The sequence below is a fragment of the Saccostrea cucullata genome, unplaced genomic scaffold (assembly GCF_032062105.1).
Source record: "Saccostrea cucullata isolate Sc308-1 unplaced genomic scaffold, CSIRO_AGI_Scuc_v1 ctg107, whole genome shotgun sequence".
Classification (NCBI taxonomy): Eukaryota; Metazoa; Mollusca; class Bivalvia; order Ostreida; family Ostreidae; genus Saccostrea; species Saccostrea cuccullata.
The window spans coordinates 24,437-146,332 of record NW_026928317.1 but is presented as its reverse complement, the minus strand read 5'-3'; the positions used below and the strand labels follow the sequence as shown (position 1 = coordinate 146,332).

General features: G+C 33.5%; 7 protein-coding genes and 2 long non-coding RNA genes across 20 annotated transcripts; 4 read left to right on the top strand and 5 right to left on the bottom strand.

Moving 5' to 3' along the window:
- Nucleotides 1-1,051: 1,051 nt before the first annotated feature.
- Nucleotides 1,052-9,459, top strand: LOC134277182 (uncharacterized). The gene is made up of 3 exons (XM_062759474.1): nucleotides 1,052-1,215; nucleotides 7,598-7,767; nucleotides 9,313-9,459. The coding sequence occupies exons 1-3, from the start codon at nucleotides 1,089-1,091 to the stop codon at nucleotides 9,394-9,396; spliced, it is 381 nt and encodes a 126-aa protein (XP_062615458.1). The 5' UTR covers nucleotides 1,052-1,088; the 3' UTR covers nucleotides 9,397-9,459.
- On the top strand, nucleotides 3,755-4,745 carry LOC134277183 (uncharacterized). The gene is made up of 3 exons (XR_009994205.1): nucleotides 3,755-3,926; nucleotides 4,415-4,520; nucleotides 4,702-4,745. It is a non-coding gene; the product is annotated as an uncharacterized LOC134277183 (long non-coding RNA).
- A 2,812-nt stretch (nucleotides 9,460-12,271) lies between the features above and the next one.
- Nucleotides 12,272-68,421, bottom strand: LOC134277178 (microtubule-associated protein 4-like). Of its 12 annotated transcripts, none has more exons than XM_062759459.1 (15): nucleotides 68,332-68,421; nucleotides 68,182-68,248; nucleotides 54,912-55,184; nucleotides 44,218-44,532; nucleotides 39,926-44,095; nucleotides 38,344-38,411; nucleotides 32,370-32,547; nucleotides 31,972-32,078; nucleotides 31,438-31,536; nucleotides 31,062-31,076; nucleotides 30,870-30,959; nucleotides 30,095-30,184; nucleotides 28,331-28,420; nucleotides 28,001-28,090; nucleotides 12,272-13,973 (listed from the first exon to the last, which is right to left on the bottom strand). In XM_062759459.1, the coding sequence occupies exons 3-15, from the start codon at nucleotides 54,955-54,957 to the stop codon at nucleotides 13,860-13,862; spliced, it is 5,472 nt and encodes a 1,823-aa protein (XP_062615443.1). In that variant the 5' UTR covers nucleotides 54,958-55,184; nucleotides 68,182-68,248; nucleotides 68,332-68,421; the 3' UTR covers nucleotides 12,272-13,859. The 12 variants fall into 12 exon arrangements, with proteins under 12 accessions (XP_062615443.1, XP_062615446.1, XP_062615445.1 ...); XM_062759466.1 differs by lacking the exon at nucleotides 68,332-68,421 and adding an exon at nucleotides 15,428-15,468 and having other exon boundaries at nucleotides 13,837-13,973; nucleotides 68,182-68,320; XM_062759462.1 differs by lacking the exons at nucleotides 68,182-68,248; nucleotides 68,332-68,421 and adding an exon at nucleotides 66,482-66,625.
- On the bottom strand, nucleotides 15,475-19,490 carry LOC134277180 (uncharacterized). The gene is made up of 2 exons (XM_062759472.1): nucleotides 17,335-19,490; nucleotides 15,475-16,051 (listed from the first exon to the last, which is right to left on the bottom strand). Exons 1-2 carry the CDS (start codon nucleotides 18,629-18,631, stop codon nucleotides 16,002-16,004), a joined length of 1,347 nt encoding a protein of 448 aa, XP_062615456.1. The 5' UTR covers nucleotides 18,632-19,490; the 3' UTR covers nucleotides 15,475-16,001.
- LOC134277181 (microtubule-associated protein 2-like) lies at nucleotides 21,237-24,430 on the bottom strand. Its single transcript, XM_062759473.1, has one exon. The coding sequence runs from the start codon at nucleotides 24,428-24,430 to the stop codon at nucleotides 23,186-23,188; it is 1,245 nt and encodes a 414-aa protein (XP_062615457.1). The 3' UTR covers nucleotides 21,237-23,185.
- A 7,815-nt stretch (nucleotides 68,422-76,236) lies between the features above and the next one.
- Nucleotides 76,237-80,905, top strand: LOC134277174 (tRNA-uridine aminocarboxypropyltransferase 1-like). Its single transcript, XM_062759456.1, has 5 exons — nucleotides 76,237-76,271; nucleotides 76,606-76,770; nucleotides 77,017-77,157; nucleotides 79,944-80,349; nucleotides 80,606-80,905. The coding sequence occupies exons 2-5, from the start codon at nucleotides 76,606-76,608 to the stop codon at nucleotides 80,884-80,886; spliced, it is 993 nt and encodes a 330-aa protein (XP_062615440.1). The 5' UTR covers nucleotides 76,237-76,271; the 3' UTR covers nucleotides 80,887-80,905.
- A 1,243-nt stretch (nucleotides 80,906-82,148) lies between these two features.
- Nucleotides 82,149-107,746, bottom strand: LOC134277190 (uncharacterized). Its single transcript, XM_062759517.1, has 27 exons — nucleotides 107,725-107,746; nucleotides 106,788-106,922; nucleotides 106,411-106,598; nucleotides 106,086-106,193; nucleotides 105,736-105,787; nucleotides 105,551-105,640; nucleotides 104,873-105,326; nucleotides 104,705-104,764; nucleotides 104,476-104,507; nucleotides 103,786-104,011; nucleotides 103,202-103,329; nucleotides 102,575-102,879; nucleotides 100,769-100,862; nucleotides 100,315-100,330; nucleotides 93,078-93,252; nucleotides 88,335-88,428; nucleotides 87,867-88,013; nucleotides 86,900-86,960; nucleotides 86,141-86,275; nucleotides 85,532-86,010; nucleotides 84,697-85,371; nucleotides 84,410-84,556; nucleotides 84,145-84,204; nucleotides 83,400-84,043; nucleotides 83,128-83,280; nucleotides 82,945-83,017; nucleotides 82,149-82,594 (listed from the first exon to the last, which is right to left on the bottom strand). Exons 1-27 carry the CDS (start codon nucleotides 107,735-107,737, stop codon nucleotides 82,164-82,166), a joined length of 5,175 nt encoding a protein of 1,724 aa, XP_062615501.1. The 5' UTR covers nucleotides 107,738-107,746; the 3' UTR covers nucleotides 82,149-82,163.
- LOC134277177 (uncharacterized) lies at nucleotides 97,991-98,560 on the bottom strand. The gene is made up of 2 exons (XR_009994204.1): nucleotides 98,488-98,560; nucleotides 97,991-98,182 (listed from the first exon to the last, which is right to left on the bottom strand). It is a non-coding gene; the product is annotated as an uncharacterized LOC134277177 (long non-coding RNA).
- Nucleotides 107,747-110,743: 2,997 nt separating the features above from the next.
- Nucleotides 110,744-118,646, top strand: LOC134277173 (leucine zipper transcription factor-like protein 1). The gene is made up of 10 exons (XM_062759455.1): nucleotides 110,744-110,835; nucleotides 113,257-113,381; nucleotides 113,933-114,127; nucleotides 114,259-114,397; nucleotides 114,486-114,572; nucleotides 114,901-114,948; nucleotides 115,146-115,208; nucleotides 115,626-115,730; nucleotides 116,910-117,013; nucleotides 117,700-118,646. The coding sequence occupies exons 1-10, from the start codon at nucleotides 110,833-110,835 to the stop codon at nucleotides 117,725-117,727; spliced, it is 897 nt and encodes a 298-aa protein (XP_062615439.1). The 5' UTR covers nucleotides 110,744-110,832; the 3' UTR covers nucleotides 117,728-118,646.
- The last annotated feature ends 3,250 nt before the right edge of the window (nucleotides 118,647-121,896 follow it).

Here is a 121,896-nt window from a genome sequence, read left to right as displayed (position 1 = left end):
ATTCCCTCTATTAAACATGTAAGGTCCTTAGGCCTCCTGTTGATATTGAACATTTCCTGGAATCCCAAAGATATTTTAATTACTCGTAAAACATTTGAACTGTATTATAAGATTATTTTGAATCTTTCCTTTTCCATTACACCTAGAAATCACTTGAAACCAATTCTTGGAAATTCAAAGAAAATTCAAAATTATCTGTTGAAATAACGAGAAATTTTCATTTCGTCCGATGACCCCAGTTATTTCTGAATGTGCTTAACAAAGCACTAAACATTGGTAGAACTTATTAAGTGCAGGGAGTCCCATCATACTGCTAACATCAACAAGTTTTAAAAAAAATAATTAGATGGTTGAGTAGAGAATTTTATTGCTAGATATTGTTAAATGTTTGAAAAACCAGGCCTAGATTACCATACTCAATTACTTCGCTAGAGAAGGTAGTGTTTTGTTAGCCCCCCCCCCCCCCCCTTAAAATAGAAAAGATAGTTTGCTTTCTATGAACAGATAATTAAACTCACTTTAATTCATGTCATCACAATGTAATTTCCCTTTAATATATGTAATTTCGGAAATCACAGACCTTGACATTGTGAGGATGCGTAACTCGTATCCACCCTCCCTCCCCCCAAACTTGGGAAGATTCTGAGCTCCACTGTCACCTTTGTCGTAGAGATCCATTTCAGAGAATTGAACATTAAAATGGGTTGATCGCGCTCCGATTTTCACATTAGAAGTACATCTCTTGGACTTGTACAGTGCCTTTACCATCTATACGTGCCCATTGACCAAGATAAAGTTAAGAGACCAAATGACTGAATACCTTACTCACCCCGTATTGTTAACCTTGGAGAAATATGGAAAATAAACTTTATGTCATATAAATCCATTTAAATGTTTTCTAAATCGTCTATTGATGTCCCCTTTAACAATTCTGTTCAACTGATAAATGATTCTTTGACTGGGTATAGAAATGGAACATAAAAGCATCTTTGTGTTCAGCGACGGTAAACAAATTCTCACGGAGAGTTAGATATTAGACCTGTACATATATAAATTTTGGGATCAGAATTTTTTTTGTGAGGGATATCATGAATAAGTCTTATTCTGTAACAGACTGGGCATTACATGATGGGAATACGGACACCAATACTGGGGTGGATCCCACAGGAATGTTCTATTTACAGGATGAGGATAATGATTCAAATATGGAGACAGGTACATGTACATACGTGTATGCACTCTTATTTTCCATCATGGATCCTCTGTACACAATGCACTAAGAAGTTATGATCTGACTTCAGATCTAAAATCATTTTAAAAATTTTACTTTAGTAAAGCACTTTTGACATTCTATTAGACATTTAAGGATTATATTATTAGGAAGATGAACATTTCATTGCATGTATTTTCCAATGTTTAAGGATAATAAGATGATTCATCTTTTTTTTTTTGGCGCCTTTGAAAATTTTCCTTGGAATAACAGTAAGTGGTAATAATTCATCCTGAAAATGAAATAGAAAAATACAATATTTACGATATAATTTTTTTTTATAGGTTCGAACATTTTTATTAGTCTCTTTGGGGTCTTTTAGGCATGTTGCATCGGAGGGTGGGGTTGGAGTCCTGGCTCCCTATAGATCTTGCGTACTGTAGTCAAATAAGGTTGTAATAGTGTATGAATCAAGTGAAATATGTTTAGTCGAATTGTGCATGGATGCAAAAAGTGCTTTTCTGTAAAGAAAAGAGAGTTGTGGGAATGATTTAAAACAACTTTAAAAAAAAATACATACATTTTAAGTTGCATAATTATTATGTGGGCGTCATATCAAAGAATCCTGGCTCCAAGTCTTGTATTGTTATGAAAATTTAATAAGATAGATTATCTCCAAAATGGACATCAAACAAACTTTAATATTCAAACAAGATCGGTGCCATTAACTATAACGTTCAGATTATCGACCTCCCTAACATCGATGCTTTGGACAATTTGTTTTTTTTTTTCCGTTGGAAACCTCTCTTATATAAAGATGAAGACAGTGTTTTGGGTTTGTCTGCATTTTTTTGTAGACACGGAGATACTGAGAATTTAGTTCTTTGTTTTCCACTGTTTTTCCCTATATGGGCAAGTATATTTCAAGATTTTCTTTTAAACTGAATCCTGATTCCAGGAATTACTAGAAGAATTTTTTTTTTTTTTGTTATAATTTAAATATTGTGTTTTTTTTTTTTTTTTTTTAATTTAAATATTGTGAATGAGCTATGTGGAGTTAAGGATGGATATACAACTCACTAATTCGAAAAGCTAAGATTGGACGAATTTCTATCCCAGTTTCAGCTAGCGCGCTAAACCACTGAACGAGCTACAGATCTTCAGCCAAGTGCACTCTAAGCGTCTTGTACGTTGTCAATGTTCTAGAATTTATAATTAAAAAAATAATTATAATGTTACTTTTCAGCACGTGGCTAAGATTTCACTTGTTAACAAAATAGAATGATACGCTTGTTCTTTTAAAGAATAGTAGTGTTTATATCTTTTGAAGAGCAAGTTCCATGAATTGATCTGAAAAGTTAAGCACAACTGATTTTCGAGTTCTGTTTTGAATCAAGTCATTTAATATGAAAAGTTAAGGACTATCTTAAATTAATTTACAAGCTATCGTGATAACATATCCGATAAAATGTTTACAACTTTTCATAAAGCATCAACAAGCCAAGAGAAGCTAAGAAAATTGAGAGGTAGGCAGATTACAGATACTCATCCTGGTCAGAAAAGACAAAAAGGTTTTTCGGGCTCTATTTAAATTCTATAAGTTATAGTTAATAAATTATTCTTCATTTTTTATTTGGTTTTTCAAATAAATTCTAGTAATTGCCCTTTCAGTTGTTACTTACGTATTGTACATCCTCTGCCTTTTTAGGTCACCTGAGTAAACTCAGGTGACCTCCCAGGTAGCACAAAACGTTTTCATAACATTATATTCCGGTTGTAAGGATGTTATTCCAAAACGTTCTTGACATAACGTTTGAAAAATGTTTTTAACATTTTATTTAGGTTATTTCGACGTTGTTAGAAAACGTTTCCCCAAAACATTTTAAAAATGTTTTTTTCATAACGTTTAATTCTGGTTGGAAGGAAGTTTTAGAAAACATTTTTGCATAACATTTTTATAATTATAATAAGATTTTTTTTTATTGCTTAAAAAGCATTATAAAAAATGTTTTCATATTCCATTGTTTGAGAAAAACTATTCTAAAAACTCATAATATGATATTAAGAATATACACAGTGTGTTGTGTACGTTGACTCAAATTTTAAGAATATTTATTTTTAAACTGAATGAAATTTATTATAAATTCCGATTACAAATGATACCAGAAAACATGAATATAACATTGTCTTAAAATGTTTGGAAAACGTTGTTAAAACGTTATAGAAACAACAAATATCTCTATATATTTCAATTCTTAAAAAATATACATTTAATATTTACTTTTTTGTTTGTTTGTTATTAATACTAGGTGATATCTTTTAAAGCATACTAAGGAAAAAAATTAAACAAAAATGTTTTTAATTTAGTTCTTTTTTAATTGTTTTATATGCCACATTGATTTCCTAAAAAAAAAAAATGATTGTGAAAAATGTATAAAAAGCCATTTTTAAGTATTTTTCCGAAGATGTGATGTAGTTCAACAAAGTAATGCAGTGCATTTATTCACTTGTGTTGTTTCCTCCTGGGTAACGCGTTTATCAAAAGTTAATTGATTGACACAGCGGGATGTCGTGGTCAGCGCTGATGAAACCGCTCCTTGCTGCAAACTATTTCCACGTGATCTATATAGGTCAACTTATCAAGATTTTGAAAAACCGGGCAGCATTCTTGAGAGACAAAGAACAGGATTTAGGGAATATTTTACATCACCGTATGGTAAGTTGAATTTAAAGTTGTATTCATCGTGTATACATGTATTAAGAAATAGTATTATAGCTGCATGTGTTTGTATAAGCCTGAATCATTCCTTGTAAACAATGGTAAATGATTGTATATATCCTGGATATTTGAGGGCGGTTAATTGGTTGTTTTTTAAGTAAACTGATCATTGAAGTTTATCATGATTGTGCATTTATTTTACATATGTATTATGTCTTGTGTCTAGTGTGAATATTCTTTATTAAGGTGTACTTTAGTATAATCACCCCAGGCTTAGAGATAGATTTTCAAATTGTGATTTAAATAGACGAGTAGGTTGAGTTTGCGTGTTTGTGTGTGTGTGTGTGTGGGGGGGGGGGGGGGGGCTTAACGAGTTGGTTTAATACTTCTTTGGAAATGTAAAATGATTTGTATTTATATACAGTGTCATGTATATATTTTTCAATTTACAATTCTCAAAATGAATATCATTTTTCATTTTACAGCGGCTGTTTGCAAAGACTAAATATTACATGTTATGAGAGGAATTGGACAGAATGAAGTTTGCTACACACCATCTTTGAGGGATTTACCAGGGTATTAATTTTAAAGGTATGTTTGAAATTTCCTGACACGAATGCATAACGGAGATAGATTTATCATGTTTATTTAGTATAGATTTTATAGAACTGTTGCCAAAAACATACACACTTTTCTTGCATTTATCGGATTTATGACTATGTATAGTTTTTATAAATCTTCTAAAATTATTCTCTATATCTTTGTTTTTCAGAAGAAAACAAAGAAATCCAAGTGCCAAACAGATGATTTCCAAAGAAAGAAGGATATTGTGATTTTTTTTCTTATTTCAATTGTGACAAATCTTCCCTGTTAAGAAGACTTTTATTGACTGTGTGGATGTAAAAAAGAGTTCATTGATTATATTTGTGAAAGAGTTTAAACCAATTAAAACCATAGGAAGTACAATACTTTTTTTGTTGTAATTTTTTTTAATCCTTTAAAACATGTTAGAAATGTTCTGAAAACGATTTTAAAAATGTTTTGAAAACGTTTTCAAAAATGTTTTCCAAACATTGCAGGACAATGTTTTTGAAAAACGTTATGATAACGTTTAAAAAACCATACAAAATAACGTTGTAATAACGTTTTAGAAAATGTTTTTATAACATTTTGAAAACGTTTTGATAACGTTTTAATAACGTTGTTGTGCTACCTGGGCTATTGCTATCCGTTTTCGTCTGTCGTCGTTCGTCGTACGTCGTGTGTCGTGCGTCGTTCGTAAACTTTTGAACATTTTTAACTTCTTCTCTGGAACTACTGAACCAATTTCAACCAAATTTGGAATACAGCATCTATAGGTAAAGAGGAACAAAAATTGTGAATTTCATGGTCCCTGCCCCCCTGGGGCCTTAGGGGTGGGGCCAAAACCACTAAAATTAATGCAATCTTTAAAAATCTTCTTTTTTACTCCTGGACATCAAGCAGTCAAACTGTTGACATGATTGTAATCAGCATTGAGTCCTCTACAAAAATTGTGAAATTCATGGCCCCTGGGTCAGGGGTTCTGGTGTAAGGGCGGGGCTATATAGATCATATAGTAAAAGTGCATTATTTCTTTGAAAATCTTCTTCTCTGCTCCTGGGTATTAAATAAACCAACTAAGAACATAGTTATGTTGACCAAGAGTGCCTCTTCAATAATTGTGAATTTCATGGCCCCTGGGTCAGGGGTTCTGGTGTAAGGGCGGGGCTATATAGATCATATAGTGAAAGTGCATTATTTCTTTAAAAATTGTCTTCTCTTCTCCTGGGTATTAAATAAACTAACTAAGAACATAGTTATGATGACCAAGAGTGCCTCTTCAATAATTGTGAATTTCATGGCCCCTGGGTCAGGGGTTCTGGTGTAAGGGCGGGGCTATATAGATCATATAGTAAAAGTGCATTATTTCTTTAAAAAACGTCTTCTCTTCTCCTGGGTATTAAATAAACTAACTAAGAACATAGTTATGATGACCAAGAGTGCCTCTTCAACAATTGTGAATTTCATGGCCCCTGGATCAGGGGTTCTGGTGTTAGGGCGGGGCTCTATTGATTGTATAGTAAAAAAAACCCATTAATTCTTCAAAAATCTTCTTCTCTGCTCCTTAGTATTAAACAGGCTAACTTAGTGCATAGTTGTGATGACCAAGAGTGCATCCTCCAAATTGTGAATTTTATGGCCCCAGGGTCAGGGGTTCTAGGGCGGGGCTCTATTGATTATATAGTGAAAATGCATGAATTCTTTAAAAATCTTCTTCTTTGCTCCTGGGTATTAAACAAACTAAGTAAGTATATAGTTATGATGAACAAGAGTGTCTCTTCCAAAATTGTGAATTTTGTGGCCCCTGGGTTGGGGGTTGTGATGTAAGGGCTAGGCTTTATTGACTATATAGTGAAAATACATTGTTTCTCAAAAATCATCTTCTCTGCTCCTTGGTATTAAACAAATGAACTATGTACATAGTTATGATGAGGAAGGATGCTTCTTCCAAAACTGTGAATTTCATGGCCCCTGGGTCAGGGGTTCTGGTGTTAGGGTGGAGCTCTAATGATTATATATAGTGAAAATGCATGAATTCTTTGAAAATCCATTCCATTGCTCCTAGGTATTATGCGAATGATCTTAGTTTATATATTTATGATGAAGAAAGGTGCATCTAGCAAAATGATAAATTTCATGTTCTCTGGTTCAGGGATATCGGGAAGGGGGGGGGGGGGTAAAGTACATAGTCTGAAGATAAATATTAAATGCTTTGAAATCTGCTCTGTGGTATTAATCAACCGTTTATGATGAAATAAAATTTATGATAAAATTTCCAAAATTTTGAAATGTGTGGCCCCAGGGTCAGTGGTTCCTGAGGGGTGGGGTGCACCACTAGCTGGTTATAAAGTGAAAATGCATTTTCTCTTTCTTACTCTGATCTAACTTTGGGTATTAAGTAACTAGAGTAAGCATTCTAAAAAGTGTATAACTATACTTTCTACAATTCTATAAAGTGTATAATTATGATAAGCAATGGCGCTTCTTTCAAAATCTTGAATTTCATGGAATCTGGTTTAAAACACAAACCAAATTTAATATTTGGAAAGTTGTTTCATGATACTCAGGTGACCTATAAGGCCCGTAGGCCTCTTGTTATTAATTAAAATACACTTTTGAATTTTTAAGGCACATTGAATTTTTTGTTCAAATTGCGTAACCACAAGGACAGAAGACACCCCTCCCTCTTTTTAGGGAAATGGATATTAAAAAAAACGCGATTCTAAGCATCAAATGAGAAAAAAAAAACAAAAAACATTATATTGAATAGTGAAAATTAAAAAAAGCTCACAATATAACATATGTATTTTGAACTATATTCCTACAATTTGACTGTAAAGGAAACCTGTAACCAAATTTACCGAAAAATATTTTTAGGTATAAATGTTTAAACTTGCCATTAAAAAATAAAAATGTTGGAAGGTCGCACAGGCAATTTTTTTAGTAATATTTTTTAACTCATAGTACAATAATGCATAAAATCTGTACATACCTACAACGGCTAACAACTGCAGCTTAGTTAATTTAACTGCAATATGGTCAGAGTTCTTAATAAAATATTTATAACGTGTACTTCTCTTTTGTAGAACAAAAGGCAGCCTACGAGAATCGCTCACCGGTAGAAGATGAAGAACCAAAAATAAAACAAGTGGAAGAGAGCGAGAGCAGATTGTTTGCTAAAGTCGATGATCAAATAGAGGAGGATGAAGAAAAGAAGGAAAATATAGAGCTCCCAGCTGTAATACACGCTAAATCGGTAAGACAAGGCTAATTGTAATGCACGCTAAATCGGTAAGACAAGGATTACTGTAATACACGCTAAATCGGTAAGGCAGGGCTTACTGTAATACATGCTAAATCGGTAAGACAAGGCTAATTGTAATACACACTAAATCGGTAAGACAAGGATTACTGTAATACACGCTAATTTATCCGTTAGGTAAGGCTAAATATAATATAGGTTAAATCGGTAAGACAGGGCTTACTGTAATACACGGAAAATCGGTAAGGCAGGGCTTACTGTTATACACGGTAAATCGGTAAGACAAGGCATTCTGTAATACAAGATTAATCGGTAAGGCAAGGCTTTCTGTAATACACGCTAAATCAGTTAGCTTATGCTTATATTGTATTACATGCTGAAGTAAGCCGTAAGGTTCCGTTTACTGTAACACACGCTAAATCGGTAAAGCTATGAAAACTGTAATATATGCACTTAATGTAATACACGGTAAATCCGTAAGGCAAGGCTGGCTGTAATACATGGTAAATCGGTAAGACAAGGCTTTCTGTAATACACGGTAAATCGGTAAGACAAGGCTGGCTGTAATACACGCTAAATCTGTAAGGCTAAGCTAAATGTAATTTACAGTGTAATATACACATAATCGAGAAGGCTACAGAAGTGTTAGGCACGCCAAAATCGGCAAGGCAACGTTAATTGTAATGCATGCTAAATCGGTAAGACTATGCCATATGTAATACCTGCTAAATTGGTAAGGCTACGCTAACTTTAAGGCACGCTTAATTGGTAAGGATACTCTTACTTTAATACACTAAACAGGTAAGGCAATGCTTACTGTAATACATTAATTCAGTAAGTGACTTAGTTGACTGAAATACACGCTTAATCAGTTTACAAGCCTAAATTGATTGTATAGGAGGAGACAGAAACAGCTGTAATCTAAGTAAACAATATAATGCTTTCTTTTGTTGTTAGAAGGGGAATGAATGTTGCAGTTATTTCAGAAAAAAAACGTAAAATTAAAATATGTTGAATATTACATTGTAGACATTTATGTCATTGTATGCATACACAGTAACTGATGGAACACTAACATCCATTTTCCAGAAATCTATGTAGGTGGCTTGCTAAGTGTCGTTTATGGACTGATTAACGGCAATGATCTTCATTGCCGTTAATCAGTCCATAAACGATCGAAAGAAATATAAAGGAAATAATATGCAGTTGACGTAAACATATGTTTTATTAAGAAAATACGGGAACTCTTATGCAGCAGGTACTCAGGACAGCTTTTTGGGGGGGGGTGTCTCTCTTACATGGAATGATTTTATTTTTGGTCTGAAATAAGATTTGTCTTTAGGAAGCAGTAAAAAAAAAATAAATACGTACTTTAGTTTTTCCTTCATAGTTTTATTCTTTGTAATACCCGGTATGTAACCATTTCTGATCTAGGAAGGGAGATGGATATCTCAAAGCAAGGAGAAAAACAATCATCCTAAAATTGTGTAGACATGATTTTTTAAGTATTTCATTGAGGACATTTCTTTTATCTTTTAGCCATCACCTTTGCCGGAGGATATTAATGGTAATCCTGTGGAATGTGTGAAAAGGACTCTAAGGATCATAGACTCACTCTTATGATAAACACCCTCAAAGGATCAGAGACTTACACTCATAATGAACACACTTAAATGATCATAGACTCTCACTCTAAGGATGAACATACTCTAAGGATAATAGATCTACTCACATAATGAACACTCTCAAAGTATCTAAACTCACTGTCATGAAACACTCCGAGGGTAAAACAGGCTCATGATAAGGACACTTTAAGGATTAGACAGGCTGATCATGAATGTGCTCTTAGGATTAGAGAAGCTCATAATGAAGAAATTATAAGGAATAGACAGGCTCATATGAAGATGAAGGCACTCTGAGTATTAGACAGGCTCATGATAAAGCATTCTAAGGATTAGACAAGCTCATAATGATAAGACAGCTCATGATCAAGACACTCTTAGGATTAGAAGGTTCATGATGAAGACACTCTTAGGAATAAACAGGTTCATGATGAAGACACTTAGAATAAGACAGGCTCATGATGAAGACACTTTAAGGATTAGACAGGCTCATGATGAAGACTACCTTAGGATTAGACAGGCTCATGATGAAGACACTCTAAGGATTAGACAGGCTCATGATGAAAACAGTCTTAGGATTAGACAGGCTTTTGATGAAGACACTTTAAGGATTAGACAGGCTCATGATGAAGACACTCTGGGGATTAGACAGGCTTGTTATGAAGACAATCTTCAGATGAAAAGATAGCTCATGATGAACACACTGTAAGGATTAGACAGGCTTATGATGAAGACTATCTTAGGATTAGACAAGCTCATAATTAATAGACAGCTCATGATGAAGACACTCTTAGAATTAGACAAGCTCACAATGAAGACCTTTTAAGGATAAGACAAGATCATAATGAAGAAACTGTAAGGAAAAGACAAGCTCATGATGAAGACACTTTGAGGATTAAACAAGCTCAGGATATAGTACTCTAAGGATTAAACAAGCTCATGATGAAGACACTCTGAGGATTAAACAAGCTCATAATGAAGACACTCTTAGAATAGACAGGCTCATGATGAAGACACTCTTATGATTAGACAAGGTCATAATGAATAGACAGACTCATTATGGAGCACTCTAAAGGTTAGACAGGTTCAAGATAAAGACACTTTAAGGATTAGACAAGCTCATGATGATAACACTCTTAAGATTGGACAAGCTCATGATGAAGACTCACTCTAAGGATTGGACAGGTTCATGACGAAGATATTCTTAGGATTAGTTTGCTCATAATGAAGACACTGTAAGGATTAGACATGCTTTGATGAAGACACAGTAAGGATCATGACCTCTCTCTCATAAAGAACACAGATACATGTAGCAACTAAATTTTTTAACTTGTTTGACATTATGAAAAATTGGCAATTTTTATCTTCTCTCTGTCCAAATCACTTATTGCACAGAATCACAAATATACATTTTATGTTTCATTTAAAAATTGTTTAATGTATAGTCATTAACATTCCAGTGTTGTTTTCCTGTTCTTGATGATAGTTATTTGCTTTAGTTTGCTAAATCATGTTACATGTATAATTTAAAAAAAATATATCACCATTCTAGCCTTGAAACATCCATTCAATGCTATAAAATGTTTATTTTACTATTGCACTGACTTTTATTTATTTGACTGTGTTCAATTATTTGATGATTTCTGTCAAAAATACAATAAAAGTTTAATATAATTGTACCACAACGTTTTTCTCTATGGGGTGTTTGTTTTTTACCCACGTCACAAAATATTGTGGATCCTGTGTTTTAAGTCAGGAACTCTAGATCTTTATAGATCTAATGTAAGACCAACACCAGTTTGTTTTAACAAGTGTATTAACAATATCCAAACGTAGTTTACAATCCAGTACAAGCAATGTATGTCTGCTTACTCTCTCTCTCTCCTTACATACCCTGTCTGACACCTAATGTGATTTAGGGCACCCTGTTAGGGCGTTAAGCTCCATCGTAAGGGAACCTGTTAAGACATTAGGCTCCATCATTAGGGCATCCTGTTAGGGCATTAGGCTCCATCATTAGGGCACCCTGTTAGGGCATTAGGCTCCATCATTAGGGCACCCTGTTAGGGCATTAGGCTCCATCATTAAAGCACCCTGTTAGGGCATTAGGCTCCATCATTAGGGCACCTTGTTAGGGCATTAAGCTCCATCGTAAGGGCACCTGTTAGGGCATTAGGCTCCATCATTAGGGCACCCTGTTAGGACATTAGGCTCCATCATTAGGGCACCCTGTTAGGGCATTAGGCTCCATCATTAGGGCACCCTGTTTGGGCATTAGGCTCCATCATTAGGGCACCCTGTTAGGGCATTAGGCTCCAAATATTAGATTTTTTTTTAACTTGTTCATCTTCCAAGCTTTATGACTTAATGAAGAAAGGGCCACGGTTGTGTAAATGTCATCATAGTCAATTAAATGCAAATGATCCTTTGTTTCCAACTGTCATTAATGCCCTAGCTTGCATACTCAAAAACTAGGCAGTGATTTCTTAATCAGTTTATAGGTATACTAAAGTTACCAGTGAAAGACATATTTTGTCTAATGTGTCTCAATGTTAATACTGTGGTTTCGTCAATTTTCGATGATTTTGTTGTTGAGCAGATCCACATAATTAAATGTTCACTGACTTAAGTTGAATTAAAATTTGTATAGGTATTTAATGCTTTTGACCATAAAATTACATATCCTTGAAAACATCTGTTTTACAAAATACATAAAAATTGATGAAAGCACAGTATCTGATGTTAACTTAACCTTAAATTTAAGAATTAAGTCTGCAACTCTCAGACCCTAGGAGTGTTGAAACAGCATCAATCTAACAAAAAATTTATTATCTTTTCAGGCTCAAAGACATTTCCTCTAAAAACAACAAGTTAGATTGTTTTTACAGTTTAATGCATATCTATAAGCAATGTTACATATAGCTACAAGTGCTTATAACTAAAACCTACCTACATCAGAATATAGAGCAATATAATAAATCAGAAAACTGCATGTGACTTTTCTTCTAGCAGATGGACTGAATTTAATACACTGTACCAATAAATTTGGTTTACCAACATAGAAAAATTACAAAGACAGCTTTTAATGCATTCTTACATTTATCCTAGAAAAGTGGAAATGTGATATATTTAGAAAATTCAAATGTTTTTCATTATGTTTGAGGAAATATTCTATGTGCAATAAATAGAAGTGCTTTAAACTAGAGGTATTTTTCCTCATAATAAAATGAAGTACACGTTCATATGACAATATTCAAACCATTTTCATTTAATTCTTAATTTAGCACTGCAAAAAAGTTTTAACATTTAAAATACATTGTATTTCAATCTACTTTACTTTTGAAGAGTTATGTCCCTTCCCTTGTAAAATGCAGTACTTGAAGTTTTGTAAAAATGTGTTTTTGTCAGAAGTAGATGTGTTTGGTGTACAAAAGAAGTGCTAAAAATTTCAAAAGGAGAAAAATAATCTGTGCTGATGAAAAGCTTCCACTAAGAGCATCTTATTACACAAGCATCATGGAAGAATTACGGAAGTTTTAGGCAAAAATCTTTCTTGGACAAAACATATAAAAAAAAATCTTATTCAATCTGTATCTACTACAACCTAAAACTTAATTTCCTTAACAGTTAATGACAAACAGATGTAAATCTATTACAAAACAAAATGGAAATGTACAACCAAAATTTTTAAAAATCTCTTAGTACAATGAAATAAAAAAAAACACAAACTTAACAACAAACGAAAGACCTTCTCCATGTACATAGTTCAAAAACACAGCATCTGACATAAGGCATGAAAAAAAAAAATCCTGTTTTCTAGTTGTGGGCTCATTAAACATTGTGCAGAGAAAAGAAATGGTCTCAAAATATACAAAATAAAAGACAATTATTAAAGTACAGTAAAGAATGAACATGCATGATAAATGATTAACAAATAATTATAAGTATCCGCAATACAAAATCTCATTTTGTGAGTTTATCTTTTTTATGAGTGATTGAAATTTATTAAATTTTTTTTGAAGTAGTACAAATTCCTTTTCTTTGAATAATATCTATGAATTTCTTCCTATAAGTACAAGTAAAAGAATTTAATAAATTACAACCTCTTCTCTACAAAATTTGTGAAATACCTACATCTGAATTTAAAAAAAAATCCTTAAAAAAGTGTATCTTCAAGAATCAGGAAATGTTTAATATGTGATTGTACTTTGTTCGAAATACACTGAATTAACAGTACCAAAATAAAAATCAAGGTGGATTATGTCCCTTTGTTCAGCAAAACTTGAAGCATCACAATAGAATTACCATAAGCCTGCCCACAATTACCAGAAAGAACATGAATTGTTCAAAATCCAGATTTTCTGTCTATTCCAGTAAAACATCTTTTTAGGACACATTCAGTCACGATTTCTAAGCCACCTTGACATCGAAAAAAATTGATTTGATGAGAATGAAGTGGTGAATTTAGTTAGCGCTATCTTGTGAGTTCGCGCTTTCTGTGTGGACTTTTGGAGTTGCGGTCCCTGAATCCGTCAGAGACTTGGCGCCTTCCTTGAAGTTTAATTTTTGTGTTTCTATCTGCAATGGAAAAAAGGCAACATTTTATTACAAGGTATTGGCAGTTGTGGACTTAACCTTAAAGAATGAAGTCAATTTGAATGTGAGCAAAGATAGCATACATCATTATAATATCAAGCATTTCTTTAGAGAACATTATAAAGTTTATACACATCATATTTATGTTTTTATGGCATAATATTTGTATTATAAATTGAAAGATAAAATCAGAGAAATTTTATATATAAAACAGTGTATCACCATCAATTATGAGTAAAAATGCTATACTAGTATTTTATATTTTGTTTGAATAAGTTAGTAATATGGTATAAAAAAAATATTTCCCCTAATTGGCCCTTTTAACCAACATGCTGCACTATAGCAACACACACCTTCAAGAATGTCATTAAATACTAGCAAAGATATTTTTCAAGTGCTTGCTAAACATAATTTTCAATTTGAACTCCTTAAAAAGATCCACTTTTTATGAGCACAGCCTTGCAACTTGCATTCCACAAATAATTCAATATTTACTAAATCCACTTTTTTGCAATGTTAAAACATGGGGATTTACAGTTGTTAGACAAATTACCCCTAAAAGAAAGGAATATTGACATCACAGTGGATTGTATATCTGCAGAGAGTCAATATTTAAAGACCATTTTCTATACAAGGTGATATTTGTCCCATGTGTTCCATGCTATATCTGAACAAACAGCGGTAAACTTACAAAACACAGATAATTTATCGGGGTTGTCAAGCTGAGTTTTCAAGTCCTTCCATGACACTTACTGACCTGTGTTTCAAGCATTTGAAGTTATATTATGATAAAGAGATGCTTCTGTTGTTATTAAAATTGCAACGAGAGTCTAATCAAATTCTCATAATTCAAAAAGGGAGAGAATGGTGTGTGATAAATATAATTCTTATTTTAAGGTTCTCTATTTTATCCAAGTTGTTACTGGCATATGCATGTTTAGAATAAATTTTGGTGGAATTCCACCACTCCAACTTGTACAGACCATAAATTCATACTTTAGAATATATGTAAATCACTTCCCCTGTCAAAATATATTAAATTCCTTGTGCCCTCAAATATTAATCATTTCATATGTTACATGCTGAATTCTCTAATAGTCGGGTTCTACCCACCTGAAGACAAATAGCTCCATTGATTTTCACATGTCTTTTATCAAAATGAACATGCAATAATATAGTTCCTGAAGAAATATTAATATGACCTCTTAACAAATGAAGACCCCCCCCCTCCCACATCCCTTGCTATATACAGATCAAAGTCCTGAAAAAAAAAAATTAAAGAAATCAAATAATTTTATGCACTAGTCTACTTTTGTGAAATAAGATATACCCAAGCCGTAGGAAATATTACAACCATGTTTAATTTACCATGGCAAAGATGTGAAAGCCAAAGGTGATGTCACAGCAGAGCAAGGGGAGACAAATGCTATACAAACCATCAATTATCTGGAGTGTCTATTTCCCTGAACTTCTGACCCTGAATAAGAATGGTGATGGTCAACAAAATGTTTGAGCAAATGCAGATTTTGATGTGCAATACAAGATCCCAATACCTTTGATGGAAATGTTTGTTCAAAGCTTGCTCAAGAAATTTTTTTTGGCAATGAAAAAGTCTGATTACATCTGCATGCCAATTTGTTCTCATGCAATCATATTTCGAAAACTGCTCTTTCAAATCTCTGAGCTCTCTCTTATTTTTCTTTATTAAATTGAAATCACTTGAGCAAACCAGCCTGTGTTCTCATTGGAAGCCAGACAAATTTTCATTGTCGTCCAAATTGATAGGATGAGGGAAAGTTCTTTATAGATTGAGTGTATCTGAAAAGCCCTTTTTTGGCAAGATATGAATATTCTGCTCAAATGTATGATTGCCAACCAAAAAGTCTATACATCTACAACAAAAAATACTTTTTGATTAGCAAAAGAATATGTGTGTATACTCTACACAACCCCAGCATCTACTCTGAAAGGGAATCGAAAATTTTACGTTTACCGACTTATGACATCCCATCATCCTTTGCTGGTGGAGGATGCCCGACTGTTTAATCGACTGTGCTTTCCTATATTCAGAGAAAATTTTATGATATGAATTTGTTAAGTATTATTCAAACATAAAAAAATTCAAATTTATGCATACTAAACTGTTAGTCAAAGGTTTCCTTTTGTTATTAGATTTATGATTCTTAATAAAAAAAAACATGCTTCAAAAACATGATTTTTGTCTTATCATGCTAATTAACCAACAGCATGGAAATATGATAGTTTAGGTGTATTTGAATTGTATTAAATTTTGATTTGTAGAGTCGATTGTCTCCGTACAGCTAGCTGTGGCAGATGTAACCAAACCCTGTGACGCCATGTTGTGCAAATAATATCCGAAGCCAATAACCCAATATACAATTGCTTGCATGCATTTGAAATTCAGAAAATATTTTTTTCAGAACACATTTGAACTATTTTTTCCCTAATTTCAAAATTTCTTGAATCAAGTTATATCTTTCAATGCTTGGAACTGCCATTTAAAATTTGAAAGCATTGTTTAATCGAATAATGCTAGTACATGTAGGTCAAAACCATTTAAATATAGATTTAAGAAAGAGATTTCATATTAATCCAAGTTTAAATACAAGGTATTTATTCCCTTATTTTCCCCTTGAGATCTAACCATTTCTCTTTAGATATGAATTAATGCTAAATATTTTAGTAGTACCAATTTCTCTAGTTTACATAGCATTTTAGCTATGCTAAACAAATTACAGTGGCAGATGGAATTAATTTTTGTGGGGATATCAAACTTACGTAATTAATAAAAAAAATAGAATTTCACGAAAATACCTAAGGTTTCATGCTAAATCAATATAAAAAATATCCTTATCTGCAGTTACTGTTCAATTTATGGAGAGTTACAATAAACATATTTATTAATTATTAACAGCTTCATCCAGAATGGGAAAAAAAGCTGCAATATCGTACTATGTCAATTATTACCTTATTTTTGAGTTCATTTTGCCTCTAGATAAATTGATAAAATAGATATATTCATAGAGACCAAAAAAATGTTATTAAGATTATTTTGATAATCAATCATAAATTATTGAAAAAAATTCATGCATTGTGTTAGGAAAAAAACATCATCTGAATTTCATTAGAAAAAAAAGCCTCACAACATACCAAAAGAAAATTGCATGCACGTAATTAAGTTTCATTTTCATGACTTACGAATTTTTGATAATTCAAGCGACAGTACGAATAGAGCTAGCGTGACTAAATCGGCGTCGGGCGGCTGTTACATTGCTCATGCTGCGAGGAGACGATCGCGGGGAGGATCGGGAGCTGCGTTCACCTTGATGAGGAAGATCGTTGAGAGATCCGATTGGATACGGCATGATTTTGATTGGCACTTTGATGTCCCCGCCCCCTGGCTTATAGTGAATGTTGTCTAGAGAGTGGACCTTGGGGTCACTTTGGTAACGTCTGGGGTCATTGACAATGGATACGTTTCCTCCCGTGGGTTGATATTGAGCATTTTCTAGAGATCCCACTTTGGGGGAGGCGTGCCAGCGTGGGGTTTCGTTAATGATGCTGACTTCACCCCCTCCCGGTCTGTATGTTCTGTTATCCAGGGAGCCAACTTTGGGGGAGGCATTCCATTTGAGTCTATCCTCGTGTATATGGACCTCTCCTCCTCCTGGCTTATAATGAGCATTATCCAATGAACCCACTCTGGGTGAGGCATTCCACTGAGTTCTTTGATTGATGATAGTTTTGTGTCCCCCTCCCGGTTGATATGTTAAATTGTCCAATGAACTGACTTTGGCATGTGCATCCCACACTGGCTTCTCGTCTATAATAGAAACGTTCCCTTGTTTTGGCTGATAATGAGCATTTTCTAGAGATCCAACTTTGGGGCTTGCCCTCCATCTTGGTTTCTCATCCAGAATCTTCACATCTCCCCCTCGAGGTGAATAAGTAAAGTTGTCCATTGATCCAACTTTGGGTGAGGCATTCCAATGCAGTTTTTGCTCAGCTATTTGAACGTTCCCTCCTCCTGGGGTATAATGCTTGTTTTCTAAAGATCCCACTTTTGGTGCAGCTCTCCAATGGAGGGATTCATTTGGGATATGAACATTTCCTCCTCCGGCAGAATAAGTCACATTGTCCAAAGATCCCACTTTGGCGGCTGTCTCCCAGCGAGGAGTTTCATCCAGAATTTTCACATCACCACCCCCAGGTCTATGATGGACATTGTCCAATGATCCAACTTTTGGTCCTGCCTGAATTTTCTTATTCCTGATATGAACATATGCTCCATCTTCAGTTGTCTTTGGTTCCTCCCATCGATTGAGATCACTCGTTCTTTTACGATATATACTTGGAAATTTGATGTACTCAATTCCATCAAAACTTCGGGGTCTTTTTTGACTTCCCCGCAAATGACTGTCATCAAGTGAACCAACCTTAGCTTCAGCTGCCCACTGCAGTTTTCGCTGCTGGATTTCTATGTTACCACCTCCTGGCTTGTGGTGAGAATTTTCTAGAGATCCCACTTTTGGCTGTGCTCTCCAACCTAAATCAATGGCAGGTAGAGCTGGAAAGACATCCCCTGATGGTCCTTGGTTAGCCCTGCGTTTGGTCATCATATCAATGCTTTTCTAAACTGTCCAACCAATAGGAAAAAGTCTTAGAATCTAACACCCACTTATATCATAATGAGTTAACACCATTCATTTCACAGCACTAAGAATCCTGATTCCAAGAAAAAAATGTCCATCTAGGATTGGTATAATAGAGCTGATGTTACTTTTTTTTAAGCACTGGAGGTAATATTTGCAAGGTAAAACAAAACAGAACTCCAAGGCCCTGTCTCTAGGTATCTTTTACATGTGGTAACTAAGGGGGTCTATATAGAAATCAAACACTCCACAGCTCATTCACTGGACATAAAAAGAAAGTTAACCACACTTCAGCTCTCTTCAATGTCTATCAACATAGATCACTCTCGGATTGGGATTACGTCACCAAGTTTGTTTTGGGCAAAAATTTATATTCCAATTACCAGCACATTAAACGTATTTTCTCCCTTTGTTCAATCAATACTACCCTACTATATATTCAAAGCCATTCAGTTCGCAATACACAAGTATTTAAATCAAGCGTAGCATGTTAACCCTTAATGCCTCCGATAAGTTTGTCAAATATTGAACAAGCTTCCTATCCAATTCCTTTGAACATTTGGCAGTAATTCCACGGTAGACAACGGTAGTCCATGAGTGAATTTAAAAATAAAACCAAATCCTTTTTTTTTTTTCATGCAAATGTAACATTCCATAGAAAAAGCACTATTATAAAAGGCACAGATTTAAAGTCAATTAGATTACCCATTCAAAATTTCCAATAAAAGCAATTTTAGTCATATTCACTTGGCAGCACAAAATTCTCTGTTATATCATGTCCAAATTAGGTAGAATGGATCTTTAAAATTATCCTTTCATTCAAACAATTTTTCCCCCCCTTCGAGTTCCGTTATATTTTTCACACATTCGTCAAGTGCACCACCTGTTTCAATATATTGGAGAGTGTGAAACAAATCAGAATTCTGCTGGAATTATTGCAAAGATATTTTATCACCGAAATCAGATTTAAAGCCCATCTACGAAGGGCTATAAATATATCTGAAATAAGCACCTGAAAATCTTCTTGGGTGAAAAGGTACAAAAGGTCCAAATTAGTGCTGACAAAATCTTACACAACTAAAATATAACACCCAGATTAGGATGATGTTAAGATTACCCAATCTTCGCAGGGTATCTAAGGTAATCATAACTGGCACAAACCGTTTATCACTTGTATCATTTTCTGCCCTATTAATTCTACACACACCAACACAATCAAATCCTGATTTGTTTGGCCTATTGAAACACCAGAAGTGTCACAGAGTTTATTTTAATACCACGATACTGAACCATTATTTTATTTGAATGAGTTATTTTTGCTCTGGATAAAGTTATTTCAGTGTGACATTTATATATGTAATATATTAATCTCAGATTTTTTTCAAAGGTGATCTTTATATTTATCTTTTTTTCTTTCTCCTTGATGTATCAATTTCATGGGTAATCTGAATTCTATATTTAAACTTCACAAATGATCGATTGCAAAGGATGACAAAATGTGCAATAATTTACAGTGATATTTTAATATTTAAAATTTGATATGTAAATGTAACTAGATTTCAAAGCAGAAAATCAATAGTATTATCCATATCTAAATTTCAAGGTATGAATTGTAATTTCACTTACGCAGAAAAACCATTTCTGAACCTGAATTACTACTTTAAAACTTGTCTTCAGACATGTTTTATGACTTAGGCTGCAGGGTTTCCATTCATGTAAGTATTTTCCTTTAAATAAAAGGCATTGGCTTTCATTTAACTATTTCACTCACAGGTCCATTAATTCTTAAAGTCAACATTTGGAAAATATCTAATCTTATCCATGTCTGCCAAACAGGTCAAGTTAAAAACTTTTGCTACATTCTAAATTGATTTCACAGAAACACCTAAAATAGTTTATTAAATGTATGTGGGAGTATAGAGTAATTTTCCATATACCACTCAAGTTAAAAAAATTGCAATCAATCAACTCAAAACCCCTTTGGTTCAAATCATATAAAAGCTGAAAATTACCATTTATGAGGACTTTGTTGGGAACTGCAACCATAGTGACATTTGGAAACAGTTTGCTACGGTAATAGTCCTATAGGCTACTAATTCAACCAATTTATAATTCATTGAAAGTGCCATTATTGACAGAGAAGTTGGTGTCCATTTGAATTACATATTTCATTGATTATGTAATGTTAAAAAGAGAATGTTTCTATATATTCGAATTTGATGCAAATTTTATTACCACCATAACTGAGCCATAGGGTTAATACCATAATATGGCTATATAGAACAAGTTCATTTGTCCATAGTTACACTAATTGATACAGTCAATAAATGCAATCTTTATAGGTACATCAGTGTCAAAATCTATAATATGAGAAGTTGGATGAGAATTTTCATTTAAGCATCCCAGTTTGTTTTTCTTTCATTTACAAAACATACAAACAGAATGACTACATGTATATACATTGAAGCATCAAAAAATGAGATAAAAAATCAACCAGAAACTGAGAAATTCATTTCTCATTTTTGCATGGACAAATCATCTTCATGTGAAATGTATATATTTAATCCTCATCCTCCAGAATTCCCTTTGTGTTCAAAAAGATAACCCTATCCCCTTTAAGACCCTTTAATTGCCTGCACTTTCCTAATCTTTCATACACATATAAAATTACAAAACGGAAGTGTAAAGAATTCCCTGGGTACACTAGGTGAATTGCAAACTAACTGACTTGCAGATCTAACCGATCAAACCAGTAGTTTACTTAAACAACCTTATTAAATTGAACCATTACCAAAGATAATCTGCAAGCCAGAATATGCCTGGACAAAAATATATGAATTCATTCAACATTTCTGAAGGGCTTTTTTCCTTTTTAACCAATCTCAAATACACTAAAATGAATGTTTGGTACGTTGCCATAGCAAACTGCTTCCATGTCTACTGACTAACACATCTAAATCTGTATGTTTTACACTCATTAAAGATGATATTACTTGTCGATATTGGTTTTAGGGCATGGATTTAATTACTGTTGTCATTTCTCTCCAAGACTTAATGGCAATGCAAACAACCAACTTGAATTTCTTGATTCTCAAGTCTCATAAAAAAGTTTCGACGAACAGAAAAATATTTCATTTTACGGAGAAGTGAACAAGAGATCTTATATAAGGTTGAATCAATTTTTGCCTTTTTAAAGTGCTTTTGGCACAAAGATTCATAATAGAACTTTCGGGTACATACCAATGACGAGATTATAAAGATAACTGTCGGGGCGAGAGAAAGTTTTAAATGAACACAAAAGTCCTAACGGATAGGATTAAAAAGAATTACAAAGCAAAGAGTTAAGATGTGTCAATAATATAGATCATATTGCGTTTAAAGAGACAATGGTGTATATATTTTTAAAATTTTCTTTAGATAACCACTCATGCCTTAAAATTCCACACTTGTTAAAATCAGTCAGCTAATATGTCACACTTTGGATATACATGTACCACCATTGGTTCTGAATTTTTGTTAAACAAAAGTTTTGTTTCTATGATTAGAATTTTTGAAAATTTTCTTCTTTCAAAAGACTAATTTCTAAAATGATTCATTTTTGAGTTCATCATGAGAATTTCTGCCATTTAAGTCCATCTCAATTCCCTCTTGTAATTTAAAAAAAAGAAAATTATTCTAACTTTTATGATGGTTACATCATTTAAAAAATCTCTTTGACACAGTGTGTAAGTGAATTGCCAATAAGATAAAATATTCTGCACAAGCTAAAGTATTGTTGAGGTCAAAACACAAAAGAAGCTATAGGAAAAGTTAATCAAATGATAAAAGTACAAAAAGGACCAAAGTGACAATGCAACAAATAACTTTTATACATGTATTTATTAAAATAAATATCACAGTTACCTTTCATAACAAATGAACAATGGATGATGTTGGCACAATTTGATGACCTATTCTAATTATCACAACTAGAACAATTTAATAAATAGCAAAATAAATAAAACTTTATAACAGTTTAACAAAATCAATTTGAAAAAGTAGAACTTAAGTTTGCTGTAGCACTATTGATTCTTCACAACAAAGCGATAAAACACAAGAAAGGTCATACATTTATAGAACCCTTTTACTTGTCTTCATATTAAAAAAGTACTTAATTTCGAATACTGTAGACGTACTTTTTTCCGCAGGGTCATAATTCCCCGAAATCTCAATTTCTTTTTAATCCACGGGTAGAAAATTGAGCGGATTTTCTTGACTGTCACTATATGCCTTACATTCATATCAAGTACCCTTGGACAAATCTCCATGGATTATCTATGACTGCGTACATAGCCTAAATTAATACCACACAGAAAAAAGTACTTCTACAGTATTTCTGCAATTAAGGAACAAGATGTAAAACTTCACACATAACTGAAACATATGGAAACTCATATTTGATGCAAAATATAACCAAACCTTTCAAGAAAAGAAAGTCAGCTAGTGTCTAGCAAATTACTACAATTAGCTATATTCCTTGAATCATCGCTTCATCAGTTCCCTAATCCTTGCCTCTATTTCAGCATCTTCATCGTATTCCAGGTCATACGGATCATCATATCTGTGTTTAGTTTTCCAGAGAGCACTAATCTTAGACTCCTTCTTCCAGTTTGGCTTTGAGTTGAAGATCTGGGGATGCTTCGATGGTGGGGAGTACTCAATGTTTTTGAGTGAGCCAATCTTGGCTTTGGCTTTTTGATGGAAGTTTTCACTGAAGTGTGGCACTTTGAAGCTTGATTTCTGAGGTGTATGATCAAAATTCTCCAGGGAACCCACCTTAGGTTTAGATTTCCATTTTGGTTTTAAATCAACAATTTGCACATCTCCACCGCCAGGTTTATGAAAGACTTTCTCCAAAGATCCAATCCTAGATTCCGCTTTGAAGTCATGTGGAAAATGTGGAATCTCCACGTCTCCACCCCCTGGGACATAGTGGATGTTGTCTAGCGAGCCAATCTTTGACCTGGCTGTGGATTTTATGGATCTTGGAGAAGTTTTGGATGTACCTGGAGTGAAATGGGAATTCCCAAATGAACCAACATCCCCACTCCCTCCATACTTAGTTTTGATTGGTGGAAGCTTTAAACTGTGAGTCTCAAATTCACTTATATCTGACCTGTTTCCTACTTCTGAAGCAGGATGACTCCGTGAACGTTGCTTTTTATAGTCAACGTTATCTAATGATCCGACTTTGGCCTCCGCTTCCCAATGAACATGAAAATGGGGTACTTTTTTATTTGAGGGTCTAGGGCTATGCTGTGCATTGTCCAAGGATCCAACTTTCGAAGTAACAGTCTCCATATGATTGTTAATGGGTGGAAGATATGGATAATAATAATTACGATCGAATGACCTCTCCATGGATTTCCCTTTTGATGACCATTTCCAGGGTGGCTTGACATATTTGTATTTAGTTTCTCGATTTAACTTGTCTTCTCTCTCTTCAAGACTTTTCAAGTCGTTAAATTTTTCACCGGAGAAGAACGTATGAACTGGCCGCTGTTCCATCACAACGTAGCGTCCATCTTTTTTCTTGTGAACAGAGACAACGGGAAATCGTCCTCGGGCATTCGCCCGATTTGGCACATACACCACCGTTTTGATCGGCGCTTCCATATCCTCATCCTCGATTTCTTCTCCTATCACATGATGTTTGTGAGCACTAGGCAGACTAGGATAAGGATGTTTGGTCCTATGTTCCATTCGCGGAGAAGGAGTGGTGGCCATATTAACTTCAAAATTGTTTTTTTTTTTTAAACCTTTGTCTCTTGAAATCTCATAAAAATTCAATCCAAATAAAATACACCAACAAAAATTTATCCCATCTTACATTCTTAAATGAATATTCAGTAATACTCCATCGAAAATAAATCAAAATTTCACTTGAGCTTCTATTTCTTTGATGATAGTATGCTAAGCCTTCACTTATGAATGACTTATTTCCTTATCAAAAAGCCATAAAACATTCAATATGCTACAGATTCACAGCTTCAGACACATTTAAAAGTTCACCTTATTGATTTTTTGCTGACATTACACAAGACGTCCTGAAAATATTGATGCCGACTAATGGTTGCTACATGTATATAAGTAATGCTTTGATATATCAAACAATTAAAAAACTTTCTTTTCTGAATATTTAAACCATCAGAAATCATTAACCCTTAAGAGAATCTACAAAATGCATTAAATAAACATATTTGAACTACATTCTATACAAAATTTACCATTCATAAAATGTCTTTTAATGTCCAATTTTCCACAATGTCAATACCATTAGCCAAAAAAAATTAAATTCACTAATTCAATTATGGTGTTTCAAAAACATCAACACTCAACTTATGAAAAATCATGAACAATGAAATAATACTCTCAAATTTGCTCCACTGACCAAATGCAGCAGTAAATGTTCACAATCTAGCTAGGTGAACTTAATTTATATATAGGTCAATACACAATAAATCTTTCTTTTCTAATCCTATTTAATTCTTCCATCCAAATGCCTTAAAACTTTGGATGTGCTTTTACCTAGAAATAGGTGAAATGATTCTAATAAAGTACAAACAGAGGCGATTAAGGTATTAAGCTCATTTGACATGACCTGAACAATCAAATCAAGAGTCTAGCTGCAGATGAGACAATAGGGTATAGTTTTGAAAGACAATGCACACATAAGTTACGCAGCACTTTACTTAAGGCAGTCTGCACCAAGATCCAAAGATTGTCTGCCTTTACTTAAGGCAGTCTGCAGAAGATCCAGAGATTGTCTCCAGGATGAGATAAATTTCATAGCCTTGAAATCCTACGCCCTTGTCTTTAGGGGGTCGTTAATCTGATGTCATTTAAAGCCTCCGTTTCAATAGATCTGTCATGTTTTCAGGGCTGAAATCGGGGACTCTATCATCAACCTGTCATCAGTACTCAGCAAAAAAAAATCTCCACAATCAGTTCCTCAGAAAATGTCAATTAGTCAAAATATATCTAATCACTTGAAAACCATGCACGCTTTATTGAGGAAAAACAGCTGCTTCTCAAGGCACTTTCCTCTTATATGGCCACAGCTTTTCAGAATTTTAATAAGAGTCAAATTTTACAAGGCAATTTAATCCAATTCACAGGGGGATGGATTTATCAGTTCATGTTTAACTCCATATATGTGAAACCCAATCTCATTTTCAATATTTTCTCCCTATTTATCAGTCATAGGAAAAGTGGAAATCTTAGAACTTATCATTTCTGCGTAGCCATTTCCACTATCAGGTATCAATATTTGTATTTCTTTTCAGTCAGTAATGAATGGATAATGCACATACAATGACCACCACCCCAGATCGTACATAAATAAAGTTAACAATGTAATCAAACTCGCCGAAAAGAGAAAACAATAGCTAGTTTTTAAAAGCCGTGTTTTATCAGTCTTTGATAATGCTTCCAAATTTAACGTTATATGCGTAAATTCAATTCTTTCATTAGATGAAAAGGACCATGTTTTTCTTTTGTTAACCTTATGTCACTGATTAATTGTGTATTGAGGTAATCAATGATTTGGAACACAATCATATTGAATTTCACTCAAAAGAATGATTTAAATGTTCTTTTTTTTTTCAAAGACATATGACATACATCAATTTTCATTGCTGGCTGCCTGTAAACCACACATCTTTTTTTTCTTTTCAAAAAGGAGGATCAACATAGAAATAAGACCCATTTTTATTTGAAAACTTTCATTTTTATCACAATGTTTTGTTAAAAGATTTTTATATGTATATAACATATAGCAATTTTCTCAATACCTATATGTGCTGTTTTGTTCAAAAGAAGGATCAACCTAGAAATAAGACCCATTTTTATTTTTAAAAAAACTTTCACGTTTTTATCACAATACAGAAAAATAAATTGTGATTCATCAACAGAAAAACATATCCCCTTTATAAGCACTGGCAAGAGATCACCCAAGTAGTTTTCTACTAATCCCAAAATCTCTCAGAAATCCCAAGGGGATCTGGGTATAAGCCACTAGTGACATATCATCAATATTCCCTCTAAATTAAAAATAAGAACCAAAGACTCTTTCACAAGCAAAAACCTTTGGCAATGAGTGTTTATCTACGTCTTTGAATTAGACAAGACCACTGTCTTTTAAATACACATTATAGAGTCTGCAGATCTACCCTTTGTTTGCTTTGGTCTCTGACCCTTGTTTAATCATTGATTAAACTGCTCCTGCTGTTTTCAAACTTGGAAAATTTTCAGAAAGATCAAGAGAAAGACCAGTTGTAACTAAATGGTCCCACAATTTCCAGAATATGATTGCTTGAATGCATCTACAGTTTCTTTCCTTATGAAGATCATAAAAAATAAGAATTCTTGTATTTCTTAACATTTTTCAATTTTTATTTTGAATTTGATTACCAAGGTAATACCTTCAGCAACACTAAAAGATATAAATTGAATTTTTAATTTCATGATATTTTCAAAAGGAATCATTGTATAAAGAGTACATAGGATTTTGAAATTATGCTAAGTGATTCAATTTCAGTTTGTGAAAAGGAAAAAATTAAACTCGATCAGGATAACTGCATCTCTATGTATATAATCTCCATTGAAAGTATAGCTTTATATCTTTAAAGAACTGATTATAGACATACTGACAGATGAATGATGGACATTCTACCAATGCATTTAAAATCTCCTTTTGTTTCTGACAAGTGGAGTTAATTTTCTCCCCTTCAAATTAAAGGATCAAATTTGACAGCATTCTATATTTAAAAAATGCTTAACTCAAACACTTTAAAAATCTACCAAGGCCAAAAAAAAATCAATACAATATTTAATATTAGTTTTTCCTTTGTATCTGGAAATGGATTACTGACTACAAGTGTCTAGGTCAATGTCTTTTATGTAAGTTTCTCCCCTATGTAAAGTCTTGCTTAAAAGTTAAGCCAAAGAGAAACAACTCTTGATATAAAACTTCAGTCTGAATACTTATGACCATTTTAATCACCTGTTGAGCATAGACAAAGTGATTTAAAGTTTGCAACTATATCTATCTTTTAAATTAAAATAAAAGGGTTCTCATAAATGAGTTCATATTTTTTTTTTTTTTTTTGTTAAATCAAACATCTAGATGACTGGAGTTTCACTACAGTTTCATTACAATACAGGTACAGAGTTACATCAAAATTCCAAAAAAAAATTGACATTCTTGAAGGTGCAAATCTAGCTGTCGTCTGAGGAAGTACAAAACACCATACTTACCTTGATCTTAAATTTGACCTTGACCCAACCTTGACCTACCTTTTTTTCACCACCTCCTGGCTTGTGGTTTGTCTTGGATTCCACTCTAGGCTTGGCTTTATCTTTAAAGTCTAATTTTTGTGTCTCGATCTGTAAAGACATAAAAAAAATACTTCTTCACTGTCAGGCATTTTATAGTGGAAAAATAATTGCAATAATTGTAATCCTTAAATTAATTTATCCTAGACTAGAATTTCTCTTCAATTCATTGTGCCATTTTAGCAATTCCTCTGTTAGCAAAACCCTGTAAATTTAACATTTCAGAAAAAAATATCACACCCTCAGAAATACAATGCATATGTATGTCTAAATATGCTAACAATGCTTTACCTTTTTCTGGCCTCCCCCAGGTTTATGGGACATGTAATCAGTAGATCCAACCTTGGAGTGGGCCTTTACTTCCACTTTGTGACTCTCAATCTATAACGAATTTTATGAAAATATTACAATTATCATCATTTATTACTTCAATATTTTTATCTTTATTTGCCTTTTATCATCTGTGCCTTGGTCATCTGAAATTCTCAAACTGTGTTATTAATATTGCATGTTTAACCTCTATTAAAACAAATTAGACATTGCTGCAATCGTATCATGATCCATGTTTTCTCTCTAATAGTATTGTAAATTTTTAAGGTTTTCAATAATGACTGATTCTGACTTATCTTGTTTCTGTTTATATTTTATGTCATTTTAATGTAGTTAAAATGCACAAAATATACAGTAAAACTTAACAGAAATACAGGGTTCTAGAAAAATCACAACAGAATAAAAATGGAAATTGTCAGTTTTGGAAGAAACAAAAAATTACTGAACGGTCACCCAAAGCTACAAAGTAATAGCACCAATTGCAAGACACCCTTTACACATGAAAATATATCTAGCACATGTATAACAACAATTTAGTAACAACATTAAGACATCTTACGAGTACAAACACATTAGTACACCCCGCCACCTGTACATTTGGAAAATGGTACTTTCTGAGACATTTTGGTTTGTGCAGGAACATGAACTTTGAATTAACAAAATCTTTCCACCATTTGCATAGCTCTCCAGTATCATTTCCAGTTTCTTTCAATACCAATATCTATCTTACTTTAGATTAAATTTTGATGGTCCACGTAACAAGTGAAAATTTTGGAATAATTTTACAGACCACCTCTATTATTGTTATTTGTGCAAATCTAATATGATCTACTTAATCTTAATATAATCTACTTGTCCTTGACAAGACCATGAAGCACAAATTTCATTCATATCACAATGAATTTCTTTCATAAACATCATCATTATATGGATAGGAGTGCATATAATCAATCTCACAGACTCACATCTACTTTACAAAATCAACACAGGGTGATGGGAGGACGAGTTTAGTACAGTAAAACAGACAGACAGACATTCCGTACATGAACGTTACCACCCCCGGGTATATGGTCCATGTTAGCTAATGATCCAACTTTGGACTGAGCATTCCATGCAAGGGAGTCATTCACTATCTGAGTAGGCAGGCAAATGAGAGAGAGAAAAAAAATAAATGAAATAACAAAGAAGCAGCAAAATCAAAATATAACTGCAGTCACAAAGCTTTCAATTGACATTTTCCAGGAATTTTTGCATGCTTTAGTAGGATGAAATGAAGATTAAAATCATTGAGCATGCTTTAAAAGAGTCAAAATGAAATATTGTTAAGCTTATTAGTAAATGATATGAACTCAAATGAGTTAACAGCCTAAAGCATGCCCTCAAAATAATAGATTTTGATATTAAAATTCCTGTTTGTTGGTTATAACATACTGTATCAGTGGAAAATGACTACTGTAATGTGATTACTGATGTGAATAATTACTTTAGGTTAATGAAAATTGTGTATCTGAAAATTAGTGTCAATATTGTTTTAGCTGTATCAAATAGACATGTACTAAAAAACTTCTCTGACTACATTTTTAGAATCATATCATTCTATTAATATTTATACAAAAAAACTGAACCTAAAAAATTCCGAATAAAACAAACTGGCTATGCAGTTTATTCATGTTTATAAGTAAGAACAAAAAAACATGAGTGAACAAAAATGACGGAATGCCATACTTTCACATTACCGCCCCCTGGAACATGACTAGCATTGTCAAGGGATCCGATTTTCGAGGTAGTTTTCCATTCAACTTTCTCATCTACAATCTAAATTGAAAAAAATGAAGCAGAAAAACAATGAATGACCCATTTGAAAAAAATGACAAATGAAAAGCCTTCAAGATTCTACTGTTTCAGTAATTTTCTCTGAAAGCAAATGAAAAGGAAATTTTTTCTGGCAGAATTTCCTCTGTCATGATTTAGTAACATGCAGACAGAGAAAGCAGCAAGTGTTATAACAATGACATTAGTCATTTAACAGTCAAAGCTTTTACTATTTTTTATTTTTATTAACCAATAGAAATGCAAGTATTATAAACCAATGAAAATGCAAGGTGATAGAAAACTGCGTCTTCCCCTTCCTACAAACTGATATTTCTAATCCTTACAAAAATGCATTTTATAAGAGACAAGTGGGGAAGAATTTACATCAAGGAGTGGAACTAATCTTACGGTCACTGCAGTGATCTATTTATGGCAAAGATATTAACTTACTATGCTGCAGTGTTGTCTACGAGATTCAACTTTTATGGATGTTTAACTACACTGATAGTCTGTGGAATATTTCCATGAAAAAAAGATCCACCAGCAGATAAAACTTAATTTATGTCTTAATTAAAGAATAAATTAAAGATAAAGAATTCCTTTGATAGATAAATTAGTCTACCGAAGAGAAGCATTTTGCAATAAATTTGGTTTGGCCATACATTAAATTGGAAAAGCGATAGCATACTTTAACATTACCGCCGCCTGGCGAGTGCTTGGCATTTTCCAAGGAGCCTATTTTGGAATTCGTCTTCCAATCCAATTTCTGCGATAATATCTAAAGAAAAAGAAACAAAAGCAAGCCGTGTGCAAATTAATTAAGCCAAACACAGGCACTGGCAATCATGCTTTTTCTCTGGAACAGAAAATAGTACTCTACCTTTTTCACACCAGTCTGAAAATTCATTTAAAAATATTTCAAAACAGAACAGATATTTGCAGTTTTTATTTTAGTTTATAAGCCATTGAGTGCTCCAGCTCATTTCAGACCAAAAATAGACAAGATCCACTTTAAAAAGTTTTCTCCCTTCACTTCTAATTAGAGATAATCAAATAATTTAATATAATCAATTTGCATGGGAAAATGGAGCTTTCCCATCCATTAGATTAAAATTACAGCATTGATGCAAAAAATATAGTTTTTGCTTGACAATTTCTGCAGAAAATCCATATCCTAATAAAAGCCAACTTGAACATTGGACTCTGACATTTCACGAGATGTGTACTAAGCATTAGTATCAGCGTGAGTGAGTTACCTTTTTCTCGCCGCCTCCTGGCCTGTGGTCCATATTTGCTGTGGAGCCTACTTTACTTGTCACAGTGGAATAATCTTTCTTTTTACTGGCAATCTTCACCTGTAAAAAAAATCAACAAATGCATAAGGGATGCAGAATTTGATTTAGCTGACCTGAAGCAGAAAACAAGACACATTCAGTTTCAAATATGAGTCTGAGACTTGATTAAAATACTTCAGCAAACAGAAATGCAATGCCCATGGGCCACAATGTTCACCTGAGTCATCATTCTCTTTTAGTAAAATTAATCTATAACCTGGCTAAAAGATCAAACCTCTTATCACTTAAATTTGAATCCAGTATTTCAATTTGACTTTAGAGTTTATTATAAGGCATAATGTCAACTTCACAAATTGTGGATTTCTGTTTTCTGTAAGATTGCATGAGTAAAGGAAAAAATTTAATTAAAAGATGCATCAATGCTGGTCATATCTATTACTCCCCTTCATCATGTTTCCTTTTTTTTTTTTTTACCCCAGAAGCAGCACTACTCACTTGCCCCCCTCCTGGGGTATAACTGGCGTTCTGAAGAGAACCAATCTTTGATGTCACATTCTTCACGTTAGGGGCTGGTCCTTTAGGAGTGGTAGGTTTAGGTCTCGCTGAAAAACCAAATTTCATTTACAGCTAACACTCGAATATCAAAATAAAGGGCAGATTCTTTGAGAAATCTTTTGGTTTTGCAAAGGGAATTACTTAATCATTAAGACCCAAATTCTTTAATTATCATTGGCAAATCAGCTTGTTGAACTGCCATGTTGTATACACATGTACAATATGTGAAAAAATAATAAAATTCACTGCATTTGAAGACATGTGCAAAACTCAGAAAAGAAATAAGTAAATTTACTTAATGTACAGTTTTCTACACTGCATTTAACATGAATTCTTACGAGATTCCTTTCTAGGTGAAGTACTAGATCCTGGTGGAGTTTTGGCGCTAGCGTTGACTTTCGACGTGGCCTTGACCTGTACTTTCTGGTCGAAGATCTTGACCTGACCGCCCCCGGGTTTGTAGGACATATTCTTGGAGTCTATGCCATACTTCTTCTTTGAGGAGGCTGATGGAGTCTGAAAATTAAGGGTATCATCTGTTAGTTTTTAATTTTTTTTTTTCAAAATCAAAGTGACCATTCTGCACAGATATCTTGATAAACATCCAATGAAAACATAAAATAAATCTTTATGTTTCTGGGGGGGGGGGGGTAGAAAAATTCTCTTTCAGAAATTTCTGAGGGTCAAACAATTAAAATCATCCTAAACAAAGTCATATTAATTATGTTTTCAAATCTATTTAATATTACTTCTTTCAAAACAGTACAGACAAAATTCTATATTGTGTATCTATATATGCATGTCATAAAAAACCTGTTATTGGGAAGAATACTAGTATAGAATTCAAATTTTATTCAATACCTTTTACAGTCACGATTTAACTCTTGATCTTAGCAACCTTTGGGTCAAGCTATTGTACTTTCTAAATAGCATTGCTAAACAACTTGTCAAAAATATCTTCACTCAGGATCATACCCCTCTGATCACAAGCTAAAAATGAGCTTCCAACATTACAAATCTATAGCCCCCAAAACAAAGAAAGATGAATGGTTTTACAAGGGTTTTGACCAACAGGTATGTTGATTGCTTTACACCTTGAACTTGGAATGGAAAGGGTAAAATCCTTAATTTATTTCACTTCATTGAAAATAATCAAATGCTTTCTTATCCAGCATCTAGTGATTTGCACTCAATCATAAACTTATTTTATATTCCCTCAGAGAAACCCCTCAAGTTGTCAGTGTTTGTGTGAAACAGGTAGGTCAAGATACCAAGTGATTTTTACTGCTATCAAAAAGGTGTCATAAAAACTGTCTCTTTGATATTGTAAAATGTCAAATGCTCTCTAATGGATTGATATCAAAAGCCATGCATTCATAACAATGTTAACATAAACGTTTTTTGAAAAAAAACCTTTTGTATGAGTACATCCTATTCTGGTAACAGGAAATGTACACATGGTAGAGTAATGTTTTCTATGTTACACATAATGAAAATACATGTACAAATCTTAAGTACATGCATCAAGATGTATATTAAGATGCGCATCATCATCAGAGTCTGATGTTAGCCTAGTGATAGGGTGTAATGGTAGCCTAGTGATAGGGTGTAATGGTAGCCTAGCGGTAGGGTGTAATGGTAGCCTAGTGATAGGGTGTAATGGTAGCCTAGTGGTAAGGGTGTAATGGTAGCCCAGTGGTAAGGGTGTAGTGGTAGCCTAGTGGTAAGGGTGTAATGGTAGCCTAGTGGTAAGGGTGTAATGGTAGCCTAGTGGTAAGGGTGTAATGGTAGCCTAGTGGTAAGGGTGTAATAGTAGCCTAGTGGTAAGGGTGTAATAGTAGCCTAGAGGTAGGGTGTAATGGTGGCCTAGTGGTAGGGTGTAATGGTGGCCTAGTGGTAGGGTGTAATGGTGGCCTAGTGGTAGGGTGTAATGGTGGCCTAGTGGTAGGGTGTAATGGTGGCCTAGTGGTAGGGTGTAATGGTGGCCTAGTGGTAGGGTGTAATGGTAGCCTAGTGGTAAGGGTGTAATGGTAGCCTAGTGGTAGGGTGTTTACTCTGTGATTAAAAGTGAGCCTAGTTTGATTCTCATTCTCTTAGTCATGTCAAAACCTAAGATATAAACACAAATAGTGACTGTTTCATTGCCCAATGTTCATCATCAGGGGTCTTTTGCACAAGACCTGAAAAACCAAGGTCCTACATCATAGTAGCATGACTAAAGAACCCTCGCTGCATAATGGTCCTTAGTGTCAATTTTTAGGTTTCAATTCGAAGCCTTTTATCTGCATATGGTGATGTCTCTTTTTTATGAGTAATGAATTCTCAATTATGATGTTAAATAACAATCAATCAATCTATACAAAAAGTGTATTTTTTGCTACAGAATTTAATGTATTAAATAACCTTTGTCAACAAAATTTTAGTGGAAAACAGTACTGTAAGAAATCTTTTACAGCAGCTTCAGTGATAATTAACTTTTAAGTGTCATAAAACTAAATTATATTTCTCCCCACACAAACTCAAACACTAAAAGTATAAATTTAGAAGAGATAGCCCCCCCCCCCCAAAAAAAAATAAGTAAAATTTAGTGAAGAAAGAAGATATAATTGTCAATTTTTACCTGTTGGCTCATTTTCTGAATATCCAGCAGAAAAATCAATTAAGTGTTGACCACTTCACTTAAAAGTCACATAGCTTTGATATACACAACTTTGTAACTGATGGAAAGCAAATACAAATATTGTGTGGCAAGACACTTGAGAAAATCCTCATTATAAACTGTCAACAATACCTACAGGTAAACAATGCCCGCTTACTGATGAAACTTACTGTAAATAACCGTACATACCCTAATAAAATTCACTTCTATAAAAACATAGAAAAATTTAAAGATTTTCAATATAGTCTGACTTTCCAAAACATAAAATTTCACAAATATTCCAAAAGATTCAGATATATCAATATACCAATACCAACAGAAAGTACACCAATCTCCTAATAATTAAGATTATTTTGAATTTCCAACATTACAAGATGCTGATCTATTTCAGCCAAAACCACTTGGTCAGTGCATCCCCTCCTTGAAGGTCATTTCTTCTGGCTCTCACCCCAAAACAAAACCACTGACAAAAATACCTGTTAATTAATTGCTGGCTACAGCGCCAGTAGGTACATGTTTTGATTATGAATGTCAGAGTGTATTACTCTGTTTCTCATTGATTTCCTTTACTCCCCCCTCTCTCTCTCTCTCTTTCTCTCTCTATCTTTCCCAAGGCATAATTTTTAATCAGCTGTTTACAGTACAGATTCTGATTTTCCCTCTTGTATCATATGTACAATCAATACCAAATTACAGTCTAAATTGATGTAACTACATTCCAGTCTTTGACTAGTGAGGCTTACACAATAACTAAACAAGTCTGTAATTGTTAATAGCCATTCTCTGTAACCACTTAAACTTCGTTGCCACGCATGGTCACCGATTTTGATGAAACTTCACCCATGCTTAGTACTTGACACCAGAAACAAATATCAAACAAAATTTCGTTGCTATGTGTCTCGGTTGCTATGGCAACAGCCGGAAAAGTCTGGAAAAATCGAGATTTTCAGCCACTTTAAATCTTGACTGTGGCTTAATAAAAACTAGAAAAAGCAAACAAGTCATTCTCACAAAAACATGACACCTTGATGTCATTTATACTGTAAAGAAAATGTTTAGAATATATCTCTAAGTAAGTGGTAACCAAGGATACATTTGGAATACATTTAAAATGCTGAAATATGCTGAAAAACACTCCATAATCACTAATGGTAGGTGTTACATGCTCAAACTCAATCAACGACTTAAGAAAAACAATGAAAATGTTTAACCATAAGTATATAAGTATAAGCAACATTATTCTACAAATAACTTTTATGGTTGCCATGGTAACACAGTGTTACCATGCAAAACAAGTAACTAAGTTTGGGTTAATGCTACTGTCTTGAGGAAAAACATGAAAATTCAAGACTGGCTAATATGCATCCTCAGGACCTTAAAACACCAAAACCATAAGAAAAATTGGGTATAATTGCTACTTTGCAGTGTTACCATGGAAACAAAGTACCAGTGCTTAAACGTGAATTATTTTTCGCTGCATTAAGAATTAAATTGCCATATAAACAAGAAAAAAATTAAATGATCAGCTTGAATCATATTTATCTGTTAGAACTGAAGTTGAATATCATATATTGATAAAATTTGATGAAGAAAACAACACTGTTGCTATGGTTACCAAGAAGGGAAAATGTTCGATTTTGTGAACTTTATATTAATATTAAACCCTGTGTGCCAACTTCTTGCATCCACTTAGAGATTGGATGATAGTCAAAATTAAAAGTCAGGTAAGCTGTTAATAAATATCAATCATAAAAGTTTTGGGAATCTACATTTAAGGGTACGTATCCAAGGACAGAAAATATTTTTCAGGTTTTTAAGCATATATTTTCTGCTTATTTCCATAGCAACGCTCTATTTAAAGAATCTAAACTGAATTTTTTCAAATGGGAAAACTAGGAGCACACCAACATCTTCAAAAATTGATCATCAGTTATGAGGAAATGTGCTTTTTTAAAAGATAGGATCAGATTGAAACATACAGAGTGTTACTTTGAAGGCTCTCTGTGGTATAAAAACCTTGGCAACCATTGCCAACCAAAATGAAATGTCATATTTTGTTCTTGGTATATGTTTCAAGGCTCTTTTTTCTATTATTTGGTCACATTTCATCCTATAATTGCTTTTTATTTTTACGTGTATGACTTTATAAAATTCAATGAATTTTTTTTTTACTTTTGAATAGTTTGTTACCATAGTAACGTATGTAATAGTTAATTTACCAAACATGTTTATCATGCATTTGAGACATCTGACCTTCAACTTTTGGAAACAGTCATTGCCAATTGTTTGCTTTGCCGCTAATGTTAACTATGGGGCTCTAAACATGTTAAAAAATGCCATTTTTCGAACTTTAAGACATGTTGCCATGGTAACTATAAAACATAGCAACCAATTTTTGCCTGATTTCAGTTTAGGGTATCAAAGACTTTTATCACAGAGAGTTTGGAGAAATTCTGAGACTATGCGTGCCACAGCTCCTATATAAAAGTTCAAGTCATTACAGAGAATGGCTCTTAACTCTTTCATCCTACAATTCAGTGAATCCTACTTTTTTTTTGCCTGTTTTGCCTTTGTGCAAACAATTTCTCTATTTGCACAAAATATTTCTTACAGCATTTTTTCTTTTTTTGTTGTTGTTGTATCTGTCAACTGATCATCTGTGGAAAATAATTCATAATTGAAGCAAATATTCTTTCTATTTTGATGAACTCTATGTAGGTCAAGGGGGTAATTATTACATAGAGAGAACTCCCTGTTTTGGCAAACGGCCATTATACAACCCTGCATGCTCATTTATAGGATGGACTTATGTAAGTCAAAATTGTAAGAGGAAAGTTAAGTATATTATTCCCCTTCCTGTCATTTGGGGGGTGGGGGTGGGTAAATTGTTCTTCCATTAGTTCCTTAATCATTAAAAAATTAATTAACTTTTGGTCAAAAGACAAAACTGCAAGAAATCTATTAAAAAAAACATCAATTTCAGTTTGTATGAAAATTATGTGTCTAAAATCATTTATTAGGGTATATAAGGTATTCTAATTCTTCCCAGATGGCTGTAGAATAGGAATGACAGTTGACAAGGTAACCAGATGACACGATAGATGAAAATTAAATAGACAATTTAAACCACCTACTTCACTTATTTACAATCTCTACTAACAGTCAGAAACAGGATATCAACCCATGTACCCAGGGAAATGATTTGATATGAAGTTACTCATGAAATATTCATGTCTGTAACTAAAAAGATTTTTATAGTAAACTTTGTCGTTTCTTTTAAAATTAATGGAATCAATATATCATGAAAAAAGAAATTTTTGTCATTAAACTTTGCAATTTTAAGTTAACAAAATTCCTCTTCCTGTTTTATCAGAGATCAATATAATGCATAAGATTTCAATCGATAAGTCAGGGTGATATGTTTTGCATGGTATGATGTCTTTTTTGACCAATAATGAGAAAAATAAGTAAAATTCCTGTGAAATAAATACCAACAATTGAAATGATATTCAAAACATAACACCTTGGAATGCTGTTGGTGACATAAATGTATATTCATTACTGACATCTTGTTGACAGATGTCATAGTGTGTGTACAACTGGGGAGGGTGTGTGTGTATTGACAACAGCTTGCTTACTATGATATGACCTACCCTTTTTCCTGCCTTTTCCTCATCTGTACCACTTGCGGGTGAAGTTATACCATTAGCAGCTGGGGCATCTACAACATCAATGATACAACAATTTAGTCTCAATTTATACAGTAAACATGGTAAAGAACAATCAATCTTAACATTCTTATTCATTAGTTCCATTTATAAATGATAACATTGCCCATTATATGTATATATATTTTTACTTAAATTATCTCCTATTTTCCTTTTCTTCTTTTCTTAATCTCAAAAAAATTGTCACTTTATCAAAACAATGAAAATGTTCAGCAATGTTTGATATCAAATTGAATAATTGGCTGAAGAAGCAAATTCAAAACAAATTCTGGCCATGCCATGCATCCAAACTAAATTGAAAATCTAAATCTGGGAAGGATCAAAAGAGGATGCAAAGGAACAAAATCTACAATGCAAAAATGAAACGGGAAAAAGGTGACCATGCTCATTTCTGCTTGCTTAAATTGCAATAAATTTAAGATTAAAATTATTGCAGCAAGACTATATCTACATGCAAATCAGTGATAATCTACAGATGTGTTTAATGTATGAACAGATTTTGCTAAATGGAAAAACCAAGTTCATGTGTACAGTGTATTTTGCAAACATAATGTAAGATTTGTTTGAAATATTTGGAAAAAAGACAGAAATGAGATATTTAGTTTAAATTAAACCTTTGTGCAATGATTGAAAATAAAAATGTTAATTTTGTGAAATCTAGTACAAACAAAAAAGTGTATCTCATTTTTAATAGTTAAACAAAACACTTCTACAAGATAAGTTTGTTCCATACTGTATAGGAAGAAATGAAGTTAAATTAAAGCAAGTTGATTACATGTTTTAAATTAGGAATTTTAGGAAAAACTGGAACAGGAAGAGCAGAACTCCAGTAATGTATGAACTCTAAAAAAACTATTATTTTTTTTTTCTATCAAACCAAACATACCATAAAATTATGAATAAATGACTTGTCAACTGAAAGAAAAGAATTTAAAAAAATATCAAAAGCATTCACAAAGAATTTACTACACTATAAAAACACAAGGCACAAGATTGCAATATCTCTCATCTGAAGTCAATAGGAGTTACCTCCCTTAGAATGAACTCTTCATCATGCAGAACAAAAAGCCAAAGCAGCTGCACGAAGCAATCCAACAAAATATGCACAAAGAAAAAATGTATTCTACTGAGTTTTCTAATATCTACATGCTTTTATCTGACAGCATTAATTTATTAATTAATTTACATAATTAATGATGTTAGATATTGCGACCTTTTTTTTAAATTCAACATACCACATACTCTATCAAAGGCACCATTGTCAATTGTCAAACTTATCACATTAAAAATATGCAGGCAAAATGAAAGAAAAAAAATATCTAAAAAAAAAGAAAATAAAGCATTACATTTTACAAGACAGTTCAAACAGGGAGAAATCCATTCAACTGTCCTATAAAACATGGGCCATAATGCACAGTCCAGTCTTTTTTTTTATGTGGATGAATATAAGCAGTAAGGGTGATTTTTTTTGAGTGCTAGCCAGACCACAAGCTTACAAAATATAAACCTTTTCTGGGCTGGAGAAGTCTGGTGGGTCTTGCGTTCCTTGTGGTAGTGGTTGCTTGGCCTCGCATTGGACTCGGGCTGAGTTTCCTATGAGCCCCAGGCCTAGGAGTGGACTTGGAACGTGAAATTAATGATTCCTTAACGTCTGGCGTGGACACATCCTTGGGTTTTCGTGGTACCCTAGCCTGACGAGTTGCAGACTGACTCCGCCTTGTGACATCTCCCTTCTCGGGAGATGGAAGTTTGGAGTCGGTCTGTTTAAGTAGCTCAGATCTTTTCACAGTTTTACGAGCTAGACTAGCACTTGTATCCTGGGTTAGACGACTAGTGATATGACTATATTTATTGTCCTTAACAGGTGCTTTTTCAGTCTCTGTTTTAGCACTTGTTGGTTTACTTTCAACTTTTGCAGGGGCTTTTGCTTTGGGTTTTGGCTTTTCTTTTTTCTCTTTGACTTCCTTTTTAATGTCTTTACTTACTGAGACATTCTTTTTATCCTTTTCAGTTTTGGTAACTTGTTTAGGCTCCTTCAACACCTTCTCTTTCTTTTTAACCTCATCTGTTTTGACTATCAGTTCTGCTTTCTCCTCTTTCTCTGGGGCTGTTTCTTTCTCTACAGCCACCTCCTTCGGCTTTTCTTCAGCCACTTCAGCCTTTTCTGGTGGAGGCTCAGCAACAGGACTTTCTTCAGATTTTTCAACTGAAGGTTCTTCAACAGCACTCTCCTCTGTTCTCTCTGTAGATGGCTCTTCAGTTGAAATGTCTGGAATACACTCTTCCACTGCAGACTCTTCCACTGCAGTCTCTGTTTTTTCTATGGAAGGTTCTACACTAGATGCATCCTCTACACTCTCTAGAATTTGCTCTGATTTTTCTGGAACACTGTCTTCGAAACCACTTTCAGTTTTCTCAGTATATGATTCTTCAACTGAGATATCCTCTGTTCTCTGCATGCTTTCAACTGTATCAATAGCATCATTTAGAACATTTTCCACCATGTTCTGTGCCGTCTGCCTCTGTAGCCTTGTTTCCTCATCCATGTATCCTATACTTGTGCTTCTCAATGACTCCTCTGTCTGAGACTCAGTATAGCTTTCAGTAAGGGACTCGTCCACAACATTTGCTCCTGAAGTTTCAGAAGTTTGCTCCTCCTCATATGGTTCAGATTCCTCCTCCCTGTATTTAGCCTCTTGCTCCTCCAACATAGATTTCGATATGGTGTCTTCAGGAAACCTGTCCTCCAATTTTTCATCCTCATCAAGAACTATGGATCCCTCCATCATGGATCCAGTCATGACATTCATTTTCTGGGAGGCTTGACTGTCTTCTGATGTATTTGTATCTTCCATTGTTGATCCGGAGTGTTCAGCTGGGATTTCTTGATTTTCGAAAGTTTCTCCTTCACCCATAACAATGGAATCTTCCATCATAGACCTTGACATGGCATCCTGTTGCTGTGGCAAATCATCAATGGTCTGACCTTCATCCATTATCAAAGAACCTTCCATTGCAGACCCTGCCTGCTCTGTGGGAAGATCCTCAACAGTTTGGCCTTTATCCATTACGAAAGAACCTTCCATGACTGAAGTATGTTCAGCTGGAAGATCATCTATTGTCTGTCCTTCATCCATTATCAGTGATCCTTCCATTGCATTGCCACTCATAGGGGGTGCAATTTCATCTTCAGGACTCTCTTCAAACTGAGCTTCTTCTGCTGGCTTGGCATCCTCAATTGTTTCTCCTTCTTCTAATATTAGAGAACCCTCCATCATGGCCTTACTTGATTCTGTAAGAGCATGATCTTCAACTGTCTGCCCTTCATCTAATATAAGAGAACCTTCCATTGCACTACCACTCATAGAGGGTGCAGTTTCTTTTTCAGGACTCTCTTCAAACTTAGCTTCTTCTGCAGGCTTGGCATCTTCAATTGTTTCTCCTTCGTCTAATATTAGAGAACCCTCCATCATGGCCTTACTTGATTCTGTAAGAACATGTTCTTCAACTGTCTGCCCCTCCTCCAGGACCATTGATCCTGTCATGGCATCAGGTGGGGGTGCAGAAATTTCTGGTTCATCCACTTTAATCTCCAACTGCTCATCTTCTGCCTCAACTAAGGGTTCTTTGTTGTGGAACAAGGGATCACAGACTTCTTGGGGCACCTCACTCCTTGGTGAAGCCATTTTAATCATCTGGTCAGGATCTGGGGTGATGGACCTTTCTTCCATGTCTGATCCCTCACTCTCAATGAATGTATCAGCTTTATGTGGCTGCTCTTCAGGTGGCTCTTGATCAAGTTCTTCAAAGTCAGGTGGTTTATCCACAATTATAGTACCTTCTATTCTAGATGCAATTTCTTCTTCAGAAATATCTATTTGATCACTTTGTTGTGGTATTTCCATTTGTCTCTCGTTTGTATCAAAGCCCATGTTTTCCATTTTATTCATTTGCACTTCACTCTCTTGTTGTTCTATAAAGTCCTCAACATCTTGTTGATCATATTCCTCTCTCTCCATATCTTGCTCTCTTTCATCGGGATAATAGTCATCTTTTGGTTCCCCATTGTCACCATTGCTGAAATTGCTTTCCTCCTCATCCATCCTATCATCTCCCATCTCTGCATACTGAGACCCAAACTCACTCACATTACTCTGGATTTCTATCTCACCCTCCTCACTCTCACCCATATCAAGCAATTTTGGAGTTTCAACAGGGATTTCTGCAGGAGGTTCCTGCATGGTGGTTAGAATCACATCTGGAACCTGACTTTTGCTTTCCTCTACTTCTGGAGGTTTATCTTCCACTGTAATTTCATCCACATCCACTTCCTCTTGTGTTATTTCATCATTTTCAATGTATTTTTCATTCTCATCTTCCTTGAATTCTGAAAGTCTTTCTCCAGTTTTGACATCTTCCTGATCATAAACAGTATCTTTAATAACATGATGCTCATCAGCACTAGGTGGGGGAATAACATTTTGAATGTCTCTCTCTTCACTAATTTCTCTCTCAGCCTCAAAGCTCTCTTGTTCCTCATAAGTATATTGATCCTCCTTTTCATTGTTTTGAATGTCCTGCTCCTTCACATCACTTTCACTCAAACCAAACTCCTTAACAGATTCATCCCCTTGAAGTTTATCATCAACTACAAAGGCCTCTCTTTTACCTGCATCTCTTTCATCTGAACCAACCTCTCTCTCCTCTTTCATTCTCATCTCAACCTCATCCAGTGGAACTTCCTCTCTCTCCTCACTCACTCTCTGATCTTCATGGCCATTGTCTGCCTCATTTGCCTCACTCAGCTTTTCATCCCTTTTCTCCTCAGTGGTGACATCTGATTCTGTCATATGAGAAACTTTCTGTGTATCTGCCACTTGTGTGACTTCTGTTTGGGTTGTAGGTGCTGTTTGAGCAGCAACATTCTCCATGTCTTCTGACACTTGTTGCTCTTCACTCGATCTTGCCTCTCCATCATAGTCTGAGGCTACCTCTCGCTCCTCACTTGCCCTGTAGCTGTCAGGACCATCATATTCCTCATCATCAGTATAATCTTCCTCATCTGAATAGACAACACCCTCTTCATCATCCTGTCCTTCTTGATATTCCATTTGTTCTCCACCTTCTTCCTCACCATATGAACCATCAGAACCATCATCATAGTATTCCTCACCATCTTCTCCACCATACTCTTCCTCCTCAGTTTGTTGTTGAGGCTGAGGGGCACCATGTTGCTCCTCTTTGACTTCCTCCTCCTCTTCTGAGACCTCTGGTTCAGGTTCCTCAACACATGAACACACTCCTGGTACAATTTGTTCATCGAAAGAATTTCTCTCATGGGATGAGACATGCTGATATGCACTTTGATCCTCCTGGGACGTAGGCACAGATTCCTCCTCTTGAGCAAGATTTGATTCTCTCATATCATGAGGAACATTAGAAAGACTAGGGTTCATATTTTGTGAATGGGCAAACTCATCCACATTTTGCGAAAGACTTTTTTCTGGTTCATTATCACATTGACATTCCATTTCAGAAGCACCTTGATCTTGGTCAAAATTATCCATTGAGCCTTCAACACTAACACCCATACCTTGCGGTAAAGATTGCCTTCCTTCAGAGGAGGGTAAATCTGTGTGTCCAACATCCATTGAAAATGGGTCTATATGCCCTTCACCTTCAAAATGAGATCAATTTCATGAAAACATGTCACAGGTCTACATTAAAAACATGGATTTGTACAATTATACAACCATCCACTTCATCAAAAGATATAAATTTTATATAAATTATTCATACCTTTGGAAGGAGGAGCAGGTGATGATGCCTGGTCTTTTCCACTAAAATCTATTAACACTCCATCATTTGCTGGAGGTTGTGGGTCAGGGGCAGCGGCCATGTTTTCACCAGAGGGCACTGTCTGGTCACTTGTTTCCAAACCTAATAAATCACTATGTTGACCTGAAGGTTCAAAGGGACTAGCATTGGGGTCTAATCCTGAGGCAGCTTTGCCTGCAGGGACAGGTTGAAACTGAGCCTCAAAGTCATCCATTTTCTGTGGTGAATTCATTCCATCGCCATTCATATATTCCACTCCATTAGTTTGTTTTACACCTGCAGGGAGAAAGAAATTGTAAATCAATAACAATACATTTAAAGAAAGCAGATGAAATAACAGGTTCAAATGCAATTTCCATAAGTTACAAGCAAATTCAATAAGTTAATGTCTGCTAGTTAAGCTGTGTAGTAGATAAATGTTTCAATGTCTACCCATTGATAAAAATTCCAACAATATGAAATAATCAACTTGAAAATCAATAACATATAAAATCGTTTTTTTCAAAGTCTTAAAGATATTATATCATGCCAAAATATTGATTAGTATCTTTGACACGTCACACTGAAAATCCCAGTATATATTTTTTTTTAAATGAAATGGCATTTTGTTTGATAATTCTGAAATTGTCCTTCATTTGTGTAAGGGAGAAGCACAGCACCACACAGTATGCAGTACATATAAATTGATAAATAGCACCTTTAGCTGTATAAAAAACATAGGTAATCAGAGATTACAGAGCTCACCTCAACGAATGTTGTCTTTAAGTAAGGCAAAGTCACACAATTAACCATGTACATTCCAAAGATGAAAATATTTAAGCAATTTTAATCTGAATTTGAAATAGAACAACATAAAAAATTTAAACTAGTTCTTCTTCATGAAAATGTAATTAAAATCCAGCATCTGAAGCAAATTTGAGAGTTTTCATCTCTTGATGCAACATTTGTGCAAGTTTGGTTTATACAATGTTATATAAGCCTTATAGTTTTTTGGTAATAGACCTGCACCCATAACTTTTACCTGGTCTATTATCTGAAAATATATGTCGAATTCAGCATCTGAAGCAAGTCCATTAGTGTGCATCCTAAGATGTATCATCCATGCAAGTTTGCTCATTAAAGGGCTCATAGTTAATTGGAAATGAAACATGCATCAAAAACTAACATTTTCATTCAGCAACAAAAAGTAGGTCAGATTCAGCATCCGAAGCAAGCCCAGTAGTATGCATTTATATGCATCATCCAAGCAAGTTTGGTCATTAAAGAACTCATAGTTACTTGGAAATGAATCATGCACCAAAATCTTTAACCTATTCACTCAACTGGAAAATGTAGGTCAGATATTGTTTAGTATATACATCAATATATGTATAATCCATGCTAGTTTAGCCAACATAGGGCTTATAGTTACTTGGAAATGAAACCTGCACCAAAAACTTTAACCTGTTCACTCAACCAGAAAATATAGCACCTGAAGCAAGCCCTTGCATCCTTTATCATGCAAATAGGGCTTACAGTTACTTGGAAATGAAACCTACACCAAAAACTTTAACCTGTTCACTCAACCAGAAAATGTAGGTCAGATTCAGCATCCAAAGCAAGCCCAGTAGTATGCATCCTTAGATGTATCATCCATGCAAGTTGGGTCAAGACAGGGCTTATAGTTACTTAGAAATGAAACCTGCACTAAAAATTTAACCTGTTCACTCAACTGGAAAATGTAGGTCAGATTCACACACAGTATGCATCCGTAGATGTATCATCCATGCAAGTTTGGTCAACATAGGGTTTATAGTTACTTGGAAATGAAACCTGCACCAAAAACTTTAACCTGTTCACTCAACCGTTTAGGTCAAAAGCCTGGTAATAAATCCATGCAAGTTTGGTCAATATAGGTCTTATAGTTCCTTGGAAATGAAACCTACACCAAAAACTGCACCAAAAATGTAAACCTGCTCCAAAAACATTAACCTGGACATTCCTTTGCTGAAATTGCAGCATCTGAAACTTTGACTGGTACAATGAAACACACTAGAACCATCTTCCATGCATGTCTAATCAATATAGGACATAGAAGTTCTTAAAAAGAAAACTGCTCCAAAAAACTTAACCTTAACCTGGGATGCCGACGCCGACACCGACGCCGACACCGACGACGACGCCGACACCGACGCCGAGGGTATTACATAAGCTCCCCCAACTTCGTTGAGGTGAGCTAATAAAATGAATAAGACCAATTACAGGTATGAGTGTCTGGACAAGTCATTGACCAGCAGCTAACATCAAGATTCTAGCGATTCCATTAAATTGGGATCTAAACAAGTCCAATCTAGCAATAAGACACTGGGAAATGATACTGCAAGCAGGAAAGGCCAGTAGTAATGAAAAATCTCCACTTCATTTGATCGGACATCTAAAGGTTCAAATTGTGGTCAGAAAATTTGTTGTTATTGGGAATTACAAATGATTCCAATAAACTAATACATGCAATTACCAGATGAACTATCCAATTCACCAATGACATCTGTAATTGTTCAGGCTAAAAACACAAATGAAAGCAAATCTCTCTTTGAAATCCCTCTTGACACAAAATGGTGTAGATCGTGTTTTTGTAACAGACTCTGAAACACCATCTAGTCATGCAGGGTCAAATTTACTTCTGTAATTACATGTATTGCAAATAATTGTCATCCACATACCTTGTCAATCCATATTTTTTCGTCTTTTTTTTTTTTTCAACTGATCAGTCAAATCAATACTTGCCCATTTCCATTTCTCATATACACAAACAAAAGTCAATACCAATAACATTATCTTTACACATATACTCAGATTCTTATGAGCAAAATTATGGATATATATTTAGCAGGAAGGGAAGTAAAACCATCCAATATAAACCCTAATTGATTCTGGCACCAGTTTTACGATGAGACTGACTCGAATCAATATAGTAATGTTGCAAATCATTGACCAAAAAAGTGTCCTGAAGGAATTGTGGGAAACAAAACATGCTTCATGTAGCCTGCAAATTGTAAATGAAAGTTCTCACCTCTGAGAAAATTGCAATTTTCACCATAAAAAAGCTCATTTTTTTGCTTGACATTATTGAATTTTTGCCTAATATTGAAGAAGGAATATCAAGGAGCATCTTATTGGTACAAATCCCCTAACAAGTATTGGTAACTGGAAACTTTTATTGTTTCCACGACCACGGAAAATACATGTACTTGATCCACTTTCTTCTCTTTATACCAGGTATATATTTTTCTTTTTAAGCCCATATGAAATTTTGTTCTTTGATGTCGAGAAAATGTCATCCTTTGATAGTTTTATAAAAAAGGTCATCTTTTGAAATACTACAATTTTTTACCACTGCCTTATATTATGTGCCCTTGTGACACTAAATTGACCTTTGCCCTCAACGTATGACCTTAATCCTTGACCTAACTTGAGCCCTCATTCATTTTTGATCATGGATGATGACTAAAGCTAATAACAAGCATGTAGACAACAGAGACCTACCAGTATAACAAAATGATTTTCAATCACTAACGTTTCTCATACAAATGCTGCATTGCATGAATATTATTTTAAGGTTATGATCAATAGGTATCTATCAATCTCTTAAGAATACTTTCAGGTATCAATTTTCACAAAGCTGACTGTACAACTTTTACAGAATCTTCTATTCCAGTGGGATGATGCAGTATTACATGACCAGTTTGAGACTTCATTTAAAGCTAAGGTTCTTTATTAGATTTATACACAGTAATAAAATTACATAATGGAATGGGGCTTTATCTCACTTTGGAATTAAGTTTCAACTGTAATGGACGTGATCTAATTATAAAGAAATAAGAGTTTCGAAAAAAACTTTTAAATATCAATAAAATACACATTCAGCAAGTTTTAATCATCTTTAACCTTACTAGAAAATGAGGGACCATAAGATTATCCCCATTTCTTGTATCTTCACCTTACATCACCCCCACAAAATGGTCAACCAACCTAGACAACCAGTGTAATTATAGCTATGGTGGGAATTCACCAAAATCAATATGTCTGGTTGTCTTAATCTCAGGCCAGTTCACAATACAATACAATTATCCTATTGTAACATCTTCTAGAATAGAATGCGGAAGTCTGCAGCAGCAATGAGCATAAAATTGTGGACTTTGAATGATCATTGCAAATGTCTGTAAATGGGGCTTAAGTACATAAATGCGTCCCATGAAAATAAAATGTCCATTAGATGGTTAAATTAATGAATGTAAATAACATTTTTTGCTTTGACTTTATTATGAGAGGCTTCAAATGGATGTCCAAGAAAAAAGTCCATTCTTGATTTTATATTTACACTACCGTATAATCCCTTTTAACTGCCCCAGCTCCTATAAGTGTACCCTTAAGTCTTTTTCAATTGTCAGGAAATGCGGGCCCCCTGTCCAGTGATTAATTAAAACCATCTAGAATCATATCAAAAGTCTGCCAAAATTTGAAGAAAGTGAAAATGAAACCTATCTATAATCCAATTTCTTGGTGAAAATGAATCATTTAGCTTAATTTGCCAATGGGTGGATATCTTCACTTAAAGTAAAATTAAACATTATTTTAGTGGTTCTTTGAATTTTTTTTTTTTCAAAGATTATTTGAAGTTAAAATATAACATTAAATATCATAAAGAGAATACTAGAATAACTGCCCCCCCCCCTTTGCAATTTTCTAAGTGCCCAGGGCAGTTTATAGGGATTATACAGTAACACACAGTTACAGCAAGCACATGATGAATTCATGCATACACATTGGAGTGAGCATGTTTGACTGTCATGCTAGGATACTTTATCTTGAAAAGGAAATCCAAAATATTATACATCCTACTGCATGAATTTACTTTATCTACTCAAATAGGGAAGGGTGGAGGCTTATTTTTATAGGTGGGGGTTTTTAAGACATGCAGACATAAAGAATTTTGGGACCACCCAGAAACACAGTCCTATAGATGGATGTAAATATTCACAAGTAATTTTATACTAGGAAAATAAGATAGGACCTACATGTAATATAATTTTGATCTATGAAATATTCCCTTAACATGCAAATTATCTTTCTCGGTTTTTGCTATCAGTCTGCATTGATAAATATTACCATTCAAAAGTACAATTTTTCTTTATCTAACACAAACAAGGAAAAATTTGATAATTCATATGCATTCATGTTTTCTCTCTAAAAGTTGGCTGAACTTCCATTGAAAAATTGCACAGTGAAAGAATCTTCTTAATTATTCTACTTTTTAGATTAAAGCTCCCTGTAAAAATCAGATATAAGATTTTAATCAATAATCATGTTTTCTTACAATGAATCGTTGGAATGCAGTATTTTGTATCAATAGCTGGCACACATAACTGCTAAAGCCACCTGGCGTTATGAATAATAAATACTGATGTGCCTGAAATACTTCAAATTCTCCAATGTTGCAGGACTAAAAATATTTTTTCTAAATAAACAAAAATTCTACCATTATCCAATTTAAATATTAGAAGCCAATTTTGTGAAAAATCTCTCTCTTATCTAGTGTCTTTTATTCCCCACAAAGTTGCATGGAAGAAAAACATTTTCTGTTGAACTAGCAGTCTTAATAATGCTTAAGTATTCTAAATTGAAAATCTAATTAGCAAATACTGCAGATGATTTCATCAGAAGTTAAATTAAAGAATACAAAAAAATCAATTAAATCAATTAACTGGGAAAATATTACGTAATAACTGCCTTGGTGATGCATGCATATTCCCTATTGTGCACTGCTATGACAATATTAACTTCTGCATAATCTTCAACCACTATGTCAACATGCACATTATGTGTACATATCACTCGAACAGAAATCATTCATTTTCCTGAAATTATTTCCGGATTCTGTAATGCAAGCAATAAAGCTGTCCTTATACAACAAGAAATCCTGTAAATTCATCAATTTAAGCCTGAACTTTTCCATATAGTTTTTATCTCTTCTTCCCGCCTAAATGATATCGACTTACTAGTATAGCATATCGTATTAATATTTTTTAATCTTCTCCTTCCCACATTGATTTACAAGTCTGGGGAAGAGGAATTCCATACAGTTGAATTTCATTATCCCGAACTCTGATATCTTGAATACCGTCGATATATCAAAGTGATTTGAAAGTCCAAACAATTTTGATGTAATACAGTCCCTCACTATCTCAAACCCTCAGGTATTTCAAAGTTTTATCTTTAGTCCATCAAGTCGAGGTTAGGCTGTATTTCAGAACAGAAGCCTCAGGGATTGGGAAAGACATTTTTGACAGTTATTGTTGCAGTTCCTTCCCTTTGCATGATAAACTAAAAGAAATTAAAAAGTTGATTTTCTAAATAGTTAATACTATATGTGTGTATTTAAAAATTCCCTTTAATTTTAACTTTTTTGGTAGTTTCTGAAAAGTGCTCACAGATTTTTAAAAAAAGTAATGCCACCAGCTTTTCAGTATTTCAAAATTATCTTCTCTTGAATGAGGGTGTGGCCCCCCAATTGAACAAACATGAATTCCCTTCACCTAAGGATGCTTTGTTGTAAGTTTGGCTGAAATTGGTCCAGTGGTTCTAGAGAAGATATAAAAAATGTGAAAAGTATTAAGACAAATGGATGAAAAGGCAGACGGACTACAGACAAAATAATATAAGATCAGAAAAGCTCACTTGAGCTTTCAGATCAGGTTAGCTTAAAAAGAAAGTTTTAAAATACACATCTGTTTAAAAATGATTGTTCTTTACCAAAGTCTTAAAAACTCAAAGAAAGTGCAATAACCCAACCGCACTTTAAAGCTTTAAGTTTACAGTTATTTAGGAGAACTGCAGACAGAGGAGAAATATGAGAAAGCCTCCAATTATTACCACCATAGGAACAAAACTGAAAACCTTGAAAGCTAACGAAAATTGATTTCTCTCTATGATACATTACTACTTCTCTCGGCCCTTCCTATGATGAGCGATGGGTACCGAAATGCACTCTATTCCGTCCCACCGGTAGTCAACTCCGAAAAGTCATTCTCGAATTAGACCTTCATCGATTCCTCTGACAACATGGAGAGAATATACAAGATATCGAATAAGCTGCCTTAGTTCAAAGGCAGTCACAATATCAATGAACAAAATTTGTCCAAATTAATGTCCAAGCTTCCAGTCCATTTCTTCAATATTTGGTGATCTGATTTCAGGTATCAGTTGATTTAAATGACTCATGATTCTGGCATGCTGGGTTTTAATTAAATGACATCCCCTTCATCAAACAATCAATACAGTTTGTCTGCAACTCTTTCATATGGCACCAATTGCAGAAAAGACATGTTCTGTTGCATTTTTAATGAGTTAAAGCATTTGGAATTTCCAGGTGACTGATCAAATGCAGAAAATGATGCTTTAAGGCCGTAGGGGCCACTGCTTGCAGATTTTGGATTATGCAGCGTATTTTAGTAAACTTCCTACGCTTATGTAAATCAGTTATGAACTTCCTTCATTTGGAAATAAAAAGGTCGCAGACAGATTCAAGCTGTGAATATGAAGTCTGTCATTTCGAAAATAACTTCACGTTTACCTGAAAATCAATCTTCTTGCTTAAGATTTTCAAAGCAAGAATATAAATTGAGACCTTAATGTCAGAATCTGAGAATTTTTTTTATTTGTAGAAAATTAAGATGACGAAATTGTCATCCTCATTATTTAAGCATTATGCAAATTGCCTTAAAAGCTCAGTTATAATACAAAATATTTGTTTAATGTACTGCCTTACCATTTTATGCAGGCTAAAACTTCTCAAAATGACTTATAAAAATAAATCATATGATATCACCAGTCATAATAAGAAACCTTTGAGCCATTGCTTCTGTAGTTTCTGCATAACAATCCTATGACCTTGACAAAATACTACAGAATATTGGTCTTGACCTATGACCTCATACATTAACACAACCTTCCATAATGTTCCATTTATATGATCAATACAGAGGGCTATTGGCAGGTTAGACTAGTCAACAGGGGATGCTCACTCCTCCTAGGCAGCTGATCCTACCTCTGGATTTTCAATGGTCCATATTTTACACCCTGTTTACAGATCTTTTTACAGTATTAATATATTCAAAAAAAAAATCACTATGCATTAACTGCCTTCAGCTTTTTTCAAAAAAAAAAAATCTACCTAATGAATATTAAAACCTAATTTAGATGAATAATTAATTTGTTAATTTGTTTCTAAAATGGTTAGCAAGCTCAATCAAAGGATAACAGACAAATCAAGCTAAACATGTTAGAAGGAAAGGTTCAAATTATCACCTTCACCTACATGTATTTCAAATTATTAATTTAATGAGCACATTAAGTTTGAAGCCGTTTGATGTCAAGGTAATGCATGTTTTTTCTATCCATGGTTTCAAGTCACTCAGAAGTAAAAGGGTACCTTTACCTGCACCATCATTCAAAGGAGTTTGTCTACAGTGAACCTGAACCTGTGACCTATCCAGTTTGTCTACAGTGAACCTGTAATCTATCCAGTTTGTCTACAGTGAACCTGTAATCTATCCAATTTGTCTACATTGTATCTGTGACCTATCCAGTTTGTCTACAGTGAACCTGTAATCTAACCAGTTTGTCTACAGTGAACCTGTGACCTATCAAGTTTGTCTACAGTTAACACTGAACCTGTGACCTACGCAGTTTGTCTACAGTGAACCTGTGACTTATCCAGTTTGTCTACAGTGAACCTGTGACCTATCCAGTTTTCCTACAGTGAACATTTGACCTATCCAGTTTGTCTACAGCGAACCTGTGACATAAATTATCAAGTTTTCCTACAGTGAACCTTTGAAATATCCAGCTGGTCTACAGTGAACCTGTGACCTATCCAGTTTGTCTACAAATAACCTGTCACCTGTCCAAGATAAACCTGTTTTTATCCAGTAATTCAATATCTTTAATGGATATCTTTAAACTCTGCCATAAGAAAGTTGCTTTCATAATTGCAATGCGATAAACTAAGAATGACACATTAGCAAACTGATATGCAGCATTTCACGAACGATCAATATTTTCTGAATGTTTTATTCCATCAAAATGCTAACATTGACTGCAATACTCTAAGAATGATCTGTTGAATTCAGCAGCAATTCCCATACACAAATGCTTTGCATAAGAAATGATCCCACTTTAGCACATAAGCTGTAACTGATACCTATCCCAAAAGTCTTCTACAAATTGTTTCTGACATAGACTAAATTACTTAGGAACAAGATGACAAAAGGACACCTTAAGGCAATCCATCTTTCTCAAGTTTTTTTGACAGAAGATGTTCAATTTTTTAGAAAACCAATGCAGATGTTGACAGAATTTCATATAATACAGCCCAAAAACTCATGTTTGCATCTTTATACACACTCTTGGAATCATGATTTCAGAGTCACTACATACAGTAATGGCAGAAACCATCAATAATTAAAGGGAAGACTTAGAAAAAGCGCCATTCCTATTCTCACTGATACAGCCTCTGTTTAAAGAAGAAATCATCATTGTGAAACCAATAACCCTTTCATATAATTACAATTCAAACACAGACTTCGATATTTTTTCCAATACCTGCATGCCCTGGTCATCAATCGCTGACCAAACACAGCAGGAATATTTTTGACAAACGTCTTCAGTATGGTGTTCAATCCTACACCGTTCTTGTCCATCGGGTTGAGTATCTTTTTTTTAATCTTACAGTAGAAGACTCAATGTTTTTAATCTGAAGCCTGCAGGAAAACATCAGAGGTTTGTATTGATTACTTCTACGGACTGAGGCAGACAATTATACTCATGATATTTGAGTAGAAGGGAATGTAATGGACAAACCTACTCCCATCATGCAAGTCATATGCTATGATATTATACGGGATGAAAATGGATGAAAATGCTATGACATTTCACATGGATATATGAAAAAAAATGAAAATGATGGTACAGGCATGTTCTTTAAGACTGAGTGGGATGTGAATGAATAAAACCTTTTTATGACATAATTACTGAATATTATTTCAAAGATCATTGAATATTTCCTCTAATTTTAAAAAACCAATATTCTGAATCAATAGATGCATTACGACCATATTCTCAAATATTCAACATTAAAACTGCTTATATTGACAAAAAAATGTACTTAGTCCAGGCCAAAATTAAAATTTAGAAGAAGAGATGTCATCAGAGTGTAATTTAACATTGAACAATGAAATGAAAACCTGGTTTAGTTTTCATTTTATAATTAATGTAAAATCATGCAATATGCCATAATCTAAGCTCTACCTGAATTTTGTAAAGTACAAGGATTGACTTGTAATGTACAGTAAATAAGGTCTTTAATGTCTAATTTTCATGTACAACCTTGTCATGAGATGCACATGTTTCAATGAAACATGGTTTCCTACAGTAGTATCTTAGAATAAACTTACAGCAATCCTGTTAATCCCAAAGCCAGACTTAAACACAAATTCATGTCTGCTACCGTATTGATTTTCTATCAATTTTTCCTTTTTATGGCATAAAGCCTTCAGAGTGTATCAACAGCTGAAAAACACAGGAAAAACTGATCCTTTTTCACTAATTAACATTCTTACCTTGTAAATTAAGACCTTGAAGCTGGGACTCTGCTGTATCGTCCATTCCGTGGAACGAGAGAGTGGGCCTTGTCGCAGTCTCTCTCTCAAGCAGACCAGCCAAGCCTATGTGTGTTCGCACAGGAAGCTATTGAGAGCGTGAATCGCTTTTCTCCAATATTCAGTGACGAGTCTCCGCGAATTATGGGATGTGCTTCTGCTGATGATGAAGGGGTGGCGGTTTTTCTTGCTTCAAATTAAACTGTCTGGTGGCAGACGATGCTTTGTTGTAATCTACAAAAAAATATCAACCCCAAATAATCACATGATTAATCAGTCACAGAAAGACTGAAAATTACACAAAGGCTGCAAAAAGCTACAATTACCAAAAAATATTCCTATTATTTTATATTAATCCACAAAAATATCAACCCCAATATAATCATATGATCAATCAGTCCTACAGTAAAATGAAAATTGCACAATGGCTGCAAAAGAATAAAAAAATATTCCTATTTTGGCATTTTACGCATTATTTCAAGCACCATTCGAGATTACAACTATAGCCTTACATCCATACTAAAACAGTCATGCTACATCCTTGTCTATAAAAAAAAAACCCAGATGAGTAAGAAATAATCCTTAAGCACTTTGAAGTAATTTTGAAGAGCAATTACATCCCAAATTATGAGAGAGAAAAAATCTACTGTCTGCGTCTGTTCAAAATGAATTTAGGATCCTCTTTCCGTCCTCTGTCAGACAATATAACCAAATTTTCCTAAACTTGATTGGCATTTACAGGACAGTAACTCGAATTTCCATAGCAGTGGTAGGACTTTCCAAATCATCTCCTAAGAACTTTCATTATTTCAAGTGCATGTTACATAATTACCTTTCTTCATGATTAATCCTTCCCGACACATTACAAGCTGACTCAAAGTGCAAAGAATGCCTTGTTGTTGTTTGGTCATAGACCATCACACTTTATCTTACAAAGTAAATCTTGCTGGGTGGTTTAAGTGCATTAAATTGCAGAAGAACAGGTGATTATGCAAGGTTTCATTGGTGTCCTCTTGTTCAAAACTGTGTGGTTCTTACAAACCCATGTCAAGTTATGTAGAAATTGTTTAACCTTGAGTGGTATATGGCAAATATAAAACCTGAACTGCAAATTAGCCAGACCTGGTAAAAATTTTCCCTGGCCTTATAGCAGGCTACTAAATAATAAGTTGTTGTTACAAGGGTAACACAAATTTGTTTAAGGCCAGCATTTTGACGTTGCCTCATATTTTAGTTTTGGACTTAATTTTATAAACAATGCCAGTTTGGTGAATTCGTCATTGATCCTGCAGATTTCATTCAGATATCGGACACCTTTTGCTTGTAGTCTTCACAGTAAAACATGCTTACTGAAAAGTCCTCAAAGAACATACTGTTTTAGATCCTAATGATTAATTCTTTTAAATTATTATCCATACAAGAAAGTAATATAAAGGATAGGTGAAAAAGTATGAACAAGATTTTCCTATATCCAAGTACCTTGTAATCTAGTTTCTACTGTATTTCATATGAGAACAGAATGATTTTGATGAAGCCATTCATTCACTATTAAAATGTACCTCAGACCCAGTAACATTAGAGCATCATTAGTATGTAAGTGAAACTAATAGGTCACAGGGCTTGATTAATGATGACCTTGCATGAAATTTGGCCATTGTGTAAGTCTACATAAATCAATAATTTCAGTGCATTCTGCAGAATTCGCCTGTTGTGACCTGGTCAAATAAAATAGTCCTACCTCATACATAGAGTATAATATCATTACCATCAATATAGGGCCTTATTTCCCCATAGAAAAGAAAACTTCCATCAGCAATAACCATTGACACACTTTATTTGATGAAGCACACACAAATGGAGCCTTTTTTTCCATTGGTGATTACAGATAAGGTTAAAATTGTGTATTCAAACGGATTGATTACAAGAACAAAATTCATGAGAATAGAATTAAAATTTCATTTGGTCTATAAACAGTTGAAAAAAAATTGATCAATAGGCTCATGGGCCACAATGCTAGCCTTAGTGTATACATGCCTCTTCTAAAATTAATATCAAAAGCTGTAGTCTGAGCACTTAGAATGAATTATTCACCAAACGGTTGAAAGCTTTGAAAGCATTACAGAGATGCAATACAGAAAACTTAGTACAAAACTGTGAAATATTACATGAGTTTAGCATCAATTTGGAACTGTACAATGATTCTGTAGTCATTATTTGAGGCATCAAAACATTAATTTGTCACTAAGCAGCAGTAAAATCATTTCCTCAAGGACATCGATGCCAAAGCCTCTGGATTAAGTGAGATTATGTGACGTGACACAGAGCTGATAGAAAGTGATAATATTCTGCCAATCAAAATCCAGGGCATCAATAATGGAGTTTGTATTAGACAAACCAGAAACATCATATATATGTAATAATTCAAAATTTTCCCAGACACTATAAATCCTTCTGTTATGTCTCACTAGAAAAAAGAGGCCCAAAGGCCTTAATGCTCCTAAGATTATGATATAACCAAGAGTAAGGGCTCATAGAATAGCATTGTAATTTAAAGGAATAAATACTCATATACTGTGTGATAAGGGATCAAAAAATAGTTTGTCTGGTAATCTGCAACAACAAGTTGTAAATATATCCTGAATTGTTTATTCAAAACTGATCTAGACACTAATTTAAGAAAAGTGAGGTCAAACAAAAGGTCAAGGTCAAAAAAAGGTGATGCAGTTGAAAAGCTTACATCAGTATATCGTCGCTGTAATATCAAATTGTTGTAAGTCAAAAATCCCAACTTTTCAGGAGAGACAAAAAACATCTTTTTTCAAAATGTCGTATGTCTAGTGTTTTCCCTTCTGTCCAGGATGTTTTTTCTGTACAAATTGTCGTATCTCCAGTAAAGCATTGAAACAAATCCCTGCAATGTATTGTAAGCGTACAAATCTGATATTAGAACGCTCTGAAATGTATTATATGAACATACTCATAAATTGATTGCAGTTACAAACTGCGAAAACAGAATTCAGTTTGTCATGAAGTAACCTTACATCTAACTTTTCATCAATCTAATTCCATTGATTTCTCTGTTTATTAAACAAATATACTTTGTTTTCTATGTTGAACACATTTTTTAATAAAAATTATAAAAGATTTAACTAAAATTATAATTTTTACCTTGATATCAGACGGCCAGTGACATCCTTGTCAGTGCCCAGAGACATACGACCTTTTGTCAGAAAAAAAATGCATCCAATGGACATACGAGCTTTTATCACACGTCTGTATCTCACTTTCTAATTGGCCTAGAGACATGACGTTTTGATAGAACATGTATTCGATATTGCAGATTCCAAATTAGCAATAAAAATTTCGCGCCAAAAATCGACTTAAGACATTTTGATATAACAGCGACGATATATCAGCATATGAAGTTTGATTAATGTAACTTGAATGGTTTCTTTAAAACTACAGTAAACACTAATTTAAAGAAAAGTGAAGTCAATTTGTCAAAAGGAAAAAACAAGGTCAAAAAATGTTGATGCATTGAATAGCTTAAGAAATCATTATGCATCAACATATGAAGTTTGATTACACTATCACTACACCATCTTGAATGGTATCTTTAAAACTGAGCTAATATACTAGTTTAAGAGAAGTGAGGACAAGGTCAAAGGAAGGTAAAAAAAATGTTGATGCAGCTGCATAGCTCTCATCAATATCTATCAGCATATAAACTTTGATAAAAATATCCTGCATAGTTTCTTTGAAACTGAGCTAAGCGCAAAGTGTGATGGAAGGACAGAAGGAAGGATGGATGGAAGGATGGAAGGATGGAAAACAAACATGGCAAACACTATATGTCCCAGCTATAATACCAGACCTTGTTTATAAGGAAAACTAAATAAAAAAGATATCTAAAACAAATGAAACTGTACTTGAAATGAGCTGACAAGATCTCTATGGATCACAATTTTTTAAGACACAAAACATCTGCAACTTTACCTTGTAGCAGTGAATAGAAACACTCCTTTATTCCTTAGATCAGCAAAATCCTATCATTCACGAGCTAAAAACAGTTCATTTTAAACTAACATATATGTACTTCAATGAAATTAATTAAAAACCAACTTAGTTTTCTGCACGTGTTAGCTCATTAATTCCAAGGAAAATATGTCAGTCATTAAAAAAAATCCACTGATTTCCTCAAAATGATCTTTTTTCCTCCCAATTACTTGAAACAAAATTTTCTTCAGCCATATCAACACTGTTGTAAACGGTTTAGCTAGAAACATATGATTGGTACATGATTGGAACACTGTGCAGTAAGCATGCACTAATAACATGACTAACATATGACTTCAATGTAATTCGCCAGTGACCCGATCTGAGCTCTATCGACACAAATCAATTAATCTAATTATTAAATAGGCCAAAAACAATAAATAAATAAATTGTATATTTCAAATAGAAGTAGAGGCATGTGTTATTCATTTGTACTTCCTTTTTCTAATTTAACACCCAATCCATGTTCTGAATGGAAAAACATCCCTTTACTAATTTTTTCCTCATTTTTTTTAAGGTTGTATATTTATTTTAATTAAACCTGTAGCCAATCCTACAAGTGAAATAATTCTTGTCAAGTGTTATCAGCTAATTTTTTTTTCTCCTTGGAATAAGTTCAAAAACTCTCAACCAAGAAAAAAAACCCATCCCATTATCTGTCTTTTTTCAATTTGTTTTGAAATATACTGGTACGGCTTGTTGGTAATTATAGTATGAATTTTCCACTTCCATTTCTTTATTATAAAAACTTTTCCTCTAGCAGGATGACTTTGCTTTGATTTTTGTTTGATGTTGAGTAACGAGTATGGAAGAGACAGCAGGAAGGAATGTAAACAAAAACAAAAAAAAACACCCCAGGCCAAGAATGCAGTGGTGGTGACACAATGCCAAACATCGCAGTTGCCACGTGAGGATGAGGCACAGCTATTTTTAGAACTTTGTTTATAAATCTTTGTCACATCTGTCAGAATCAAACAATAATGTCTTAGAAGCCTTGCTCTAAGAAAAACCAAAAGATTGAATGGATCCAAAACACTGACTCAAAAAGTGATAGTGTTTCTGGAACATGTTTAGATTTTTGAAACGGTTTGGAATGCAGTGTGCACTTTTTGGCATCATCCAGCTTAATTTTCTGCTGAAGATCGTATATCATGATAATTTGAAAGTAATGTGCCGTACTTGAAACACTAGGTTTCTTTTAAGAATTGTCTGGCCCACTCACCACCCCTGAAGTTTTATCTTTTTTCACAAACAAAAAATCACATTTTCATTATCTCACACCATCTCTTGAGCAAGGAATTGCTTCTTCATCGAGAAGAAAACTTTACTTGTGAATCTATGAAATAGAAGAGAATTGCATTACTGGCCTACCAAATGATTGATTTGTCTGCAAAATGGATGATTAGAAATAATTCTGACATAATGGACACTAAAAGACAAATTGGTCAATATCTTTACCTCAGTGTGTAGAAGTTTAGTCAGCTTTGTGTAACTCAGAGACAAAAAGAGCTGTATGTTTTTCAGATGTTCTAATTACTTCTGGAGAAAGGTTTAATTTTTTTTTTTTAAAAATACAGTACATATGGAATTGCTAGTAGATTGCAGCTTACTTAAGTATGTAGCATAACTTTTGAAGTACTACAGTAAAATGCTTCATCAAATTGAAATGCCATTGATGGATGATTTTGCTTTGTTATAAACATAATTTGCTCTAGTCATTGAGAGTTCACAATAATGTTTTAAAGACATAAGGATTCACTGTAAGCATGTCTGCTTTAAACATGTTACACTGTACTACATTTTCACATTGGGTAAAAACCTCCCTGATTACCATTTATGCACCATGTTTGATGTCTTGCAAGGAAATGAGATACTGAATCTGACAATAAGTCACCAATAACTGTAATATTAAAGATCATTAACTTCTGTTACTAAGTGTTACTTGACCCTTTGGCCTCTAAACTATGAGACATGTAACATTATACATGCACAGCAACTTCAAAGGCAGTTTATCAAGCTGCTAGGACAATCAACAATTTCAAATCAATCCTTAGAACTCAGTAGAGTGAAGTTTATATTACAATCTATTAAATACAAGAAAAGATAAAAATGACAAAAGGGAATGCATCATTATGCTAGCAACACAGAGCAACAAAATCAATGCCATTGCTTTGGATACCCTGAAGACAGTATATATCAGTTATTGCAATCTCTCAATGTTATGAGGAAGGTCACAATATTTGTGTTCTTACTAAGTTGTGTTTTCTAATCTCATGTAAATACAGCTTGTACTTGAATAAAATTAAAAAAAGCAATTTTAAAAAGGTTTCACTGCTAGGGCAAACATGACAACCTAATATTTCATGTCCCCTGGAGTCTGTGTGAAATTGCAAAGTTTTCCTTTTGAAAAAAATCATTGTACTTTATTTCAGTAAGTTTTTTTTTCTAAATTCAATAACAGAATATTATACTTTTTTTGTTTGTTTTTTTTTTTGGTATAGATAACTGGTGATGGTAATTGGTGTGGGTGGTTGGTAAAGATAACTGGTGGTGGTAATTGGTAGGGGTGGTTTGAATAACTTGTTGTTGTAATTGGTGTGGGTGGTTTGAATAACTAGTGATGGTAATTGGTGTGGGTGGTTCTTTTGAATAACTGGTGTTGGTATTTTGAGTGGGTGGTTGGTGTGGATAATTGATGGTTATAATTGGTGTTAGTGGTTAGTGTAGATAACCAGTGGTGGTAATTGGTGTGGGTGGGTGGTTTGGATAACTGGTGGTGGTAATTGGTATAACTAGTAGTGGTAATTGGTGTGGAGTATTTGGTGTGGGTGGTTGCAGGTGTGGATAACTGGTAATGACTTGATGAGGGTGGTTGATGTTGATAACTGGCAGTGGTTACAGATGTGGATAACTAGTGGTGATGATTGAAGTGGATGTTTGGTGGTTGTAATTCACAGTGTTGGCCCAGTGGTGAGTTTTGTGGTTTGTATGGATAACTGGTGGTGGGAATTAGTTTGGATGCTTGACGCTGGAGATTTGGTGCCAGTGGTTGGTCTTAAATGGGGCTGCATGGGGAGGGGGAATTTACAATAAGGGGGGTAACAGAGAAAAATACTGCTCAAATTGCTGCACTTTATCATTATACAATAATTACACAAAGTACCATGTGAAAATAAATTTTTTTTTGCCTTGTACGATAATCTCTTTTTGAAAGCTGTTGCAAAGTAATTTGCATTTGAGAGGAGGATATTACACAGTTAACAAATTACAGCAACTCTCCAAGGAGTCTGGCTGTCTTGTTCATCAGACATGTCAAAAGTAGACAACATGCAGGTTGTGCGATATCAACCCCCACTCAAAGAAGTATTTCAAGCACTTTTATCAGACATTCTTATACAGATATTTTGATCACAAAATGCATGTGTATGCACTGAATTACTGAGTACAGTTGCACTCTCCTTTCTCTATTGATTACTATAAAGTCAGCTGCATTCCATACATTTATATGGGAAATTTTCTCATTTGTCATAAATTATCATAATGTCTGATGTTGTAGAGAGAATTTTCAAAATATGACAAACAATAATCTATAATTCATACAAACTTGAAATCAATTTTGTGCAATGCTTCCAGCAACCCAAATGAAAAAAAGGGGGAAACAAAATACTATAACAAAATACTTACAAAGTATCAAAGTGTTTTGAAAAAAATCACATGCAAATGAGCTGCAAGTTTTGAAAACACTTACTAACAAAACGCTTTAACAAAATACTATCTAACAAACTACTAACAAAACACTGTGTTTTGATAAGTATTCCATTAGTAATTTGCACATGCAAATGAGGCTAACAAAACACTCTAACAAAATACTAACAAAGCATAAGTAACAAATCATCAATAAACCACTAAATTTGAATTTTTAAAATTATAATTAGCAAATTCACAAGTCTTTGAAAACATCTAAACACAGTCTCATATTGAAACATATTATAAACATCTTGTTTCACAGTATTTTGAATTCTGGTTTGACATTATTGTTCATCAGCACACCATTCTAACATTTAAAAACACCATGCAGGTTGTGTGATCACTCTCTTATAACCCCCAGTGAAATCCTTTGAAGAGATATAATTCAAGACCATTTCTTTCACATACATTTTCACAGAATTTTCATATAATTATACATTTAACCCAGATATTTTGATATATGGATTAAAGGTCACAAAATGCAAAAACCCAATAAAAACAGTGTACACATGCATTCACAGATGAATTTAACTGTAGTCCAGTTTAAAAGAACTTTATGTCATGCAATAAATAAATACTCTCCAGATTTCTCTGATTTTGATTACTATATATAGTCCCTTCAGCAATCTCATTCTCTCTGATACATTTATAAAACTAGTAACACAGGATATAAATAGATAATTGTTCTTGGAAGATTTTACTGTCATAAATTATGTCAATCAAATGAAATGCTCAAAATATTAATTTGATTGTAAATAAACACTTTCAAAATGCAATTTCATTCTGATATTTTAAAACACCAACATTTTCCAATCTAACATTAACAAAATAATAATCTAAAATTCATACAAACTTGAAATCAATTTTGTGGAATGCTTCCAGCAACCTAGTAAATCTCTAAGGATCAAACAGATATCTTTTATCATGTAAATGCACACAATAAAGGAAACTGGGAAATATTTAAAATTTTAATCACTACGCGTTATTATGAAGTAACACAATATAAGGTTTCAATGAACAGAGGGTCAACAATAAACCATTATAAGAGATCACTGCATGTGTTTATTTAGAAATAACTCTGACATTAGACCTTTTGTAAACATGACTAATTCAAACTAAAATTCTCAATATTTGCCTCTGGCTTCTTTCATTTTGACATTTTTGGATCCACCTATGACTAGTATGCAGAGTTTCACTGAGAAACAATTGGACATTGACTCACACAAAGATGGAAATATTGAAGCATTGGAAAACAAGTTGAGGAATCTACAGTATTTGACGACTAGAAATTGCATTGTCACATTATTTCCAGCGGAAGATAATTCTGTCATAAATAATGCATAAACTGTCTAAATGTATTTTATCAGAAAGATGCAAAATGTGTGAACTTGTCAATATATATTCAACAATTTACCACCTTTATCTGTGTCTCCTATATGGGGAAACAAAAATCATAATCATTTCTGTTTCTTTGAAATGTGATAAAGACTCATTTAATGGTCTAGGCCATGGCCATGGATTAAGCTCAGCGGTTAGACCAACTGACAAGTGATGAAGACTCCCAGGTTGGAATCTTGGTCCATCCATGTACATTTTCTTTTAGCTTTTTGTTACATAATTAGGTGTCAAAAACCATCCATCCATGGACTTGCAATTGAAAGTCCTGCCGAGGGCAAAAAGCCTTAAAAGGACTTAGGTTGTGTCTTCAAAGGCAAAAACAATTTAAGAGGGGAGAATGAAATGGTTTTGGCTGTGGATATCAGCATGGACATACAGCTCAGTGGTTTGACCACTTGACAAGTGATGCATGCAAGGGTCTGGGTTTGATTCCCCATCAATGCAGACATACACTTTCTTCTTGTGTATTACATTCTGAAGCAATACACAATAAATAATTACATTGCTCATGCAGGCAAGTAATGTTTTATACATAACACCTGTATTCCAAACAGGTGGCAGAAACAAGCAATGCAAAACACATTGTATTTCGCTGTATAAAAAGTAAAGTAGATGTTCTTGCTTGATAAGTAAATACTCTGGCATTTTACTAGAATACAACCTACTGTATGATTTATCTTGAATCTAATTAAAATTCAATTAAAGTCAGTTCATTCAAGCTAGTATGTGTCTTATATTCCCAACAATTTCTGACAACCAACTTTTTATTTTAAAAAGTTTGGGTTGAAAATGCAATGTTATATTATCTATTTAAAATTTATAACTGGTATTTCTAACTAATTTACACATAGCTTAAAACAAACTACTTGCAAAATAATGAGAAATTGATCCTTAAAGTTAAAAATTAACTTATCTATTTCAACATGCGAGAAATCTCAAAATTACCTCTGAAATCTCAATATTGCTTTTTAAATTAAAAAAAAAAATCAATAAAAAAGAAATAAATTTTTCAACCAAAAAAAAAAGCAATCACTAGTTTTCAGGATGTCCTAAAGATAAACTTCATTGATTTTTTTTTCTCTCTCTAGACTGTCCCTCCATCCCTCTTTTCCCCTGACTGACTCTCTCAAGGAAAGGTTAAATTTAGCATACATTGGTCAGAATACATTATCAGATCTAGAAGTAGCAAAAATCATATTACCATGGAATACAATCTATTAGCTACAGATGAGCGGCTACCTCTTTTTATCTGGTCAATTACCTCTCTTTCTCACCTAGGCAAGGTGTTTATCTTCACACACACTTTTGAGATGTTCCCCCTTTTGCCCCCTAGCTTTGCCGTCTGCTGTAATGTCCACACAGGTAGAAAGTCATGTCCCTGACGTGACAAGGTCACTGAGTTTTGACAAATACCACAGAAAATGTTTCCTCCATCAGACTAAATATTATTGACTGGCAGTATGGTATATACTGATTGGGACAAACATTAACATAGGTGCCAGTGTACCAGCTAGTTCAAAAAACTTGGGTCAGGATTAATGAACACCACCCCCATTTCCTAATTAACAAATGGGAAACATAGTGGTCTTTCATTATGATGCAAGTGGGTACCCTCGAGAGGGAAGGTAGAGCAGATGGATTTACAAAATTTCTCAGACAACTTTTTGATTAATGAATAACTTCACACAATTTTCATCAGGCTAATGCAATTAACATCCACACAGAAACATCTGGCACTGAAACAGTAAAGTACACGACTAGAAAAATTGGAAACCTTCCACATCTCTGAACAAAATACTTGGGTCTTATTTTCGCACCTGCATACAAAGGTATCACATTGTAGAGTATAAAATCTACAGTATCAAATTAAAGCTGCTACAGTGCCTTCCATTACAATACCCTGGTGGGATAAACTCATGAAATATTGCAACATTTAGATATTCTTCAAAACCCTAGCCGTGTTATCAAAATTCAGCATCTTTGGCATCTAATCTGTATTGGGTGCTAAGAAAACTTTACAAATATTCTGACATGTTTTCTAAATATCCAGTGATCTGTACTGGCTAGACTAAGAAAGTCATGTTCTAACAGATGGATATAATATACGCCTACAAGAGAAACTCAGAGTTGGAAAAAGTAGGTGAGCAAATGAAGGGTTATTTAAGGGTCTCAAATCTATACACCCCATTTTATTGTTTTCTTCCAATGCACACAATTACCCTTAAATTTAATCAACAACAGTTACTGTAAAAATGCATGAAAAAATTTGACAAAATGAGAAACAAACCATTTAGAGCAACAAAAAATAGTTCCTTCTAATATAATCTTACCCACATCAATTGTTTCCCCATGAAATTATTACAACACAAAATCATGAGTACCAAAGTAGGTATTCATGTAAAAAAAAAAAAAAAAGTACTTTATGCTTGAAAAAACAAAAGTGTACTTCTACTACCAAGCAGTTTTTACCCTAGCAAGGAGGAAGCTCTATCCCATCACTGCTAAGCATCTCAATGAACATTCTTAATGAAGAGTAGCTTTAATTTTTTGTTGTTGAATGATTGTAAGTTAGCTTTTTTTGTTATAAACTACTTCCTTATACCAGTAAGTATATAACGGTAGTCACAATTGTAAAATCACTGGGATATAAAAAAAATAGCTGACAAAAATTGATCTATTCAATTTTTTTTTTTCCAATTATTAAAATGTTCTATTCATGTTCTTAAAACTTATTCATAAGTCTTATTAGGTTTTACAGATATTATAAAGCAAATGAAATTTTATTATATTAGCATTCAAATTTTGATATTCCCATCGTCAAAATTAATGAAATTTGTTGATTAGCATTTAAATTTTAATACCATCCAACTTAATTATGAATATAATATAACCTAGCTCTGACTCTCTAAGCTTTTAGAAATGCTTTTGCTAACACTGTCTTCAAAGTTGAAAAGAACAGTTAAAAAGTGGAACAATATGTTGAGCTTTTTTGTGACTTAATATACACACCAAGTGACATTGCCATGTGTAAATGACCATAAAGCATGCAGTGACCTCAACTTTCTACACTTTATAATGGCAGTTTTATTTTTCAAAATGTAATTAATCATACAACTGTTGTGGGGAAAATATGACAATTAACATGATTAAGGTAATCATAACCTTGCTGTCTCCTCTATTTAAGTCTGCTTCTATGATTTTTATAAGCTCCTTCACAACCTGAGTGTACCTTTCCCTCAAATAAAGAAGTTATAGGAACCCCCCCCCCTCCTTCCCTCCTAAGATCAACCAAGTGACTCAGATTTTGTTTTTACTGTAATTCCTGTATTACGTACTGCACTTTAATGTGAAAATGTGGATTGCTTACTTAATGATTTATATGATCAAAATAGTTTATCATGCCTCAAGTTGGAAAAGAAAAATATATCAAAGGAAAAATAACTTATACAAGGAAATTTTCAGATTTGAAATTATTTAATTCCTTGATATTTTAAAGAGTTTATTTGCAAACACGCCCTGCTACTTAATTTAGTGTAATATATATTTGTATAAGTAAAAAAAGTATGAAGTAAATCTCTGGATATCATGCTGGAAATGGACATTTGTTAAGCAACCTCCTAAATCCTACTTAAAACTCCTGTCCACTTTCAGATGAATTACGTACTTTACTTCTGAGGCTTAATCCGTACAGATTATAGAAAACGTTTACCTATATGATGACATATGTGGTTTGCCAATTAACTGAATAATTAATTGCCATATAGCTTTAAAATCTGTCTTTTTTCAAAAAAAGTCTTTGACTAAAGAAGCAGAGATTAAGTATACATAACTATAAATAACAGAAACTTTTAAAAACACATAAAAATGAGATTATCCTTTCCGAGATCTTGCTCCTATTATACGGATCAGAAAACTCTCTCACCTGAGAAAAGCTGGAAGATACACTCTGATATGCTATCTAACACCGTCGTCACCTGCTACTTCTGCCTAAGTAAACATTACATAATTCCAGTCAATCAGCGATACTTACTAATTAATTAAACCAGGCACTGTGAGAGAAAAAAATCCAGCGAAAAATCCTTGCTACGCTTCCATCCCTGCAATCAGAAAAAATTTAAAACATCATCCCTGTTTAAAATGTGCTGTCAGTGTAATAAACGGTGGAAATATGAAAAAATACCAGATTCCATAAGTTGAGGGGTTGTCTCAAAAACTGATAGGAGTAAATCACACTGAACTCTTGGGGGAGATGCTTTAGTCTCTGCAGACTGATGCAAAATGACGTAAATCCTAATATTGCATAATCAATATTCCAGCTTTAGGGAAAATTTGATAATTCATAGTTTTGTGACTATCAAGTCTCTATCAACCAGTAGTAACTGGTATACATTTATAGCCTAAGTGTACCAGTTTCAGTGATTCATTAATGAAACTGTCTACTTATTAGAAAATTGATATTTTTAAGAAAATCAATGCTATATTGTTTGAGATAATCAATTAATGATGTACTTTGCAAACATTTTTTTTAATTTAATGATTTAATTGGAGCAAATAAAACATCAAAGAAAATGTGGTTTGTTTTACCTCCATATCTTAGCCAGAAAAATCTGGTTTATCTAAATTCAAAATGATCCACATGTTTTTTTGTATATTTGTTTGATTTACAATAATCATTTTGAGAAAAATTTTCACATACATTGGGATACCACCTGCAATTGCCAGTGGAAGGCTGCAAATATGGATCTAACAGCTGGGCACTAATGACCATTGACCATTACAGGATCTTTTTGGGGCCAGATTCTTCTGTGATGCAGGGTCTCAATTTAATTGGTGACTTATCCAAAAGACCTGTCTCCACATCCCACACTGGGATTAAATCCCTTCACCAATACATTAGGATCAGCTCCCTTATGACTCTAGAATGAACCCATAATCAAATGTCATATGGTCAGTAAACTTTATAAAAAGGGTTTCTACCAGTACATACTCTTTTTGATTAGTCCTATATTTTTCATGATTAAAACAAGTATTGAGTATTGACTCTATGAGAGAAAAGTAGGAAAGTTAGTTATCTTCATGCAAGATTCATAAAGGATCAGCATCCCTGTGGTGTTTTAAAGACTTTGCAACATCGAATTAGTATTACTTGACATCAAAATCATACTTCTCACAGTCATACAGACAGGTAAAGACGAAATGATCCCTGAGTCACTCCATCTACATAAAAATTATACCGTCTTTCAAAAAATGACACATCTTTTAATATTTATGCAGCATTCACCTTAAACACCATCAGATATTAGCAACCTGAATATAATAATCAATATTTCAGGCTGAAGGTAGTCATATTGTAAAGATAATAACCTTTCCTACATAAGGCCTTTCCTATGCATGATTTATTTTTATGGCCGTTTTGCACAATACTTGGGATGACATAATTTGAACACAACATTACGTTTTACTGTTTACAGTGTTTCAATACATTAACCATAATAAAAGAGATAATATTATAACAAAAATTTAAAACAAAGTGCAGTATACAGTTGGACTAAAATACAGTCTCCCAACTTTAATGCTTTTTGTCCTCATATGATAATGCTAGATTTTTATCTAAAAATCTCCTGATATTAACTAGGAGTAAAAAGTATATGACATTTTCAGTTAATGATGTATTTTCCCCTCCCAATTATGCTACTAGATGTACATACAGTAGCTATTCTTGATGGAAATGGAAACCAAGGGAATAAATTATTTGATAATGAGAGAATATAGGAAAAGGATTCACACACAGTAAACTACATGTATATTCTATATATCACAATTTTTCTTTCAATTAAAATAAGGGCTGCTTCCAATTGCACTCAAACCATCATGAACTGGACACCAGGGAACCTTTCCTTATTTAATTTAATTGTATGCACACCCTCATGGTGAATCTGTCTTTGGGTAAAACAGCATCAAATGACATATCTTTGGCTTTGCCCTGCTTTTTTTCTTTAAGTCCATTACTAAAATGTATCATCTGCCTGTTTAAAGTTTGAGATAATGTCTAGAAATCAGTTTGGCACTCGACATTACTAACAGGAAATCTCCCCCCATGAGTTCTTTAGATACAGACAGTTTGGTTATTATCTCACATTCCAAGTTCAAAATATTACAGATGTTATCCACAGGCTTTAATTATATGTATCTAAAGATTTGTAAGAAATCAGGCTGATTTCTGAAATGTAGATCTGAAAATTTAATGTTATTAATGTGACATAAAATGCTATAGAAATAGCTCATTTAAATCTATATTTTTTTCTTATTCCACTAGAAGAAAATGGGGAATATGACTGATAATTCCAAATCAGTAAATCATAGTAAATTAATAACTGAATCTAAGTATATAATGATTAATACCCTGAATAAAAATAGTATTACCGGGTACATATATTCATAAATACATTATCTATATTAAATTTCACAATTACTTGTTACTCGATCATTATACCAACAAATCATTCATGCTGACAGATGAATGTAAAGTTTTTACATGTTCATGCAGTCTAAAACAATGTTTTAATAAAGGTAATGGTATACATGTAAATGTAAGTTTTAGTATGATGTAAATACCGTCTAAGCAGAAATTTTAGCGAGGATTTAATTTTGGCATTATCAGCAAGGGTGATGAGATCACCAAAATTACATAACGCTAAAAATTTATTGCGTTTTATTTGTAATAGGTTCTTTAATGAACAATTTAAAATTGCATCTTGCTAAAAATAAAATACCAGTTTTTAAAGACAAATCGCTAAATTTGCGTCTCGATAAAATTTCCACATATACGGTATTTATTTCAACTGAAATTTAAATGCAGGACCAGAATTCACAGGGAAACAGATTGCATAGCTAGGTTTCGAATAAGTCAGTTTTCACATTTTAAAAATACTTAGAGATTTCTGATGGAAACATTTTGGTAAAATGATTCTTTTAACCAAATGTAAAATAATCAATCAAGTTTCTTCCCCAATAAGAGCTTATCGTGCTTACAGTTAAAATGTTGCATAAAATTAAAATAATTCATAATTTTCTAACCCCACGTTCCTCCTTCCTCAAAATCTTGCAAAAGTTATGCACGGTCAAACACATGTCATATGTTACTTTGTAGGGCTGGGCAAAAATATCGATATTTCAATATATTGCGATACAATCACAAAAAATATCGTATCGCAATACGATTTTGTAATATCGATATATTGGCAATATGTATAGATTAAGGAATTTTGTCATTAAATATTAAAATGGAGTTATGAAAGTTTGTTATTAAGCCAAACAGTAAGTCAGAAGTTGTTTTGTGGGACCATTTCAGAGCATAACTTAAATGAAATCAACAAGATTTTTTTCCGTGTTGGTTATTTATCATAGTTATGTACGTTCTGCATGTAAATTAAGTAAATATGGCAAGAAAATGCCATTTTAATTACATTGAAAATATTGCAATACATATTGCAATACAGTTTAAAATATCGCAATATATCGCAATACGAAATCTCGGGCCAATACCCAGCCCTATTACTTTGTAGCTTAAGGATCTTAGAGTTATGGTACTGTCGTTTCATATTTTAGTCTTTGACAACAAGAAATCTGTGAGCCAATGCTCACTAGTAATAACCCCGCTCTGATGTAAATAAGCACTATCATGTTAATATACACAAGTTCAATTACAGGCCGATGTACAGAAAAATATGAAGTTGACATCAGATTCATATCAAAATTAATCCCACCATATGGCAACAAAGAGTGTAATAAAATTTAAAGCATCTGCTATGAATAACTAATGAGAAAACTGCGACGAAGATTTGTTATGTATGAAACGGACAGACACACAGACAAAAAGGAAGTTGACATCGGATTTGAACAAAAATGTATCCCACCATATGGCATGCCTCAGAGAAGATTGTTTTAAAATTTCAAGCATCTGTGATAAGTTATTGTTGCTGAGAAAACTGTGACGAAATTTTATATGTATGAAACAGGCAGGCGCACAAACAAACAGGAAGTTGACATTGGATTTGAACAAAAATTTATCACAATGTATTGCATGCCTCAGAGAAGATTGTGTTAAAAAATATCAAGCATCTGCGATGAGTAGTTGCTGAGAAAACTGCGACGAAACTTTGTTATGTATGAAACAGACAGGCGCACAGACAAACACGAAATTGATATCGGATTTAAACAAAATTGTATCCCACCATATGGGTATGCCTTAGAGAAGATTGTGTTAAAATTTCAATTATCTATGATGAGTAGTTGCTGAGAAAACTGCGACGAAAATTTGTTATTTATGAAACGGTACTCTTCACTGACTGACTATGTGTACTGTCTGGGTGTGTACTTGTCACTGAGTATGTATTCTGCCTGGGTGAGTCCTTGTCACTGAGTATGTGTACTGTCTGGGAGAGTTATTGTCACTGTGTATGTGTACTGTCTGGGTGAGTACTTGTCACTGAGTATGAGTATGTGTACTGTCTGGGTGTGTAGTTGTCACTGAGTATGTGTACTGTCTGAGTGAATACTTGAAACTGGGTATGTGGCCTGTCTAAGTGAGAACTTGTCACAAAGTACGTATACTGTCTGAGTGTGTGCATGTTAGTGATGGGACATCGGTAGGGGTGGGACGATACACAGATCTTGCGATACGATACATATCTCGATATATTGGCACGATACGATACGTATCTCGATATTTTGATATATTATAAACTATTTTTAAAAAATTAGTATTTTTTTTCATTTCTTGTCTTGTCATTAAATCAACATGATAAATTATAAAACTATTCAAAAGAATAAGTACTTTATTTCATTTTTTGCCTTGACATTTAAATCTACAAATTATTCTATATCAAATCATGTGTGCTTTGAAATTAATACTTGAAGTTCATCAATGTCATTCACTAAAATTTTACAAAAACAAACATACATGTACATATTATTATTACCAAATTACTTTTAAGAAGTTGTTTACAAATAGTTGTGTAGTTCAGCAGAGAACACTGACTAAAATTTATTTAAAAACATCACATTTACATTTTTATTAATTGCTGAAGGTCTGTAGCAAAGCTGAGATTACAAAAGAAATACGAGATGGACTAACAAATAATAATGTCAAATGCTCTGGAAACGATGCTTTCTGTGTAAAGCACGCATTACATACTGAACTTTTCTTGTCCAATCTTCCGAGGCTGTTTCAAAGTGAAAACATTTTACCCATAAACAACGACTTATTAGTTCTAAAGTGTGTTTTCAATAATCAAAATCATCTCTTCGCTTCGTACAAGCCGCCATTTTCCAAGGACATGTACTTTCATTTTCAATTTTTGGATAGGTCGTTCGTGTATCGTTTCGTACCGATATTTGAATGCTTGTATCTTAAACCGTATCTTAGAGAAAAATATCGATATGTATCGGTGTATCGGTATATCGTTCCACCCCTAGACATCGGTTCAATTTTATAATCGATCATCGGTTGGAATCGGTTACTGCTTCTGATGCGATTTTACCGATTATAATCGGATGTCATAGTTTTGTATATAAAAACAGACTATAGAAATGAATTCATATTATTTCTTAATCGCGGATATATAAATATATAATATATTGTTTTCTTTGTTTTTTATCTTCTTTTCCACTTTCTATATAATGCACCTTTTGGTTCTTAATCACCTCTGCTTTGTGCTAGTTTGCTTTGTAACACATAAGTATGGGGAATGGTGTGATGCCTGTCCATATGAATCATTAATCAGGCACTGTTAGCATTAAAATATCCTGGAGATTCCAACTAATACATAAATTAGAAAGCAAGAAAAAAAGATGTACTTGTATAATTTGCTGATAAATGATAATTAATACATAATATATTATATTAATTAGAACGTTTCCGATGATCGATTATGAAAAACAATAATCGATCATCGGAATCAGTAGCATTTTTTCGTCAACAATCAATGTTTTTCAATTATCAGTGCAGCACTAGTACATGTAACTGGGTACATGTGGCCAGCCTGAGTGAGTACTTGTCACTGAGTATGTGAACTGTCTGGGTGAGTACTTGTTACTGAATATGTAAATTGTCTGTGTAAGTACTTTTCAGTGAGTATGTTCTGAGTGGGTACTTGTCACTGAGTACTGTCTGAGTGAGAACTTGTAACTGGGTACATTTGGCCTGCCTTAATGAGGACTTGTCACTGACTATGTGTACTGTCTGGGTGTGTACTTGTCACTGAGTATGTATACCGTCTGAGTGAGTCCTTGACACTGAGTATGTGTACTGTCTGGGAGAGTTATTGTCACGGTGTATGTGTATGGGTGAGTACTTGTCACTGAGTATGTGAATTGTCTGGGCGTTTAGTTGTCACTGAGTATGTGTACTGTCTGAGTGAATACTAGTCACTGAATATGTGTACTGTCTGGGTGTGTACTTGTTACTGAATTTGTGTACTGTCTGAGTGAGTACTTGTCACTGAATATGTGTACTGTTTGAGCGAGTACTTGTAACTGGGTGCATGTGGCCTGCCTGAGTGAGTATTTGTCACTGAGTATGTGGCCTGTCTGAATGAGTACTTGCCACTTAGAATGTGTTCTGTCTGAGTGAGTACTTGTCACTGAGTATGTGTACTGTCTGAGTGAGTACTTGTAACTGGGTACATGTGGCCTGCCTGAGTGAGTACTTGTAACTGGGTACATGTGGCCTGCCTGAGTGAGTACTTGTCACTGAGTATGTGTACTGCTGAGTGAGTACTTGTCACTGAGTATGTGTACTGTCTGAGTGAGTACTTGTCACTGAGTATGTGTTCTGTCTGAATGAGTACTTGTAACTGGGTACATGTGGCCTGCCTGAGTGAGTACTTGTCACTGAGTATGTGTACTGTCTGAGTGAGTACTTGTAACTGGGTACATGTGATCTGCTTTAGTGAGTACTTGTTACTGATTATGTGTACTGTCTGAGTGAGTACTTGTAACTGGGTACATGTGATCTGCCTGAGTGAGTACTTGTTACTGATTATGTGTACTGTCTGAGTATTTGTCACTGAGTATGTGTACTGTCTGAGTGAGTACTTGTCACTGAGTACGTGTCTGAGTGAGTACTTGTCACTGAGTACTGTCTGAGCTCTGAGTGAGTACTTGTCACTTGTTACATGTGGCCTGCCTAAGTGAGCACTTGTCACTGAGTATGTGAACTGTCTGGGTGAGTACTTGTTACTGAATATGTGTACTGTCTGAGTAACTACTTGTCACTCAGTTTGTGTCTGAGTGAGTACTTGTCACTGAGTACTGTCTGAGTGAGTACTTGTCACTGGGTACATGTGGCCTGCCTGAATGAGTACTTGTCAATGAGTATAATTGTACTTTCTGAGTGAGTACTTGTAACTGGGTATGTGTCCTGTACTGTGAGTACTTTTCACTCAGTGTGTACTGTCTGGATGTGTACATTTCTCTGAGTTTGTGTACTGTCTGGGTGAGTACAAATCCAAGATTCCTCCGACTCTAACTCCCGCTTTTATATTATATTTCTCCCCCCCCCCCCCCAACACACACACAAGTCACAATATAAAAAGCGGGGGTAAGAGTCAGAGGAATTTCGGATTATGAACACCTCTGCCCCACCCATCTTACAAGTACTCACTGTTTGTTCAATCTTTAACTATAGTGTATTTACACTTGAGTTAATTAATCTTGCCTAGTTTATAATAACCCTGATACATACATTTACTTACAATTCTCTTGGGTAATCTCACTTAGTCAGTTAGTATCCGATATCATCTGAGATCAACAGTGCGCCTTCTTCTGTTCTTTGTAATCGCCGCCATGAAATAAACAAAGGTGCGTTACATTCTAAGCGGATTAGACTACGAATGGACGTTTAAGCCCCTCTGACAATATATTCAATAATAATCATGAAAATAACATAAATTTCTTCAATTATAGTAAATTATACGTTAATAATATAAAGAGCATAAATTTTATTACACTGAATTATTTTTTTTATTTGTTCCCAAGGAACTGTTCTGAGTTTGATATATCAAACGCTTCTAAACGCTTATTTGTCAAAGTGTGAACGGTTTCAGCTGTGACATTCTGGTAAGTGCAATATTCGAGAAATTGCTTCAAACATTGTGTGACATACGGTGACAACATAATTTTTCAGATAATTTTTGTTGTTTTGTTATCTTGCCAATGATTAATCTAATCCCTGAATAAATCGAAGTTAAAAAACAGTCATGTTTAGCATCCGGAACCGTTCGAATTTACTCTAAAGAGACATACAGGTGGCAACTGCTCAAGAAAACCAGAATGACACAATAATCTACTGCACATTTTCGTATGACAATTTAGCCAGATTATTTATTTTGAATGATTGTGTGTATTTTTATATGATTATCATGATTTTACACGTAAATTTTTCTCATTTCAGATGGAAGAAAATCCGTTTCAGGCTTTAAAAATTTCATCCTCAGAATTTTTGAACACATTGGAAAAACGAAGCATATGCCCAAAATGTTTAAAGTCGAGAAAATTTTACTGCTACAATTGTTTTGTGCCACTTAAGGGTACAGAGGATCTTATCCCAAAAGTGAAGGTAAGACAGAAACCCCAGAGTATCTGAGAAATTTATAATAAAATTTAATAAAATATCTCTGATTAAAATCAGATCCTTGTTGCTCCTTTTAACTATATGTCAACTTGTAAATGACATACTTTGACTATTAAAAAGAAGCAATGAGGCTCAGATTTTAATCAGATCTTTTTTAAAAATGAGCAAACGGAAAATCCATTATCAGCTTCTGACACACAAGATGTTCCTTACTTTCTTTCCTCCTTGTAGCTACCTTTAAAGATTGACATCATCAAACATCCCAATGAGTGTGATGGTAAGAGTACATCGGCCCATGCTGCAGTTCTGGCTGCGGAGGACGTCCATGTGTATACCTATCCTTGTATTCCAGACTATCCGGACAGGAGTAAGGTGGGATATTTCCAGATAATTTCACATAGGACTTGTTCATATATTACATTTATGACATTAGATAATGTCAGGTTAATTATCAATGATAATACATGTACATGTTTATGTACATCAAGAGTACAATTACAGGGTTCGACATTCGCGCTTGTCACCTCGTCATTTCCATCCAGAAATGATTTCGGACGACCTGATTTTTAGTCTGGCTCGCCCAAATGACGACCTTGGAAAGGTTGGGAATATTTAATAATGATCTTTAATATTTTAAAATAAACTTCATAAGGCTTTGAAAACATATTTTCCTGTAACAAAACCAACCCTTTCAACATGTTCAAATTGCAGCCGCGTAGATTTTTCTTCCTGCCAAATCTGTTCGATCAATCAGCTGATGCAATTTTTACCAAAAGTCTTTATTAAAGTTTAATTTGAGATATAAAATATGTCAACAATCACCTTAAATATAAAGAGTAATTATCATCATTGTAACATCTTGCATTTCCCCCTACTACTTTCTGATCTTCTGATCAGACTGATGATCGTTTTCTGCTGCTAGACAGCCATGTTGGGTGTCCACTGTAATATCACACCTGGTTAATTCAGTTCATGGTTATTTGAACCCTGTTATGTAGGGCTTCATGTGATAAGTGAAAATGAATGTTTTAAGGTGGCTCATTACATCCACAGTTTATTTTAGATTTCAATACAGCACCACTTATAATGTAGATTTCAAATATCCAGATGGGGGTATTGATATCATAAATATTTTTATGCGCCTGGATCGATAGATCCAAGGCGTATATTGTTTTTGTCCTGTCTGTTTGTCTGTTTATCTGTTTGTCTGTCTGTCTGTTGTCAACTTTAACCTTCCCCATAACTTTTGAACCGTGAGAGATAAAGACTTCATATTTGGTATGCATACTCGACCAATGAATCTCTTTCAAATGGCACCAAGGTCAATGACCTTGTGACCTTGGCTGTGACCTATATGCTAAAAATAGCTTTTTCGAACTTTCGCCATAACTTTTGAATCATGAGAGATAGAGACTTCATATTTGATGTGCATACTCCACTAGTAAAGCTCTTTCAAATGACACCAAGGTCATGAACTTTTGACCTTGACTGTGACCTATATGCTATAAATAGCTTTTTAGACTTTTCGCCATAACTTTTGAACCATGAGAGATAGATACTTCATATTTGGTATGCATACTCCACTGATGAAGTTCTTTCAAATGACACCAAGTCGATGACCTTGTGACCTTGACTGTGACTTATCTGCAAAAAAGTTTTTTTGAGCTTTGTTACCACCGGGTGCATAGTGTTTCACAAACACATCTTGTTTATAGAAATTTTTAGTTTTTGTCTAATTTTAGTGAAATGTTTTATTTCAAGTTTATTATTAACAGAATTTCTTAACTTTCAGTGTCAAACGATGGGCATCTTCTTAAGACAAGTACACACAGGGAAAATACCTCATAATACGTAATAATAATTTTATTAGAAAAAATAATTTTCTCCTAATTAAAAAAAACAATCAATGTCATTATCTTTTTAATCTATGCATATAACATTAAGAAAATGAGTTCTGAAGAGACAAGGAATGTATTTCAATGAATTACATGTGTCAAATTGAATGAAGAATGTTTAAACGAAATGAAAAAACCAATTTAAAAAATATTTGGAATAAAAAGTCCACTTTCAAGAGTTATCTTTCCTAATTACCCAAGACTCAAAACACGAAGGAACGTTTGACATTACATTTAAAATGCAGAACAAAGCTTTAAATTGCCAGAGTATACTTTAAAATCAATAAAGCAGATATATAAATTAACACCAACACAGTAAATATTGCAAGTAAATAAATTTTTAATTTCAACAAGGGTGTAGATTTTAACTCGAATTTCCTCCATACAAACACGTCATTGATTGATAGAGCTCACTGCATGCATCGCTATGAAATTGATCGACATTACTTGTTTGGCGAAGATTTGACTGTTGTTTTCTTTTGTTTCTGCTCAAAAGCAATTCTTCTTGGTTTATGCATTATGAATCCGTTACTTTATTTTCACTTTTTAAACACCTCATGTTTCATCTATTTTTAAAGCGTTTTAAAGGTCAGGGTCATATTATAGAGGTACCTGTACAATTCGTCCCCAGAGGAAACCGGTCGACACAATGGAGGTTTATTTTTTTGTGTAGTACGTCATCAAAAAGTGGTGTAATGAGCCTCCTTAAACTACAAACTTAAAATTGTATTCTGCATGTCTGATCAATCATCATTCTGCTTATATTTTTGTTTGATAAAATACTGGAAGACATCATTCCAGAAATGTCTGGTTTACATTTTTAATACAAAATTGAAAAACACAACTTCTGTTAATTATATTAACAAATTTTAAACAATTGCACATTGAGTTTTGTTTTCTTTTATATTTTATTTGGATGACCTGAAATTCATTCGGGCAATCTGTGATCATACCAAGGTTGCCCAAATGGCGAGACCAAATTTCGACGAGTGTCGGACCCTGCAATTAATTATTGATTACTGTGAAATATCACCTATTTTTTGTGTTGGGTCAAATCTTTGAAGTTTGCAGAAAAGCGCTGATTTGAGGAGAATGAATTTTGTGGTTACTTCCAGTATACAAGCACAATACTGCCTGAACTTAGTAATTTAATCATTTTCTTGAGGTTATACTTAAATTGGTCGGTCGCTCCATACTACAAAAACAACCAAAATTGTACAAAACAAAAATTTGCAAGTTTACAGTACATATCTTCTCTTGTAGGTAGTTTTAGTGTTTCCTGGAAAAAATTCACAAATTTTAGACGAAATGGCAAATGCATTAAGAACAAATGATACCAAACAAAATGTAGACGGTATCAGTGGTTGTGATAAAGATTCTTTCTTGAGCTCACCAGTGATGGAGCAAAAGGACTCTTCAACTCCCAATATGAATGGAAACTGTTCCACGTTAGGAAACTTATCTGATGATGGCAAGGGAAACAACTCAGATGAGTCTGAACTTGACGAAAAGTCTGACATTTCCTTATTGAAAAGAAAGGGGCAGGAGGATCAAGAATTTCTAAAGAAACTGAAAACATTTAAAAGGGAACCTCCCTTTGAAAGAGCCATCTTTATTGATAGTACTTGGAATCAAACTAAAGGGATAATTTCTGATGATAGACTCAAAGGTATTTCTTCCCAATTCCCTTATGCATGAGGGTTTGATACTTTTTCAGATCAATTTTTTTAATGCTAAAAGTAAGGTTTCCAATTCATCAATTATTATTAACATAGAATCCAGCAAAATATTTAACTGCGGTGCAAATCAAATATATTTCAGGAATGAAATTAAAGCATTAAAAATTCTGTTAAGGAACAAGTTTAAGTAAAAGATATTTTAAATGAATAATTTTGTCTGCAGAGAGCTTTTTACTATGATTTCAGACCTGACCTGTGTTCAACTGAAATCAAGAGAAACTAAATTCTGGAGACACCAGAAGGACAATCCAGCTACATATTTATCCACTATTGAGGCTGTGTATTATTTGGTGCGGGACTACCATGACCTCTTTGTAGATGATGTTTATGATGGAGAATATGATGATCTTTTATTTTTCTTTAACTTCATGTACCAAAAAATAAGGACAGCATATGATGGAGGGAAAAGCTTAAAGACTTACAAAGAAAGAGCTAAACAGAATTGTGAAAAAGAGGCCTCTGAATAAATGTTTTATTTTATTGGTACATTGCAGTTGATTTTTTTAAATTCAGTTAAGTATCAGTTTCTTAATATGTCTACCGGTAGTTATAAAAATTAATGTAGACTAGAGATTTTGGCAAAATATTTTCAGGATGAGTATGTAGGTCATATTTTATCCCTCTCATTTGTGTCACATAGAATATTATTGTTGTGCGGGAAAAAACTTTGTGAAGCAGGAATAGCAGTTTTCACGTGGGAGAGGTAGAGCGTTAGATGATAACAATTTTGTTTATTGCTTTCGTTTAAAGATATATTTCGAACAGAACAAAATTCCAAAGATTGATTGTGAACCATGCCAGTACCAGTCATCTAGACATTCTAATCAGTTTCCAAATTTAATTTCGACCTCAGATTATATAAAGGTGGGTTTAGCTGTTTAAACACATTAAGTGGCACACTCATAAAATTCTCATACCTCACATTCTAGGTACTACAGTTTTAATTTCATAAATGAAAAACAATAAGTCTAAATTGATACTCCTCTGACCTATGCTTTTCCCAAATGTCAGATTTAATAGTTTAAAAGAGTATAGACTCTCATATTTAGAAAATTAAACAACTCCTACATCAATCCATCTTGTAAATTTTAATCATACTTAAATTTTATGACTTTAAACATTCAACAATGGTTTTCTATAAATAGATGCAAGAGTACCAGGAATGTTTTTTTGAAAGAGCTAACAAATAAACCAGAACAAGAGATGTTTGTAAAACACTTATGCCCCTCCCCAAAATAATTGGAATTTTGTAAGTCCAAGGGGAATAACTTTATCTAAAATGGCTCAAGTGTACCCAAACCAGGAAATTGATGTATATGTTTTTATAAATCTGTATAACAAATTTCATTTCAATATGTGCAACCTCTGCAAAGAAAATGAATGGAAACTGCAAATAATTGGAATTTTTTAAGTCCAAGGGGCATAACTCTGTAAAAAAGGCTACCTAGATATTCTTATAATAAATCTGTAAACCATATTTCATTTCAATATGTGCAACCTCTGCAAAGAAAATGAATGGAAACTGATGGTGGACCAACAGACAGACTGACCTACAGACAGCAGCAAAGCAATATGCCCTCCCTTCTTTGAAAGGGGGCATAAAAAAAAAGACAAGCACTAAAATATTTCTTACATGCAACTACCCATTTCTGTCACTGATGGATCTACCAGGTACATATACAAACTTAAGATAGAATTTAATTTCTTCAAGTACAACCTCCTAGAGAGTATTTTATTTAATTGTTCAATTCATCAAGAAGACGGATAAACACGATTCTATGATTAGTCCATACAGAAGCACAGATACAAGGAAACAGGCTGACCATTGAGTGACCTGTTCCACCGTCAGTTGTGCACCAGTCATCACCACATAAACCAGGCTAAATAGAGTCGTGGCTAACAGAAAAATGGCAAAGAGAGACATCCAGTACCCTGACAGTGGTTTGCGGTTCTCTTTGGTCATATCCCATTCAAGTTCGTACAAGATTTTGGGTGTTAGTGTCTTGTCCACGGAATCTTCTGTGAGCATCAGAGCAGATTCCATCAGAGTTTGGAAAGCCTCTAAGGTGAAATGGTTGTGATATTTCCATGATGTGTGGAAGAAAGTTGAGGACAGTTTTCTGTGGATCTTTATGCTTTCCAAAAATTTCAGGTATCGTTGAAGTGGAACCAAATCTGAAATGAATGCACCGACTTTATCATGTTTAGGGTAGATAGAGAAATTTACACAATGATTTTAACACTAAGTTCACAATGTATCGATCAATTTTCCTTGAAAATGAACTCATTATAAGTGAATAAAGTTAATGGAGCACACTTCTAATAGATACATGTAGTAAGGTTATTGGTCCACACTATGATTGCATGCAGATAAATATGTAACAAATCATGAAATATTTTAGAGTCTTCTCAATAACAGTATTTAAGTTTTTGAAATCATTGTGATTTTTATATTCAGTGTTTGGCTATATACATGTAGTGACAATGTAGATTAATGATCAGAACCAGTACTTTTAAAGCATTACCTTTTTTGAGTTCTTTTATATCTGCAAGTTCCATATCTGTTTCATCTCTGTCAACAGTAATGACAACACTGTCCTGTAAGAGATATTTCTTAACTTCTCATTTTCTGTCAAATTGACTGTAGTTTCTTTCAGATATTAAGTCAGGATATCACCCTGCTTCTTGTCTTGATGTAAAAGAAGTACCTTTATGGCTTGTTTCAACATTTCTTCATGTTGTAATTCCTGCAGCATGCTGGATACAAGGAAGCTTCCCCTACGCTGTAGAAGTTCTTCGTAGATCACTCTGGGGGTCAAAGTCTCGAGAGTTTTCCTCAAAGACACAAATGTCCTGTTCATCTAATGAATAGAGTAATTTCTACATGGTGACAGTCAAGAATGAAATCAGAACACTATATATAAAAGGAAAAAGCACTACATTAGTATGTACCAGTACACATATTTGCTGTTTGCATTACCTTAATTTCAATTTCACTTTCGAAATCTTGCTGGCATTCTTTAGAGGAAACAAAGGAAAATGCAGTTAAGTCTAAATTCCTCTCTATTTCTATAATCAGTATCCTTCTGACCATCTGCTGCATATACTGGAAATCAGCTTCATTCTGTAGAATGTCACACAACTTCAGGACCCCGTTCTGGTCTAAACTTTCTGCATACTTCAAGAGGAGAACTTCTGCAAGTAGTCCACTGTAGATCATCTCCTGTTCTAGCCCCTCCCGGTGCCATTTTCTGTACAGCCTGGATCTGACTTCTGCTAGATTTGTTTCATCATCAGGTAACAAAACCCCACTGTTACATATCTTTTTTAACCTTCTCAGTATTGTCCGTTTGATGCAGAATTCCAGATAAACGTTTTCAGGAACTTGATGTTCTGATGTCACTTCCTGTTCTGCTTCTTCAATGATGTCACAACACAGACTGTAGACTGCATGATCCTTGGCAATGTCTCCTTCTATAACATTCTGAATAGCACTTTTTAGGGAATAAGGCTTAGACAGATATTGCCTGGTGTGCAGGCACACTGGTGTTTGATAAATTGTTTCACAAGCTGACTGAATGACCTTGAAGATGAAGGATTCCATAGGCTTCTCCAAATTTTTAACTTCAATATAAAGTATCAAATATAGAAGGATAAAAAACAGTACCACTGATGAAAGGATCAGAGAAACAATTTAACAGAAACAATGACCTATAGCTACATACCTGGATTTTCATGATATCTGCTGGACACAACTGCATGTTGTTTGTCACGCTCACACATCCCTTCAATATACATATGTATATTTTAACTTCTTTATTGTCAAGTTAAAAAGCTAAGTAAATTTTCAATAAGAACATTTAATTGTGAATTCTTAAGTTTCCTCTCTGGTTCTTTGTAACTTTAAAATGAAATAAATTGAGCAGTTCATACCAGCTATATGTATTTCTTTTTACTGGGGATATAACTATACTTTTAACAGACACATACCTGAATAACTAAGAAGTTCTTCACAAATCATTAAAACCATCCCTGTGGAGAGGTTAGAATGCACTGCCACTCTCTCTATGACAAGGTTCATCATGCTTAAAATGACACTTCTCTGTTGATCTTCAGTAAGAAAAACTATTTCCTCACCTACGAGAAAAGATTTAATTTTATATCATATTTCAGAATTATATACCATAAATCATGCTTGATAATAATATCAAAATGTTCCTAAGATGTGATATAATATAACCAAAAATATCGTTTAAAATGCATGTTAATTCCAATACCTTTTGAATTGTTTATTCCACATTTAAGGCGAGGTAGTAATTCTTCCTTTAAGACAAAGTACAGCACCTCCAAACATTTTTGCACACACTCAATGGTTTCACTGTACTTCTTCCTTAAAGTAGCATCCTCAGCTTCATGGAAAGCTCTTCTCACAAAAGTCACAATATTTTGTGCTACTTGTCTGGCAGTCATCTCTGGTGAAGATATTAGAAGCTCCACAGAATTAGACTTGGGTTTATCTACCTCAATTTTGCTCAGAGGTTTGCAAGAGGTAATGGAGACTTTATTTTGTGATTTTTCATGAAGAATGTCAGAGACCTTTATCAAAGTTTCTTCCTCAGAGCTTGGCTTTTGAAGTGAAGAAGTCTTTGCTAAAATCACTTCCTCAAGGTGAGGCTTTTGAAGTGAAGAAGACTTTTTCAAACCCTTTTCCATAGTAGTTGGCCTTTGGAGTGAAGTTGTCTTTATCAAGATTTCTTCATCAGTCTCAGTCTTTTGGAGTGAAGGTGTCTTCATCAGATTTTCTTCTTCAGTACTGGATTTTTGAAGAGAAGAGCTTGACAAGTGATAAAATTTCAGGCTGCTTGATTCAGCATCTCTGTCTGATAGAATAGATTGGAAACTAGGATCCTCAGAGTTACCATGTGATGACAAAGGCTTGCCCATGGACACATCTGATGGGAGATTATTTAAAAAAGTATCATCCTGTGATTCAGTTACAGTAAAAGCACTGTGAAAGTCAGGATAGTTTGTTTGGCTCATCTCAGTATCCTTGCTTACAGAGGCAATGGAGTGAAACTTATCTGAGAATGACTTGTACTGAGATTCATTTGCTGTCATAATACATGTGAAATTGATCGGAAAAATATTTGTACCGTGATTGATTCACTGTTGAAACATTGGACAACACATTGCTCTTTTGGTTTACAGCCTGCCTATCTTCTGGAATATTTATGTTCAACACTACGTTGTCTTCTCTCCAATTCTCATGAAGTGATTTTCTGTATTCCCCAATCTTTTCTCTGGACCCTGATCTGACAAGATGCAGAAACAGTTTCATAAATCCCAGCACTGGAATAGAATACACTGTAACAAGACAGGCATAGCCAATGGCAAATAGCACATTATTGTCTTTTTTCTGGGGAGTTACAATAAAAAACACTAAAGTCGCTAAGGCCAGAACGGAAAGGACCCAACAAACGAAAAGGACATGTATCCTGGTGGTGTAGGCACCATATCTAATGGGTGTGGTCAAAGGAGATAGCCACATGTGGTACATCATCAGCAACTGCCAATAATGACCAAAAGTTCTTCTGAAATAAAAATGATTTTAATTTACTAGAAAAAATACAGTGCATTAAATATCATTGAAGTACTTTAGCTTGGTACCTGTATAGCTATATATCTTTATCAATCAGTTTGTAACTTATTGAACCAGTTTACCTTTTATTCGATGTAATGCTTTGGTTTTCTCCTCCAGCAGCATGTGAAATACCTTGGTCTATATCTGTAATGCTGTGATGGACTTTCCATCTTTTTCCACTTGCTACATGCATCACTGTCACATCATCAGGAGTCCTGTAAAGACAATTATCAAAGTCTTTCCAGATGTAGATGGAAAATAATTATTTGGGAATTAGTAGTCTTTTTTATCACATGTTTGTTATAACCTTTATCCCATGGATATCATTCATTACAGATTTTTTTTTCCATTTCCTGCTGCTGCAGTCTGACTACAGCCAGCCCCTTAGTATTTTACTTCATTGTACATCAGAGCTGTGATGCATAGTGGGTTTTTTTTGTGTGAAAGTGATGACCGTACATCAAGTCATATACATGTATATAAAAACAGTGTAAAACATTAAGTTATACAAAAATATATAATAAAAAGAATCTCCCAAAATTTGTGGTTGAATATGATTTTTATCCAACTCGATGTGTGTTTTTTATCCCCTTACCAGGATTTGGGGATAAAAACACACACGCACACACACCCTCACACACACACACACAACTTCTTTGAAAAAAAATCATATCCAACCACAAATTATAGGAGATCTTAAATATATATAATCCCTGAGGGTAACAAACTAATATTGTAATAGAAAGCATTGCAGTATGAGAGATCATGCAAACATTCATGGATTGTAAGCTATAAATTCAAACTAGCAATATTTGTGGCAATATATATGTTTTAATTACCATGTACTTTTTTTATTCTTGACTATTATGAAGTTAACAACATCCATTTCTCCGATGTTATCTGTAAAATAAAAAAAATATTATCAGTATTTCTATTTTCAATTTTAGATACTAAGTAAATATATATTCAATTGCAAAAGAGAATATTTGTAATCACTCTATCATTAATTTAAAATATAAAGGCATGTAATCTGACCTACAAAAATTATAGTCTCTCTATATTGTTCCATTATTTTTATTTTATATGTGTAATATTTCAACTTTTCTTAAACACATGAATTTGATATTCTTAAGACTTCAATCAAATTAAAATTAGCATAATCCTTTAATGACAAAGCGTAATAAGGACTTTTGGAATAGATCTTGTTTTATTTAGCTTTTTAAAACTAAGGAATTAATTTTCAAAAATATACAACTGTGTATTTAAGGAATGAATACCATCTTGATGGTAAACCTGGTAATTTTTCCTTACCAAATTTAAGAGGGTGAAGCAGAAATATTTGGGAAAAAGGCTTTATTTAATAAAGGAAGCTCTAACAAATTTAATTTTCATTCATTTAATGTAAGAAAAAACGATTATTGTACAAACAAAATGACTTCAATTTGTACAAAATTTGAATGTAACGTCAAGTGGATTAATACATTTCTGACGCAAGTCATTGTGACGTAGGCAACCCATTTTATACAGTATAAAATAATTTTTTATCCAATCAAATACAGCGTTACAACCAGAATTAAATTATTTACATTTATTCTCATGATAAATTTTCCAATTGTGATGATCTGTTAAAGCACAACCCATTAATAAAATGGAAATGAGGATTTTTAGAATACTAGCTATAGAGCTGGGGCATTATGGTTTCATAGTTTATTTTTGGTCCATTTTGGTTTAAGACTAAATTAAGTCTTCAATATAAATTGGATAAATCCATAGTGCTACAGTTCTTCAGCATTTAAGAATACATACCTGACACTTTTAATAAGAAAATATCTCTGCAACCTCTTTGAAAAAGAAATCTTCCAGAATAAAAAACATCAACGGGATAATATGGACTGGAGCTCTTTCTTCCAACCAACTGAATGTAAACTCTTGCCAAAGCATTACAACTACTACCTATAGAACAAAAACATGATTTTAAGAAAGAAATCTGCATGTATTTGCTTTAGGACCTAATTCAATTCAAAGAACTTTTTTTGTATAACCCCCTCAAAGGCAGCAAGAGCAGGGAACAGAACTGGTTCAAAATAAAATGTTTTCCTTTTAAAAATTTACTTCTAGCTTCACATAAATTCACATAAATTCAAAATTAAATCATTCAATCATGAAATGCTGCAAGTTTTTGCTGTTTGATAATATTAATCAGGCTTTTCATAGATGCTTTTGGGGAATGAAATAAAGAAGACTTTGGAGCTTTATAATTTATATTTTTCTTACCAAGTTTTAGTGATGTCTTTATTTCCAGCAGGTATTTATGTAGTAGGTGCTCATCATGAAATGTTTCATTTGGAGGAATGACCAAAATGCATGCCTACAGAAGAATTAACATTAAGGTATTCAATGTATAATGAAGGGATTTTGAAAAAAATTGAATAATTTTAAATGAGATAAAATGCATTTCTAGATAAGGCCAAAAAAATAATAGTCTTGTTTCCTGCTACCAGCCAGAAAAAAATAGGGTAGGTAGGTAGGAAAATTATTTTATTTTTTAATTTTATTTTATTTTTTCCAACGGTATTTTTGGGGATATGAACCTAAGTACTACAAAACCAAATTGAACATGTCATAGATAAGGTCAATATCATCTTTTAAAATGTCTTTTGATGCACAACTCAAGTGGAATTTTATGAAAGTCAGAGGGTGCGTTCAGAGTATTTCCATTGGTACCATCACCTGTTTGCCAATGGCAACAATTTGTACCGTTGGTACCATTGGGCCCATATTTACTCTGAACGGTTTTTTGGGTACAATTGGTAGGAATCTCACCAATGTTAACAATGGTACCATTGGTTACCATTGGCTTATTATTTAGAAGAAAATGTCCAACGAAGAAAATATAATAATTGCTTCATGCATCATTTTACAACAAGAGAGTATGTTTAGAAATACTTTTTTTAGTTCAATGAAGTACTTCTCCCTTCCAGATTATTTTCTCCTACAAAACTTGCGTAGATCTTCAGATGAAATGACTAGAGTGAGGCATTACTATGAGGTTACTATACCCTCGTATACACTTGATGAATTTAAAACCCATTTTCGTTTTTCCAGGGACACATTTGAGAGTACGTGCCAGAGATTATCAACAGTTAACGCTTACAACAATCAAAAGGGCCCTGCCCCTAACCTTGAAAAAGAACTGTTGATGTTTTTGTGGTACTTAGGAAACCTTGAGAGTTTTCGATCTATGGCTGATAGGTTTGGTACATCTAAAGGAAGTTTTCACGCTAGTGTTACTAGAGTATCCTCCTCCTTGATAAGTGTTATGGCAGAAGTAATTAGATGGCCTTTATCACAAGCAGAACTAAATGAAACATGTCAAAAATTTGGAGAAAACTGTCAATTTCAAAATGTTGTGGGTGCTTTGGATGGCAGTCACATTCCGATAAAGGCCCCCAAACACCAGCCACAGGCCTACTACAATAGAAAGAAATTTTACTCTGTGGTGCTTCTGGCATGCTGCAATTCCAAAATGGAATTTACCTATGTTTGGACAGGAAATCCTGGAAGCACGCATGATGCAACAGTAATGCGAATGTCAGATCTTTTTCAAAAGAGTGATGAAAAGATTCCTGTTGGCTATGTCATATTGGGGGATTCAGCCTTTCCAATACTTCAGTGGCTCATAACACCTTTTCGGAATTTTGGCAACCTAACTGAGCAACAACGAAAATTTAATAAGGAGCACAGCCGTAGCAGACAAGTCATCGAAAGATCGTTTGGCTTATTAAAGTGTCGGTTTAGGAGACTTTTGCGATTTGAGTCTTCAAAAATTAAAATCATAGTAGAGTCTATACTTGCTGCTTGTGTTTTACATAACTTATGTATTTCAGACACAGACTTTATCGAAGTACCAGATGAATTTGAAGCTTGTTTTGACATGCCACCTGCCCATGACGGTCATCAACTCCAAGGAATTCAAACCAGACAACAGATGATGAACCAGTTGATATGAACTATCAATAACATTTTCTACAATTAGTAGACTGTTGACTTTGTTCAATACTTTAATATTATTTTAATATTCCATGTTCAATGCAAATATTCAGAACATTAAACATTTTCTTAAACAACTTTATTCATTTTTAAAATAAAAAAAATATACAATTTCTTTGTATAGCTGAAAATAAATACAATTTCTTTGTATAGCTAAATATAAATAAAAAGAGTTTTAAATGTTTAAATTCAAAACATGAAAGACATCTTAATTAGTGTATCTCAGGATGTCAAAATAATAACAACTTATCCAAAGAAGAGGATGCTTACTTTAACCCTGACTAGTGTTTTCACTTGTGCAGTGATAAGGACTTATAACTGTACTCTAATTAGTTTTGTTAATATTCGTCAAGTTATACAGACAAAAAATTTGTAATGTGTGGTGTTGTGTACTCAGTCCCTATTTGCCCAATTTTTCAATTAATTTTGTCAAGAGTTCTTTATTGCTATTCTGCATATTTTCCATTATGTCGAAGAATTTTTTATCTCTCTCCTCAAAGTATTCTCTCATCTCGTCAATTTTTCTTTTCTTTGTCTTACATGTAGCTGTAGGAACAGGGGTTGATGGTCTTGAAGTTGAAGCACTGCTGGTGCTTGTATCATCATCTCTCTCAAGTTCATCTGACTCACGGTCAGGATCATCTTTTCTCAAACCAAAAGAGCTACAAAGAAATAATGGTTTGAACGATGGGTCCCCATCCAGTATACTCTGCATTTCAGTTTCGTACTTAAATGGTTTAGGGGTTTTATTTCCAGTTTTCTTGCATTCGGACAAAAATTTTCTATAGCCTCTTTTTAATGTGTAGAACTTCTCACGACATTGACTGGCAGACGGGGGATTTACTTCATTTTTGGACAGCTCTTTTGATAGTCCCGCCCATATCTTTTTGTTTACAGAAAAAGAATCTGGTGCAACTTTTTTCTTTTCCTCTAATATATTTAGGAGTTTTCTGGTTGTTGTCAGTTTCCATTCATATCTTGATTTTGATCCTGACTCTTCCCAATCACTATTGTCATCTTGGTGCATGGGGAATTCTGTTTCACTCGGAGGGACAAGATCTGAGGCTTGATCACTCGGATGAACAAGATCTGAGGTGCTGGCTTGATCACGCGGAAGAACACGATCTGAGGTGCTGGCTTGATCACGCGGAAGAACACGATCTGAGGTGCTGGCTTGACAGGATGAGGAGCTACTTTCACTATTATCCTGCGTTTCATCATTTCGGAATAATACTTGTGGAATGACTACTTCTCCATCAATACAATCAATAAATATTGGATCCTTCGGGGGGTCAGGAGGTAGTAATTTCTCTAATTGATTAGATACCACATCAAGATCTAGTAATTTTAATAAAAGAAAAAATGTTAATTAATGAATTACCATAAGATCATAAAACCTTAAGTTCTATCAGCATTTTTGATTTGTTCAATGCAACAAGCTGAACATAACTCAGTATTATTAATTTTTCATATACTAGGCCTAAAAAGATAATATTTGTATCGTTTATGTGACTATGGTGAGAAAAATAAACGGGTAAGCATGTTAAGACTATATTTTTGAGACAGATTTCTAAATAATTTTTTAATTAAAAATTGGCGAAAACTGTTTTATTTGTATACATCAGAAATAAATGAATGTTTTTGAACATATTTCATTAATATCAGGGTAAAGTATCAATTAAGATTTACTATGATTAAAACATTGTCATATTTCTACCAAAAAATTTCCAACCTATCCGGGTATTCCCGATATATATAATTTGTTTAAGGAACTGGGAATGAGTTTAAAATGGTTTTTATTCCTTATATGATTATATATATTTGTTTAAGTAAGCAGTGCAAAGCGCCGCTCACATAGACTAACGTGTAAGAACAGAGGAAATTCCGAATGAAATCTGTTCATTCGTCAACGGTCACTTTATAAGACTATATATCAGAAAGTGTGCATACTTACTGTCAGATATATGCTGAATGTTTGAAGCCTTTGTTAATATACGGTAATTTTTTCCTGCAACAACGAGGTTTAAAGGAAAAAGTTGAGATAAAAAATCTGTCGCTTTAAGCACATATGCCATACCCGCCATTTTTCGTGACGTCATAAAAAAAGTTACCATCGCTAACAGAGCTCTAGTTCGTCTGCAGAAAAATCTACCTATGGTAAATTTTTTCGGCAAACTTTGGTACCAATGGCATACCAATGGTAAAAAATTCTACCAATGGTAACTTTTGTCAGCCAACGGTAGTACTCTGAACGCACCCTATATTTTAAACATATAGTTCATGTAATACAACTTGAGTATATATATTTTTTCTCACTTTTGAGACATGAAATTCCTAAAATTTTGAATTTTTCCCACAAAAGCTCAAAAAAACTTTAGGGTCGGGTGCAAAAAAACAGGGTAGGTCGGGTAGCAGGAAACAAGACTATTTTTTATTTTGGCCTAACTATAAAAGTGAAATGTAATCACAGGTGCTTGAGGACAGGACACCCCCCCCCCCTTGATATAGACCCCTGGGTCTTTTCAACTTGTTTCTCATGATTTATCTTTCATTGACATACATATACCAACAATTCGAAAAATTACCTAAAACAAATGATTTATAAAATCTACCCTCCATTCTATATATAAAGTTAGAGTGGGGTAGAATTTTTTTTATAAAAAGTAAATTTTCTGAATTGATAGGATAGATTATATCACAAATGTGTCATCCATATATATTTTATGTGGAAAAAAGTCTAAAAGGCCAGGGGGGGGGGATGGGGGATTTCCTGTCCTCAAGCACCTGTGAATGTAATAAATTTGTAAAAAAAAAAATAAATAAATAAAAATCAAAAAGGTACATACATATTTATAAACCATGATTTCTTTTTACATATCAATACATGTATTTATAAACCAACACCAAATACATGTACCTGTGATGTGACTGTCAGACCATGGTCGTGATTTTAGCTTACAATATTACCTCATTTCTCCTTGATATGGACGCAATAACCAATACCAGGAAGTATATCAAAGCAATTCCTCCGCAAATATAGTAAATAAATTGGTTGTTTGAATTATTCTGGGGCCATAGATGAACAATAGGAGGTGCAAAAAATACAGAAAAATTCATTTTTGATCTAACCGCGCCCGATGCACTCTTTGGTCAGGATCTTTCGGACGCTTGATTCAAGTTGAATACGTAGGTGCGGATCATTATTGATTCTCAGAGGCGTAGTTATTTTTTCTTTATTTTTTTTTACTTATATGCCATAATAAAAAAAAGTGTGGATCTAGAGATGTATGAATGTGTCCATGTTGTGTGTTATTTAATTTCTGTGTAAAAGTTGAACGGGAGCCATGCCGTAATTATTTTGCTGATAGCTGCAGATCTGTAACCGTTTTGCACACATTTGATAATCAGGTATAGAACAATAGGTGTGAAGTGTGTTTTGATAGCAATTATATATAGTCTGATTTTTGGTTTGGATTTACCTGGATTTACCTGTGAATACCTGATGTAGCTTAATGTATTCTTAATAGAATAAATTATTTCTTAATGAAGTCCAATTTCTTTAAAAAAAGGAATACTTTTCAATCTTGATATAATTCTAAATGAATTAAAGATATAACAAATAATAAAGAAGTGACGATCCATGATTGCTGCTGATCCAAGCTGGTAAAATTTCAATTATTATAATTTTGTGTCTTTCAATTGTTAGTAAATTGTAAATAACTTTGTATTTATTCTCTTATTTTTTCACTATAAGTTCACCTTTCACCTACTTACTAAGTATGGTATAGACTATAGCAATTAAGTAATTATCTCACCTGGTCAAATTCCTGTTTTGCACTCATTTTTTAATTACCTGTATAATTCAAATGTGTGCAAAACGGGAACAAACCTGTTTTATATATTTGTCTTTGACCATAACGCTGCAGATTCCAATGCAAAAAAAGGTGCAATTTACGGCGCAAGATTTTTTGCGCACTTTTGGGGAGAATTTCTCCACTTTCTAGCATTAGTCAATCAACTAACTTTCACTCCCTAATTCTAAAGACATTTTGTAGCCAGTATGTATATTTTATCCACCTCACAACCATTTATAGAACTTTGTCTCTACAGGCAATAAACTCGCTTGAAGTGAATTTTCAGCAATCTAACAAAACATTTTAATCAAGCGAGTTTATCACTTGTAGAGACGACTATAAAGGGTTGGGAGATGGATAAAATATACAAATTGGTTAAATAATGTGCTTAGTATTGGGAGTGAAAAGTAGTTAATTGACCGATGCTGGAAAATGGAGAAAATCTCCCCAAAAGTGCGCAAAATATTGCGCCGTAAATTGCACCTTTTTAGCATTATGGGATCTGTAGCGTTATGGTTAAAGACACATATATGAAACCATAACGCTACAGATCTGCAGCTATTTTGCTGATAGATAGTAACGTAATACTATATAAGTTTTAAAAAGTACCCCAAAAGATGTTTGTTCCATCTCAATAATACTAGTAACGTCTGATACCCCCTCCCCTCTTTTTGCTTTCAAAGAATTTTGATACGTGTAGTGCGACCCAGTCCCAACTGAAAATGCTTGATTGTGCCCCCCCCCCCTCTCCACGCCATTTCCACATATTCAATACACTACTATAAAGTGAAATATTTGTGCATTCTGGAGCAAGGTATTCTTTGCTGCGGTGTGGAGGAAATAATAAAGCACTCAAATTGATATGTTACCTATAAAATTCTTTGTTTTATTTGAGCAATGTGTATTTTTATTAAATCTGTTGAACATCCTCGCAATCATGCCAGGGATATTGACGTTTTTCACAGGCCGGGGGGGGGGGGGGGGGGGGCACAGCCCTACAGCCGAGAAGCACTGTAAATTACTACAATTTCCTTGAAAAAAAGGCCGTCAGACGTTTTAATTGAGGTAGCACAAAGATAAAGTAGCTATGCTTTCAATAGTATTTTAATAATCGGCAGAATAATTGGGGAGGGTGGGGGGGTGCTCCCCAGGTTCATACTGCCACGTTTCCTACCAATTGTTAATCCATTATTTACACACAGAATTGTCGACCGATTTTCCCATTATTTCTCGGTCATGACAAGGAGCACACGGCGGGTATGACCAGTCAGCAAGGGATGCTCACTCCTCCATGACACCTGACCCCACCTCAGATATTTTAGGGATCCGAGTTTGCTCTGCTCCTGATTTGTATTGTCAAATGGACTTTTGAGCTTGAGTACTGTTCGTTATTTCCATATATTTCATCTATTTACTTGTTTGCAATTGCTCCCGTTAGTTACTTACTAGTCATGTTCGAGTTAAACAAATTAAATAATAATTCTTGACAGACACTATTAGTGAACACATCTCACTCCCTCTCAAACGACTTCTCTTTGTACAGAAAACAAAAATAAAAGTAATTCTATTTTAGCAAAGACCCCCCCCCTGAACCTCCTGTCTGGTACCTTTGGTCCACACATTTTATGATTTGACAGAGGCACCCTTGCTCAACAATACCATGCACTTCATTTATCTCCTAAATACCAAGGAGCTGAGCTTTTCAAAGAATCAATGCAATTTCACTATATAAATCAAAAGAGGCCCACCAGAAAGCCTGACCCGGAAATTCACAAGTTTGAAAGAAACACCCTTATTCATCGTAACTATATACTTCATTTGTTTGCTTAATACACAGGAGCAGAAAAGAAGATTTTTAAAGTCACTATATAATCAATAGCCCTTATTCATGTGTACAACTACATTATATTGTTTTCTTTATTTATTATTCATTCATTCATACATTCACTTATAATACCCTTTGATACAGAGAAGCATGGAATATTTACAAAAGTGGACAAGTGGAAATACATATTAAATAATGTGTCCATCAAGTCTTAAGTTTAGCACACAAGCAAAATGATCAAAACATTAAATGTCCTGAAAAAGGATGCAAAAAAGGTAAAATTTTAAAAGTAACAGTAATAATGAAAGAATCCTGTAATGATAATGTAAGCAGACATGTATAAATATGTGTAATTAATTTTCTTAGAGATCAAAAATCATTCATTAAAATATTTAAGAATGCTCATGAAAAATGTCTGTTTCTGTGGATTATGGAGGTCCAAAAGTTAAGCAACAAACACTCTGCAAATGTAATGGCAGAAAAAAAGTGATTACAGAAATTACATTTTAAATTTAATACAGTTTGTCGGTTTGTTTATGAATTTTACTTGCATACACAAGAATATTTGAAACATTTTATAATTACTGTATAGGGGATTAATTTCACGGGTTGTAATTTTCACAGTTTTCTCTCATCAGACACGATCGCGGTTTCTTGAATTCGCGGAATTCTTATGTTATAGAAGTTACCTCCCTTGTCTATAATTGTTTAATCCATACCATAGCTACATGTAAACGACATTTATCAGCGTTGTGTCTTTATTTCAGGAACAACAGGGTACGTTAATACAAAATAGACTTAATAAATAATTGACGATTAATTAAATCAGGTGCAGTTATCAAAAGTCCTTGACTATAAACGTTAAATGACTTTTTTGTATGCGCTATTACAATGAGTGCATGTGCATCCCGAAATCTTCAAAACGCGGCAAAAAAAAAAAAAAACAAAAAAACAAAAAAAAACACTGGACGGTAATAAATGTGTTTATGTAGGTCGACGAAATAGTATCCTTCCAAATCTTCAGTAAGTTCGATAGTTATTTGAATGATTTTTTTTTAAATCAAAATATATTATAAAAATTATAATATTCATGATAATGCAGGTAACAAAAACGCCGTACGAGGTAACATTAGTTACGCACGGGTAATCAAAACTGTTTTGATTGATGAAACATATAGCGTTGGGTATTAAAAAGCTTTTTATCAAATACAGGTTATTATCTGTTGATGTAAGCGTGCTAATTAAAATAATTGAATGACAAGCACTACTCGTAATTACTGAAATGACCATGTACTGTGGTACATGTATTTAAACCTATCGTAGCCTATTCTCAAATTTCCAAATAAAACATGGAGATTATTGAAAAATTATTCACTGTTTCTTGAATTCACGGATTTATTATCACCGTGAATATAGCGAATATTAACACCGCGAGTTATTTTCCCCCTATACAGTAGTCTTTCCATTTCAAAATTTTTTTGTATGCCATATTACAAACCTATTATCAATTTGTCAACAAAAAAGTATTTGTTGGATAAGTAGTGATCTATGACAAACTTATCATTATTCAAAGCTGATATTATATTTGAATGACTATTCCTATGTTCAACAACTTCCTATGTTACCCTCACAAGATTGATATGTAAATGTTCATGAACATCCCTCAAATCAAAGCACCTGCCACATTTCACTTAAATCTTTACACATCACATGCAGCTGTGAACAGGAAAAGGAAAGTCTCAACAATAACATTACAAAAAAATATACACAAATTTCATGCTACATAATCTTAATATTCTTTAATAGTTTCAATGCAGCTCAAGAATTGAAGTGAGTTCACAAAATTATAAATTGGTCACTTCTGTAAACTTGGTAAAATATTCAACCAAAGTCAAGCCAAAATATCATATAAAAAATATATCCTTAGGCCAACAGAGGTACTAAAGCATTATTATACACCAAGTATTTTATCTTCATCCTTACATATATCAAATTCAAAACATGTATTGGGATTGTCAAAGATTACAGAATTCATGCTAAAAATTAACAGTGCATTTGTACATGATCACTTCCATTTATTTCTGTAACAATTTAATTCAGTATATATACATAATCATTCATTAAACTAGTACTAAGACTAGTATGATTTTATTCTTAATATCAAATATTTTTTAAAATGCTTTATACATTTTCTTTCTGTCATAAATTAATTGCCAAGTTCAGTTTGTAATGTCAATCATTACATAACAATTAAAATCAATAAAACAGCCAAGTTCCATTTTTAAAAAGCTCAAAGAAAGAAATAACAAATTGATGCCGATTTCCTACTCCATGCTTTCTCCTTCGTTATCATCATCAACAAGGCCGGCAAACTTGTTGGCACCCGTCCAGACCTAAAAGAATTTATCATTGATTTTAATTCAAATAACGATTTTACATGAAATGAAGTAGAAAAGTGTTCTGAAACAAATTACTGAGGAAGGAAAAATTCAACATTTTACAGATTTTAACTTTTTTTCATGCCATGTAAAATTCCTGTTCTTTGTAAACTTTGCAAATACTATATACTCTAAATCTACAAATCTCTAATTTGAATTTGCAATATACATGTAGGGATGATGGTATGATAAGTTTTCAGAACTTGTGCCCTACTCCTTTGTGATTATAAATTTCAATGAAAAAAATATTCAAACCAAACCTGTTCTTTCTTTTCTTCAAATTTAGGCATGTCATCTATAGACTGGGGGATTGCCTTTTCCCTTGGAGCTCTACAGGTTAAAAAAAATTAAAGTTTAAAAATAAAGCTTTACCAAAATGAAAGAAAAAGTGAGCTAGCTCACATACCCCACGCTCCCCCAAAACTTGACGGTGAAACACATAATGAAAGGCACAGCTAGTGCACTTTAAATACATAGTATAGATCAAAAAAGGCAATAATTGCAAAAAAATCTTCACATCAAAATGTCTTGCATATGAGGACATTTAAATGTGGAATGAAGTTTCTAGATAAATAATGGAATCAAAATTTCTTAGCATTATACAAATCCAAACATTAATTTGAAGTGGTTGGGGGTAGGGGGGGGGGGGGGGTGGGGGGTGGGGGGGGTGAGAAATTTTCTTGAATAATAGGCAAAACTCTTTGGAATAAAATAATGGAATATGTCCTAAATATCTGCATAGGTTGACAAAACTATGTACAACAGTTTAAGAGGAGTGGTGCTGACAAACTGTTCATCTGTATATTCAAAATATGGCCAAAAAGTCTAAGTTGGAAAGTGTGGAAATTCCCGGAAAAATAAAGGAATCGGAATTTCCTGGTAATATGCACATCTACATATTGTGTCCTAAATATCTGCAAAGTTTAACGAAATTCTGTGCAGCGGTTTATAAGGAGTTGCGCTGACAAACTGTTCATCTCTATATTCAAGGTATGGCCAAAAACCTAAGTATTTAGTGCGGAAAGTCCCGAAAAAAATAATGGAATCGGAATTTTCTGGGAATATGCACATCTACATATTGTGTCCTAAATATCTGCAAAGTTTGACGAAATTCTGTGTAGCGGTTTATGAAGAGTTGCGCTGACAAACTGTTCATCTCTATATAAAAGGTATGGCCAAATGCCTAAGTTAAAAAGTGCGGAAAGTCCCGGAAAAAATAATGGAATCAGAATTTCCTGGTAATATGCACATCTACATATTGTGTCCTAAATACCTGCAAAGTTTGACGAAATTCTGTGCAGCGGTTTATGAGGAGTTGCGCTGACAATCTGTTCATCTCTATATTCAAGGTATGGCCAAATGCCTAAGTTAAAAAGTGCAGAAAGTCCCGGAAAAAAAAAATGGAATCGGAATTTCCTGGAAATATGCAAATCTACGCATTGTGTCCTAAATACCTGCAAAGTTTGACGAAATTCTGTGCAGCGGTTTATGAAGAGTTGCGCTGACAAACTGTTCATCTCTATATTCAAGGTATGGCCAAATGCCTAAGTTAAAAAGTGCGGAAATTCCTGGAAAAAATAAAGGAACCGGAATTTCCTGGTAATATGCATATCTACACATTGTGTCCTAAATATCTGCAAAGTTTGATGAAATTCTGTGTAGCGGTTTATGAGGAGTTGCGCTGACAAACTGTTCATCTCTGTATTCAAGGTATGGCCAAATGCCTAAGTTAAAAAGTGCGGAAATTCACGGAAAAAATAATGGAATCGGAATTTCCTGGTAATATGCATATCTACACATTGTGTCCTAAATATCTGCAAAGTTTGACGAAATTCTGTGCAGTGGTTTATGAGGAGTTGCGCTGACAAACTGTTCATCTCTGTATTCAAGGTATGGCCAAATGCCTAAGTTAAAAAGTGCATGGGGTATAATTCACGGTAAAAAATTCAAATACTTAATTTGTGGTTTTCAATATGCATATCTACACATTGTGTCCTAAATAGTCTGATAAAGTTTGACAAATTCTGTGCAGCGGTTTATGAGGAGTTGCGCTGACAAACTGTTCATCTCTGTATTCAAGGTATGGCCAACTGCCTCTCTCATCTACAAAACATAGATAAAATTGTATAATCTGTAAAATTGTTTTTAAATGCTTACTGTTCCATTTGCTACCTAGCAGCTTGCAAAATTACCATTTATTGTCAAAATTTGAAGACTAGACAATGTGCTTCACAGAAACTCCTGCTTCTATTTAATTGCAAAGTATATACAGTATATCAAATTGGGCAAGAGTGAGCCACATGTCTCATATGATTAAACTCAATATCCTGTTTTGATAAATATAACTAATTGTACCCTATCTTATCAACCCGTAACAAGTATGCTCTTCATGGGGCATATGGTAAAAAATTCAAATACTTAATTTGTGGTTTTCAGAAACATGTAGCATTCCACCCATTCAGATTGATGTACATTGTCTCTGATATGTAGGGAGGTTGACACCTTAATACCTTGTGTTAAGTAATATCATTAACACCTCACCTGGTCGTTTCAAAGGTGTGCTGTTCTTGGAGGATTCAGAAGGCTTTAGGTCTGCTGGTTTGCCTCTGCTCCAAGCGTTTGTAACTGGAGGTTCCTAAAAATATTATCAGATTAATAAATTTTTATACACTCTTCTTTAAAATTGTTTTTAAATCTTAAAAATGTTCCATTTGATTAACCAGAAGTCTCTGTCAAAATTACCATTTTGTATTATAACAAAGGATTTGAAGAGAAACCATGTGCCACCAGACCAAAACTGTAGAAGGAGTAGCGTTTTATTTAAGAAAATTATTTTTAGTAACCATGGCAACACCGTTGGGAAATCAAAAATCGATGCACATGTTATGTATCTGATTAAACTACTTGTGTGCCTGTTATATTGAAATCATAAAACTGTAGGAGTAGCGTTTGAAATGAATTTCACAGAAAATTCAATTTTTAGTAACCATGGCAACACCGTTCATCGAAATCAAAAACCGATGCACTATTTTATGTATCTTAGTGTAGTCTACTTGTGTGCCAAGTTATATTGAAATCAGATCAAAACTATAGGAGGAGTAGCATTTTAAAGGACTTTCACAGAAAATTCTTTTTTAATAACCATGTCAACACCTCATCGAAATCAAAAATCGATGCTGTTCTTGGAGGATTTTTCAGAAGGCTTTAGGTCTGCTGGTGTTCTATCTGCTCCGAAACATATTGTATCTGGAGGTTCCTAAAAATTTTAAAATATAATAAATTTTTATACAGATGTAATTCAAAGAAAATGGCATTGAATATGTAAAAAATCTGTGGCTCACAAAATGATTGTGATACCAGGAATATAAAATGCAACTCTAATTAATTCAAACATGGCACCAGGTCACACAGGTTTGTGGCATAACAAAGGACTAGCCCCAGAGAAATATTGCCACCAAGAAACAAAACTTACAAAAAAGTTAATTTTGAAATGAATTTCACAGAAAATTCTTTTTTTTAAAGTTTAATTCCATGGTAAATTTGAATTATATATAAATCAAAAATCTATAAAAGTAAATTTTAAAAAATTATCTTAGTGTTCTACTTGTGTGCCAAGTTATATACTGAAATATTTATCAAAACTGTAGGAGGAGTAGCGTTTGAAATGAATTTCACAGAAAATTCAATTTTTAGTAACCAAAATGGCAACACAGTTCATCGATATTTCAAAATCCGATGCACTGTTTTATGTATCTTAGTGTAGTCTACTTGTGTGCCAAGTTATATTGAAATCAGATCAAAACTATAGGAGGAGTAGCATTTTAAAGGACTTTCACAGAAAATTCTATTTTTAGTAACCATGTCAACACCGTTCATCGAAATCAAAAATCGATGCTCTATTTTATGTATCTTAATGAAGTCTACTTGTGTGCCAAGTTATATTGAAATCAGATCAAAACTGTAGGAGGAGTAGCGTTTTGAAAAATTGTTTACAGAGAGACGGACGGACGACGGACACCTTACTATCGCATAAGCTCTTCTGGTCTCTGACCAGTAGAGCTAAAAAACAGAGTAAGGAAAACCATAAGGGATATCAACTTTAATTTGCATGCCAACTTTAACTTACGATTACTGATTGCCCCGAACCATTTTGCTTTGTATTTGTAGAAAATGCTTCTTTAGACGCAAAAATATAATTGTCATAGAGTGATTTCAAACTGACAAATTGCAAATAAGAGATGACAAGAATAATACCAGGTAGTTAGTTTACAATATCTACTAAGACAATCACATACAATTTTTATTTCTTCTATTTTTATTTAAAAATGTCAAAATCAGTATACATACTGCTGGTGTAGGATTTGACTTAGATTCACTCTTGGCAGGGACTTGGGAATTGCTCTGTGGTGAGGACTTGGGAGGAGACTTTATGTCATCAGGAGGCGGGCCTTGTTTCTGGGCTGATTCACTTTTCCGTTTCGCCCAGGCGTTAACTGTGGGGGGAGGGGCTGGCATGAGTTTCACCGGATCCTCTCTGTGTACGGGAGACAGTGGACTCTTGGGTTCCTCCCTACTATCCTCCCCACCTGAGAACACCTCCTGCGAGTGGTTGGATTTTTCACTGTCTTTTCTGGGCCGCCCATGTGAAGGACCTAGAAAAGAATTTCTACTTTAAAAATATTCCATTAACTATTGCCTGATAAGGAACTTGTTCATGTCATTTTTTTTCTAAATTTGTTACTAATAAAACCATTTTACTCTCAAATATAAGTTGTATTCTGATAATTCTTAAACATTCACTTCTAGATATTTTTTCAATATCCCTGTCTCTATGATTTTGAATAATTCTTGAAGTGCATTTATTTTCCATACTATGAAATTGAAAAGCTATTAAACCTTCTACTCAGGTGCATTACAACACTCACCTGAGCATCACATTACAATACTCGCTGAGAATCATATTACAATACTCACCTGAGCGTCCTCCTTTGTTTGAGCTGTTGCTGCTGAGTCTCCGCTCTCGTCTGCTGCCCTCGTGTGAGTTACGTCTATTTCCATCTTGAGAATTCTCGCTATCCCTGCGAGGTCTATTATCTCTATCTCTATAATGACAAAAAGTAACACAGTGCAATAACTTACTTAAACTTGTAATCTGACTATAATAATATGATAGGCACATTATTTTGAAATATACCGTATGTCTTAAAGCCAATATATCTGTATTTTGTAAATAGGATCATTTCAAATATTAACCAGAAAAATTACTTAAGGAATAGGTACACTTTTCTTTCTTCACACATGTACATTACATTAAACAATGAAAATCAAACATCTCACTCATACATGAAGCACATAACCTTTAAGATTAGACTTAACAACATATTTATGAAATTTTAAAACAGAAAAACCTTCTCTAGAATCAGACTGTTTCTAAAAGTTTTATACAGCTTGAACTCTTTTAAGATACAAGTTTTTTGTGTCTAATTCCATGCAAAGTTATGTTAGATGTATAATGAAGAAAGTAAGTGTAGTAAGAATCATCCTGACAGGAATCTTACATGTTTCTATTTTCTTTCTCCTCCTCGGTCCTTCGAGAGTCCTCCAGCTTCTGTCTGGCCAGCCGCTCCTCGATCTCTCTCTCCCTGGCCGTCGTGTCTACAGGCTTGGCTGCTCCAAAGATGGAGGCCTTCTTTTCTGGGGCACCCTCCTCATTCTTTTTACTTTCATTTTCTACTGGTTTGGTTCTGGGCTGTAAGTTTAACCTTGGTCGCTCAGCAGGCATCTCTATATCAGAATAAAAATGTTTTTGCATTGTAAACGAACATTGTATGTGTATACAGTGGACCTTCATATCTATCCAGATGCTTCAGTATCCGGACGATTTTTCATTGGAACGAAATTTTGAAATGCTGTGTTGTCTTGTTTAATTGGTGATTCAGATATCGAACATATCCGGACAAATATGGGAACCAAAGCGTGTATATTGTATTGATATTTTGTTCTCGTTTTTTTCCATTGACTTGATGCCATTCAACTGCTGGTTCCCATTAAATACATTTTAGCAGCATTTACATCATCTATGACTTTATTACTCATCAATTATTTAAACTTGTCTCAATTTTTGGTAAATTATGCGTATAATGAATCAAAATAGTCTGTCCCTGGTTCTTTGCCATAGGATGTTTTACTGTACATGCATTAAGAAAAAGCTGGTGTAATCTTTGATACTGAATTTTTCATTCACATACCTCTAGCTTCAGGACTTCTCTGTCTGTCATGCCTGCAATGGATCAAAATTATATTACTTTACAAAATTACTTTAACTGAATTTCAGTCTGAAAGTTGAACATTATTCTTTAAAATTACTGTCATGCCAATTTAAATAATAATAATAGTCTTTTAATGAAGCTGTAATAGTAACTTTTCCTAGAGTGCGAGTTTTAAACATTTTAGTATATCATGATTAAACTACCATACCTAGGTCTGTCATAACCATCATCTCTTCTGTCATCTCTTCTAAAACCAGATCCAAATCCCCTATCTCCTAAAGAGAATACAAATTCATAAGATCAACCATCTACAACTATTTTATAAACATAATGAGATGTAAAATCTTTCCTTATAAAGATGGAAAGTCGTAGATACATGTAAATACCTCTGTCATCATATCGATCCCTGGACCTCCTGTCAAAGCCTCTATCCCCCCCTCGGTCTCCTCCATGGTCATACCCTCGGTCTCTGAATCCGCGTCCCCCATCACGATCATAACCCCTTGAGGGGCCCCTGTCATCATAATCTCTTCTGGAATTCCAGTCGTCTCGCTGGCCACCTCTATCAAACCCTCTGTCGCGGTCATATCCCCTATCTCTATCATAACCTCGTGGGCCTCTATCATCCCTGTCATATCCCCTTGGTGGGCCTCTATCATCTCTATCAAATCCCCTTGATGGGCCCCTATCATCTCTATCAAATCCCCTTGATGGGCCCCTATCATCTCTATCAAATCCTCTTGATGGGCCTCTATCCTCAAAACCTCTTCCTCCTCCCCATCTATCACCGCCACCTCTTCTGTCCTGGTATCTGTCATTCCTGTCAAAATCTGAAAAGAAAACAATAAATTATAAAATTTAAATGCAGAAAAAGTTTACTTTCTCATATACCAGGTAAATTACCATCTTGTTGGCTTAGTATAAATTCTTCATAACTTCAAATAAGCACTACTTGATCCTGTTTGCAAGAAAAAATATCTTAAACATATCTTACATTTACTAACTAGGAAAATTTCTTTGTATTTACATTATATAAAAATGAGTACACCAGTACCTGAGTCTGGTGGGGGTCCCCTTCTCCAGTCAGAGTCTGTCCTGTCAGGTCCCTCATTTCTTCTGTCTCCAAAGCCACTCTTCTGATTTTCTGTAGAGATACATACAATGCAGAAACTCTATTGAACAAATCATTTGATTCTTGCTCATAACCCTTTATTTCTTTAAAATAATACCCATGCTTACCATTTTGAGACTGTCCTGCCAAGTCAACTCGCATTTTCCTTCCCCCCATCATCTGTATGAAAGGAAATAAAATTCTTGAACTACATATGTACAAGTAATTCACAAAGAAACTACTAGGTTTCTGAAATTTTTTTCATTCAAATTTACCTATTTGAGATATTTTCTGAAAAGTCAATTATTTGTAAAACTGTTTTAAATAACCATTACCATGCTCAATCTGCATATGTGCATATCTGTATGAGAGATAATCAGAATCAAAGTAAAAATTACACGTCTCTGAAATCTAATACAATCTAACAAAATAAAATTTTTTTAATATGCTTTTACATGAATCTTCCCTATATCTTTACCTCGTCATTCATTCCCAGGGCATCGATCAATGATTGTCTGTCCTCAAACTCCACATATCCAAACCCTCTCAGTCTTCCCTGGTCTGTGGGCAATCTCACATTTACCACCTAAAATCAATCCCATAAATATTACACTGCATAACATTACACTGCATGGAATTCAAATAAGTAATAAATTATATAATATTATAGTAAATAATGTATTATCTATTTATACAAAATTTTATTCAAAAATAAAAATGGATGGGATTTGGGTGGCAGGCAGAGCCTATTTTAGCCCTCTCCCTACATGTATTAATATCTTGAAGTATTTGACTCTGCAAACCTTGAGGTTTTTGAAGAAATTTTCAATGTGCTCTTCGACTGTTTCATAGGGCAGGTTTCCAATGAAGGCTGTGTAGGGGGGCTGAGTGGGGACTCGACTGAGATCTATATCAGGACCCCGTGCTGCTTTGGGGGCAGTCGGCAACTTTGATCGGTCAATCATTGATCTATGCATGTCTATATCCAAGTCTAGAAAATTATGTTCTATGATTATCAATGCTGAAGCAATAAAAATGACCTTTCTCCTGGCATTTACAATGATTCTCAAATATGATGATATTATTTAAAATATAACTATACTTATCAAAAATTAATCCTTTTTTTAAAATTGTAATTGTACACGTAGATTGATGATCAATATTTGATTAATATACCCACCCTCTAAATCATTGGAGTCCATTTCCGCTGCCCAATCAATTTTATTGGAGGAGAATGTAGGAGCGGGGCTTCCTCCTTTGTCATCGGAAAGAAACTCTGTCAAATTGACAGTCTTTCCCTTCATCTTTTTCTTACCTGTAAAAGAAAAACCTCAAGTTCAAATTAATAAATAAAGACTGCCAGCTCTGATGTCTTATTAAATATATAATGGTATTCTTATTTTTAAAATAGGTAATTCATGTGAGAGGGTTGTAAGAGGATTTCAAGATCTTAGTCTTGATGGTAAGAAGGTAATTAACATGTAAATAACCTTGCAATAGTGCACCTATTTCAAGTATAATTAGGCAATTTTGTTACAGGTGACTGTCAAATCTCAAAAAATTGTAGGGGTAGTGTCTCGGCTTGTTTGATGTGAATTTTATAAAGTACCAATTGAAGTCAACAATTCGTTCTTTCGTTACACTACTTTAAAGTCATTAGTGTATTTTAACACTGAATATTGAGACTCATTTGAAAAAAAGCTAAAGTTTGTAAAATGTTAAAGTGGTAAACACTTTTACAATGCTATGTCACCCACTGAAATCAAAACATTTTCTTCCCAACACACCTCATCATTTTTTTTTTAAATTCTAATGGTTAAATGTGATGTTCTCACTTTCATAAACAGTATTTTTTTAATTCTAGTGAAATATTGGAAACCTAAATATTGAAATAATAGATTCCTTCGAATGTCCCTTTGGGTCAAAATTCTGGCAACCAATATAGGTCGTTCCACATGGTGTGTGATTCCGTGTTATTTGGGGAGTTCTTGTACATATGTTGCCAATATATCTTTAAAACTATGTGATATTAACTAGATAATGATAAAAAATGTATTGAAGACACGACTAATAGGGGAAATAATGACAAAACAAAATATTGCCATGCTTTCACGTACCCTGCGCCGCCATTTTTTCGCTTTCGCAATAATTGAAATACTTTTATACGTAAAAAATTTCCATAACTATCAAACAGTGTTAGCTGGAAAATAAAAAAAATTATCATTCTGTATTGTCCAAAGACGTAAATAACAATTATGTGTAATCAGGGACCTATATACTTAGTATATAGGTCCCTGGTGTAATAAGAAATATCGTTCTCTTTTTTTATTCAAATTTAATTAATATCAACATTCAAATAAAAGTTTTATTTTCTAACGTTAATTAATATAATTATAAGATATAATTAATTGAAGATTTTATATTTTATTGAAAATTGAAAAAAAATGTTGATGTGCTGATGTGCGCAGCATGCATACATGGGCATCGGAACGGGGGGGGGGGTGCTAGCGAGCGAGCCCCGTACTTTTTTGTAAATATATGTACATAATAAAGGCACTGAAAATTGGGGTTTACCTTTTTCTGTTGGTTTAGCCCCCCCCCCCACTTTCATCAGCCAAACTTTCAATCTGTTGCAACATGAGCCCCCCCCCCACTTTCAATCTGCTTCCGACCCAATGTCCTCCATTTGACTATTCTGATGGATTGAGGATATTGTTCCTATCAAAAAGTTGTTATATATGCTATAGAATAGAATAGATTTTATTATTCCAGATCAGGGCCCTTGTGGGCATATTACATACATGATTATTAAACAGAGCATGTAAGCGGTTTATAAAAAAGCGTAAACTGTTCCAACCCAGTTTATACCGTATAAAATGGGTAGCTATTAAATTCATTGCTTATAATTTAATTTTCATTCATTTGATGTAAGAAAAAAAGATGATTGTTCTAATAAAGTGACTTCAGTTTGTACAAAATTTGAATGTAACGTCAGGCGGATTGATACGTTTTTGACGCAAGTCATTGTGACGTAGGCAACCCATTTTATACGATATGAAATAATTTTTTATCCAATCAAATACAGCGTTACAACCAAAATTAAATTATTAGTTATTAACAAGGTGTGATGTGTTCTTAGTACATGTATATACTTAATCAATTTACACATGGTTCATAAGTTGAAATAATTGCTAACATGTGAAGTTTAATTTTGTAAAATATAAAAAAGTACACGTTTATCATAATGCAAAAAAGCCAGATATGTATACATACACAGAAATGAAAAATATATACATTTTTTTTACATACCAACACATACATACATACACACATATATATACATGTCCACACACATACATACTGAGTAGCTATATTCCACTAAATTGCAAAAGATACCTAGGGACAGTGCATTGGTACTTAATAATTCACCATGTTTTGTTTGCATATCTTATGACCAAAGTAATATTTATTAAGTGTTTGGAGAATACAATTTTTTTTTTATTATTAAATTTCTTTATACATGTAGAAGACACACTATATTGCACCCTTGATCAATTCACAAATTCTAAGAACCAATATAGGTTTTTTTTTTTTTTTTTTTTTTGGTGTGTGTTTTTTTTTGTTTTTTTTTCTGAGTATAAAAAATTTACATGTACCTATTATTATCAAGAGAAATGCCACATTATATATCTATTTTATATGGCTATTAACCATTTCACAAACAGCTGAAAGTAAAATTTTCACAATTTAGAACCCACAACAACTTATTTTCATTATTTAAATGAGAAAAATTGATACAGTGTCTTTGTATAACATTAATCATATTCTCTCGTTCTGTAACAAAACTCAAACATTCAAAAAGTGTGTGTTTTTCATCTTCAATAAGACCGAGGAACATTAAATGGCAAAATTGGAAATACTGAGTATAGAGCTTTATACGTGATTTCTATCTTTACAATCAAAACATTCAGTGATAGACAATGAAATGGGAGAGTATGTTATAGGACGTTTGGAAAAATTGAAATTGCAATGTTATTCATTTTCAATCCACCTCAGCTACGCTAAATAACATTACTGTTGAACAGAAGACAAATAATTTCAATTTTGGTACAGTTTGATTTTTTTGTCAAATTTTAATGAATAAATGTTTAACATTCAAATAAAAGTCTCCCGATTTTTATTTCTAAGAAATTCTCTATTAATTGATTTTTTACAAGAAGAAGAACAGCTAAATTAACCACTATGTTTAAAGTACAAAAAATGTTGTACCCGATTATCTCAAACAAATATTTCCAAAAACTCAGCATAATAATTATTAAAGGCGTTGAATTTTTTTCCCAAATGTAGACTTGAAACTTTTAAAAAATCTTTTGTACCCTCTGCAATTAATACCTGGAATTCCCTTTCTAAAGACGTGAGAGACAAGGATTCTATTATAAATTTAAAACAAGAATATGTTCACATCCCTCAAAGCCACCTTGTATTTTTCATATGGGAAACGCTATTTAAATATAATTCACACAAAATATATATACTTAATAATGATCTTTATAAGAAATATAATTGACTCTCCTATATTGTTCATGTGAAAATTGAAAAAAAATTTCTTTTTTGTATGTAAAAAATATGCATAAATTGCCTCTTAAACAATATTTTACAATATAATCACTTGGCAATAGTCAACTCCCATCTTTTTATTTGGAAATGATTCATTGTCAGTTGATGTGAATCATAATATATTTCACTGTGTCCAAAGGTTCATTGGTGATTCAGGTAGATTTTGAAGTTTTCTGTTTCTTTGTCATTTAATCATATCTGTACAACTTTTTTGTTTATGATTGCTTTTACTTGTGATCATGTTTATTCTTTATTATCATTATTGTCATATATATTTTTTTCCCAAATAACTGTTATAATTGTAATCATTTACATGTATCATTATAGATCTACATATTGTAAGAACTCTGAATCTTTAGTAAGTGTCTTAACTTGAAATGAAAATTTTTAATTCTAAATGAATAGCCAAAATTTTTTTATGTTATGTTATTGTACACAACTTGGCTGTTCACTTAGTAAATACACATTCTATGTACGACATACTTAATAAATTTTCCGTACGACTTACCTTTATTGGAAACCTCGATTTGGAATTTTCTTGTCAACAGAGACGCCTTTTGCAAAATCTTCAAAGATTAGCATTAATTAGTTACACTTTTAGCTTCAAAATGGTAATCTGTTGTTCAAACACAATATAAATTTATAATTATTCATTTGAAGTATAGCTTCATAGATGATTGATTAAGTTATGGCACTGTCAATGCATTTCGAATTTTCTCAGGTTGACACAAAATGGTTTGTGGTGGAGATTGTTATTAATCATTATTAATGCGATTGTCATTATTCCAAAATTGAAATATCGATTATACATTAAATTTAAGACATCAATAATATTACAAAGCGCTAAAACTTGTTCAAGATAATACATATTAGGCAGTGTCTATATGCACGACCGTCGTGCACTTACCTTCTCAACGGTTATTCGCACGACCGTCGTGTACATAATTTTTCAGTGGCTGTTTGCACGACCGTCGTGTATATTAATTTTTCAGTGACTATTTGCACGACCATCGTGTTTTTTATTATAATATTTATCAGCTGGTCGCACGACCATTATATATATTTATTCATACCTTCACTTATTATGGCATTCGTTTTTTCCCCAGTTAAGTTCGGAACGCAGTAATTAAAGTACAAAAAGACATTTTGGCAAGAAAACATCGCAAAAACTTTTTTTCGTGATATTAATTTATATAATTAATTGACATTTGGGTCCAAATGGTAAGGTCGTTGTATTGTAAATTTGTTATAAATTTAGAATTATTCATTTGAAGTATAGCTTCATAGATGATTGATTAAGTTATGGCACTGTCAATGCATTTCGAATTTTCTCAGTTGTTGATTCTGAAAAATGGTTTGTGGTGGAATCTGTTATTAATCATTATTAATGCGATTGTCATTATTCCAAAATTGAAATATTGATTATACATTAAATTTAAGACATCAATAATATTACCAAGCACTAAAACTTGTTCAAGATAATACATGTACGTGCATTTGTTACTCAATTGAAGTGCCCTCTTTATAATATCCTCACATTGCATTGGAAGGTAAAATCCTAGGCAATCAGTATCAAAATGATGTCATATGACATTACTTTTTCAACATTGGAGATAATATGTTGACTGTGTGATTGTTAAGTCAACTTCAAGCACAGATATTCAGTTTTAATTTGGATCTGGCATTTAAACCACATGTGCCATTTGATATTTGTCTGACATGCACGATGTCTATTACCAAAAATTTGCATTGCAATTTCAGGCACACATGGTCAAGTCCAGGACTTGATTCAGTATTTTACGACAAGTCGTGTATAAATTTCAGAGGCCATATATACCTGACATAATTAAATTTATGTAACTTATAATTTATTTTCATTTGTTACTTGAATAAATAAAGTGTACATGTTTTATTTTTCCTCACATTGTGTTGGATAGTCATACATCCACAATACCAGGCTGATAGATTACATGTACATTACAATAACTTTTACAAATACTCACTACTGAATAAACCATCTGTTACAATAAGTAGAAATTAGAATGTGCTGTAAGTCACAGCTAAAACCGAAATTTAACAAACTCATTGCCGTTTGTCATATAGGAGGAAACATGTGGAATTGCGTAAACGCAATAATCTAACCGCAACGGAAAATAAAAAGACGGATATTCAAACGTTCGTAATGTTTTATGGGCATTTAAACAAACCCACAATTTTACTTAATACATTTGGAATTTGCTTTATTTTTAGCTATCATTTTTTTAACTTATAAAAAAAGATAAACACATGATGTCTATTACCAAAATGAAGTCTGGACAGTGCAATTTTGATAAAGAAAGTTTAATCTACTAATTATCTGTTTTATTCAATAAACAAGTTTATTTTGATAAATATTTTTTTTCATTGAACTTCTTATTACTGCAAGAATGTAGTTGCAACAGGATGCAATTCACGAAGGATTGTGGGTCCAGAGATTACTGTGGGAAAAAATCATTTTGATCAATGTGCAAAGTCCAAATTTTTCTTTGCTCATTGTGGCACTGCCCCAGGCTTTCTTGTTAGAGCTCGTATTGCACACTCTATTTCTTTAGTTTGGGAGATTATTCTGAAAATTAATTTATAGAATAAAACGAGAATATAATACCACTTGTCCCTGACAATTTTCTTGCTCATAATTACCTTTTCATACTGGGTTACTCAAGCCTGGTAGAGTTTCATAGCAAGATACTTTTGACTTGGCGCAGCGTAATCAGAGATATATAAAGAGAGTAGTAATGTTATCCATGACTCTTACTTGTAAGGGTAATATAAGATATTCTTTTCTATTCATTTCTTGCTAATGTAGATTGCAGTTACCTGTCATTCTTTGGCTATATTTCACACACACATGAATTAATATCATAAACTAGATCCTTAGGTCAGTATCACTTAATGATATAGCATTGTTTCCAATTCATACGAGGACACAAATAACTCTTTGTACAATGTAAACTTTTATTAACAGATTTTTTTTATCAACCATTTAATTTCAGGCTAATCTTGGAGTGAATGAACATCATCAAGCTCAGGTTGTTAATTACATGAGATTTACCCGTTATCAAAGAGGTCAGAGGTTAAGAGCTGTGGAGATGTGTTTTGAAGAACTCAAGAACAGCAGGTAAAAAGAAAACTCCATTGAGAACTAACAAATGTTTTCTATACACATTTCAGGTCAGTGAATTGCTGATTCTTCCTGTCCTCATGCCTATATGTGTCATTTATAAACTTTTGAACATTTTGGGTTCCTTTTGAAAGTGTCTGAACTAATTCAAGAAATACTTTAATTATTATTATTTTAAATTCTTAAGAGAAGCAGAATTTATTAAAAGCATGGTGTGGTGATGGCCCCATGGGACCTAAGAATGGGCCTAAAACCATCAAATTCATGCAATCTTCAACAATCAGTTTCTAAACCCATCACTCACAGACAGGCAAACTCTTTGTATGATTGCAATGGCCATCTAGAGACATGAACTACAATGGTGAAACCAAATTCCATAAAATAATCAATATACAGAATTCCTAAAACTTCTGAATCATTTGGATGTTCCAGTATGCATCCTTTTCTCTTAATTATCCAATTTTATAAAAATGCACATTAACTATGTAGAATAAGCTGAAAAAGAAAACAATGAAGTAGACTTACTTTAATTTTTTTCTGAAAAAAAGGTTGGATGAAACGACCTACACCATTGATGAGGTGACGGACATGTTGGATGGGCTGCTATCAGTTGTGATGGGTGAAGTGGAGGGGGAGTTAGATAACACTGCTTATACAAATGTTCTACTACTGAGGCAGATGTTTCAGCAGGCAGAAAAGTGGCACCTTAAACTGCAGGCAGATATCTCAGAATTAGAAAATAGGTGAGAAATTTCCATCAATAAGGGGAAAGAGGAGGGGGTAAAACAAATTCATTTCACTTGGCAAACTTCAGCTACTTTTAAGTTTTATATATGAATTGGATTATGAATGAATCCAATGATTGTTTTTTTAGAGATTTAATAGAAACTATAGCAGACTTTGAACAAAAGGAATTTGCTGGGACAACACGAGACACAGATTTTAACAGTGTATTAAAGAAAATGAAATTAGCTCCAATCAATGAATCTGGAGGAGCAGCTCTACTACACATGGTAGGTTGTAGCCACATGACCAGAGGCTTAAACCTATTGAAATATTCTGATTATCAATTACTGCAGTGAATTTAATTCTTCTATTTAGAAAATTGAGGAATTAGAAAAAGAAAATCTTAAACTCTCAGAAAAAACAAGACAAATGGAGCAACAAGTCAAAGCATTAGGAGGAACAGTAAGTCACTCTTGCCCATGTTAATATGTTGTTTATGAAAGAGAATTCCAAAGCTCAATGTTTACATTTACATTTTCATGTACTAGATTGTGAAGTATGTAGCAAACTTGTGTGTGCATTTACCATTAACACCAATGTAATGAAATAGATATGACAGCTATTAGATCATAATTGCTGGAAAACTGCCTTTGCCTGTTTCGGTAAATTGCGCATGTGAGAGTGCATCAGCAATGAGAAATTTAAAGTACATGTAGTTGTAGGGTATGAATGTTCATATCATTATGTATAAAATATACATGTAAATAAGTCATGCTTTAATCTCTTATAGGTGGCTGCTAGTGCTGTTACCTCCTCTGTTGCTGGGAGATCAAATCAGGTATGGTCAGAAACAGTGATGATTAGAAATTCAGTAAACTTTTCATGAAATATCTGTGGACACTCGTCAAAGTATTGAGGATGTAATAGCTCATTGAGATCCAATCAAGTCCAAATAAATAAAACTTATCAAACTTTTGGTAAAGGACACTGATGTTTACTAACAATTTATTTTTGTTTAACATCAACTTATTTCAGAATGATGGAGAAGTGGATGATCTAAGAAAGAAATTGTCCAGTCTTGAATCAGATCTTGATAGTGTAAGTTTTATATATTATTTTCTTCTGAGGTATTGTATTTTAACTTGTCTAGTTTATGCCAAATTTTCAACATATTTTTTTATCTTAGAAAAGATATAATTTCCATAATCTAAATGCAAATAAAGCATTTTATTTAATACTGATCTACCATTGACAAAGATTGTATTAAGCCCCCCCCCCCCCATTATACTAAAATTTATTTATTTATATATGCCTAGGTTTTTTTTCATTGAACCATTACATTTTCATATTGTGAGCAGTGTATCAAGCTATGTACCATAATGCATCATTAAACATGTCAAGCATAAATTCTATTTTTACAAAATTTCTGTTATTTATTTTTCTGGCATAAAGTTATAAACAGAATCAGCAATTATTATATATACATGTACCTTTACTGGTATATATCCATTGTAGACAAAAAGGAGCAGTGCCAGTTCATCAAATGCAATGGAGAAAGATTTAGTGTCAACAAAACATGAGTTGCTTCGAATTAGAGAAATGTTGGAAATGGCAGAAAAGGTATTTTAAAAGTACATGTGACTCTCGATGGCTCGAACTCCGATCTCTCGAAGTGAACCTCCGGTCCCGTTTTTTCCTCTATATAACCAAGCAAATTTACTCCTGATCTCTTGAACTTTCTCTCGAAGTTCTCTATCTCTCGAACCAAAACCTGGGTCCCGTTACACATATTTCATTGAATTTTACTCTCTATCTCTCGAAGTTTTGATTGCGCGTGTATACACGCCAATCAAGCGTAAAATTGATGCAGTCTGGACTTACCTGGAAACAGTGAATGCCTTTGGCTGGCATAGAGGTGTTAATTGGGTGTTTACATAGATGACACTACACCTGTGGGTCGTCCGTGTGTTGTTATAATTAATTGGTTATTATTCACAGGGTAAATTAGAAACAAATTCACAACTTATTTTGAATTGAAACCGAGACGCTATTTTTTTTTTGGAAATTAATTTATACATGTTCATTTCAGTAAGTTCCCATAGACTATGAACTTTCATTATGATTATATAGAGTCTACATAATCCCAGTATCGAAAATATTACACAAGAAATTCTTTTCTCAAGAACAGAATACCGATAAAGAAAAATCTGGTGAACACTGTTGAAGGACCCGATCAAGCCGCGGAATAGCCAAACTACAATTGCTATTCGGGTTTCGTGTAATCATGAAATAGGATCAAATAAATATTGAATCTTTAGGAATTCGTTTTATTTATTCAAAATACAATCATTGTTGTTGATATCAAGTAAATTACCTGTAAAATGTGATTGAAAACGTGCAATGACTTGATTTACATTTATTTCCGGTATCTGTAAAAGAAGAACTTCGATGATCAGAACTGAAAATTCCGGATTTTATTTACTTTCCATCTCTCGAACCCCTCGATCTCTCGAACTTTTCTCGCGGTCCCTTGAACTTCGAGAGATCGAGAGTCACCTGTATGAGAAAAAGCTTGACCAACATGTGTATCATGAATGTAAAAACATGAATATGTACAGGAGATTTTATACATGAAATCCATAGCACATAAAAGGATTGTAACAGATCATTTGTGCACTGTGATGAGTATTAATAAAGTATTATTCTTATATATGTTGGGAAATAATGTATTATCTATGTATAAATATTAAAAGGTGTTAAAATGTATGGGGAAAGTTTTCAAATTGAGGTGTTTTGTAGGAACTTGAGAAGAAAGTCAGTCAAACCAACCCATTCAAAAATCTGAAGCAGATGCTGATGAAGAAAAACGACCAACTGAAGGATCTCAGAAAGAGACTAGCAAAGTAAGTAACACCACCATTTTATAAATACAGATATAAGCCTCATAAGTCTGGACAATTGTGTTCCTGAGCGAATTGTGCAGATTAACGAAACACCTGGAATACTGAATTGTTACTTTTCAAATAAGCTGATATAAATTATTATTCTTTTACATAGCTCCTTATCTAATTTTACAATTACCCTTCAGCACTTAAAATGTAAAAACAAGGTACAATATATAACGATTATAGAACCTTATACCGTATAGCGGGTTATTTTAGCGGGTTGCTAATTTTGTCTTATTTTGGCATTTTGATGATAATCCCCGCTAAACATGTTAATCGCTAAAATAGTCAGTACTCTTCTTAGTGTCCATCTGCAAAGAGTTGAAACCTTGTGTCTGCTAAAATAAAGCCAAAATTATGGGCATACCTTTGAGCAGGCAAAACGCCAAATTTCACAGCCGCCAAGAAAACCCGCTATACGGTAAATCAAAAGCAAGTTTAAAAAGATGATAAATGTAAATTCTTTTCACCACAAATTTGTCTTGAAGTTAAAGTATCCGCATTATTGGCAACCAGATAACTGATACCTGACTATCTTTAATGTAGGCATGCCTGTTTTTTGTATTCATATTCCTGATTTTAATTATTTTCAAAAATATCTTTATAAAATAAATCTTTTATTTTTAGTTATGTTTCATTTTCAGATACGAGAAAGTTGACGATGTTGAGTAACATTTGGATGGTGAGATCTACATATCTGGCTGTTTTATATCTGAAGAAAAAATGGGCTATGTTTAAATGATGAGAGAATTTTCTTGGAAACCTGTCTCCCAATAGACTCAGCAAAAAATTGTACTAGTATTATTGTTACTTTTTTCATAGTAGTTACCTCTAAGAATGATTGTGTGGAGGGGAAAAAGAAGGTTGTTTGATATTTAGTTAGAGTGTACAGTAACTTGCTTTCTTGAGCAGGATGATGCTATTTGACAGAGGGACTTTTTAAGAAAGTCTTTTATTTGATTTTTTTCTGTGATCATAGATAAACTTCATGCTACGGAGTATTTTCAGTAAATTGATTGTTGTCCATGAATTTTGATGTGTAAAACAGCATCCTTGGAATTCCTGTCAAATTCAGTCATTGTTTTATTTAATATTTATTGTCATATCTGAGAAAAATCCCCCCTCTCTGCGAAATAACCAGAAAGCTCAAACTCAAATGACATACTGTGAAATCACTATTCTTTGTTGGGGTTTAATTTTCGAAGTTTTTGAGGTATGAAGATCAAATTCATGTCCACAACGAAATTTAAATGGTTTCACAGTATTTCCAAAGACTTAATTTCACATTCGATGAACCTTGGGTGAATAGAAAATAAACTTAAAACATGGTGGAAAATATCTAAATTAATGGTTCAAGTTTTTCATACATTGTTGGCTTGTAAATTCATTAGTATGGCATGTGATATCCATGAAAGGTAGTTTTCTGCAAAATACACTAGACCCCCACCCCCCAAAAAATACGACAGAGTACATGATAAATGATAAGCACAAAACAAATTATTATATTGTACAGAAAGAATTTATTCTTTTTACTCTTAGTTTACTCTAAAGTAAACTATTCAATTATTTAAAAGAAATAAAACAAGACTGAAGATTAGCATAATGCTACTCATTATTTCATGTAAGTTTGAAATTATTAGCATTTTTGTACATGTTCATTAAGGATTTCCATCCCTAATGGGACCTAATTCCCTACCCTTAAATGTCCGTCAAGTGTATAATTCACTGATATCATATTAAAGCATTTTATAGTGGAAAAGGATTGCCCGTGAGAAATTTTTAAAAATGTCATTAATTAAGCAGTAGTTAATTAACAAAGATTGCATTGAAGTCTATGGGGAAAAAAGTTTTTTCAAAATAAAAATTAGAATAATTTGAATATCAATAAATCCTGCCGTGGAAAGATGCATTGAAACATTAAAAATAGAATGGCAATTGAAAACAATTTTTTTACCGGCTTAATTTTTTTTTATTGATTTTTTTTATTAATTAAAATAAGGGGAGATAACTCTCACCAAAACTCAAGGTCATAAATTAGGACACATCCCACTATACATACTAATAGTAATAAATGGGAAATATGTCTAAATAAACTGAGTATTCAGTGCCTACATATCAGTTATGTATTAAATTTCACTGAATTTGTTCCCATTAGGGATTGAATACCTTAAGGAATATAGAAAGAAAATGAAGAGTATATACCACCATCTTCTTGTGTGGTCCTCTTCATAATTAAAAAAGAAGACAACTAGTATACAAGTATTTGAAATGCTTAAAAGAAATGCCACTTTTGTATTAAATCAAAACTATTCTGTGTTGTGAAATGAAAATGATATTTTTTAGGTGTTGAATATGTTGCAAACTTGATTACTTCATAAAAAGTGCAATTTTTCTGACATTATATTTATGTTTAATTAGTATTTTGAAAATATTGATTCACAAGGCAAAGAAAATGATTTTTTTTGTGTATGTATGAAGTGCATTTAATTGACTTGTAGTATTCATAATGTATGAATTTTTTAATGCCTTGCATGTCTGATTTGGAGATATTCGAAGGGAAATCTCATTGTATATGTTTAGATGACAGATAATGGAGGGTCAAGTTTTTACATCTCAGAATTTTCTTTTTTGTAATTCAGTAAATTTGTAATAATAATAATGATAAACTAGTTCAGTTGTGAATTCTAGTTGAATCATTTATTATCTAAGATCCAAGTAATTTTTTTTGTAACACTGGTATTATGTGCAAATACATTCCGTCCTTTAAAAAAATTGCTCTTTTGTGAGAATAATATTGTATATGATAATTTGTTGCTGATGTAGGGTATATTTTTTTCATATACATATACTGTATGTTTTGTTGTAATCATAATTAATCAAAATTTAAAGCACAATGTAAGTACTAACTAAGAGAAAGATTTATATGTGAACAGACAATGCTTTTTTGTTAGTGCAAATATTGACCCAGTAGTGTCTTGCGAATCTGGACACCAATATAGCAGATACTGAATGACACACTTTTATCACTCCAGGTTTTCAGAAATAATTAAGTACATGTAATGTTAAATCCTTCATTTACAGTGATTTTACTCTGATTGTCTGTCCAGATTGGTGAAGCACTGTCTTACTGATGGATGGTGTGATTAGTGTTGGTTATATATCATCACTTAATTTTTTTTGCATATTGGAAGATTGAGGTCTGAGATTACCCTTTTCTATGTTGAAAAATATGTATATATGAGTATTTTAGAATCCTCTAAGATCTTCATATTACAGTACAAAATCTCAAGCAATTTTAATCATGGATTATGTAACATATCATAAAGATAACTGAGGGAAGTGAATGTTTTCATTATTTTATAGGTTGTATCAACACCTGTTATCCATTACGTTGCTTTTAATGTTGTTTGGATTATCTGAAGTTGTATTATGTACCCTTTTTTCTGAAAAATCTTTATCTGTGATAATGTCTCGTCTTTATCTTTATGTAGATTATTATGAATTATAGACATGCATATATTGTTTTTATTCTTCTTCCTCCAACTATGGAGCACCTTTTCTCCAGAGTAGATAATATACACTTATCCACTGGGTGTGAGTGGGATAGCTCTTTTATCAAACCCGCGACAGAGAACTATTCCCCGAGGGCTTGCCCGAGGGGAATAGTTCCTGTCAAGGGTTTGATAAAAGAGCTATCCCACTCACACCCAGTGGATAAGCGTTTTATTATACTGATGTATAATATGATTTCTGAGGTTTGAATTTGTTTGGAGTAAGATAATTCCGCAAGAATAATCTGAAATCCTGATGACGTCACAATGCTACTGAAGTCATTATGACATCATCAGTTTAAATATTTATCGCTGGAAATCAAAATTTGCGGCAAAAATTGCATGAAAATTTTCCGAGGGTGGATAGCAAAAACTATACCCCTGGGTATAGCTTTGCTATTCGTTGATTATACAGGATAGTTATTTTGCCTTCTGAACTTTATATAGAAAACATTTTAACAGAAGTATAATAATGAAAGAAATTTATAAATTCTTTGGGATATTATTTCTTATCTGAAAGCTTTTTTCTTTTGTCCTATGACATAAGATGAAAAAGGTGAAGGTAATGAACTGTGATCGATCTCATAAAATTTACAAATACATGTATAGTTATGTAAAAAGAGCATAAAACATGGACTTTCAGAATTTCCATTGGTGGGAACAAGTGCCTTGGGGTAGTAATCATCCCCTGTTGACAAGGTTTAGTTACTGGTGACTATAAACAAGATTGTTGTGACATCAACTTATCTGTCAGTAGTCCTTTGCGAGTTCCATTTTACTGACCTACAACATTAAGAATTTCTGTAGATATCTTTTGAATTGTTTTGTTTATGCATTACTTTACTAATCTATAAATCTTAATCTTGGAGATCCTTAAGGGATGCATTTAAGAAAGTTTAGGATACATACACTAATAATTTATTAAAGACAAATCATTTCAGTTCAGTGATGCATTTTTAATGTTGCACTGAGCATACACAGGAATATTATGTCAATTGATGCTTACTCCTTCATGACAACCTATCTCACCTCTGATGTTTTTAGAAGCCCATGTTTGCTCTGCTCCAATTTTGTCTTGTTACAATAGACTTTTGAATTTGATTACTTTTTTTCGTTATTTTCATATTTCATTGATGAAGTATACAGAGTGCTTCATATTCAAATTTATTTTTAAAAAAATACAACAAACAATGAAACATAGGGAGATAACAAACTGTATTCAAGATAAAAAGTCCATAAAACAATGCAAATTAGGAGCAGAGCAAACATGGACCTCCAAAACAATAGAGG

Excerpts from the sequence above, each read along its gene's own strand:
- LOC134277180 (XM_062759472.1), bottom strand. The coding sequence starts at position 18,631 with ATGATGACCAAACGCAGGGCTAACCAAGGACCATCAGGGGATGTCTTT. Across the intron at positions 16,052-17,334 it reads CAACGATCTTCCTCATCAAG|GAAAGCACAGTCGATTAAAC; the intron begins GTGAACGCAGCT and ends CTCTGAATATAG.
- LOC134277181 (XM_062759473.1), bottom strand. The coding sequence starts at position 24,430 with ATGGCCACCACTCCTTCTCCGCGAATGGAACATAGGACCAAACATCCT.
- LOC134277174 (XM_062759456.1), top strand. The coding sequence starts at position 76,606 with ATGGAAGAAAATCCGTTTCAGGCTTTAAAAATTTCATCCTCAGAATTT. Across the intron at positions 76,771-77,016 it reads ATCTTATCCCAAAAGTGAAG|CTACCTTTAAAGATTGACAT; the intron begins GTAAGACAGAAA and ends TCCTCCTTGTAG. Across the intron at positions 80,350-80,605 it reads TTCTGATGATAGACTCAAAG|ACCTGACCTGTGTTCAACTG; the intron begins GTATTTCTTCCC and ends CTATGATTTCAG.
- LOC134277182 (XM_062759474.1), top strand. The coding sequence starts at position 1,089 with ATGAATAAGTCTTATTCTGTAACAGACTGGGCATTACATGATGGGAAT. Across the intron at positions 1,216-7,597 it reads TGATTCAAATATGGAGACAG|AACAAAAGGCAGCCTACGAG; the intron begins GTACATGTACAT and ends TCTCTTTTGTAG. Across the intron at positions 7,768-9,312 it reads CTGTAATACACGCTAAATCG|CCATCACCTTTGCCGGAGGA; the intron begins GTAAGACAAGGC and ends TTTATCTTTTAG.
- LOC134277190 (XM_062759517.1), bottom strand. Across the intron at positions 84,044-84,144 it reads CAGATATCATGAAAATCCAG|TTAAAAATTTGGAGAAGCCT; the intron begins GTATGTAGCTAT and ends TTTATATTGAAG. Across the intron at positions 83,281-83,399 it reads AAAGTGAAATTGAAATTAAG|ATGAACAGGACATTTGTGTC; the intron begins GTAATGCAAACA and ends TCTATTCATTAG.
- LOC134277173 (XM_062759455.1), top strand. Across the intron at positions 114,398-114,485 it reads GAGCAGCTCTACTACACATG|AAAATTGAGGAATTAGAAAA; the intron begins GTAGGTTGTAGC and ends TCTTCTATTTAG. Across the intron at positions 117,014-117,699 it reads CTCAGAAAGAGACTAGCAAA|ATACGAGAAAGTTGACGATG; the intron begins GTAAGTAACACC and ends TTTCATTTTCAG.
- LOC134277178 (XM_062759459.1), bottom strand. The coding sequence starts at position 54,957 with ATGGACGATACAGCAGAGTCCCAGCTTCAAGGTCTTAATTTACAAG. Across the intron at positions 30,185-30,869 it reads CAGGCGGCGGTAATGTTAAA|ATTGTAGATGAGAAAGTTGA; the intron begins GTATGCTATCGC and ends TTTTCAATTTAG. Across the intron at positions 13,974-28,000 it reads CAGGAGGTGGTGAAAAAAAG|ATAGAAACACAAAAATTAAA; the intron begins GTAGGTCAAGGT and ends TTTCCATTGCAG.